Below are 139,999 nucleotides of genomic sequence, written 5' to 3'. Positions count from 1 at the left end.
CGCGATATGGGCAAGCTCATTGCATTGGGGATAACAGGGTGGACATCCTTGCCCATGTGGCAGGAAACCAGGTGATGTTGCCGTCGATTTCTGTGCAATTTGGTCTTTTGGTAAGATATGGGCCGCCTGCTCACAGATTGACCCGGTCATGAACGCTCGTGCAGCAACCCGAGAATCGTGAAAATGCGCGTGCGCATGGGAATCGCCACGGCCAGTGCTATAGCAGCCTGCTCTGCCCTGGCCGGCGTGGTATCTTGAAGAGATGCTGCTGTGAGGAGTTTACCGTGAAGGTCAGTGACCACAGCCACGAAATTGGCTGTGCCGGATACTGCGCTGCGTCAACGAACGCCACAAGTTCAGGGGTGGCAGAGGCGGAACTGAGGAGCGACCTAGCCCTAGCGGCCCGGCGGCCGACATTATAGAGTGGGTGAACGTTTCTAGGAATTGGTGAGACCGTAATCTGTTCCCTCAATTTGGGTGGAAGTTGTATCTTTTTGTCTGCTACCATAGTTGGTTCGCAGCCCCAGAAACTCCAGGATGCACCTCCCAGCTTTGGAAGAGGACAGCCGTGCAGCTTGTGCTGTTTTTGCGCTTCTGCATCTCATTAAATGTATTATGCATACCAAGAGCCTCGAGCCTTTCCTCATTAGTCCTGATCATGATTTAACCCTTGCAGTAGGTGAAGTTCTTCACATATACGTGGACTCCGTATATGGTGAATTCCGCGCAAATATGGCATCAACAAGCGCATAGTGAACACAGATACTCGATATGCACTCCTTCAAAGCGTCGTGAAACGCGACGAGAAACACTACGCGCGTCGTGTCTTCCCTCTCGCCTGACCGTTAATTCTCAAAGGGCGAGCGGGGAACGCGGTGAGGCGAGCGTCGGAGAGCTATTTCTCGATATGGATGGATGCTATGAGCGAGGCTTGTGCTAAAGCCACCACCTCGTGGTGTGTTAAAGCGTTGACGAAATTAAACTTGTATTGGAAACGCGCCGAATCGGACGATCGTAGCAACGCACGTTTTCTTGTTTTTTTTCTTTTCGAGCCTGGTGGCCACAAGTCCCCACCCCGTTATAAAGGGGACGCTCATAGCATCCATCCATCCATCCATCCATCCATCCATCCATCCATCCATCCACCATCCATCCATCCATCCATCCATCCATCCATCCAGAGCGCTGAGAGGAAAGTGTGAAAGATAAAAAGCGCCTTCATGTCGCTTCCGTTATGTGTTTGACGGTAGGTCAGTGGTTAAACGCCTGGAAATCATCGTCGCGGACCGAGAGGCGATGGTTCGACTCCTATCAAAGGATCCTTTCTTATAGTTTTTTTTCTTTGCCATTTGATGGCATTCATTTTGGTGACGTATTTCCGTGATGGAAACACGTCATGAAAGTCTTGGTGACCCTGGCATAAAACACGTTCGTGTTTAAAAAAGTTACCAGTTGAGGCCAAGACACAACTATGCATGTCCAACGTCCATCTATCTTAGATTACGCTTGTGCTGTGTGGATCAGTGGACGACATGTGACATGTCCAATTTAGAAAAAATTCAGAACATGGCTGTTCGCTTTGTGTGCTCCGATTTTACCAGAAATTTTAGTGTTTCCAAAGCAAAAGAAACCCTCGGTTGGGAACTTCTACACCAACGAAGGGAACATTTAAGGTTGAAACTTTTTCACAACATATTCATAGTCGAACAGCTCTGGTCCCCCGGCGATACTTTTGCAAACCGGATTACGTTTTACAGCGGCTTGACCATTCAAGTAAGATAAAGGAAATAAAGGGCAGGACTGAAGCATTTAAAATGTCTTTTTTTTTTTTTCAGGGCGATAGGCCAGTGGAATAGGTTGCCTTCAGAAGTAGCAGAAATTACTTCCCATGATGTATTTTCAAGTTCACTGGAGGGTCTGCATTAGTGTACTTGCGCGGTTGTGTAAGTACGAAACGGTATTACGAACATACATTAGATTGTGTACTCCCATGTTCCACTACGTAAGTGCACAGTGAATTGCCTTTTTATTGTATTGTTGAAGCGTTAGCATCTGTATTCTGTATTGAATATTCTATCCCCCCCACCCCCCACTGTAATGGCCTCGGGCGCTGTGATAAATAAATAAATAAATAAATAAATAAATAAATAAATAAATAAATAAATAAATAAATAAATAAATAAATAAATAAATAAATTGTCGATAACCTGTGAGTGCGGAGCAGGAAGAGAGACGATTAGGACCTCTTGTACGCTGCTATGAGAGAGCCGTAGTCAGCTGCCACGTCGCAATTGCTCTTGCGTGTTTAGTATATTAATGATCCACACTATTATCTACTCAACGGAGGGAAAGCTGTAACCAGCTGTTCATAAAAACCCGATCATTGTTTAGAACAAATTGTTAACGATTGAGGGCACTCCACGCACCGGCCCACGTACTTAGATTTAGGTGCGCATAAAAGAACCCCAGGTGGTAGGAACTTCCGGAGCCCTCCACTGCGGCGTCCCCAAGGAGGTTTAAAAAAAAATTCTGGAGTGGAAGCTCGCGCAACGCCTTGCCAGAACAAGTGAAGCCAGCTTTTGCCCACCAAAGAACTCGGAAACATGCTCTTTTCTGGTGGTGCCTACTAAGAGATTAAATGGCTTTGATCTGTTAGTATAAATACTACGTTAATTATAAAATAAAAGATAGTTGTTGCCGACAAAAGTAACCCGTCGAGTGGAGTATTGGCGACTGATCTCCAATAAAATTTGCCATGACTTTGAGGCTTACTGATGAAAACTAGTAACACAAAGACACGCTTGGAGCAGTATCTGACCCGTAAAAGTTGCTATATTAAACTCGCCTGGCGTGCGTGGAAAACGCTCGCTTTCCTTCGCCAAACGCCGATGATTTATCATGCCCCTACTAAGATGGCGGCCGCAGTCGCCATCTTGTGGTGGGCACGGCTTCACTCTTACGCAATAATCGCCGCTCCAGCAATTTTTTTTTAACCTCCTTGGGCGTCCCTCATAATCATATCGTGGTTTTGGGACGTTAAACCCCAGATATTATCCGGCACTCCACGTACATTACTATGGGGCAGCAGAACTGTTTACAGAGTACTACAACTATCTACTGCTGATACTGCCGGTACGTGAGGACCTTAGTTTGTGCTACATCTTTCAGAACATAAGTTATTGCACAAGTTGCATAAGTAGTTTTTGTCAAGACATGGCGTTTTCAACAAAGATTATTGTTATGATTTAAAGGAACCTGAAGATATAATTACGCGTTGCAAATGTTTTTGAGTGCCACGACATGAAAAACACACTCACAAAAATGTAGGAGCCATTGCACTTTGTAAATGTGGATGATCAGCGAAGCTGTTTAGCACACGGCACAAAGGTGACACGGCGGAGGCCAGGTTGTCACCGAAGGCCAAGCTGTGAACGTGCCCACCAACGTTCAAAGCACTGTGCAAAGCCACGGCCTCTCGATAAACCTTTTAAAGGACAATAGTCTTTCTTGGGGAACTTAAACGCAGAAATTTTTGGTCTGTCTGTCTGTCTGTCTGTCCGTCCGTCCGTCCGTCCGTCCGTCTGTCTGTCTGTCTGTCTGTCTGTCTGTCTGTCTGTCTGTCTGTCTGTCTGTCTGTCTGTCTGTCACCCGATTCAGCCACCCGGCCAAAGTTGAACCACTTGTTTACTGCCCATGCACCCATCTTGAACTGGTACGGCTGTTCATACTTGTGAACGTTGTCGATCAAAAGTAAATATTACGCATATCTGTGGCGCAAGATCACTAGGTAAGTTTAGGTGGTGTGTTCCTTTAATAGAAAACACATAGATACATAATTCTAAAGACCCTAGTTTCTTAAGCTGCGGCTGCGGCTACGTTGAAAATGTGCTGCGCTGAAAATGCCATGTTATGCGGGCTATCCGCGCCGACGAACGCCCTCTGCCACGGAGGAAGGAAACCCTCTGCACAAGCTCATGTGTCCCGATGTATTGCCAGATGGCGCAGCGTAGACTCAGCGCCTACTCTATCGTCTTTACACGGCATTTGCAGCGGAGCACGCAGATACGCGGCCAACTTTTTTTAGATGCGAAGCAGCTTTTGCTCGGGTCTGTGTCCATCCTTCCTTCGGCGACCGTCCGCTCGGGAACCATGTGTGCTGGCCCTACCTCCTTGGTGCTGGCACGCGCTAGCGCGTTCGGGCCTGTGTAAGGGGCTGGGTAAGACGCTGTGGCCTCTTCCCCTTACACTCTCTCAGCAATTATGTGATGGCGTCGGGGATCGAGATTATGCACATGCGCGATGAACCAACGCGCTGTATCCTAGTCAGAACGCGCTGGCACGTGCTAGCGCGTTCGAGCCTGTGTAAGGGGCTGGGTAAGACGCTGTGCCTCTCCCCCATACACACTCTCAGCAATCATGTGATGGCGTCGGGGAACGAGATTCTGCAGACGCGCGATGAACCAACGCGTTGTATTCTAGTCAGAACGCGCTGGCGCGCGCTAGCGCGTTCGGGCCTATGTAAGGGGTTGGGTAAGACGCTGTGCCTCTCCCCCTTACACTCTCTCAGCAATCACGTGATGGCGAACAGCAACAGCAACTACAGTGAATTGATGGTGTGCTCCACTTGCAAGGACGCGTTAAAGGGCCCCTCACCAGGCCGCGTAGCAAATTTTAGTTAGACGCTGGAAGTTGTTGTGTGCCGAATGAAGAGCAGTATGCCGCAAGAATTTTTCAAATCGATTCATTACGAGCTGAGAAAAACAATAATTTCTAGCGGCGCGAAACCATGGTGCGAGGAGGAGAGTTTCAAACCCTTGCCACTCGCCCCGTGTAGCCTTAGCAAGCCAAATCCCTTCCCTGCCCTATTCACTTGACACATACGCATGAACACGTCATGCGCATGCATGGTCACGTGCGCGTGACGTGCCCGAGCCAGCCCAAGCACGCGAGCGGCGTTGCACGGCCGCTACCTTTTTTTTTTATGTAGCAGCCGTGGGCGTTTTAACGCGGTAGCGTTAGAGAGCTCGTGTCGCAGAAATTCCGCTGTCGGCGTCGGCACCGTTGGTTGTGAACGAAAAACCATCCGTGAGCGAAAAATCGAGAAAGTAGCAAATAAAATAAACGATAAAATCTTCGGTCCCAATGAGGATCGAACCCGGGCCGTTCGGCGTGGCAAGCAGGTGTCTTACCACAAAGCCACGATGTTGCTTGCAGCTGCTTCGGACAAAAACACTACATAAATGTCATGTATTGAAAGGAGTCTCGACGCATTTTGTTCGGCAGGTGTCACGACGAAAACGAGCCCATACGGTAGGCGCATTCGCGAGGCCATCAAACTACGTCGAAAAACGCCGGGATAGTGCAGCCATCGCCGCTAAATACACACACGAACTTTCAAACAGCTCTAAAAATGGACAACTATGTCCATCTAGAGGAAAACATATCAAGCAAACGCAGCAAACGCTAGATAATGTGCTGCCATCTGTGAAGCATTGTGAGAAATATGTCTCGACTTTTCATGGCATCCGAGAGGGCCGGCGCGCGGCGTATATCTTGGAGGCCATGCGACTCTTGCTTTAGATCGAAAGCCTGTAAAATTCGCGCGCGTGTGTGCGTGTGTGTGTGTAACAATACACATTAATAAGTATGCACTTAGTGGTTGAAGTGCGCACTAGGGGCCGGATTTCGCTATCGCGTTCAACTCTTAAAGGCGAAGCTTAAGGGTCCCCCAATTTTTGCCGGCGTTCTCTGTGTTGTACTGCCTGTTTCTGCGGGACGGGCATGAAAGTTGAGACATTTTTACGGGCACGAGAGTGGCGGTATCATGAGCCAGTGTCGCATTAACGTTTACTTGGACGCGGTAGAATTGAGCATAACGAGTGCTCGAACGCGCCAGAACATTACTTTCGTTTCCAGGGCTGGCGTCTGCTCGATGCGCTAACCGCGGGGACACGAACGCATGGGAAAGGGAGGCACATTAGCCCCGCATCTCGCTACAATTCACGAAAAAAAAAGGAAAAAGACGCACACATTCCCATTGTGTGTCTTATTATTTCTCTCAAGTTTTATTAATCTATTCAAGCAACAAATTACACAAACTACACATGTCGTGTCAAATAATTATCGCAGTGTCACGTGCTACTGTTGGCGACGTCAGAGCACAGTTGTCTACGTAGAGAAGCGACGTCACAGCACAACCATCTACGTAGGGCCATTTTCTCATGTACGTCATCCCCTCATTCTCTAAAGCGCGCGCCCGCGAGAGGAAGGGCAAGCAGCGTTCACCTTGAAATTTGACCCATTTCCGCGGCGCGTAGCGTTGCAAATTTTGGCAGACGTGATCGTGAACGCCCAGTGTATGCATTGCGCTCGTTAGCTCAAAATTGTCAAACCTGGTGAGGGGCCCTTTAACATCGGGCAAGGTGCCCGTGATGAACGAAACTTTAAGTCGACCCATGCGCTGCTTAGTATCCCCACATGGTTCCCTTTAGTGGGAGATGGTGTAATTTTTTTTATCGAGCGGCCGTGGCACATCCTACCGCGACACATCGACGACAGCACGGCCATCGAGGTTATGAGTAGACTTCACTGCAATACACAATGTGTGAAAACCAGCTTACAAAGACCAAGGTTATGCCCATCCCCTTAATGTCGGCTTCACTTTTGATCACAACTGCATTGCTCGGAGAACACTTTTGCAGGGGCAATATAAGCTATCTGATATCAAAATACCAAGGCCCTAGGTCGTTTTTTTTTTCTTATATTATTTATTGCTTGCTGTCGCCCCGAGGTTCCCGTTGGCTCAGCTGACATTACCGGTGCCATTTCTTCGTTGCTCTTCGTGATTCCTAACCACGGGGGTAGAAAATACAAGTCATGCTTAGATATATTCCCATTGGTGTGTAGCCTAATGGTTAAGACACTTGCCTTCTGAGCGTGTGAGCCCGGGTTCAAACCGCAGCATCGCTAAACCAATAGTTTTCCATTCTAATGCGTTAGTTTTTTCCGTCACATGCCAGGCGTTCCACTTCAATGCTTCAAAATGCTTCATTAGGCATTAGTTTTTCCACTGCTCCCTAGAAGGTACTGGGGATCTCTGCACACAGACAAACGGACAAAATCCCCTAGACATATTAGTAATAATAATAATTTTTATTTGCACAACAATGTGTGCCCTCCGGTGACGTGCGAGGCTAGACAGAAAGGAAAGACATTTACACGCGTGCGTCTGCTAGCCCGTCACCGGGAGGCTAAAGTTATAAAGTTATTGGGCCTACAATTCCCAAACAAGTTCTGAAACATCTGCGCTAACACCAGAGCCATGGCTGAGAGCACAATTGAAGATACACAACCAGCTGGTGGGTGGCAGCAGTGAACAACCCCCAAGCTGGTGGTATCTGTGAACCAGGTTGGGTGGGATTCAGACTCGAATCCTGACTTAATACTTGCATTGATGAGAATTTTTCTCTCACTGACAACGACGCCGAAGTAGACACCGACATTGCGTTCTCTGCGATGTCGCGTTAATAAAGGATAATTTTATCTATATCAGAACAGTAAAGTGCTATAATTGATGGACACCTTTCGGTAATGAACTCACAGCGTGAACTCAGGTGATCTTCGGGTGAGGCTGGCATATTTTACAGCAAAGCTGCTAGCCTGTATAGTCACTTACAATGTAAGAAAATTATATATACAAGCTCCATCGAAAGAAAATTTGCACAGGTGGTCCATGCAACTGTGCTCTCACATTTGTGTGGCATCAAGCACTTTTAGCGCGTTTAACATAGTCTATTTTACAATACACACTGTAAAAAAAAAGTCACGAATGTGCGCTCATCCTTTATTGCTTAGTTCGCGAGTCTCACTCGCGAAGTGTCGTGGCTTGAGAGAAAGATGTCCATCTAACTCTTACTTGATGCAGTTCCGCTGATGTATCTCAGAGGTCACAGAAACAAAATAACATACTATGCATATTATCAGACGGGCTCGGGAACCTTGCTTCCCAGGTGTTTGTCGAGGTCCGTGATGAGATCCCTGTAGTGGACGGGGTCCAAGTTCTTGGCGAGTAGATCGAGCAGAAACCACTCTCCCATTTGGCTCCGTTCGAGCACACGCTCCAGTTGGGTACCGTTGGTGAGGCGTGCCTTTGACTTGATGGAATGAAACCTGGCAAGAGGCGAGATGAACAGCAGAACGCGGTACACCAGCACGAGGGCGGAAACAACGGCTAGGATGACAAACCAGAACCAGAGGAACACGTAGATCTTCTCGTTGATGATGTTGATCGGGAGGACGCACATTGCATCGTGCTTCTGCACGTCTCCGGACGAGCCGTACATGTGGAAAGTGCACTTCGTCAGCCTCGGAAAGACCTTGACCATGGGGTCGAAGCGGACGGCCCAGTCCCACTCGCTGAACTGGATCACCTTCAGCCCGTACTTGGTGAATTCGCCGCCGAGAAAGTGGTCCATGAGGTAGATTTGTCCGACGACGTTGACGAAGTTGAGGAGCTCGCAGAAGAAGTAGTAGCCGGCGTACATTTGGTGCTGACCGACATTGTTGGCGAAGTACTCGAGGAGGAGCTTACGGTTGTGCTTTCGCTTGTCGTCGCTCAGGATGGGCGATCCGAGGTCGAGCACGAGCGTGTTGATCTTCTTGCCCTCGCACGCGAGCCACAGGTAGCGGGGTACGTAAAAGAGCACGGCCTGAAGGAAGAGTACGAAGCAGACCCACTGGTAGTACGCATGGTACACTCGCTTCTCGCCCGGCGAATACTTATCGACGCCGGGGTACGGAATCTGAGTGCCCACTTTCTTGTCCCAGGAGTCCTTGACGCTGAACGTCGAATGAATCCAGCAGAAAGTGTCCAGTACTCGCGTGGGCACACTGTCCTTCGTGATGCAGTCGATAGGATCGCCGATGTACTGTCGACTGGTGACTAGGATGCTGAAGCCGATGAGCAGTGCGCACGTCACCTTGTAGTGCAGCCGGAACGCGTGGTTGTCGGTGACGATCGTGTCGATCTTCACGAAGCTCTTGAGCCCTCCGAATATCTGATCCATGACTGCGGCTTCTCTGGTTGTGCCGCTGAACGCCGGCGGCCCTGAAAGGCTGCTCACGATCGGCCGGGCATACCTGTCTCGTCGTGCTATCACGTGATCAACAGAGAGTTCAAACGGAGTGCGCTGGCCGCCGAAACGTAGTAGTGCGGCGAAAGAGAGGAACGAGCTTCTCGCCGCAGGAGCCCCTCAAGACGAAGGGGCCAAATGAGGGACTTTCTTGAAAACGATGGCGGCGAGGTAGAGAGGTCGTCTGCGAACTTTCCGCGGCTCTGCCAAGAAACGTCATTGCGCGCACAAGAACGCTGGGAAAGATTGACGCGCAGAAAAAGTAGGCAAGGTCTTTCAGCCGAGTGCGGCACATGTCAGGCGACACTGCGGGGAGCCTGCCGTCTTGCTGCCAAAGTGCTGATTAACGCCTGAGCTAGTAACTGTACGCCGCCTCCACAGCGAAAGTGCACGCACTTTTGCGTTTCATATAAACGCGAGCATGCTGCAGTGTTATACGCACATGATATAGGGTATATATATACTTGCACACTGAGGTAATCAAAAAGCGTACTAATCGTGCGTACGCTGTCCACACGTAGCACAACTTACGGGGCATCTGCAATGAGCAATCACATAGTCGCAGAGGACGCATGCGTGACATAGTGATCTGCGAGTCGCAATTGTTTTTGGAAAGACGAGCGCTAGTTGGCCCTGTTGTGTGGCTGCAAGGGTTTCTGATGAATGCTGCTTGTGACAGGCGTTTCTTCTACGTCAGAGGCGGCGTCACCAATGACTATGTGCGTGTTTAGCACTGTATACCTGAAACGGCGCTTGATGCAGAGGGTCACGTAACAATTTACCGAGTTATTTTAGTAATGCATAAAGAGGGAGACGTGAAATACTTGAACATCTACAGATCGATCAGCCATCTTTCAGCACTGTACAAGACATTCACGAAGATAATTTAGAATACGATAAGAGCCACATTTGACTTCAATAAATCAGGAGAACAAGCTGGCTTCAGGAAAGGTACTCTACCATCGATCACCTTCATGCGATTAATGAAATAATTGAGAAAACTGCCCAATAATAAAAAGGAAACCCTTTAAGTGTCGTTCATTGATTACGAAAAGGCACTTGACACGGCAAAGATACCAGCCGTTCTGGAGGCATTGCGTCGACTAGGAGTACTTGAAACACATGTGAATGTTCTATCCAATGTGCCTATAGAGATTCCACAGCTACTCTCCTCCTCCTCGTGAAGAGCAGGAAAATCTTGATACAGAAGGCGGTTCGTCAAATGCATACTACGCTTCCAGTATTTTCGTTTTTTTTCATCGTTTTTGTGTCTGTTTCTCTCTGTCTATTTCTCTATTTCGTTCTATCTCTCTATATCTCTCTCTGTACTCGTTCTGCCCTCTTCCTTTCTTTCCTCCTCACGCTCACATCTCTTTCTCATCCTCACTCCCCCCTCCCCCCCGCCTTGCTGTATACAGTTAAAGCTCGTCAATTCGACACTCGTTAATTCGGAAAATCAGATAATTCGGACGTGTTCTCTGGTCCCGGCCAGCGTAAGGATTGTTTAATGGCATCAAACTCTCGTTGATTCGGTCATATTTGGCCGCAACCCGGTTAATTCGGACGATCCTCGGAGCGCGCCGAGCGCGAAGCGCCGCACATGTGCGACGCCGCAAAGGAAAGAAAACGGCGTTCGCGGGCTTTCAGTGAGGCGTGGTCGCCAACGAAAATCGCGTCGTTGGTACGTAATAAGGTATGGGTTCACAGCACATTTAGGATTGGTACGCGGTGGTCAAATGAGCCGCGTTTCCAGTTTGAACGAAGTCGCAAATGACGAAAATTGGCGCTTTTGCACTGCTGTCATGGAATATAATCACTGGATTTACATATCCCTCAAGAAAATGAAAGTGCATTGATGTAATAGGCATTTGTTTATTGTTTTCATGATACTTTCGATAATTCGGCATTCGGTTAATTCGGACAGTTTTTCCGGTCCCGTGAAATCCGAATTAACGACCTTTTATTGTATGCTATACAAGGATATATGCTATGCTCTGCTAGCGTGCCTGGATAGCCGAGAGGTTGCGACGCTCGCCTTCGGATCGCGAATACGCGGGTTCAAATCTCGCCTCACCAAGAAACGTTACCGCCAAGAATTTCTCTTTTCCTCTTTCTTTCTATCTCTCTGTACTCGTTGTCTCGCACATGACAGTTATTGCATCCCACGCCGGTCAATTCGGCGCACGTGTTCTGAGAGCGAAGCAGAAGACGAAGAAAAGAGCTCGTGCCGGTTCACGATGAAGACAGTTTTAACTAGGGATGTGCGAATATTCGAGTTTCGAACTCGAATCGAATAATACCTAATCGAATAATTTGATTCGACTTTAGAATATAGCTAGTATTCGAAGTTTCGAATAATTCGACTGGACGAATATCTAAAACGCGACAAAGACCGATGGTTCAACTTGGCGATAGGGTGGGGTGGCTAAAACTAACGCTAACGTCGTTACAGTAGGCCTTTCGTTAAAACTTTACCGATATCCTGGTCCAAAAGCGAGCGCATGTTTATTCAAAAGGTGATTATGTCATTTCCGCACGTCATGGCTCCAGTAAAGAAGGCCAGGGAGCAGTCGGGGATCCTGTGGAACTCTTAGCGTCAAAGAATAACCAGCACACTGAGCTAAATACCTTAGAGTCGAGAGGTACAAAAATACTTCAGTGAGCCCCTGATCCCAAGAAAGTATGGAGCTGCACTTTATAAAGGTATCGCCAAAATTGCCTTGTGATACTTTCCCACCCTCTGTCACTGAATTGCCCAGTGAGCGCATGCTTTCACCTGCAGGAAACACCGTAACATCAGGGTGAGAGAGCCTGAAGCCAGGTTATGTGGAACAGCTTGTGTTTCTGCATGACAGCAGGTAGCCTTTCGGTAGCAGTCACTCACCGCGTTACGTGCTCGAGGACATGAGTGGATTTCATTTTTTTTTTGTTCTTTCAATTTTCAATATAATATTTTTTATTCGATATTCGATTCGGTATTTGATATTTCTGGCCACTATTCGGCACTATTCGATTCGAATTCGATTGGAGATGAAATTTCACTATTCGCACACCCCTAGTTTTAACGCGATAGCGTCAAAGAGCTCGCTCCGCAGATATTCCGGTGTCGGCGTCGGCGTCTTGGCTGTCAGCGAAAAACCAGCGTTCTCCGTGTGCGCAAATTCTAGATAGATGCAAATAAAGAAATAAGATATAATTGGTTAGAATGGGAATCGAACCCAGGGCCTCTGCGTGGAAAGCAGGTGCTCTACCGCAGAGCCACGCCCGTGCTGGAAATTGCCTCGAAAAAAAAAAAAGAACTCTGTATGAATTTTATGTAGTACGAGCGGAGAGCGAGAGAGAACACTTTATTTTTGTCCTTGTTGGGGTCAAGGGAGTCTCATTAACACATGTAATATTGCGTGGCAGAAGCGTGGAATCACACCAGGCGTCAAAACATGTACATTGCACAACAAGTGGTTCGTTTAAAGACCCACCAATTACAAAACGCAGGGGTACAATTAATTATCATTACCAGCAACAGCATCAACCAAGTGCGCAGCTGCGCGGGTGCGCGTCACGCGTAGTGGGTATACCTCGCCAACTCGCAAAAGGAAGAATTATGTCGTAGTTGGCACTTGGCAACTGCACTTGCAGCAAGCATTCTAGGTTAACTAGAAAAGGCCAATTTACTGGCGTTCCTTTCCTTGTTGCACGGTTTAGGTAGAAGCGAAGCCAGGTTAGCGGTTGAGAAGGCGATGCGAGCAGAGTCTGATTACGCTTTCGCGTTCTACTCTTGAACGCGAAGCTCAAGCGTCCTCCAATTTTTTTTTCTTTCTACAACACACGGCCAACCTCGAGTATAACAGCTGTGCTGTAAAAATGAGAATAAAACCGCAATATTGACAGACTTGTGCCGTTGCACTTGAACGAAGAAAGGGAGTGTTCTCGCACAGTTATTTGCAAAAATAAATAAGGAAAGAAAGCGGTGAGGGAAACGGCGCACGTAGACTACCGGTTAGCAGTCTCTTGAATTGAGAAAAAAAGTATATATGCAGAAAGCGTAGAAGCGGGCTGGCCTTTACTCTGGAGAGCTGCATCGTCTCCGTTGTGAAGCGTTCGTCCGTTGGAAGAATCAAATATTCCGGCGCATTGATCATTGTATTTCCTTCTCTATTTATTTATATATGCACGAGTAAAAACGAATGGAATAAATTGTACAAACTCATCGATATATTTATTTATCTATTGTATTCATATGTGCATAGTGTAGCATCTATGCATAGCGCATAGCGTGAAACGTGTGCGTGAGAAAAGTATCAAGGAAGATTCTGGAAACGGTGAGGCTTCTCCTAGTTTGTTGTTTACCATGGAAACGCATGCAAAAACGTCGATACATACATTATAACATTATACTTACGTGTTGTACAACCAATTAAAGAGATGCACTCGTAAATTTATTTTTGCTCAGTCACTTTGTTCACTTTTATCTCGTTATTTTTCATTCCAGTAATCGACAAAACAAAGCAGAGTTATTACCGAGGGTCCAAATAGTTCACCAGTGTTGGGGCAGTCGATTCTTTTGTAAACAGACCCTGAAATGGTGGCTAAGTTGCCAAATAAACATTCTCACCATCAAAGGCGTTGCAGTAATTAAAAAAAATTGTTCATGCTTGATAACAACCACGAACAAGCAATTTGAAACAGAGCAGTCGCACAGCGCACGCTGTTGTGCACTCATGCTAGAATGTATACCCATGCATCAGCCAGAGCTCGGGTGAGTAGGGCGCCTTGATGCGGGTGCGTAGAGTTACTGCATATGCTCCCTATATATATATATATATATATATATATATATATATATATATATATACGGTAGCACATACAGGTAGCATATACAGTAACTCTGTGTTGCCTTATAGAGTTACTGTATGAGCATATATAGTAACTGTAAGGCAACACTGCCAAAGATGGCGGCGGTAAGAAGGTCCATGTGCGGACTGTTGCTGCTGGAAATACTTTGTTTCCTATATTGCGATGTGAAAACGCTTTGTTTTTTCGAAGGTGACAGCGTGCTTGATGCCGAGTACCTCATTTTGGTTGTCACGAAGGGCAAGATGGACGATAAAATAAATGTTGCTGCGCTATTCGTGTAAACGTCTGGCGTGAATTCGGGCGCACAAGAAATCGCAGTGCGGCTGCGAAGTGTTTTTGTTGAGCCTCGCAGGTGAAAATGTGTAACTGGGAATCCAACTGGTTTCAACTGATTCTACTTCAACTGGTTTAACGAACACATTTCCAGTTGGTAACTGGGACCAGTTGGGAATGCATTCCCAGTTGGCAACTGGGACCAGTTGGGAATACATTCCCAATTGGTGACTGGTACAAATTGGGAATGCATTCCCAGTTGGAAACTGGAACCAGCTGTAAATGCTTTCCCAGTTGTGAACACGTCCCAGATGGACATGCATGTCCTCCAGGTAGCTCATGCAACCTTCACCGTGCAAATAATGTTCATCCTGAGCACATCAAACACTCCAAAGGAACACTTGACACGCCATGTTAAGTGTAGAAGATGATCACGATTTATTGATATTACACAAAAAAAATATTACAAAGCTCTAGGCATTCCCTGCTGTAGCTGGTATGAACCAACACTGTGGTTGCACATTCAGTTCAAAGATTTCCTCCGCTCGGCTTTTATGCAGTCCTGTATTTTCTCAACCAATCATACTGGTGAAGTTTCGGGCTGCGCAGCTGATGAATCTGTGCCATTCATCCGTGACCAATGAAACAGCGTTGCTGCAAAATAAGAGGTAACATGTTTCATGCATGTCTCAGAACAGTCATATCAATTTATAGATATACACAGCAGACCTACCTTTTAACAATTCACACGACAAACACTGTCTGCAGAGATCACGTGTTTGTCTATTCCCAAGTTTTAAAAAGTCAGGTTTATATATCAGCGGCAAAAATAATAAAAACGCCATTATATTTACTCGAATTCATATGCCGACACATGCAACAGGTTCAGGAATATTCATTTAGAGTGCAAATACGGCCCCTTTGCGCTTTCTTTGAAAGTCGCGGACAGAGTTACGAGTATACTTCATAGTTATTTAGCATGCCGTTCAAAGCACAAGTATTGCACGGCGCTCATTTTCTGTGATGCTCCAAAACAACAGCAAATTTGCGAGCACTCCGCACAAACCCATAAACAAACATATTACAGAGCAGTATCGAAATCATTTGTTTACAATGCAACGTTTCATCGTCTCAACACTCAAAACACTTGCATTATATCTACATCTTCTCTAGGATACTGAACAACTAGCACTCGAAGCATAAGGGATATAATTACCTTCAAACGTCTGCGTCGCGGACAGGGCAGGCAGCGCAGCATTTCGCACACAATGGATCCATATATCCGTCTTGTCACAGGCGTAAACGCTTGTCCGGCGTTCGCATAAAATCAGACTTCCGTCTTCCAGAGATGAAACTGCCCAACACTAATTCGACAAAATCTAATTTACGCACGCCCTGACTGCACGTTCCTTTGGAAAAACAGCACAACAAAGCAGCGCGTCCACAGACTACCGCTTGGTAGCTAGCCCTCGTCACATGTGGTGTACGAAACTAGCATCGCTGTGTTTCTACAAATTTTACGTCTTTCATATCCAGTTTTTTCTTCCATTAAATATTGCCGAATTGGCACGAAATATTTCATTTCAGTTTATTTTATGCGTAAGGTTTATGTTGATTATTTTACTCCCATGTTCAATGTTTGAGCGTATGAGATACGGAACTAATGTGACGGCAGTCGATGTTAGAGTGACCTATCGATGTAGAGGCTGCGACACTGTAGTTTGTGCAACGCTTTCTGTCGGCAGCATGTCGGCAGTCTCGGCACTACTACATTTTCCGTTCTCGTACGCAAGTAACCGCTCTGCTGCACACAAGACTATTAAGCATGGCATGCTCCCAGCGAGACAACGGCAATATTAACACCCCGACATCAATCGGGCCCGCTTCGGTTGCGCGAATTGTCACCGTGATGGACGTAAAAAGATTGACAACAGCTTTTTAATATTAGTTGAATGTATTGGTGCGAAAACAAGTGTACGTTTGAGTGCACTGTGTTGCGCATTTGCGCGACGGAATAATCCACGATAATATGGTTCTAAAAAATACATATATCAGGTGAGGTAATACTACTTATATTATTGTAGTGGGGCTTAAACAATACGAAGAGGATGACGTCTAAACAAGAAAAGATAATTCATTCGTAAACCATGAGATGCTATTTTCTTATACCTCATTGTCCTAGGAATATTACTAGGCCAGTGATCCGGTACCATTCTGCGAGGAGGACAAAAAAAGCTCTTGGATAAAAGCCATTCACTCAAGTACAGCAATGCTGCGTGTACGTTCGTGTTCAATTTTCTTTCTTATTTCACTTTGACGAATCGTACAACCAGGACAACTGGTCGCACTTCCAGTTAGGGCACAACTGGGACCACTTGCTTCCAATTTAACTGGTTATGGTTTCCAACTGGGACCAGCTTCTTCCAGTTCAACTGGTCATGGTTCCCGTTGATGGCCAGTTGGGTTGTAACTGGGACCGGCTGCTAACTGGGACCGGTTGCAACTGGAATCAACTGGGACCAGTTGTTTCCCAACTGGAACCATTTGATCCCAGTTGATACCAGTTGAAACCAGTTGGACTCCCAGTTACTCATTTTAGTGTGATCTCCGATGGCGAATCATCCTGCACTGCTGGCTTTTTCAGCGAAGTGCAAACGCGTATCAGCCGTTCTCATCTACTGCTAGGTAAGTGCTGCTGCGCTGTCACGGGCCGTGTCAATCATCAAGGCAGACAAACTGTTCGGCAGTGTTTTGAAAGTAGCTAGGTGGCCATTGCACTCGGTAGTTGTGGGTGGGTATCGTTTATCAAATACTGATTGCCTAGAACATCACGGCGACACGTCATCATTTTGCAGAGACTGTCAGCCGGTTAACTCGTCGCGTCCTTGTATAAATGTGTTCAAATCCAAAGAGTGAGGCTGTGACGGTACACCGAGCGAAATAAAGTTTCATGTGCAAGAAGAGGCGGAGAGAAGCAATGACTACTAACTGCCGATGAAATGATCGCAGGAAACTTGTTGACCACTTTTTTCAATGCGCAGAGCCTTATTGATTTGTCTGTTTGTGCGTGTGTGTCAGCTGATCCGCATACGTGAGCGGAATTGTGGTGCCCGCAAATTCTTCTGCTTACCTGCTGCTACTGCAGTGTATCGTTGTAGGTATACGTGTAAAGTGGCCTTTTCCTAGCTCCCTAAACCCTACGATGAGACATCAGGCAGGCCGCGAGGTCGGGCTACTGGTGGCAGCACCGTCACCGTGTTAGTGTGGATAGGCGGTCGGCGGCACGCATCCAAATGCACACAGTGGCGCTTTACCATGAGCGATTTGAGCTGTCGGTGAATAAAGCGCATTGACTGCAGCCTAATTATGGTGATGTATACGCCTTACATTGCCACATTAATGCACGACGCCGGCCTAACGTGCCTGTTACGTATGAGAGAAGCGCAATCTGCCAATCAATGGGGTGCTGGCATTCGGTGACAGTCGTGTTTTGCACTGTGCTCGATGTCTTTTCGTGTTTTATTTGTACGTATTTAGCTTGTGTTCTGTCTATACGACAATATAAATGGTGTTGTGCGACTGAGCCAATTAAATGTTTCCCTCTTGCTCCAGCGGCTACGAAAAAAAGAGCCTGTATTTTTGTGTAATTAGTGTCAAGTTGAACTTTCTGCTGTCTGCTTTTCTGTTTGCATGAATACTTGTGCCGTTATAGAAGCGCGTGGCTTGAGTTTTTTTTTTTTTCACCGCTAACCGGCCTTTGCAGACGTTAGTTCATGCTTTGTGGTATCACAAGGATTTCGAAATCGCCAACACTTCACGTGATGGGGTCGCTAACATTCTGCATTCACACCTCGACATTTAGTACTTCTTACGTTTGGGACGACGCCAAATGCACTATGTGATGTGTTTGAACGACAAGGTGGCACCCACATTGCAATGATTTCGGTGAATGGACGGTACGATGATACTGACAAGTCCATGCACTCACTTATTTAAACCCCATAGAAGCCTCGGAGGGCAAAATACTTGTGTATATCGTGTTGGTATACGTTCAAGCATTTGGTACTGTGATACCACAACGGAATAAGCAGCTCTCAGAGGACGTGCATGACGTTCGCACACATGCGAACAAGGTATGGCTAGCAGACGACGTATAAGGGGCCATCCACAGTACGGGGTTTCGTCCGCTCGCCGCTAGGTGCCGACTCTGTTCGATCTCGCGGCCATACAACGTTACTAGATTAGGTTGGGCTATCTGCCTCGTGCACTGCTGCTTTGAGCTGTACAGGTGGCGCCACCAACGGTGAACGGTGGCGAAAACTAGATGCGTACGGCTCATAGAAGCCTTGCGCAAAGCGCCCGTTACTCGCCATTTTTGTATTCATTTTTCATTCTGGTTTGATATCTGCAGTGCCGACGCTGCTCCACTGGACAGCCATACCGTTTGTTACGTCGATTGTTCTATCTTATTTGTTTGAAAAAGACAGGCCCGTCTTTTTATCATTGTGCGTGCGCGCGATGCACTGCATACGTTTCTTACGTGCATTCGTCTAAGTTGTTTGCGTGGTCTCTTAACACACATGAAATAAAAACTGTTGCAATATAAAACAGTCTTCTTGTTTTATTGAACAACAATGCATATTACGATTGTATGCCTGCTTAAGAAACGCACAAAAGACACGCGTTTTTATCTTCGCCCAACACTTGCAGCACTCAATTATACAGCTATATAATTATGGCAAGAAAACCGAAATCTAACTTCTTTAACGTTTTAACAGGCGTCACACAGCTGCATAATAATGAGCGAATGTACTATAGAGAAAATGAACAACATTCACAGAGCATTCTTTTTTTTTTATTTCACAGACCGTATTAAAATCACGAGAAAATTTCTAATTGCATTACAATCACATATTTCTAGAAATCTAATGACTTTCACCATTGAAGCCACAATCCTCTATTACATGCGTATTAAATTAAGCATGGCATAACTCAGATTTATATAGGAAATGCGCACGCGTGTAGTATGTATCTCGTATGCTAGATTCTCCTTTGGTGCGTGAAGCTCAACAAAAAATGCGATTCTAGAAGTAATGCTCGTGGACTAGCGAGCATAGAGAAGGTCAACTAGGTACTTACAGCCTCACTCACCTTTGTAAAAACGGTATTCCAATTGCAATGCAATACTAATCGACGCATCACGATAACAACACACTTGTCACCGCACGCTCGTATCGAGTTGATGCGCGAGGCCAAGCGTGGTATTTTAACTGTAGCACAATCGTGCGCGTACAGTACACTAGAATGTTCTGGCATAATGTCCTAAAAGTTGCAGTCATTTCAGCGGATTCCACAATGTCGCACCAGTTCCCTTCTTCGCGTCATCAAACTGCTGCGACGCCGAGAACTACGCACATAGTCATCAGGGGAGCCGAGCGGTGGCGCCACCACACCAGAGCTCGAGGCGGAGCATGAGGAGGCACTGCCACCACCGACGCATGACTGGTCTTTTAGGTTTTGGTTCAGTTTCACATACCACCTCGCAACTGCAGTGCAAATGTCTTATAAGTGGTGGCAGAAGAGTTAGCAGTAGCTATAAGTAGCCTACTGAAGTGCTTAGCACATTCGCTCCATTTGTCAAGTTTAATTTTTGGACACACAACTCGAGTGGTTTCAGTTACCTGCATCAAATATGGTTGTGCGTGTTAGGTGCGCAGGTGCAACATACGAAATGGGATTTCGAGCAGCAACCCAAGCAACGCTGGCCGACTGCCGACGTTTGGCTGATCACTGGCAAATAGCCGGCAGCCGACTTCACTGGCCACCAGACATCCGAAAAGGGTCGGCCGGAGGTGCGCTGCCAGCTACGTCGGCACTAGATCGGCTGCACGATTCGCGCCACCGTCGGTGGCCGAGTGAACGCCGAGCGCGCCAAACGCTTGTCGGCACTTGGTCGGCTGCACGATTCGCACCACCGTTGGTGGCTGAGTGAACGCCGAGCGCGCCAAACGCTCGTCGGGGCGACAAGTCGGCAACACGTCGTGCCGGCCTTGGTTGCCGGCAGAGGATTCGAACAGCGTGTATTATTTTAGGGCAGCATAAAATACACTGCAGGAAGTGTAAACAACTCCTACAGTGTGATTTTTTAAACATTACAAAAATCACCTGTGACACACAACATACTTGTGGTCCTTGAGCTGATTACACCAAGTGGTAGAGATTATTTGTGCGAACAATCCAAATACATTATTGACTAAACAAAAATAATAGCGAGCCATTACATTCGTGCATGGTTTCTCCAGGCGTGCATATCTACTTTTAAAGATTTTTTCGAGACCATCATTCGCCAAGTGTGCGACAGTATTTATATACATGGGCGTTAAACTAGGCTTTTGTCGTTGTTCGATGCTTAAAACTTATTCTTACAAAAATAAACGTGACTGAAGCAACAGTGAACTTCTGCCTAAAATTTGATGGCATAAATATTAAATCGTAAGATTTCATTCCAATTATTGCAAACTCAGTGGCTACAGTTAGTTGCAGTAGGTAAGTCAGTGTAATTTTAAGGTCATTAATGAACATGAACTTTATTTAGATAGGCGATTATTTACTTTGCTTTTTCATGCAAGTAATTTCACCCGCTTGCATTAAACCGAGCTCACATAATACATTTATGTCATTTCTGAACTAACACGGCCATTAAAAACCGTTCTGTATAATCTAAAAGAAGCATCGTCTGTATACAGACAACATGAAGCATGAAAATTTTTGCGTGCTGCCCGAGCAGCGCTGCACACCCAAACAGTCTGTGGATAGAGAGACACAGTGTTTAGTTCTAACAGCTAGTCCTTTAATATGTAATTTGCGCAATGTAATGAGTAAAAGTTCTTAAAAGCGTAAAAGCGGAAATACCATATATGCTATGTGAAAAAAACTCATCAAAAGGCGTGGCCGCAATGTAAGATTTTAGTACCAATACACGAACAAGAAATATTCTTTCAAGATTGTTAGAACGAACACATAGCAATGGCAATCCACTGAAGACTCGTGCTGTGAAAAATAAAACGCAGGAGGCGGAAAAGTGCGGGAAAGAAGAGGGTCAGAAGGAACCGCGCTGCTCCGTGGAGTGAAAAGCACATTTAAAAAAAGAAGCAAAAAAACATGCGCTACGGCGGCCCGCGCCCCGGCAGGTCCCGGTGGGGAGAGGGAAACTTCTTTCTTTCCGCTGTTCTGCGGTTTTCTTTCTCAGCGTGGAGCCGCCTCCTCTTTCGAAGAAGCCGCACATCTGCAGGCCCGCCGTCAGTGCCCAGCAGTGCTTTTTGCCGCCAAGATAAGAAAATGGGACACGTCCGAAACAGCACCGCTAAAGACTTGCGTTTGTCAAAATTTACGCGTGTACGTCTAGGTAGCAACAAATTTTCAATTAAGTTAAAGCGAATTTATCTTTTTTTTATTGTGCAATGTAGTTACACCTTTACCTCCCACAGATAATAAGCTCTGGCTGAAACCAGGGAACTATACAGTTACGACGGGTATATTCCCCGATATGCCTATTTGAAAAGTTTCTGTTATCCCATCACTTTGTGAGAGGTCGCCTTGTATATGTTTGTGACATTCATCCTTTTAGCACAGCATTTCAAATAAAAATGAACCCTTGTTTTTAATAAAAGACAAAGCAGGTACACCGTAACCTACATTATAAAGAAGTTAAAATACTGCACAATTAGGATATCACTGCCTCAAGATATGAAACAATGCTACTCAGAAGTCGCATTGTGGTCGTTTTATACGTCTTGAAAATACTAAACAAAAAGATAAGCGAGCGAATATGATGCATGGAAATGCATGAGAAACATTCCGCGGATTTGTCTAATCTTCTTACTCATACGCATGGGCGTCCGGAGGGGGGTGCAAGGGGGGGCAGCTGCCCCTCCCTGGAATTTCGGATAATATTTTCCTGTGCGGTAGCAATGTGTTACACAGCTTGATTAGCATACTCAGGTCCCGGCCTTCTCTATTTTCAACCAATTTCGCACGTTGCACACTACTGATTAATCTTGCAGGTCATGTCACGGCAGTGAAAGCTGTCAGTGCTGGATCTCCCCCCCCCCCCTTGCACCCCCCTGCAACAAGTTCTGCGGACGCCCTTGCTCATACGTATAAAAGAATCGCATATAATGGAGCATTTGCGGCGGGTAACGCGCAACGCACACTGCTGTTCTGTTGGATCAATGTTAATAAAATGTTTGCTAGTTCCGTTATTTCACAGAATAATAATTATCCATAGGAGCAACACGTGCTTAAAACTGGACGCTGTAGCTTTATATTTCTATGATTCTATGGACGCTGTAGCTTTATATTTCAAGACGCATTAGACAAATGCATAGCTAGTGCCTCGCGGTAATCTGCCGTCGACGGTGCCTCGCATGTAAAACGAAAAAAAGTAATAAAATTACATTGCTAATAGTAGACGCTTCACGTGCCGTTGACGATGTGTGTGGCTGACTGTCTGCGCAACGTGAGCGTACAGTACGTTTCTACACATATGAGAGCTTAATTATCAAGTCCCTTGCCGACGCACCACATGGGACCAGGTGCACTGCTCGACACCGGCCGTTAGATTGATTTATATATTTGTCCAGCCTTACACCGGCTGCATAGAGTGATGAGGATTTGTCAGCAGAGCTCATCAATCTAACGCCGTTGTTATCGAAAGCAGAGCAAAATAACGCGACGTGGTGAAAAGTATTCATCTCTGATCGAGTGACAAGTTGAACACCGGTCAATTTTACTTTGAAATTCAACATTTAGGTTTCGGGCTAACAAGCGCGAGCGAGTTCGGGCAATGTGCTGAGGAATAAGTCATGTAGTGCAGCTACAAACGCGATGACGTCCTTTGGTCAAACAAGGAAAACAGCAATGACCGTCAACCACAGACGTAAGGGAAACTTCCGGCTAAGGAATAACATCGAGTTTTGTTCTGAACTGACTGAAGTTAAGCTATTATTCGGATGCTGATTAGACATGCGATGGCCATAATGATGAGCGCATGCATTGACTCAATAGGGAAGTTGGAATTCGTCGGCGTTGTGAAGAATTATTCGTTTGGAGACATATCGTTAAAATATTTTTATAACCTTGAGAAATCGCAAGATTTGAACACTCTGGAGATCAATGTGTTTGCCACCAGGAAGTACATAACGGATAAGAAAGTGCAATCACACGAATTTATCTTTAATGTGGCTTTACAATGGTCCATTGGGCTGCGGTATAGAATTGACTGAAATAGTTCGCGAATGGCACGTTGATTGTAACCGACCACGTACATTACACCATCTATTAGTAATAAACTTTATTGAAAATGAATTAATTCAATCTTTCTCCCATCGGAAAGGTTTTGGCTGCTTTATAGCGAGCCCCCAAAAATATTAATTTCGTCACACGAAACGTGCGAAATAGAGATCTCGCGGACTGTACAACCTTGCTGGAAAACTTCAGCTGCGTGTTTCAGGGGCGCGAAAGCTCTAACTGATTATATGAAAAGCTGAATTGCCAAGTGATCTTAAAATCTGGCGTTCTTGCAGCTTATTAAATGTCCATCTGTCTAAGAATGATGTCGCATTTGCAGTTCTGCTCCAATCAATAACCCCAGCACTAAAGTTATGTTTGCTGTGCCTCAGCATTCCCGAATCCAGCCGAATATTTCTGATGTGCACGTTAAGTATTTGACTAGGAAAAGGTACAATTACGGAGTTGGTTAGGGGCGGAATTTAAATGTCGAAGTTTTTCACCTGTTTCGCAAGAAACTTCGCAACCTTTAGCGATCGGGCCGCCGAGAATCCTCTGCCGCATTGTCATGAGTACCGATCAAGCCCTACCTCTTATGATGAAGCACTTATATGCTCAATGTACAGTGGTACGACATGAGTGCTTTTCAAGTGTACTGAGCGTTTACGGTTTCTGCTTGAAGCTCAAGAAAACGTACCGCCTTTGCATGCATTAGATGCAAAGCACTTGAGTTGAACAACAGCAATAAATGGGAACAAATGCGAGTGCCGAGCAGAAATTTAATTTTGATCGTGATACTATAGCGCGCTAGGCTCTATTAAAATATCTACGATTTTGAACTGTCCACCGAAAATTATCATCCCCGCCTCCGCCTTGTCTATGAGCTCAAGTGGAACAGTTCGGCACTTCTGGAACGCTAGCACGGTGCTCACGCTTTAGCACTGTCGTGAATATAAATATATGATTGATCTGATCGAGCCGCATGACAAAGGGAGGACATCAGATATAATGGTTACATATAGAAGTGTGCGAAGATTGAACATTTGGAATATCGAATCGAATATCGTCATACTTGATTCGGTCTTCGGGAATAGCCCATATGCGTTAATACGAATATTTCAAAATATCATCTATGCCCAAATAAACACGAAATTAGCGTAAAAATACGATAATTTCTACGGTCATAAGCTATACGTCGCTTGCAGAGCCAGAATTCGATAGTCCGCACACACTGAAGAGTTTTAAAATTTCTACTTGATACTCAGTTTATGGTTTTCATGTTAATTTGTTTTAATGTTAGAGTACCAACGATATTTTGTGTTAACAACGAAAACGGTTCAATTCAAATTCGATCCACTTCTTGCACGCATTAGCGCTGCCCTAAAATGTTCAGGCATGTGCTTCAGTCGAAATTTCCCGCTCCTTTTTTTTTCTCACCCGAAAGAGCTGATATAAGCAACACGTGCGTTCCTCCGAAAAAAAAAAAAAAGTGGTGAGATCTCTCTCTCAGAAAGAATGACAAGGCCTGAAAGGAGGAACGGTATGTGCCGGTCTCCGTCGTGTTAAGAGGGAGGCGGGGCGTGCAGCGGGGCTACCATAGCGGGGCGCCGGACCCCGCACCTCTCGCGTTTTCTTTTTTTTTCTTTGTCACAGCGCTGGGGAGGGGAGCAAGCTCCATGCGTCAGTTCCCGCCAAATTGTAGCTCTTTCGAGCGAGGACGTGCTGAAACACGCTGCACAGAGACGGGCAAGCACTCAGAGGCATTTCGTTTGCCTTGATCCTGGAGGCGGCCTTCTCCCATTGCCGAGGATTTGAAGCGAACTCGTAAGTGGCATTTTATTTCCTCGCTGTATCGCATGGTGAGTTTTGTCTAGCGACAAAATCAAATTTTATTTGCACAATTGATGCGTCAATCTGGTCGTCTCTTCTAGCTGGCAGATCAGAAATGTTCAGGCGAACGGCGGTTATATTTGTCCGTGGACCCAAGACTTCGTTGACGGGCAAATATGTCAGATTTTCTTGTTTTTTATTTGTGGCATCTTATTGTAAGACCGTGACATATTTTGCCGTTTTCTCTAGGGAACCCTGCAACAAGGACTGTAGTGTGTATAGCGTGCTGCGCTGCTCTCGCCAACTGAAAAGAACTCTGGTAAGATGCATGCTTGGTTACGAAAGTCTCACGCAATCGCTTTTCACATTGAATTTGGTCGCAGGTGTGCTGTAAATGCCGACTGCACAATATATGTGACTGGCCCGCGGCCGCTTTGAAGGTAAGATTGTGTTCTCATTAATCTATTTATTGTACCATTTGTTTTCCAGTGACATAGCCAACAACGAAAACCTCGATCCATCCTCTCTCCACATATTATCTAGTCTGTGCGCTGTGGAGCTTGAAACACTTCGCGGAATTTCAGCACACTCGCATTTATTGTAAGTGCAGTGTTTTTCTTATTTGTGCAGCGACAAAATTATTTTGTTTAGTTGTGTGAATAGAGTTTCTAGACGCGACATGTCTGTGCAACTGGTCAAGTAAATAGTCTACCTTTCTCACAGTATTATTCATTGTTGTTTCTTTCAGTTTTTCCCGACAGAAGAAAAATGCAAGTCTAACATCTCGACGGTAAAACGTCGCATCTGCGCACAGGGCCAAGAGCACGAGAAGTGGCCGAAAGAAGGGAGCCGATCCAACAGGAATGCCGTCCGTCTTTATATTTATATATGTCAGCGTTATCATGCCGTGATCACATGGACTGTACGGTTGCGTTGCACAAGGGCTGATGCAAACACTCCGTGCGAACAATGTTGCATGGAAAATTAGTGCATCTATACAATTGCAAAATAAAGATCTAAAGAGAGAAAACTTATATTCACGTCTTTCTTTGCAGACCGTTAGAGGCGTTTAATTCCGTCTTACATGTGCACTCTGCCCGTAATTAATTCAGATAGAGTTAACCCTACGCCTCTATAAACTGCCCGTTCACATTAAATACGACACGCATCAACACACCAGAAAAACAATTGATGCGTTTTGTTAGAACACGCACAAAAAATAAGAAAAAAAAAGCAGAGCAATACTAGCGAGAAACGTCCGCAACCGACCCACGGCCGTCGGTAAATCGACGCTTATGTAAGGTCGGGCATTAGTCAACCCGCGAGCGGCATGCACTCGGCCTCGTCGGCCACAGTGGACGGGCCTACATTGGGTGCCGACGCAGGCCCACATGAGGCCAATGTCAATCCCCGAGACCGGCCCTACATCGGGTGCCAAGGTTGGGCCAACGACAGTGCAGTTGGCCAGCGACGTCAGGCCGACATTTTGCCAAGGATAAAATGTTGCTTGGGAAAATGTTGTTTTTTGGAGCACGAAAATGCAAATTTGGAGCAGTATGACAAAGAAGGCTTACTTTCAGAAAATGAAACAAAAATATGTGCAAACCATTCAGCATCAGCTAACTTGCGCACAGTGAAAGCGTGAACAGTGACAAAGTACACATTATAGCATTTACAGCACCTGTCAAATTGTTTGACAAGTGCTGCAAATGCTAATGCGGAGCTTACAACCTGGCGACCTCGAAATTCGGGAATAGTATATATTCACATGAGGTGATTTTTTATATTCATAGAGCTGATCAGATGACTCGCTTTCCAAAACTGTTTTAAATCAAGAAAGAATCTGCACAAGCAGATTGTGCAGGCTGGCAGGCTGGGCCGCCCTATACCGCGACAACACAGCAATGTTTAATAACATTTTGGAAATACGTATTACTGTGAAGTTTAAAAAGTACACCCAAATTTAACCTGATCATCTGAGCACTGCATCAGCAAACTTCCCAGTCTCAGTTTGGCATTGTAAATGCGATGAGTATGAATAACCTGCTACGACTTTAATATCTTACCTTCTCACTTATTATACAAAACATGTGGCTTACAAAGCAAGGTACTTCGCAGAAGTCTTCAGGATACGCCAAGTGCCAATTTCTTTACTGTTAGAGCAGGCCCGTAGCCAGGAATTTTTTTCGGGGGGGGGGGGGGCACTTGCTGAAAACCTTGACTATTTGAGAAAAACGCCTATTTTCATTATTTATATTTGGTAAAACACCATGTATCATAAAAAAATAGAGGGGGGGCCGCCCCCCCCCCCCTGGCTACGGGCCTGTGTTAGAGCCTTCTAATATAAAGTATTTCTTACGAAGAAGACCAAGTTCAGTCAAATAATACTTAAAGAAAACCACACTGAGCTGGTTGTGCATAGCTATAAGATTATAAATTACTACGAATTTATGAGCTAGGTGTCGTTCCTTGCCCTCCTACTTTTCCCAGCTTAGGTCGGGGTGTACGGGAAAGCGGTGAAGCGGCCCTTTGCTCCTCCCCTCCGGTTACTCCCAAGTAAATATAGCCTACGTATTACGTAAAGTGTGTATAGCTCAAATTTTCCTTGAAGAAATGCGCGATTGTAACGTTAAACTACCCCGCATTGTTTCCTTCCGTGTATATCGTTACCTGTTAATAATTGGTCGAAATTTTCTGGGTCATGCTCACAGCACCTGCTCGTAAAATGACGCAACGTATGACGCGTAAGTGTTCCACCGCGTAATTACCACTTACGCATGACTGCGTAAAATAATAATAATGAACTATATACGGCGTATTGTTTATCATTGGTTTTTCGCTATTCGTTAAAAAATATCAATGCCATAAAATCGCCTCCAAGTGTTACGCAACGTCACAATTGTCTACGAAAACTCGCGGCGTTAAAATGAAGTGTGCACAATAAGCAGCACATTACTGTGCTGAACAATAACTCTTTTTTTTTTTTTTCGGAATAGCCAGACAGTGTCTCTTTCTGAACGTAATTTAAGAAGGCTGCCCGCCAATCACATTGGCAGCAGCTGCTTATAGCGGCGGGCGAGATGGATTCATATGTGTATAATTGATACTTTCAGTTGTAGTATAACGATGTTGAGCTGTTTTTGCGCGTGTACAACTCTCTGTGAACTCATCGTTGCTGACAAAGAGATAGAGAGAGAACTAAACATTATTAGGAACAGACACAATCCTTTGCAGGTGGGCAGCCTTCTTAGTCCAGAAAACCGTGGACTCTGATCATCTCCCTGGGGAGGTAGATCACTGCCTTGTTACAAGCCGCCGCGATCGCTGCAGGCTACCATATGATAAGCAAAGTGAAGCAGGCTAATCGGAGACTAAAGTGGGAATCTATTTTAGCAGTCCTGGCTATGCACAACTAAAATACTGTACACTTCTGCACACTCATAAACTCACAGCAGCTTGGATATGGAGCAGTGGCGATGCTATTCATTTTGAAAGAAAGAAACTGAATTTCCTGAAAAAGGATAGCGTTTGATCGGGCTATAAACCGTTTACTGGTTCCTGCCCATATTTGCGTCGCCGATTGCTTAAATTTCAGGCCAGGCCGAACAAAATAAAATCATGACAGATTGCTGTAACGCTATATAGAGCCCCTGCTGAGCGATAGCCTCCTCTGCAGCGCTCGAGCGCAAGGCGCGCAAGCGTGGAATAGGCAGCCCGCACCGCAGGTAGCCTACAGTGCGTGGTCATGACACACGGAGGACAGTCTTCACAGCAGAATCGTAGGACACATTGTATTGCATAATTACGTTATTGCTGCGCTCAAGTAAAACTTTGCCTAACTTGTTAGCTTGCCAGGCTGTAGCCGACAATAACCACTGTCGAAAGTGGGTGTGCTCCGCCCCTTTAACATTTCTCAGTGGGAGGGGGGGGGGGGGGCTAACGCCTTCCTTGCCCCCCGGTAGACACGCCTATGAAAGTGGCACAGGTTTTTGTTTATCGTTTTTCAGGGCCACAGAAACATCGTACACAGCTCTCAATGATTGCCAGTAATTGTTTAGATGTCGGTGATCATAGTAGCACTCATAATTATATGGCACGTGGACGCATGAGTAATTAAGGAACAAAATGTGCTGTATCCTGTCACAGCTGGTACTAATAGCGCCTTCTAAATCTTGGTACCCTTTTCCGCAAGGAACCGGTGTACTGTGGCGAAAGTGACCGAAGAAGTGTTCTGCATGTGATAGAATAAGGCCAGGAATTTGTAGAACCGCTGTTCATTTTTCTTTCCTTTCGCCCTGGGGTTAGGATGTGCACGTCTCGGTTGAATTGGATGATGATGCCAAAAGTGCACATGGTCAACGCGGCCTCGATTTATTGCTAAAATTAGCATAACTGAGAAAATTTTGAGGCCGGTCGGGCATTTTGGCACAATTTTAACCAATTTCATGATTTGGGCTCAGCTTAGCGCAAAAATAGAAATTGTATCAAATTGGCACAATTGGCACAGCTGCTGAACCCCTGAAAATAGCAAATATGTGAATTTAAAGGGACCAAAATTGCGCATGCTTAGCCTATATGTACTGGCTTCTAGTTTGCATATGCTCCATGATGATCAGAAGTGTCCAGATCGAACTGACCACCGCACCACATCCAATTACAGCGATCTCTTCCGCAATAGCGGAAGAGATCGCTATTGCGCTAGCGCTCGGCAGTTCCAATGCTACTTACATCCTCAGTGATTCAAAAACTGCATTGCTAAATTATGCTAGGAGCAGAGTTCACCCTACCACATTCCACATGCTGACCCAGAATCCCCCTTCCTCCCGCAGCGCTGAGCTCATCTGGGTGCCCGCGCATTCGGGAAACCCTGGCAATGAGGCCGCCGATTCTTTAGCCCGAGGGTCGAGAAACCGGGCACAGGTGGATCTCATGGAGGGTTTCTCGAAGGAGCGTGCGTGTACCTTTGCTGAGCTCACTGCGAATGCTCGTGCTGAAAGGCAAATATACCCACCCCCCCACACTTCCCTTACTACCAGGGAACAGCACCTATGGCGCCGTCTGCAAACGCGGACTTTACCTACCCCCTCCCTCCTCTCCCACTACCGAGCCATCCCACCTTCCTGCCCTCTGTGCAATGCACCGAGGGCAAACCTAACCCACATTCTCCTGGCCTGTCCGTCTTCTCCTCCTCCTCCCGGCGGGTCGGTGCCACTCAAAACCTGGGAGGACTGGGAGACCTCGCTACGCTCCACGGACCCGGCAAGGCAGAAGATCGCCGCCCGCCGGGCTGCCAGCGTCATGGACATATTAGACATGAACGTTTGAGTGTGGTGGGGTCGCGCGGGGACCCAGGGGGCCTGGGAGGTCCTGAATTCCCTTGCAATAAAGTTTTTTCGACACGACTCCTTTTTAGTATCCGTTACTGAAAACAATTGTCAATGAACAGGTTCAAGCAGTCCAGGTGTTCATTGATAAACAAGGTGATGCCCCAATTTCTTTTTTAGTAGCTAACGACAACAAAATTTTGATATGAGGTTGCTATTTCAGACAGAGTGTTATTTCTCTAACCTAATTTTGGCACGGCTAATCTAGGGCTTAAAAAAAGAATGACTCAAAGCTTGCACTAAGTTGCGTAAAGCTCGATACACAGCGAAGCTGATCTGTCTTATGTTTATTTATTGCTGTATCTAGGCAGAACTTGGCTGTAGCGAGGTTGAACTTGGCTATAACGTTGTTAAACTTTTGCTTGAACTTGGCTTGAACTTGACTGTCGCAGGGTTGAACTTTGCTGTTATGGTGCATGAGACCTATCAGCTTCGCTGTGTACAGATCTTTGCTGTGTATCAAGCTGATACAAAGTATTCGCACCCCTCGTAGATTTACAGGCACATCGCCGTTTGCGTAGGCTTTCGATCACTTCGGGGTCTTCTCGCAGCCGCTGTTGCCTTTCCCGTTACTTAGTATTCTCTCGTTGTAGGTACTCGGGTTCTTCGTCACGCCGCCGTCGCTTCGCAGCCTTTTGTTGTTGGGCCAACTATTGCCTCCTTCATCTCTAGTGGACCAGTGGCGAGTAGTGGGATTTCCCCAATTTCTGTGGCACATTTGTTGGGCTAACTGTTGCCTTTTTCACTTTAATGGACCAGTGGTGAGTAGTGGGATTTACCCAATTTCTGTGGCACATATCCGTTTATGATGATGATAGCTTTTTGGTTCGTCGGACAAGGAACGATTTGCTAAACAGCTTCGCCGTTAAAAATTCATCTATGCTCTTGGGAAAATCGCCTAGGAACACACAAAGTCAAAGCACTGCAGTCTATACCCAAAAACCAACAGGTGTCCCTGCACAGCAACATATGGAGCAATAAGGTTTCCTATCTTTGAAGTTCTCACCTCTGCGAAACATTAGGCATGTTTCTTGGTCATGTCCTTGGACATATACATTCACTGTTTGCAAGTTGTCACAAGTAGTTTCTTGCCAAGCACCAAGATGCTGATCTGTAACACCTTGTCACTCACCACAATTGCTTTCTTGTTTGAAACGGTACCTGTGCCACTCATGCTAAAGGCATATAAAACTAAAAAAAATGCGCTAGTAGGTATTTATATTTAATCTTTTAGTTTGTGCAGCACTTTCATTAGCTCAACAGTTATACGGAGCAAGCACGTTAGTTGCAAGAAATGTTGAAAAGCAATTGGCACGTTCCCTGTCATGGTGTGAAGGGTGCCTGTATCAATTTTAGATTTCCTCACTACGTCCTATAATTTCTCAAACTGATGTTTCTTATAAGCAAAGACGCTTGAAATTTTCCGCTTTCACCTGCATGCATGGCAAGTACCGTACGTTGCAGTCGACTACTTTTTTTTTATATGCAGTTGAATCACTTTGAGTAGTAAGCTTTCAAGCTTTGTTAATATAAAAATGCATTTCAAAGCAGCATATCAAATGAATAGATGCTTTGTTTCTGTATGTAGTTTGCAACGTTCGCTTGTATGCATCTCAAGAGAAATATACGGGAAAAAAAGTAAAATAAAACAAGTAGTGCTGTGCATAGGATGGGACAAAAAAAAGAATGTTCTTTCCTTTGTCCAATGGAAAGAGTGTTCTTTCCTTTGTGCTGTCCTATGTGCAACACTGCTTGTCTTAATGCAGAACCAACAAGCCGAAGTGGGAACTCTTAAAATAAAACAGAACAGTGCGCAAAAATGCACTCGCAGCATGATTTATTATGCCTGTTTAGTACAATAAAATTGCTTGTCAGAGCTAAAAATGCAAAATGAGCAGATATTCGTCACACATTTGTTGTACAAGAAAGCAGTGGAAGCGAGTCTTGTGAAGTATGCAACAAAAACACTGCAGCAGCCTTGTTAGGCTCTTTTGAACTTCCGCAGCTCAAAGCCATCTATTTTGATTGACGACATTTACAGTCCTGAAAATCTGGCATGTTAGAATTGGCACCACTCAATGCACAGTTTGCTAAGTGGCAGTCATAAGTAACGTCTCTGCGTAGCCAATGTGACCCAAAGAAAGCATGATAGTTTTCAAGTCAATACTGCAAGCAGGCTTTTCAATACATCCAACTGCGTTAGCTAGGATTATCGTAACCCCACAACATATTGTTGAGGCAGAAGGTGCAAGGATAGAGGAGTACATGTGTGTGGAGGAACAGGCATCAGTTATTTGCCATATACCACCAGGGGAAAAAAAGTGACATAGAATCCACTTGTTCGCTTTGTTTATAACATCCACCAAAGTAATGTACCTACAATCGCAGCACGTACTGTCTGCATGATTTTTATTTGTCGAGATATTTTTACCGCTCCTTACATGACGGAAAAGTAAACTCTTGAAAAGCAGCTACGAACTGAATCCTGCACTAGCAGATGCACTGCATTGGCACAATTAAAAAAGTGGAGGTGCAGCAGAGTCCTGGTGAGATCAGAATTTTAATAACTATGAGATGCTTAGCCAAAATTCATAGTGCTGACTTGCAAGAGAAAGAGGCAAGGACACAGAGACGGCCTACCGTCATGTCGTTTAGCCATGTTTAGTGACACACACACAAAAAAACAGGCTTCATTAAAAAAAGAAAAAGAACAAATCTCACACCACCAATCTTGCAAACACTCAGCATGTCCTGGGTTCGTATGTCAGCTGAAGGGGGTCAGCTGGAAGGCAAGTGACAACAAGTGCATCAGTCACTTAAATTACCATAATTTTTGGTTTTTATATGCCAAAAACCACAATATGGTTATGGGGCATACCATGGTACAGGTTCTGGACTAATCCATTGTTAAAAACAGTGCAATGTAAACATAAACAAGACGCTTACAAGATACAGTCCTGTGTGCACAAAGCGTACGCTGCCACATGTATTTAAAGGGACCCTGCAACACTGTTTGAGCATGGTCAGACAAAGCTGCCGATCGGTAATTGAGGCTCCCGAGAAGACGAAAGCCAAACATTACAGTGCGGCACGTGGCCTAGAATTCGCAATTTATTCTCAAAGTCAGCTAGAAATAGCTCCCTCTTCTTTCTACAAATGATGCCATATACCTAAATTTCTGCGCCATATACCCACGTCCACAGCGGATGGCTGATTTGAGCATCCTGAGCTGCGCAGTTACCGTGGCCGCCGCAGGATGCCGCCACATGCCCGATTGTGCACTGACAATCACACTAAAAGTAAACCACGCGTTCGATCAAAAACAAGAAAATAAAGTGCTAAGGTCATGACGCGTGCTGACAAAGGGACGCATCTTCTTGCCCCCTTGTCATCCCCCTCCCTGCGTAGCTTTCAGCGTGCTCGCTGGCACGAAAGGAGAGAGAAAGCGCTTGAGACGTACGACAAATACCTGCAACTCAACTCATACTTGACGCATTCTAAAAATGTTTGTGGCATGTGATCCGTGAAGTGTCATGCACTAATAGTGAGACTAGAAAAGTGTTGCAGGGCCCCTCCCTTTAAAAGCAAAACTGGCAAATGCCATTTTGTGTAACCTTTTACTGACTGCCTCCAATCCAGTACTGCAGGACCACTCTAAACACCTTAAAAAAATTCCGTTCAATGAACCTGATTGCTCTAACTGTCGCGTTTCAATACGTGAGCAGTGTACGTATGCTTGCCTGCACCCGGTCACACTGCATTTTAAATAATATTGCCATACTGCAGATACTCGTAGACATCATTACTATCAATGCATGTGCTGAATCAACACCCCCTAGCAATAAAAGAGGTTAACCTTGTAGTGATAGCTGAATGTTCGCAAGTTTCTTTTGTATGTCATTGTCCAGCCCTATTTTCACATGACTGCTGCCCTTGTCAGTGCAGGCATTGAGAGTGGAGGAAAAAAAAATATTTGAGGGTGGCCGCGCCGGCGTCCTGTTTTAGCTCACCGCAATATTTCCGGATTTCACGGCTGAATTTAACGCGGACTATAAACGTTGTGCCGAAAAGTTTTCTGCTGGTTTTAATATGCATTACTGTGAATTACATCTATGCTTTCTTTATGCTGTTCTCAAAAGGAAAAAAAAAAATGTGAAAAAATGCCAAACACAGCCCAAATGAAGAAAGTTTGCTAAGTTTTGCGCCTTGGCGCGTTTCCTATTTCACACTGAAACTCCAAACAGTGTCAAATAATGAAAAGAGCCTTTTGAACATTTATGCGGAAGATCGTTTTCCTACGGGCAGCGCAAAAGAAGCAAAAAATAGTGAAAGAAGCGAAAGTCATTTTCAAAAAATAAAATAAAATTAAGAAAACGTCTCCATTTTGACGACAAATTTTCATCGAAGAGCGCTCATGTCAGTGAAAACATGGTTTTAATATCATAAGTCCTCATTTGCTTCGTTCACGGGATATAACGGGCCGAAATGATCCTTACTGTGTGTGTGCTCACTTCAGTGCGATTGATGGCTATCAGCTTGCATTGTGCGTAAATCTAGAGTTTTAATTATTTTTCTGCAGCAAAAATTTGTTCTGGTGGCTTGTCGTCAACAAAAATGTATTCTCAGATTTTATTTGTGTCTATAGGGTGTGCGAAAGTGGGCTGCTGCCGCCCTATAAAGGGCTAACGTGTATACAGTTTGCAGCCTACAACCTCGCCTGCAAGCATCAGAGGAAAGGTGGGCGCGCCTGTTCAAGATATCAATCGCTTCTTCTTCCTGAAGAAATGCCTGGTCTACCTCATCGTGGTTCTCATAGATGTGGTTCCTTGAGGCGTGTAAAGCAATGCTAGCAGAGCTCGCAGGTGTCGCGAAGATCCTCAGCCTATGGCAGTAGCTTTTGGAAGTAGGCAACAACAAAAACAGCAACGAAAAAAAAAATTACGCAACGGAAATGTTTTTCTCGATCAGCAATCTTCTTTTTGTGAACGCGTAAATAATCGGCACAAAATACTCTGACCCAGCCATGGGCCGCGCGCATCGCGTGTAGTGAACAGCTAGACCAAGTCGAAACGTTTATACTGCACGGCGCCGCACACATTATCTCACTTCTGCGCAGCTGTCATGAATGAGTTTCCGGAACTGCTCACGGTTTCACATTCTATGACCAAGGCTGTCTAAACGCTTTGTGCTGTGATAATTAAATTGTGGGCCACACTCGTTGTCAAAACTGAGGATAATGTCCGTCTGGCGCCAGTGACCTCTGCTGTTCTCGACCTGGGAAAGCACATTAGTAAAGTGCATGCCCAGAAAACATAATAAATTGGGCCGCTTCGGCCACTTATGACTTAATCATGCCGCACCGCTCATTTTATGGCTGCTGAAACGTTGAGGTAAAGGTCGAGATTATACAGGAAGGCGTTCTGCGACGCCGAAAACATGTGACAGCTGGAAGCGAAATAAACGGCTCGGAAATGACTGCGATAGCTTTTTACAAATGTTGTTTAGGCACAGTGTGCGTCGAATGGGGAAGATGGTTACAGCGTACAATGCACGTGATGGAAGGGAAGCAAGCAGGCCGTGAGAAAGCATGCGCGCCTGCTGACTGTGGCATTTAGTTGCAGATTAAGCTGGTGTGTCGCTGCATACAGATGCCTTGTTTTGGCGTGCAAGGTGAGTTTTGGTAGTCACCTAAACCACGTGCTCGCGGTTTCTCGCGTGCTCCTGATTAGCGAATAATGGCGGGGTAAGTTGAGGCTGCAGGCTGCAAACTGCGTACGCGTTCGTCCTTTAGAGAGCGGCAGCAGCCCATCCCCGCACACGATAGACACAAATAAAATCGGAGAATAGATTTTTTTCTTGACGACAAGAGAGCAGAGCAAAGTTTTGCTGCAGCAAAGTGATTTAAACTGTAGATTTACGCACTATGCAAGCTGATAACAACCATCAATCGTTCTGAAGTGAGCACACACAGCAAGGGTAATTTCGGCCCATTATATCTAGTGAACAAAGCAAATGAGGACATATGATATTAAAGCCGTGCTTTCACTGACATAAGCGCTCTTCGATAAAAAATTCCCGTGAAAATTAAGAGCAGAGATTTTTTTATTTTATTTTTTGAAAATGAACTTTCTTGAAAAAACTCGCTTCTTTAACTATTTTTTTCTTCTTTTGCGCTGCCCGTAGGAAAACGATCTTCCGCGTAGTTGTTGCAAAGGCTCCTTTCTATATTTGACACTGTTTTTAAGTTTCTGTGTGAAATAGGAAAGGTGTCAAGCCGCATCAAACTTGACAAACTTTTTTGATTTGGGCCATGTTTGCCATTTTTTTACATTTCTTGCTCTTGAGGATGGCATAATAAAAGCATAGACGTTATTCATAGTAATGCGTATTAAAACCAGCAGAAAAAATTTTCGACACAACGTGTATAGTTCGCGTTACGGGCCATGAAATCCGAAAATATTGGGCAAAAACAGGACGGCCGGGCCGCCACCTTCAAATGTTTTTTTGGCGCGCTGGGAGCGTTTAGTGGAAATAAAATTTTCGGTTTCGTGTACTTTGAATGTGCCCACATAACATATAAAAAACCCAGAAAAAACAAAAATATCGACCGGACATGCATGTTCGATCTCTCGTGGAATCACCCAGCCAAGCCTTGATATGTTGTAATTGAACATGTGTTTATGCTCGCAGTCATCACATCAAAGCTCCAAACTCCTACTGCTATTTCACTGCGCGTTCTCAAATAATCGACGTTGTTCTGCCGTCTACATTCGCTACAGTGCATATTATTCCACAAATATGAAACGAAACCGAAACTGGTACTGGCTCAGAGAGAGAGCGCCGCGTTCCCGCAAAGGTCTCGCCACGTCTCGACTGTCGCGAGATCGGCGGCGAGGAGGACCCGCCCATGCAGGCAAGAGTGGCTTCCCTTCGCGATGGCTCGGCTGTGAGTTAGGGTTACACCCGAAACAGGTTTTATTCCGGGATAATCCTGTGCCAATAGCGTATACCGACGGCCGATTAAATTCCATTCACATCGGCCCCACGCTCGCCTGGAGCCGTGCCAGGTGTTTCGATGGCACCCGGGAGAAGTGCGGCGAAGATGTGACTTCGCAGGGGCCGTCGTCTCTCCCGGTGAGTGCGTGTGTTTATTTTCACTTATCGAAACCCGACGGGCCTCGCTAGGCTCTCGGCCATCTCGAACGCAGAATGAATGGGGCCAACCGCCTTTTTTTCCGCGTCGCTAAAGAAACATGCCGTGTGTGACTCATCATGCGGCGGCGCCGCCAACGATCGGGGTCTTGTTTTGTGCCTACCTTTCTGATGCGGCAGGCGCCTGTGAGGCTTCCGTACGTCTCGCTCCTACTTCGATGCTGTGTCTTATCGATTTTCGCGTGGGGTCTCGCCGTTGCTCCTGACCTCCCCTCGTTTTGTTCCCGCAATTGTTAAAGAACAAACGGTTCATTGTGAACCAAGTGCTATCTTTTTCACGTTGTTGAAACCACCAGACTGCTCAGACGTTTCCTGTAGTGCAATATGCAGGCGGGAGTACGTGTACGTTGCTTAACCGCATTCATAAACATCCCCTGACTTATGCTACGTAAGCGTAGTGCAGGGTCTGTCAGAATCAACACTGTATTCGCGTTGACGAGCGCTATGCAGTGATTTCCTTTTCAGTTTGACATGAAGAAACTGGCGCCATCGAGCTGTTGCTTGTCTGAGTAGAGAAATGCCGTCGCGTTTACAGAAAGCATAGTTTTAACCATTAGTATTAAAAGTAATACTATTTGCCGAAGTATCTGTGCGCCTGTAGACGTGAATTCATTGAATAACCACGGTAGATGAGGTTTTAACATCTTTAGCTTTAGCCTGATGTTTTCAGTGACAGCCGCTTGGCAACAACGGTCCGATAAGATATTCGTTCTTCAGTAGACTGTGAAGATAGCGGCCGTGCGAGAATAACCTTGTGTTTCGAGATGTAATCCTATTCCAGCTGATAAAGTGTATTGTGATCAGCGAAGTCAACGCATTTTGTTGTTTCTCGTCTCTGACACTTGCTTGAATTGCGTTGTTTTGTTTTTGTTCAAATCCGGCCATTGTTAGGCCATTGTTTCATGATTAAGCGTTTGTCATATTGTTTGTAACAGCTGCTGTGGTAGATTGAAATTCAGAGTTTACTGCTTGAAAGCCCGTCAGAGTGGATTACTTGTCGGATTTGTCTCGCTTTTTTTTTTCTTGCCTAGAATCCTGCCGTATAAAAATCGTTGATTATTTGTTCCTTAGTGTGGACATAAAATCAGACCCGTTTAAATGACACGGATAGATTCCATGCTCAGAACCATATCCCAAATGTATATATCTTAATATACCTATCGTAATTTCAAGTTCGCCGAAGTAACTTTGAATAGTAGTATGTCGTGATTTTGCTGCATGTGAAAGTGTTTCCACGGGACTACACATATTGCTTTGTACGCAAGCCGGCTGTTGTTGGGCGCCACACGCAGTATTCAAAATCGCTTCTTTAAAGATACCGAACAGGTATTGGCTGTTTATTTTATGCGTATTTCTGCGAAAAGTGCACCCGCCGTGGAGGTATAGCGGCCATGGTATAGCGCATTAGCGCTCCCAAGCACGACGGCACGGGTTCGACTCCCGACTACGGGGACAGCGTTAAGATGGTATAGTGCCTAGAATATACTCTAGGCATTGTAAAGATGGGGAGAAAATGCAAAAAAAACCTGTGTACTGACATTTAGGAGCACGTTACAATTCCCCAGGTGGTGTGAATTAATGCGGAGGGTCCCACTACGGCGGGCCTCATGATCATATCGTGGGTTTGGCACGTATATACACTTAAAAGAAAAAAAAAAGTTGGCGTTTTTTAAACTAAATACTAACCGTTTATACTTGTCACAAAAAGCACTAACCTCTTAGTGAGTGAAGTTAGTAAAATTCCGGTAGTGAAATTCACTTTTTTTTAAATACTCTTCAAGCTTAAAAGTGGCGCCGCGACGACCCTTATTATATGGTGATATTTACAGCATACGTGGGAGAGGGGAAAAAATTGGGGGACCCTTAAGCTGAACGCGATAGCGAAATCCGGCACCTAGTGCGCACTTCAACCACTAAGTGCATACTTATTAATGTGTGTTGCTACACACGCACACAGACACACGCGCGCGCTATGTATCTATAGTAATGGTACAGGCAGTACAGGCTTTCGATCTAAAGCACTTCCCTGTGCTAGAGTCGAGACATATTTCTCACAATGCCTTAAAGATGGCAGCACCTTATCTAATCTTTGCTGTTTGCCTGATCAACGCCTCCTCTAGAAAGCAGGCGTTGGCTTGATATGTTTTCCGCTAGATGGACATAGTTGTCCATTTTTGGAACTCTTTGAAAGTTCGTGTGTGTTTTTAGCGGCGATGGCTGCACTACCCCGGCTTTTTTTCGAAGCATGGCGTCGCGCAAAAAAACGTAGTTTGACGGCCTCGCCAGTGCGCCTACAAATCGCCGAGTGGGCTCATTTTCGTCCTGACACCTGTCGAAGAAAATGCGTTAAGGAGACTCCTTCCTCTACATGACATTTATGTAGTGTTTTTTCCCGAAGCAGTTGCAAGTAGCATCGTGGTTTTGTGGTAGAACACCTGCTTGCCACGCAGACGGCCCGGGTTCGATCCTCAATGGGACCGAAGTTTTTTGTTTATTTTATTTGCACCTTTCTCGATTTTTCGGTCACGGACGATTTTTCGCTCACGCCGACACCGACGGCGGCATTTCTGCGAAACGAGCTCTCTAACGCTGTAGCGTTAAAAAAAAAAAAAAGAAAACCAAGGTCGTTCCACTCTGTGAAGGTGCTTGACCAGCGAAACTATGTGGAGCACACGGATTTATTTACCTCATTTATACATTTATTTATAATTTTTGAATTTAGCATATGCTAATTTAAAGCAGTTCCACCTTGATTTGCGTATGCCAGAAGGGCAGCCCGCAGGTTTATTTGCATGTACGTTTGTTGATTGATTTACTTATTAAATAATTTATTTATTCGTTCGCTTCAAGGTTTCGGTTGATTAATTTATTTTATTTATTTCTTTTCTGATTGCCTTTAGTGGACAAGTGCTCAGTAGTGGGGTTCACTCAGTTTCTGTGGCACATACCTCCTAAAGGGGTTTTCGGTTGATTATAGGAGCTACGTTGTGTTCATATTTTTTATTACTCTCGTGGACGCAGTCAGGTCAACCGATTCGCCCAGTTCGCCAGCTGCCGTTCGAGCTCAGTTTGGTTGACCACGGTCGCTTTTTAACGCGATAGCGTTAGAGAGCTCGTGTCGCAGAAATTCCGCCGTCGGCGTCGGCACCGTTGGTTGTGAGCGAAAAATCGAGAAAGAAGTAAATAAAATAAAGAATAAAATCTGCGGTTCCATTGAGGATCGAACCCGTGCCGTTCGCGTGGCAAGCAGGTGTCCGACCACAAAGCCACGATGTCACTTGCAGATGCTTCGGAAAAAAAAAAAAACACTACATAAATGCCATGTAGTGAAAGGAGTCTCCTTAACGCATTTTGTTCAGCAGGTGTCACGACGAAAACGAGCTCATTCGGCGATTTGTAGGCGCATTCGCGAGACCATCAAACTACGTCGAAAAAGGCCGGGATAGTGCAGCCATCGCCACTAAAAACACACACGAACTTCAAACAGCTCTAAAAATGGACAACTATGTCCATCTAGCGGAAAACATATCAAGTAGGGGTGTGCGAATATTCGAAAGTTTCGAATAATCGTCGAATATTACATTCGAAATATTCGTATTCGATTCGAAAAACGTATATTCGAAAAGTTTCGAATATTCGATAGCTTCGAATATTCGAAAAATTCGAATATGCGACTCGATTATCATGCATAAAATAACTCGTCTTCCACATTTCTGCTGCGTTCGTATAGCTAAAAACGTTGCCGAGAGGAGCGATAAACATCGTAAGTACACGGAGGCACATCTGCCTGCGACGAGCACCCCAACACGTATGATTTATTGCTGGTGCATCTCCGACGTGCAGGGCTGTTGGCGATCATGTAACCGTGCATTTTCAATATTATGCGGCCGTAACGTGCCGCACTACCACTCGTTCACTATGCGGGACCACTTCTGAAGACAGTGACCCTCGTGACTGGTGACGTACTGTAGGCACCTTCAGACCCCAGTCTGGCAATGCTTTGCCCCATGTAACTCCCTATACCAGCCACCTCTGTTCCAAGCGAGCGTGCCTTTTCAGTGGCATGGGGGGGCGGGGGGGTTGTCTCTGTTAGAAGGGAGCGCCTGCTGCCTGATCATGTGGAGCAACTCGTATTTCTTCATGATAACATCTAGTCATTACTTTCATTGTGCCGTGATATTTGCTTGTGTTGTGATGTGCATTGTGCTAGCCTGGACATTGTGTTCTGGAGATAGCAGCGTATGCTATGTTGCCAGTCAGAGTGTTGATGTTTTGTTTTTTGTTTTTTTTTTAATGGCTACATGTTAAATAAGATATTGTTACTGTGGAGGCATTTTTCCTTTGATATTCGATATTCGATTCGATATTCGAAGGTGGATATTCGTATTCGATTCGTATTCGAAAAATTTGGTATTCGCACACCTCTAATATCAAGCCTACGCCAGAGGCGTTGATCAAGCGCGCTGATCAAGCAAACAGCAAACGCTAGAAAATGTGCTGCCATCTGTGAGGCATTGTGAGAAATATGTCTCAATTCTTTATGGCTTCCGAGATGGCGGGCGCGCGGCGTCTATCTTGGAGGCCATGCGACTCTTGCTTTAGATGGAATACCTGTACAATTCGCGCGCGTGCGTGTGAGTGTAACAGTACACATTAATAAGTATGCACTTAGTGGTTGAAGTGCTCACTAGGGGCCGGATTTCGCTATCGTGTTCAACTCTTAAAGGCGAAGCTTAAGGGTCCCCCAATTTTTTTTTTAATTTGAAATGATGATGATAATTTTCTTTTAAGCAGGTGGCAGTTCGCGGCTCTATATATGAATGGCCTAGTTATAGGCAGCTTTAAAAAACAAAAAAAAAAAACACTGTGCAGGTTGATAGTGCCAGACTATATAGCTACAGGTATAGGGAAAATACACATATATGTATGTTTTAGAGAACATAGAAAAATGAAGGAGGTACAACTAAAACATTAATCTGTAATAAATGTCAACCTGATTGGATCAGACAGGCTTGACGACTATTTTACGCCGCAGCTATGGAAACGAGATGCCATGATCGACACGCATTGCGCTGGTTCGCGCGCTGTAGTTCGTATAAATGCAAGTTGTATTCGCGCGTTCGAGCTCAAGTTCTTCGCTCAGATTTTCACTACGCAAGATGCTTGCTGTCGGCAACACACTGCACGGCGCATCACGTGTAACAAAGCGCAGTATTCCGTTCATTGTATTGAACGGCACTCTATAAACGCCGGCATAATGGAAGCTTCGCTTAGCGATCGAAAACTTGTCTTCACTTATATATATGACAAAAGCATGCAGTTGAAGAATAACGCGAAATCGCAGAAATAATCTAACACTTTCGGAAGCATGCGTTAATACAGCTTTATAATTAACACGGTCGGCGATAACCGCCGAAATATGAATTTGCTGAGCAATCGCATGTTAGGTATTGCAATGCTTTTTGCGAATCTACGTTTTAGGGCTATAGCCATACAAGTTCTAAACAAAGCTGATTGGGATGTTTAGGTTTGCAGACGTTTAGTTCGCGTTTTTGAAAATTTCGTTAATTCGTTCACAATGTCACTGGTTTTTGAAAGGTCTTGTTTTCACCATACAAAAAAAAAAAAAAAAAGATTTTCTTGCACCCGTAGCCGGCATAGCTTGTAGCAAGCTTTTTTAGCATTAATAACTGCCGTCAAGATCCGATATGTAGTTAGCTGTTTTTGTTGTTACTTGTGTATCTGAGGGTATCTGCATGCAGTTCAACGAGTTGTGTAATCGCGAGTCGCACGCTTCAGTTGACTTCCCGAGAAAGCGGGAACGCAATGCACCGACATTGTCCGCCGTCATAATTAAGTGCAAAGTGGGTTACAGGAAATAATCAATCGCGCTGGAACAAAGGACGGAGCTCGAGAGGGCCCCGACTAAGTGTTTGTCTTGTCGAAACGTAATTGGCTGCAGCCCGAGGCAAACCTTCCGCGACCACTGACTTCAATTCCTTTCCTGATGAGGCTTATAGGTTGTGTTAGGTTAGGTTGTACACTAACAGTATAGTAAAGCAGCGCGAAAGGCGGGGATGAAAGGGAAAACTGATACACATACAGCTGATTTATCTATGCTGCATCGAGTACTTCTGTGTCATGCATGTACAATGACTTCCGCGTAATATCCCAGGAAAAAAGATATCCTACTAAAGTCTTTACAAAGATGCATTGTCCTGATCGTTCAGTGTAACAATCAGCAGCATTACTTCATTGCCACGTTTCTAAAAAAAAAAAGTTTTATTCCACATAAATGAAATCAACTTTTTCTTTTTATTGAAAATTTGGCAAGTCAAATACCAACTGCTACGTTTAAATGATGCGCGTTCCTCTATGTATACATCTTGAACTTTCCCTTTCGTGCATGTCATTTACGCCGCTTGCAGCTTTTCCTTCTTTTTATTGTTTTTGTTTTTTTAATCTGAATTTCGGCTGTGAATAAATTTCAACAAGAATGCTATTATTTTTTGTTTTTTTTTAAGGTTTGGTGTCTATTTGCAGCAATGTGACTGTAGTGATTGAGATGGTTCACTCTGTGTGCATGCTTTCAGTGGTTTGTCTTGGACCTCAGAGCCGAATACATAAAGGGTTGTAAGCAATCCCTGCGTTTCCGATGTGACGAAAACGCTTGCTCTCATTTTAATGCCTGAGCATTGGAAGCCTCCTCTTCCTCCTCCTCGTGACCATCATAACCATCATCCTCTTATTTGTCGTCGTGGTAAGCCGCCCCCAACGGCCCGCAACCCCACCCTGGTTACTCGACTGGCTCGAAGCCTCGTTTGTATCTCCTGCTGCAGCAATTCACTCAATGCTTTGTCGCTCGATAGCACGGCCGACAGATAGCAAGCTATCGGAATTCAGCGTCACGCTTAGTTATTACAAGTTACTTCACAAATGAGGAACTCCTAATTTTTTGTCGAATGCATCTCCCTGTGAATCGTCGCCTACTCGATTTCAGGCGTCTGCCAAGCGTTGGCACACATTTAATCTCAACACGGTCGTTTCTTGTGCTATAGTTGTCGTATATATATTGAGAGGTTCGTCGTGGTTTTCTCGTTTATTATTTTTTTTTTCTGTCGTCATTGTGTAAAGCTGAGCTGGACAAGCGTAACCGTCAACAGCGCCCGTCCTCGTGTGTTCTTTCAGTTGTCCGTGTTTTCAAGGAGCGCTGTTTTTTGCTCGTGATGGGCCAACATTCAACGTTTCCACGCCGTCGTTGTCGCCACGCGTTCCTTCGTTCTGGCTAAACAAAGCGGGCGGTGTTGCAGATCTTTCACGCCTTGCGTTTTCGCTTGTTTCTTTCTTGTGCGAAGTAGTGGCCTAGCAGATGACGCGAGGTCGACTTGAAACTCAAGCTGGACGACCAACGTACAGTACGACGTTTTCCCTGCCTTTTATTGCAACACTAATAGATGCAGACAATCTTCTTTCCAGTTTTCTATGTTCCTCCATTAAACTCATTAAACACTCAATTCGAACGCATATTCGTCGTCTTTCATAGTCACGACTGCCTTCTCCATTCTGGATATATATTATACTGCCGCCTTCTATAATCAAAGATTCCATAGCTTACTTTAACATTTTAAACTCTCTTGCACTTGCGATTCGTGTTGTAGTTTATTCCCTCATGTGTGGAAAGAAAATGAGGAAAAAAAAAAGGAACTAAACAGCGAGACCTAGAAAGCTCTGTTCCTGGTCTTCCATGCACAGCATAGTGTATGCGCGTCCTTTAGGTAGGCACCAGGCAAGGCAGTTATTTCCGTGGCAGGTATTAATTCTCTGGAACCGCGCAGTATAGTCGTTGGGCAGAGAAAGTCGGCGGGAAACTGCGGTGTGAGGGGATGCATATGCACTGCCAACCTCATCGAGCTGGCCTCCTGCTCGCTCGCCTCCTTGATTTTTTTTTTTTTTTGTATGTATGTAGACGTAAACATACGCGTGTTCGCGCTTGAGCGCTTCTCCGGCGTCGTGTCAAGGAGAATGCGGCGGGCTCGGCTATTCTGGTTTGAGGAAACGGCGCGTGGGGCCCCCCTCACTTCTGCAGCAGGCGTGTCCCAGCGGTGGTTTTGCCATCGGTCGTCTCGCGGCGGCGCTGGACAAATGGCCCGACCCGCAGCCGTCTACTCCGCGCCGCGAGTGCCTTCTCCGTGGGTGTATATATCTTCGCCGACGACGACGAAGACGGCGTGCTCGCGCTCGCGGAACTGGCAGCGCGCGTCACGGTCATTTACACCGACGCTGTCTAGTCTTCTTGGTATCTGTGTATCTGTTGCCACCGGTCTGGTCACTCGCATGCTTGCACCTTGACCATTTCTCTCTCTTTCTCTTCCTTCGCTTTCGTTGGATGCGTAATTAGGTTGTTCAGCCGTGTCCCTGCAGTTGTCTGCTGGGCTCGCTTTGAGTACGCGCATCGCAGTGAGAACGTCTCGAAGAACACATCTGTGTTGTTCGATACGTTCTCCATTTTGTGGAACAGGGTACGACAACACGAGAAAGTATGCGTTTGCCCGAATCTGGCATCCCCGAGGCGAGCTTGAGAGTGACACCATCTTCGACAACTGCTGATAAATCAGTATACAAGCTCCAGTGCACCCAGAGAACCTCCTTGTCTGTACCCTCAATGCCTCCTTGCTCCAAAACGTAGTTAGTTCGTGATCGGCCCTGGAACATTAAAAAAAAATATATATCCCGAGTGTAAAGGTTCGCCGTTTTTTGAAGCATTGGAAGTTCTTAAGTTTCACGAAGTGCTTATGTATGAATTTCGCTTTCGGCGAAGCGAATTCTGTATGTGACCACGTGGTTTATGCAAGTCTGGAGTCAACCACAGTAAAGGTCCTCAACATGTGTTTCCCGACCGACTCTGCTCTCTTGTTGCATCGATCACTTTCCCGGATAGCTCGCTGCGTCGTCCTCAGTTTCAGTTTAACCCTTTTCGTAAGCCTCCATATTTCGGCCCCGTAGGTAAGTGTACCGCTAAGACGCAGCTGTTATATACTTATCTCTTGGGGTCTACCGCTAAACTGCCGTTAATGATCTGCGAATACTATTTGCATGCGCTCCACTATTTACTTCAATCTCATGGTTCGGATCCGCGGTCACTACCTTCCCTGAGTAGGCGTATTATTTTGCCACTTCCATGCCTTTTCAAAAGAAGGCAAGTGCGCCAGGTGAAGGCAGAAAGTTAGGTGGGCAGATGAGATTAAGAAGCTTGCTGGGAGAACGTTGGCATATCCCATATTTCTCTAATTAATTGGATTAATTGGATATGTATGGGATATATATCCCATATTTATCCAATGAATCCCACTACTGGGCAAAGGCATATGCCTTTGCCCAGTAGTGGGCGTAGTCGGGCTGCTGATAATAATAATAATAATAATAATAATAATAATAATAATAATAATAATAATAATAATAATAATAATAATAATAATAATAATAATAAAATAGTACATTTTCCATCAATACATGTCGACGGAGGGTTACAGGACAAAAGGCGAGCATCAGCTTGACTATATATGGATTCCTATCATCATCATAATCAAACAACGGCTCCCCTGTATATATATATATATGTGAAGCACGCGTTTGCGCTCACGTTTATTCTTATTACACATCTGAAGGGAGCCAAGGCGACAGCTTGGCGACGCTGGTCGACAGTGTTGCTTTTAACGCGATGGCGTTAAAGAGCTCGTATCGCAGAAATTCCACCGTCGGCGTCGGTGTCGGCACCGTTGGTTGTGAGCGAAAAATCATCATCTTCTCTGTGACCGAAAAATCGAAAAAGCTGCAAATAAAATAAATAATAAAATGTTGGGTCCGAGTGAAAATCGAACCCAGGCCGTCTGCGTGGCAAGCAAGTGTTCTACCACATAGCCACGCCTCTACTTGGAGCTGCGCTTAAAGTAACTTTCATGCTTCCCAAAAATACGCGTCCTGTATACAGGTGTCACAGTACGAGATGTAATATCGCAGTAATATTGCGTGGTACAAGCGTACATTGCCATCGGGCGTCACACCACGTCAGTATCATAACGACATGGTGGTTTAAAGACAGCCACCCATTACAAAAGGCGCACACATTACTGCGCGTATTCCCTTGCGACCACGTAGTGGGTGCACCGCAACTTCGAAAAAGTTTCTCGCGCATAATTGCTCCTGGTTTAAAGCATGCTACCCATTACATAAGGCACACACCTTATTGCGCGCATGCTGTTGAACATTCGTAGTGTTCGAAGTGCGCACTATAGGGCAGGATATCGCTATCGCGTTCAACTCTTAAAGGCGAAGCTTAAGCGTCCCCCAATTTTTTTACTCTTGCGTTTCTACCAGTCGTGGTGAAATCAGTGGCCGGAACACGGCTAGCACGTTCATTAATAGTATATACTATAGCTTCCGGCGTGTGGTGTGGCCAGGACCATATACTTACACGCAAAACTGTTAGGACTGAGTGGGCATACACCGCGTTAACGGTTGTCAGGCTTCTACGTGATTGCGAGCGCACCTTCTCCATCTCTGCGTGTCGTTCCATGACGTCATTTCAGAAAGGGAGAGAGAGAAAGCAGTGCACACGATCTAATTGGTTTGAGGTCCACGGTTTGAATGCAAGTCCGTGTTCAAATAGCGCGATATTTCGTTTACAACGTGCAGGCTCTATCATTTTGTGCGCCCTGTATGTATAGTACTTATATATGGTGTCAGCGCTTTCCCATAGCGGGAAGCCTACTTCTCGCCAATTCCGTGCAGCGCATGCATCGAAGGGGTTATACGTTTTTGTAGGCTAGTCATCGACGAGAGCAGACTCGCAGCAGTGAAGTGTGTGTGTGTGTGTGTGTGTGTGTGTGTGTGTGTGTGTGTGTGTGTGTGTGTGTGTGTGTGTGTGTGTGTGAGAGAGAGAGAGAGAGAGAGAGAGAGAGAGAGTTAGAGAGAGCGCAAGCAACGCTATCAATTCTGAGAGGTCGTGCCAGACGTGTTCTCTGCCGGTAATCTCGAATCGATCTAATCCGGAATTGAAGGTGGCGCGCGGAGGCCGTCGTTGATGGAACCGCAAGGTCACCGCGACCAACGCTGTTCCGACCTCCGTTCAGTGTTTCTTTTTTTTTAATCATGGAGTCACTTGTCACGTTTGCGGGTGTACGTGTCGTGCGGTGAATCGTTTAATGATCGTTATGGCAACGTCGCTCGAGACCTAGGTTCGTGACTGCAGTAGTTGGTGCCAGCTGCTGAATAATAATAATCAATCAATCAATCAATCAATCAATCAATCAATCAATCAATCAATCAATCAATCAATCAATCAATCAATCAATCAAACGTTTATTTAATGTGCCCAGGAACAACCGTAAGGTCTTTGTACTGGCGCACACACAAAAAAACAAAAAAAAACAAACAAAAAAACAATGGAAACATTAATAATAATAATAATAATAATAATAATAATAATAATAACACATACATACATACATACATACATACATACATACATACATACATACATACATACATACATACATACATACATACATACATACATACATACATACATACATACATACATACATACATACATACATACATACATACAAATCACACGCACACTAGCCAGGGCTACATCGGACATAGTGCCAACCATACTGTGCGACAGATTAGCTTGGCGATGTTTTTCCACAGCTCCTCACACTGGTGTTTATTTTATTTTGTTGCTTGCAGTCTTACTTTCGTGTGAAAGTGAATAAAATTTCAGAAAACGTTCCACGGTTTTACTGGCACTTGCGCCTTTGTTCATAAAGTTTTTCACTGCGCGCAGGTTGATTGAATGGGCGCAGTTATCGTTATAAAGCGGTTTCAGTACGCAATTTCACAATTGCGGATATTCGTAAGAGTGTATATTTTCTCGACACATACAGTTTCGGGCGGCCAGCTGCGAATATTAGGGATGATATTTGTCTCTCCTCCGGACTCTTTCGAGACGGCGGTAATGCCGCCGAATGTAAATTGCACGTAATATCCACTACGACCCCTCCCATCTGCTTGGGAGGTCCTTTATTGCGTTCTTCTCTTCTGCCGAATGCGCGCGAGGCTTCCAAAAATATTGTTTTTCGGTCCTGGCCTCATCCGCGTAATCGAGAATTCGCGCGGCCACCGATCGATTGATCGCCGTACGTGCACCGCCCCTCGTGTGTATACGTGGAATGCATAATGAATTTACTTTTCGCGCGGCGCCTTCCTCCTTAACACGTCTCGCGTCGTGTTCTCTGGCGCCTCATTCCGACGCGTGCCTGCTCCCTCAACGAACATTCAAGGCCGTGTCTTCGGGTGCCACCCCGGTCGCGTTAACATTTCCCAATACTGTGTGCATAGAGCGCGCAGACGCTCGTTTATATATACACGTATGTCCGTGCTTGCTGAATGAAAAACATGCGCGATAAATCGAGCCATGTTAAAACCTTCCGCTTCGTGTGAATAGATAAAGCTATTCTTCGAGCTCATAACCAACGAGACTTGCCGTCAGCACCCTGCTGGCGGCGGGTTTAACTAAGTTTGGTTATTTTACTTTTTTTGTTTAATTTTTGCTACGCATTGTTATACAGCCTGAAGATGCGTGGTTAATGTTAACAACGCTGGAAACGAAGATTACGCTGTTCGCGTCCTGGTGTCCCATCAAAACTCTAACAAAAATACCTGGGGTTTAACGTCCCAAAACCACGATATGATTATGAGAGGCGCCGTAGTGGAGGGCACCGGAAATTTCGACCACCTGGGGTTCTTTAACGTGCACCTAAATCTAAGTACACGGGCCTCGAACATTTTCGCCTTAATCGAAAATGCATCTGCCGCGGCCTGGATTCGATCACGCGCCCATCGAAGTTCTGCAGAATGAAAACGGGTCGCTTTTCTAAAGCAATAAATTCCTTGACCGTACCTTACGCTACCGGAGGGCCAACTTAATTATGTTGACTTGTATGATTTGTGAATTGGAATAGCTCATCCTTAGAGCCCCATATTCTTCTGCCTGCTGCACACAATTAAGAATGACGTTCGTGTAGCAGTTACCGTCAGCGTAACATGAAATTGGCGTCTATACCTAGAGCTTTTCGTTATAGGGTGTTATGCTGAAGCGTTTTCTTTTCCTTTTTTTTTAACCAGTACTAGCTCGAAGGGTTAGTTTGCGCGCGCGCTAACGAGGATGCTTGATTCTCGCATATTTCAACATCGGTGTTTGCACAAAATTGAGAGGTTCTCATCCATGGTGGCAAGATGCCAGTCGTTATTATGAACCTTCTTGTAAAGCCGTTTTATTGGTTTTTTTTCTGGTGTCTCAGTATAGGATACAATTTGATGCCCGATTTCGTCTCCGATGCCGCGTTGCACGGAGTTGCAACCAGCTTAGCAGCGGCACAGGCATTCGTCGCATTTTCGTGCATTGACGCCTGAGTCGCGTTCCAGGGTCATTTTTCTTGCGCGCTCCGATTTAACTCAATGTGTATACAGTGTTCGCCGTGTCGAGTTTTATTACGGACTCGCGTCTGTACGCGTAGATACGACATACTGCACGGAATTACGAAGATGAAGGATCACGCTGGCGCGTTTGCCCAACCGGCCTTGATCCGCGCTCATGTGACTTCCCTGCAGCGTCGTCCTTCTGGCGGTTCGCCACACGAGCGACCTTTTCGGTTGGCCCCCGCGCTCTTCTAGTTCACACACTGCTGGCTGGATGATCGCGAGGCGTGCGCATGCTGGATGTGCGTGACTTTTTGGCGACGGTCGGTTCGTTCGTCGCGCAAGCTGGCGTATCGGCCACGACGTTTCGCCACCGCAATTTTTCTCTGAGAAGAAAGTTCCCTTTGCCGACCGTGTCGTCTTATCTGTCAACTTGGCTTGTATCTGCGAAAACTGGTTGGCGGTAACGTGTTCGCGTTTTATCTCTGAATGCAGGCCCGCTCCGCCGTGTATAACGCTGGTGATTATTTAAAGGGATGTAAAGAAATTGAAGAAATAAAACTGAGGGATGGGGTCTGCTAGCGATTTGTCCTGCTCATTCGCTGTGCATTTGTGCGTTCATTTTAAGAAAGGAGAAAAAGATACTAATATTGTTCGTGGGGCGTGAACACGTAACTTTATTTCCTTTATGTGCTCGCAAGGACGAAGAGTTAGGGGGATTTAGGTGACGTGAAAAAAAAAATTAATTGAGCAGCGGTTATGATTACAAAAAGCAAATTGTCGTCATTGGCGTTCTAGGAAATATTGGCATTTATGCGATGACATCTCCTCCTGAAAATGTATCACCTTAATGTATGTATTTTAAATGTATTTATTCGTGGTTTGCCACTTAAAACCTCAGAGATTATTATCTATAGTAATAATTCTATTTTCATTGATCTGATTGATTGAGTGCTTGAATGAATGAATGAGACGGTGGAAGCGGGAACGTGTTGCGCTCGGCAGTTGTGAGAACAGTTGTGAGAAGTTGTGAAATGCATAGTGGGGCACATGAACTTAGTCCGTCGTGTTTGTTATCAACATATAGGGACTTGCAGAGTTCCACGTTTAGGTATACATCCTCCTCGTGCCACGTTGTATACGCGCATAGCTATACATCGCGCGATGCACTTATGTGCCCTCGTCGACCAGCACAGGGGGCGCCTCGATCGTATAGTCACTTCCGTGCCGATTGCGGGTTGCCATCCTCCGCGGGTTGCTGCGAGCGCGCAGCCGATATCTGGGGCGGCCTTGATTTCGCCTTTGTTCCGGGCCATCCGCCGCCGAACCACGAGGATAGCACGCCCGGCCTGCACGCACGTACGCGCGTGCGCACGGACGCACGTGCGGGGGGATTCGGCACAGCCACGAGAAGGAGTTAGGGCACAGACAAAAGAAGGAGGACCGTGCCTGAATTAGCCGCCGCCACTGCGGCTGCTCGCTAGATTGGATTAATGATTACGGCGTCTGCAGCCGCAGGCGCGCGCAGCCTTTAGTGCTCGCTTCGTTTCCTTACGCTTTGTTGTGTGTTTTGTGTGTTTTTATCGCGTGTCGTCGCAGTGGTGCGCAGAATTAGCGGAGAAGGAGGTGCGTAATGCGTACATAGAGAGCTCGTCGCATTGCAGGCGTACCTCGCATTGTGTGCCGAGCGAAGTCGGGGCTTGCCCTCAGGGAAGGACGGGGGGCGTACTCGATTATTGTGTGGGCTAATTTGCTGCCCCAAACGTGTACCGCTATAGCTGTGCAAGCTGCAGCGAGTCGTTGCGAAGATGGCCTACCTGGAAGACGGGGTCACGTGTGCGTAACGACGTGCTGGAAGACGTCACAGATTGTCCCGAGGGAGAAGCGCGATCCATAATTCTATTAAGAAAATTACACGGTGTATGTCCGTACAGTGTGTCAAATAGAACAGAAGAAGGTGCCTGGCTATATAAACGGGTCGATTAACGCTGAAACCTGCTTGTGGGATGGCGGTGGTGTGTGGTTTCTGATAATTGCTACAGCTGCAAAGAGGGATAACTGAATAAATACACAGGGATGCGCATAATGATTGAACTTGGCTCCGTTCCCGCGCTCGACTCGTTTTGCTGTACGCTGATGTTTCAATAAACGTCGATGCATGCACGCTTGCTCGCGAGTGACCTGGCAGTCACGTATATATGCGCACCGATGCGCTCTGTAATTGACGTTTTCGCGTATCTTCGTGCTCAGCGTGTGTTTTGGTTGCTCGAAGGTACACGCTCTAGATTCCCGCTTCATATACGTGTCCGTGAAGGTGGCCCGCTTTTTTCGCATCTCTACACTGCGTGCACAGTGAAACGCACTTTATGCAACAAAGTGCTCGGCACCTTCGAAACACTTCGCTATACGTGATCGCTTCGTTGTAACGGTTGAGCACCGTATAACGCTCTAAATATAGCCATACGAGAGCGATTTTAGTTTTAGACGTGATTCCGCTGTAGAGGCGTTCGACACTATCACGCGAGCGCTTTGGTGTATATAATATAGTATATAGTGATGTTTGCTTGCGCTTTCGTCGCTAAATGTACGAGACCTGCCAAGGCACTGTATTGAACAACGAGAACTTATGCGAAAGTGTAATGCAGGGGCAAATGCAACAGAACGTGCTGAAGAAATACTTCTAACACGAGGCGAGAGCTAAAAAAAAAAAGAAAAAATATCTAACCTCAGTGCTATTGACATACGTTTCTTCACCATCTTAAGCCACCGCAAAGCTCACACGTGCGTCCTGGGACGAGTAATCACTTTTAAGTTTTCTCATTGAAGTTTATTCAAGTGTCGCAGACCGAAAAGGAGGGCAAACGGCGACAGCGGCACACAACAGGCACTGTCGTGTGTATAGGCAGTTAACCAGCACTTCCCGTTTATCGCAATCACGTCTGGATAGTGTCCAGTTCCAGGCGGCGCGGCTTTCAGCCTATACATCCCGTGCATGCGTGTCCCCGGCGCTCTGTATAACGAGCAGCTAACAGAAACCGGGTGGCGGAACTGAACTCCAAGGCTCTGTCCTCGTCGTCGGCGGGCGTATGAATTACCAGACCGCTCGCTCTCCCACGCCGCGACGTGTAGGGTGGTTTGTAAATACTATATACACTATACAACTCTCGTCGCGCCCATGGAAAAACCGTAGGCAGCCATGCCAAAAGAGAAGCAAGGGCCGCGTCACTGGAAAGACACGCCTTCCTTTGTCTTTGCACCTGCTGCCGCTGCTGCTACACTGTGTGTGTACGTGTCTCTATGTGAAGTGTGCCTTGCAGCGCTGTGTAGTGTGTGGGACTCGCCGACGGCGCCGCCTCGGGCGGACACGACCTTGCGCGTGTATATATGCGACTACTCTACTTATTGCCTTTTTCCTGCGGGATCGGGTCGTCAGACTGCGCATCGCTGCGTGCGTGTGATGCTTGCGTCGTTGGCCACTTGAGAAACGGGGCCATGCACTGGGGGTGCGTGATGTAATGTGCCGCCCTCGTCGACGACATGCGTCGTCCGTGTCAGTGAGAGCTGCGGGGTAAATCTGTGTTGTGAACCGGCAGCTCTGATTTCTCTCTCTCTCTCTTGGATGTCGGACGTTTCCCACGGTGTACACATCTGGGACGTATTTATAGACCTGCTTTCTTTAATGACAACGAGGCTCTGCGCTGTTGTAGTTGGTGTAACTTTTGAGCGTTGTGCAGTTGAAACCCTTATTTGCGCCTTGAGAAGTAATTTGTTGTACGAGTAAGTTCGTTGTAAAGGTGACGCTCCCTTACCGCTCGCGATGCAACACACATACCTTTTTCACAGACGGCTCCCTGGGCGCCGCCATAATCCTCTCTGGGCTGCGCTAAATAGGCGTGACCCCCCAAAAATGCCCTGCTGAGGCTATGACGTCAGCCTTTGTACTCCCGCGCGCAGCCCAGCATTTTTTTCTCTCCTGTGAAAAGGTCGATGGGATCAACGGTGTTCACGAGGCACCGCCTCGTTCAAACTGGTGAACCTTCTTTTTCCGGCATCGGCTAACGAATTTGTGAGGATTAATCAGACGACTAATTACCCAGTTGTTCACTTGCCCAAGCGTGCCTGGCAAATTGCGCATCACATAGGAAAGCATCATGCCCACCTGTTTCCAGCTGAGCTCCTTGACTTTATTCAGCTTTTCATAATCGTGGCAATTCGACGCAGTTACATACTGCTGCATACTGGTGTGTTGAATGAAGCGGCGCGTTCAGTGGGGGGCGTGCTTTCCAAAAACGTCCATTCAGCGTCAGCTCGCCCGCGTGCCTCTGCGTTGTCGGCAACAGGTGCACGGACACGTGCGATGCGGCGCGCGGATGAAACGAGCGCCGTCAGGTCGGGGCGTCTTTTCGGCGCGCGTCATGCGAGCCGGATGCCCAAATTTAGACCCCTTTCCCCACCGCGGACGCCCGCCAAGACGTCGTCGTCTTATTTTCGGGAGGGCAGGCTGCAGTAAAGCCCCGGGCTTGGAGTTTATATGCGCATACCACCGTACGCGCGCGCGCGCGTGTGTGTGTGTGTGTGTGTGTGTGTGTGTGTGTGTGTGTGTGTGCGTGTGCGTGTGTGTGTCGCCAGAGCTGTGCACCATTCTGGGCTCTTCCGGGGCGCCGTGTTCTCTTTTACTACGCGTCCACCGCTCTGTCCACATCGCGTGTAGGCGACTGCATGATAGAGCGCGCCGTCGGAGCACCTCGGTATAGCGCGCGATTTAGATGCCTGTATCTAATTCGAGGCATTCTGCAGTGAGCCGTCCCTCCTTCTTGTGGCGCGTTTCCGGGTGATTATATCGTACTTTTGCTGCAGCCAAGTTGTGGCGACGCCTTTCTTTGTTCTTACAGCGTCGTGATCGAGCACCGCGAACCCGTCCTCTTCCATCTCTCGCAAAACCGTTGTGCAGTCACGCACGCTTGTTGTTTGCTCCCCGTTATGCGTGGCGCCCTTTGTTTCTCGAGCGATCGAGAATTCGTCGCGCTGTCGTCGTTAACGTGTCGGCTGCTAGTTAGCTGTTATAGTTGGCGCTTACTACAGTAATTAGCGTGCTTAATGCGCAGGTCAACTATTCTTCGTTCCCGTGCGATTGTCGAGTCGTCCTTGAGTGCGCCGCGTAATCTTCTCACGTTGACCTTTCGGAGCCCGAGCCGCTAGTTTGAGCTCCATTACCGCAAGTAAGGGCGAACGCACGAATAGAAGAAATGCTTTCGCACAGAAGCGAGCCGTCTCCTTCCGCGGTCACGTACTCTATACCGACGAGGCACGTATACACGCTTTACGGTTCTCATATTTTGTTTACACCGTTCTGCTTCTCGTTTGCCTCTTTTTCTTTTTTAACACGAAAGTGTTTTATGCCGGGGTCCACCAAGTACATCCGTCACGGATATGACGTTGATAAAATGGACGCCAACGGGTGAGAAAGAAAAAACCAAGAAAAAGATACCCCGCTGGGAATCGAACCCACGACGCTGCGGCCGCGACGGCAAGCGCCCGACGCCCTACCGACTAAGCTAAGTCGGGAGATGCTAGACACGGCGCGAACGCGCTTTATATCTTTCACACATTCTCTTTCGCGGCGGGCGGAGCGGGGTGGTGCTGCCGTCTGTGAGAGGTGAAAAGAAGTAATGCTTCACGATCGACACTTACTAACGCTTACTCCGAGATTGCACGCTGTATCGGAGGTCATGGTTAAAGCATCTCGATACCAGAGAGGTACACTGGCCGCGCTGGCGTCGCCGAGGCATCCTTGACGAAGTTACGTTCTTTGCCTTTGGCTTCGTGTTAGCGTGCGTCGGCTCACCGGAGTAGTGCAGCTTCCACGTACACCAACGGGATTTCTCCGCGGCCGACTGCTTCAATTGCGAGAGCACCGACTAACAAAACTGCTGCAATATGCGTTGCAGAAAGGACGCGATTTCTACGGGCGAATGTCGTGCCTTCGTGGAGCGAGAGCAGCGCCTGCGAGACAGAGGCCAGCGGGACGCACGCGTTTGCGGCTCAGGCTACGAACCTCTACCTCCCGTGTTGCTGAAGCGCAGTGTGTGTTACGTATGCATGAGCGCAGGCGTCGGCTACCCATTACTAGAAAGCGCACACCGTGCCGTTTCTTTCCTTAATTGACGACACTTTGAAGAAGTGCATACCGGGTACCAGTGTTGATTATGAGCTTGTTGATATCATCCTTATGTGGGATTCACGATTCGCTGTGTCCAAATATATGTTCACACCGTCAGCTACCAGAACGGTTTAATCATGATCATGGGCGTTAGTCGTCGCGATAGAGACATGCTGACAACATGGGTGCATCCACGTCAAACGGTGCTATAGCTGCCAAACACGAATAGACATTGTACAAGCTCTCATATATCACTACACAATGAGCACTACTTCTGTGAAGACACGTTTCACTTTCGTGTTATACCGATTCCTATGACGGAGGGATCAGCCATGTTTTTTTTGAGAAATTAAGAGTCGCGGGTTGAGCCGAGCCTTTGTGCGTGCTTGTGCGTGCCTGTTACATAAACAAGCAAGGGCTATTACTGCGAATGCGCACGTATTGCGTGGAGGCTGTTTTGTCACGTATACGGGAGGAACTGTGGCTTACGTTGCGTAGAAGCTGTACGACGAAGTGCGAATTACATGCGCAATTTGAAAGCGGCTGCATCGTTACGCCCGTTGCGTTGCCATGGCGACCCGTATAGTTTTAATCTCTGAAGGGGTGAACGCACTTATTTTTATGTGAAAGTTGCGTTTGTAGCAGTATATACTTCCTTCAAAATAGAAACGGGGTAGTCGAAATCGTTTCGGTTTCGCTGCGTTGCTGCGGTTAGTTGCAGAATGCGGGGCGCGGCTAGTTTGAGTGGACAAACGGCAGTAAAATCTGTTTAGACGGGACCTCGAGTGAACAGGAACGTTCGTTGCTCTCCATTGCCGGCACAGAAGGCGAGAAAAGATAGAACAGCTATATGCTGTGTCAGGATTGTGTATGTCGGCCCAGGTCAGCGACGCAACCACACGTATGACCACCTTCTTTTGCGCACTTTAGAACTCGCCACATAGAAATGGCTCGTCAGAAGCAAAACGGTCGCATTCGGAGCACTTTAGCTTTCGTCGATGGACACAACAATGACATCAGCTTAATAAAATTAAGTTGCAGCTCTCTCCTCCGCCTCCTTATATACGGCCCTGTTTTCTTGCATTGAGTAGAATAAAAGTTAGACAATACTGAACGTGTTTTGTAGCTTGCCCTGTTCAGTCTCCTTCGCTGATGCTTTTAACTTCCCTGTGACGGGCAGTGGGATACGGTAGTCTTCTCTCTCACTTTTCCTGACAACCGTCCTCACGGCGCATATTCGAGAGCTATTTGAAATGTGGCGTAAAAAACGGTTCGAGGCGTGCCGTTCATCTTGTCGCAGGCCAATCAAAGCGTATATATACTGAAACTGATATGCCGGAAAGCGCGGATATAGCTCTCGAGATAGCTCCGGTGCCCTTTTCTTGTTTTGTTTTTATTTTCTTTTGTTTTACTTTCTGCGGCAGCGACAGGTTTCTCGTTTTTCTGGAGGTAAGCGCTACATAAACCATCGCTTCGCACTTCCCCCGAGCGCTGCGTATTAGAGGCGTCAACAACAGCAGCAGCAGAAGGGCTGAGCGTGGGCGCCATGACGCTGCCATAAATTTCGCGGGTTCTCGCGCAGGAGCCAAAGACCCGGATGCACTGAGACCAAAATACTGCTGGCCATACCCGTCGTCGCGGAAACCGTGTGGGCTATCGCGCCGTCAGCGAAGCTGTTGTGTACGTGACGTCGATGCTCTAGAGGACGCGTGGGCTATGAGTATATATATATATATATATATATATATATATATATATATATATATATATATATATATATATATATATATATATATAATATCGCTTTTTCGCTTTCGCTGCTGTTTGATTGGCTAAGCCGCCGGAAGCGGATGGGAGCGCGAGAGTGGCGTATTTACTTCCGTTCTACTCACCTCGCAGATAGAGTTCATGACTGCCGGATATGCCTGCAGATTGCTCAGATTCGCGCGGGCTTCGTTCGTGTAAATTGGCAATTACCGCCGACCAGCCGAGCGTGGATATACAGTGTTGGCAAAAATGAGGCGCAAGCTTCAATTGCCGTGTGGCAGTGTCAGCTATAATTCCTCGGTTCCTCACTAAAAAATATGATCATACCGTGCTTAGAAAGCTTGTAGCGTTCCCATGAACGGCTGTGCCATTTTGTAATTCTGCAGTATTTCTTCCTTACGAAAAACAATATCCTACGATCTTTTATTAGTGTTAACTATGTGTTTCTTTGAGCCGATCCCTGATGTCTACGCATTCTATCGACGAAGGCGTTAGATATGTCTATTTCTGTTTATCGTACTCGAGTTGGAGAGAATGCTTTACAAATTTCATGGAGCGAAGCATTCCCCTAGCTCAACACTTTTGCAGAAGCTTAACGTAGCTTTTCCGCACGGAGTAAGAATTACCAGAATGTTCGTAGCAGGCCCGCAGCCAGGAAGTTTTTTCGGGAGGGGGGCGGGGGCACTTGCTGAAAACCTTGACTATGTGAGAAAAACACCAACTTTCATTATTTATTTTTGGTAAAAACACCTACTTCACCAAAATTTCGGGTCCCCCCCCCCCTCCCAGCTACGGGCCTGGTTCGTAGACATGTAGAAGCTGCGCGCAAACATACAGAAACGAAGGGTGAGAAGAAGGGCCTGCGTAAGCGAGAAATAGACACGCTAAACCAAATACTGCAATATGCAGTCTCATTTCAGACAGGATATTACGCATGCACGTATTCAAACACGCTCTCGTAAGGCAGTGCTAACGCGTTCGGCTTACGACTGCGTCGCCGCTGTCTACGCATCCCGATATATCGTTTGCATCATATTCCTGCTGCACGAGCGCGACCCCTTCTTCGCACTCTCGACCGATGACCGAGCGTTCGAGGAAACTCCGGGTGTGAAACAAGTTCCTCTACGAGTCGTTCCTCAGTGCTTCTGAAAGCGAGGATGGGAAATGCTTCCTAGTGCGCCCGGCTGTGAACGAATTGTCCTTATGTCCGCGCGCTAAAGAGCTCCGGTGAAAGAAAGAGCTTCCTTATTGTTTAGTTTCCCACCGGGAGACGAAAATGCGGGCGTCCACCGAGTCTACTCGTCCGTTATGTATATGCATAGGCGCCCAACATTCGAACAAAAGGAGAGCGGGCGATTTTAAGATGCGTATCTCGTTCAGATAGAGACATGATTCTCGCTCGTTTCCCGGCATATATATACGAAAGGCACACAGAGAAACGAAACGGGCAGGACGACGCTCCTAATTGCCGCATTTCCTGGAACGCCTCTCGATGCGCACCCTCGTACATCTTGATCGCATCTCATCACACTCGAAAGGATGCGTGTGTGTTGTACAAATAGGATGCGTGCGCGGTTTTTTAAATGTGGGGCGAGGTGGGTACAAACACTAGCGCGACAGAGAGCGCTGTCCTTTTCTAATTGTCTGAGTGGAGGTGCGGCCTGTTCCTGTTCGTGTTCTCTCTCTCTCTCTCGATACCTCGCCTACGGAAGAAGGGGACCGCTTTCTCAAACGGCCTATGTGTGTGTGCTTGGGTGTTCTTGCGCTGGCACGGCCGTTCCGAGCACGCACGTTGATGCAGTGCTCGGAACTAGACGAGAAACGCCTCCTGCCATCTGCAGCGTGCCGCCTCGTGTATTTGTGTATGTGTACTGCGCGTTCAAACCCAGAAGACGCGTGCCCACGCTTGCCCTAGTTTAGTTGCAGCAGAGTGGCGCTGCTAGCTGCCCGAGGTGTAGCGGTGTAGGGCTATATAGTTTATTGTTATATGCTTCAACGGAGGAGCTCTGCATGTGTACCCTTCCTCTTGCCTTCGCCGCCTGCTTACCGCATATATAGATGCGCTGCGGCGCCCCTCTGTGCATCAGTGACTGCTATGTGGTGTACCTCTTTGGGCGTTCGGGAGCAAGTATTACGTCCCACGCCGCCTGCTCGCTTGCCTGCGCGTGTTGTCTCTACCTCTCACGCTCCGAGACGCACTGTCCTTAGAAGCCGCGGATCGGTTATTCGGAGCCTTTTGTTGATGCGCTCGGCGGCACGGCGCGATTACGGCGTGCCTGCGCGTGCGTTGTGATGGACGACGACCGATTTGTCAGAGTCGACCTGTCGGCGCGGCACCCCGCCTCCTTTTCCTGCCCAGACCGCTTCGCTAGCGGCTTTTTTGCGCCGCGTTTGCGGTTCGGTCAGTTCTGACGCCTTTTTTTAAAAGACCGTCGAGTTAGCGACGGTAGTTTGGGCGGTTATAGCTGGGGTGGCGTTGAACTTGATAGCGCGGGTGATGCAGGGGTGTTTCGACCTTCAGGGCTCATCGGAAGGTCTCTCTTGCTCCGTTTTTTCTTCTTCTTAATAGCCTGTTAGTAAAGAACTCACTCGACTGGTACTGAGTAAGTTGTGAAATCAAGTGGGAGTGTTTCGACATAAATCGTGCAAACTATAATGGAACATCCAAGACGGTTATTGAGACTTGGCCGTCGGATGAGCTGACTCTGTGGCCTGACACAGTAGTTGGATCAGTTCCAGGGTTTTACAGCTTCTGGAGAGCTGCGTGTTTTTTAATACTCTATGTAGATACATTACAAAATGCGTATTTAGGATTGCAAATTTGAAAATATGCTAATGCATATTGCAGTACTATTACGACTTACAGCATTGGCGAGGAGAACACATCAATGGCATATACGCGCGCTGAGTGCGAACTGAAATTATCGCGTGAATTACAGCACGTAAGTCTCGTGACGAACTGAATGGCTAATGGGTATACGCGTCAGGAATTTGTTTGCTTGTCACTGTAGATCTGTGGTACTCCTGTAAATGGTTATTAAAGAAGCAACATTGAGAAATGGATGAGCCAACGAGGGGCTGCTGGAATGGCATTCCCTTAACCATCCAGCGCTTATTGTCTCAAGGGAAGATCGCGTTTCAAAGATACCTATACCCACGGCGCTGTCAAAGTGAGCGGTCGTGACGTTACATAATCACCTATTTTTGCTCTCAGACATCTAGTTCGGCGGTGTTTCCCTTGTAAAAACGTCAAGCGTCAAGGCGCGGCCGGAAACCGAGCCGACGGCCTCACATGGATGATGGATGCGTCGTTTTCTCTTGCTTAGAGTGAGTTTCGCAAGCGAACAAGAGTTAGTCAAGCACTGCTCGAAAACGAAACTATAGGCCCACTGAAACGAATGCGTGGGCGGCCCGCAGAACAGTGCGAAAACGAAACCTTTCGACCATCATCTTCACTTTCTTGTTCAAATATCGAATAGGAAAACACCAAGTAGCAATTTATTACCCCTTACAATGAACTGCAATGATAGTTTTTTTTTTTTTTTTCAAGGAGTGATCGAGTAGTTGTGATTGGTATACCGGGGACTGGCTCCGATAATCGGCCTTATAGACGTCAGACTCTGCCCAGGCGGCGCTGCGAAAAACACCGCCACCAGCGCCCTCATCGTAGCCCTGGCCCTAACTGGGTAGTGCAAAGAGAGCCGCCCGCAAGCGAATGTACATAGGCCGCAATATAACCCTCCTCTTTCGTTGGTGTCGAGGCGCGGTTTCCTGAAAATCAAGGACCTGGAAAGCTTCTTCCGCCAATCCACGCTTCAGAAACAAAGGAAGCTGATCAAAGCGAACTGCGAGTACAACAAAATAAGTTTTAGTTATTCCCGCGCGCTGCAACTCGCAAGTACAAGCGAGCATCACACGACACCGAGTTCGAGGCAAGCCCTCCGACATCCGTTCTCTAGAGCCTAAATGCGTTAAAATCGGGTATATACGTATGCCACAGCGATAAAGTACCTACATACACGATCAATTTACTTCGCTATGCATCTTACGATCAGCGGTACAAAACTCAGTTCATCAGGGGCGAATGGCCCCGGCGATTTTCGCCTTTTCAGATGCATTCTCCTTTAATTCATCTCTCGCTTCCTGTGCATTGGAGTGTTTTATTACGCATCCTCAAATGGTCTCTTGATGGTCGTCTTCCGTTTGTATGTACTGCAAATGGGGATACGTGCGTGTCCACTTTCGCGGGGTACAACCAAAGGCAAAACCGTGGCCTCCGAGATAGCTACGGCAACCGCGGAGGACACGGGCGAAACAAACCTGAAGGGGGTCACGACCAACATTCTGCGATTTACTTGTATGACGCACGTGGTGTTAGCTAGTTAGAACCAGAACTCTGAGCCTTCAAAATGTACATACGTCTGCGATGCTGTGTTGTGACGACCAACTCGTCGCGGTGTGCGTATCACGCGTCTCCAATCTGCCTCTAGCTGCTCACTTCGTGTAACACGACAAGCACCGCGGTCAGAGCCTCTGCTGAGCTTCATAGTCAAGGTTACGACGGTTTTGCATCACGGCTACGCAAAACAACAGCAGAGCCACACATTCATGCCACCGGCTGTGGAGAACGCGGGTACTTCGCTTACCGAACACGCTCGCAACGGCCCGTATCCAGCGCTCTCGCCTTTCTTCTTCGTACGACAACTATGGAAATCGGTAAAACTGAACGTTGTTTTTCAGTCTTTTACGTCCGTGGCAATTCACAACGCAACAGTGCGTCTTTTGCGGAGTTTCTTCGTAGCGTGCGGAGGGCTCTCGTCTGCTGCTGTTTTCGCCGTCGTTCAGGCGAATTATCCAGCAAGCACTTCACGACGGTTCGGTGGCGCGTCCGACTAGCGGAGAGCAATTCACAGCTCTCGTTCTGAGTGCTAAATGCGCAAACACACGCGACATTAAGCTCAATCGTTGTTTCGCACTCGCTAGTTGCACCTGGTCCCATAGCAAACTATGCGAGAGAGTCGGTCTATGCACTACTCAATACTTCTCCGACAGGTGGCGCCACACATCTTGGAAACTCCAGAGTCTGACGTCTATGCTAGAATGTACCAATGCAGTCGCACGTGGTGTCCTACATTTACATGAAGTTTTCGTTTACTAAAGCACCGTTGACAATAATATTGGCGTTTTAGGATTTCTCAAGCATTAATCTATCACTGTACAGAAACGTGAGAGACTGAGCTAGTTGTTTGTCTCCGATCTCCATATGATATAGTCCGTCGGCCGATCTTGCGCTGTTTATTTTTTATTTTTCGCAATTTCTGTAGCCTGAATTGCAATTTCACTTTAGCGTCGATTGAAATGCAAGCTTCATTGCTAGCTGAAGCGTGCACGGACCTTTGGAGTTGCAGCATTGCACATACAGCTATAACCCACTTTTTACGTCTACCCTCTTGCAGATGTACGCATCTGTTTCTTCTTTATTTTCCTTTTGGCAACATGCCTGAGGTTTACGCGTGTAACAGAAGTCCCTGCTTCCGGCTGGCAACGCGGTCTTCGCTCCGCGCAACTTGCGGGCAGCTGTGTAATCTTCGACGAGGCTTCGTGCCGGCGCGTCACTTCCTGTATATCGCTAAACAAACGGCGACGCGGCTATCTGTTAGCGCTGTGCTCGCTGGAGCGGCGCGGCTGCTGGTTTTAGGTGACCCTCGTTGAGGAAGAGCTGCTTCTTCCTTCCGAGTATGTATATACGCGTCCGCTTGTTGCGTCACTGCGGTCACAGCCGGTCCGGGCGCGCTTTGGGCAGCCGGGTGCGCCATTATACTACCGGTCAGTGTGTGGTGGGAGCGGCGCGCGGCTTGAGCCGTTAATCTTTTCATGCCCGTCGTTGTTATGTGGGTCAAACTGTTAAGGCCCGTGCGCTGTGTGTGTGCGCGAAATTTATTTCTCGTTCGTTCCCATCGACCTTCAAGAAAAAGGTGTTGTAACGTCCGCGCACATGCGGTTATGCGTTAACCCTTGGAATGGCATGGTATGGTATGGATAACTTTATTGTTAACCCTTGAAATATTAGTGCTCACAATTCCACGAATGAAATGCCGAAGTATACTGCAGTGTCTCAAACAATATCGCCTTTTAGTCGGAAGTGACACCGCGCGTATAGTCCGATACAAATTGAGAATTCCCCGCCCACACGACCTAAGCGCGGCAGACGATCGCCTCCGCGACTAAAGAAATAATGTTCTCTGAAGGCGGTGTTCACTTGCCGTCCGGCTCATGACGTCAGCCTGGAGTGGGCGCCCATTGGTGCAGGCTTGTGTGCATCCGCCTTTGAGGAGGAAATGCCGCGGACTTTAATTGTATCCGACTATATGGGTAATTGCCTCATGGGACTCGCAGAGAAGCCAAGGCTTGAGCTAAGCTGGCAAGGCATATAGGGCGATGAGACAGCGCTGTCAGCTAGAATTTCTGCTGCACGCAGTAGCGAATTAACGGTTCTGTATTGCGTTTAAATCCCGTACACAATACATATGTACCCCTTTTACATGTGTAGCTTCACCAGTCGTCGTATTCGGAGGTCAGTATAGACTTCGCGCCGGTTTTCTTTTCAGATTCGTACGTTCAGAGACAAAGTTGGGTCAAGTTCTGAAGGAAGCACATAGCTTCTGTTTCTGCCCCTCACTCAGGTATACTTCGGCGCTTCAGCAATAACACTTGTTTAAAGTGTTTAAGCGCCCCTACTCTTGATTTGCATAAGTATGTATAGAAACTGACGTACTGGTAGTGAACGAAAACTTATCGTGAGAAGCTTGCCGCGTTCGCCTGTGCGATATTTTACACTTTTCGTCTCCTATCGGTTAAATAGAGTGATGATAACATATTTTCGCCCGTTAGACAAGCAAAACACGAAGAAAACCGAAGAGCAATGTAGGAACGGTTTACAATCACTCGTTTCAGTTGATTTTGTTTAACGTTCGTATCGTGCTGACCTTTCATCTCATCAGTCTTAACCTTTTGTCTTCCGTACTCTCGCTGACTGCTCGCCTAGTGCCCCATAAAGCGAAGATTGCGCTCCAAACGTCGCAGAGAAACGTACACTCGGCATGTATACATTTACCGTTCTGTTATAGGCGTGGGAAGTGCGCCCTAGTATTTTCACGTTATGTTCCAACACTTACCTGCTTAACCTTTTATGAGAGCTGGGCATGATTTCATGATGGACATCCTTAGCTGTCACTCTTCCCGATTCTCCGAAGAAGGGTCCCCCTTGCACGTACAAGTAGTAATAACGGAGAACTTGATAAAGAAGCACCGTGCGGGTGACGACAACAAGAAAAGAAAAAGTGCGGAAGATCGGAAAGCACTCGCATTGGTTCCCTATCTATACGTAAACTTTCACGACACCTAAAGAAAAGCAGGCTGAAAGAGCTGGTGTGAAGGTATACTATTTCAGCCCCGTGCAAACTGAAAACTATACCTGCAAGGACACCTCTGCTGCACGTGAAGAGACGGAGGCATGCAAAAAGCAGCGTAGAACGTGTTTTGTAGATTGCATAGAATCGGTTGTATACCAAATTCCTCTGTCTCTTGGTAAGCAGTATATCGGGCAGACGAGCTGTTGCCTAAACGACCGACTGCGGGAGCGCAGAAACAACGTAAACGAAGGACGCGATGGATGGCTAGTACTGCACTGCAGCACGTGTACGTGTGAACCTCTCTTCCAAAAATACCGCTGCGGTATCGTCACACCGAGACCAATTAACAGGACTCATCATAGAAGCAGCCAAAGTAGCAGCTTTGGGTACTAGCTGTATGAGCACCCTATCCCTCGCCGTAACAGAAAAAGAAATGTCATTTGTGCATGTCACATAACTGCACTTGATTATGCCACTGTCATTCATCTTCCATTGCAGTGCTTTGAATGCATGTTTTATAAGATCAGCAAAAACTAGACGAGAATGAAAGCGCGCTGACTGTGCGTATGGCAGATACTGTATCGAATTGGTGTCGTGTATGTAACCTATACATGTATATGTGCCTGCATTGTGAAATAGACCCACTTGTTGAAAGTTAGCGCTCGTGTTGTGTCCTCCCTGTGTCTCTGCCCTTCAAACGCTTTACTGTTAATTTATCGGGGAGTCTTAGTTAATGATATATACGTGATGCCTTTGGTTTTTGGTTTAATGCCTTTACCCTCCGATATTGCCGCAATGCTCCTAGCTAAACAAAGATCCTTCCATTCTGTGCCAGCTGCAAACTGGCTGCATTAATTCCTAGCATCCTTTAATGCCCTAACGCAGCGCGTATCCTTGACTCCATTGCAGACGCCCCGCGCCATCGTGCGTCAGGTGCGCCGGAGTACGCTTCGCGGAGGCACGATGAATGCAGATGAGCTTAACCTCAGTAATTGGTACGGTATAAATAACGCCTGGAGCTTGCGTTATACGTGAACGCGCGTTCTCCAAGCGTCAGGTGCGTCGGATAAATGTACGGGGGGACAGAAGTAGCATGGTTTTGTAAAAGGCGCGGGAAACCACGTGGCCGTGTGTGAGAGGCTGGCTTCGAGGCTCGCGAGCGCGGTTTAAGCCAGAGTCGACCGCCCCCTGGACGGATGGAGAGACCGAGGGTGGCAACGGGAAAGAAAAAGAGATGGGAGCGGGCCGTCCGGATGACGTCATGCTGCCGTCGGCCGCTGTTCCCGAGCTCAGCGGAGCCTGCCTCGCCTGCGAGCGAGCGAGTCAGCAAAACACGAGCAGAGGATGCAGTGTTTCTACCAGGAGCGAAAGAACCGCGCAGCGGAGAGCGTTGAAAAAGAGACCGGGCGAAGGAAACAACAAAAAGAAGTTTAAAAGGACAGCAGCAGCAGCGGGGCATCCAAGCCACGCTGGAGAGCGGGCCGTTCCCGTTTTTGCTCGGCGCCTCCTCTTCCTCTCCTCTACGTCATCCACCTCCTCCTCCTCCGGAGAGGAAGGAGCCGGCGCATTTGGCGAGCATCGGTGCCGGCGCTCGATTTGCGCGGATCCATCTCTCTCCTCTATCTGCCGAGCCCGCGCTGGGGTGCCCGTAATTTGCGTTCTGCGGCTGCCACCACCACGGACTAACAACATCGCCCATTTACAGTGTCCGCCCACGCATCTAGTGAGCAGGAGGCGAGTCGACCTGGAAAAGAAGAGGATTCTGGTGCGTCCCTCGTAGTGCCGAAGCGGGTTTTCCATCTAGAAGTGCGCGGTTCGGAATATGTGTCGACTTCGCCCGGATTGTGCGCAGCGCGGGATTTGACGAACCGTGCGTCCGTCTCGTGTGACAACACCACTGCGTCGTTCGTTTTAAGCGCGTCTTCGTCGTCTCCTAGCTGCTCGCCTCGCCGTCTGTGCGTTTCCCCCCGCGATGTTGGTTTTCGGAGAAAAGGCCTAACGGTGCCATGAGAGGCGAGCGCTGTTGCGGCAGCGGAGTGGAGAAGAAGCCGGCTGCGGCGGCGGCGCGGCTTGCGTCCAACGCCAGGCTCCTGCAGGCGGCGGCGAACGACAACGCCGGCTTGACGTCGGTGCTTGGCACCGGTTTCGTTGGTGAGCATCCTTTCCCCGCTTGCATGGCCTATGGTGCGAGAATACATCGAAAAATCTGTGTCGTCCATCTCTGCTCTCAGTTCTCAACTCGGTGGTTTTGTCGCCGTGTTGCTTGGCGGAGGGAACCGACCTGGTGCGCGCTCACGACTGTATATTTACGCTCTAAAATAACCGGCGTCACGTTCTTGGCAGCTCGACCGCGCGTCCAGCGCAGACCAACACGAACTCGTAGAGAGATATGTGTCGCTGTTCACCCTCTCTTCGTGCCCCCTTCTCTGTTTATCACTCTATCCTTTTCCTTTCTGCCATCTTGTCCGGCATGTCAAGCGGAGAAGCGCGGTGACAGCTGCGTGAGGAGGAATGATCCGTGACGTCACCCCTCTCGTGTGGCTGCAGACGAAACGCATGAAACATCCGGGCCCATATTTTCTCTCTCCCTCCTTCCCTTTCATTGCGACCCGGGCACTGCGATGTTGTCTGAATTCCTAACAAAATGTAAAAAAAAAATCATAGTTTTTAATGCAGAGAGAGCTTTTATTGCTGAAACTTTTGTGCAGAACCTCCTGTATGTATACATACTGTGACGGCGCGTCCTTTTGTGGCCGTTATGGCAACAGTCCTCTACGAAGACCAAGCCGAATGCCTTTGCGGTGATGCGCGCTGCACGTTGTTGAGTGTGCTGCGTGAAATTTCCAGGCTGCAGCTGTTCGTTCAGTGATAACGTGTGTATGCGCGCAAGCAGCCTGTGTCGGCGAGCCGTTGATTTCAAGACCCCTGGACGTGTCTGAAGATCGCGCGCCCGGTTCAAGTGCGGCTTCACAACTAGGCAGAAACCGTGTAAGGTTATGTATACAGTCAAGCTTTAGTGTTTTGTTTGTTTGTTTTTCTTTTTGTAGGAAAGCTATAGCGTTGTATCATTAAATGCACGAATATACTTTCCTCTACGGCCCTGCAAAATCGTTGCACTTTTCTTTCCCCATTTACGAGGCACTGTTTATTATTATTCCGGTCTCACTCGGCAGCGCGCCCTGTGTGGCCCGGAGGCGTTTCGTTGGAGGTTATTTTTCTGCTCTTCGTGGTGGTCCCTGTCTGCTTTCCGTTTCACTATTTCCCTTTTTTTGTTTAGTTTTTATACCGCTTTCGTTGCGCTGAAATTTCTTTCGCCGAGGCCTCGGCGTTGCTGCGAAAGAAAAGAACCCTAAAGCAACAATAATAATGACAAATCAAAGTAGCTTTGTAAGGTTGGCGTCGGCGCGGCGCCCGTGGAATGCACCTACGTGGAACCCGGCCCCGCACACTGCCCGAAATTGCTCGAGGTTCCGGTGTTTGGGCCCCGAGGCGCGCAGAGTACATAGTGCTGTATACGTCGCGCTGCCTGGTGCCTGTATCGACCGAGTCGGGGACAGTGCAGTTTCGGGGCTGTGGGTTATTATCATTACTAGTTTGAGTGCGTGTATGTTTGTGTGTGTTACGTGCGTATACCCTCCATTTCCTACGGGTTTCGGGGTGTCGTGGCAGAAACTCTTTAGCGTGTGTTGTCGACAGGCGCCGCAGGGAAACGTGTGGGAAGGTCCAACCCTTGGAGCATGCTCCTTGTTTGTATATTCCAGCACTGACATTCAGCAGTCCAATTCGTAACTTATTTAGCGCAAGCATGACAGTACGCGAAATAACACTTCAACACAAGAAGGATGATTTCCTTGCGTGTCTTGTCTCTTCTGTATAAACTGCGCTTAAAAATTATGAATGCGCACGTGATAGCGCGTCATCGCATGCCTGCGGGCGTATGCCTTGCTTCAGTGATGTTTGCATGTATGTGTGCATTCGCAGTGTGCGATGGGCACACGAATTAATAGCCTAGTTTCCTTTGAGCAATGCTTGGATGCTTGACTCGAGCCTGCGACTCCGTATGTATACCTTGCAGGTCTGTATATGGTATGCTCTTTATTCGTGAACTAGTAGTAGCTATTTCTTATTTATTTGGTTGTGCTCCTTTGTGGGAGCTGTAAGCGAATACGTATACACACACTTTTGTGGTTCGTGGACGCGTTTTACGATAAAAGCATTTGTAAAATGTTTAGCTCTTCCATTTGCAACTGTTGAGAAAACCAACTACCAGTAAATCACTACGCTAATTAACTGTTTACTCTTTGCATATGATCAGAAATAAAGGAGAAAACGTTGTCTATTTTATTTCTTGGTGTAGACCTGTATATCTGACCAATATTACAGGGCCACCAAATGTGACGTGGGCGAGAGGTATGCAGGATGTAGTTATATTTACAGGATATATCATCGGTAGTCAAAGGTCACGCACGGTAGCGCGTCACACAATCGTCGTCTTGACCACTTTGGCACTGCGTTTATCGCGATCTGAGTTTGATCCGTAACATCATCAGAGGTGTTACTGAAGTCGCGGGAGGAGTTGTAACTTCTAATTAGTGTCGTTGGGCTGCACTCTCTGTCCCGGGTACTTCTGGCGAAGAATGCTCGTCTCGTTCTATATTGACCTTGACCGCGTGTGACAGTTGCGTCCTCAACTGTCCGCGCTGACAGCCGAGCAAATAATAAATACACGGCGCATCCGGCGGCTTCCTCCCTCCCTGCTCCATACTCTTGTTTGTCGCAAGTGGCTTGATAGTTCTCTCTCTCCCTCCTTCTTTCTCGTTCCTTCTCTCCCGCACTTTCTCCTCACAGACGGGGAAGAGTTTATCCGACGTGCATATGCGCATGATTGCGTAACGAGCGTTATGAAGGGCGACAGCTGTGCGCGCACTTTTTTTTTTTTTTCAACGAATAGAAACGAATGCCAGGAACGATTGAATCGTGAGACCTTGCATCTGGCTCAACCATTCCCTGCCACCGTCACAACTGTTTTCTCCATTCGAGTATTCATCGAACTCGCGTGACAAAGTGATCACGTATATACACTGGACTTTTATACAATGGTATACTCTGTCCTCGATAGCGCATACAGATTGTCCTTTTCTTTCTTTCAGTTGAATAAACTGAGAAGTAACGTTTTTCCGTTCCATTTAAGCAAACCTTAGAAGTCCATCATTGCAGGGGGAAAGCGTCAGCCGTGCAGTTAGTTCCTTTCATGTATACTGCCTTCCTGTTATTAGCCGCCGCGGTTTCGCTCAGTGGTTACGGTGCTCGGCTGCTGACCCGGAAGACGCTGGTTCGATCCAGTCCGTGGCAGTCGCATTTCGATGTTGGCGAAATGCTACAGGCCCATGTGCTGTGCTATTTCAGTGCACGTTAAAGAATCGCAGGTGGTTGATATTATTCGCAGTCCGCCTGTACGGCGCGTCCCGCATTGTCTGAGTCGTTTTGGGGCGTTAAACTCCATAAATCAACCATCAAACCAGCCTTCCTGTTATTCTCGTGGTTATCGCTCCAGTTTATAGAAGGCGCCGCAACCACGGCACTTGTACCGTGGCTGAGGGCATATTTTACTGCATCACGTCGCGTTTCTGTAATTAGCTTTTCCAAGCTTACTCAGAAAATGGGAGGTAAAAGCGCCACGCAGCAATTAACCGACATGCTTCTGGAACCGGGAATCCAGGCATCGGGTCTCTACGTAATATTCACCAACCACGACTTCGTTCTGTTTCTTATTTACCGAGTTGAAGAACTCGGTGTTTTCTTTGCACGTGGGCGTTGCCGTTGCGCTTGCTTCGCAGCAAAGAGACCGCTGTGAGCTTTCTTGAGCGCCGTATGCTCCGATACATTTTGGTTACAAAAAGTGATGGTTTTTCAAGAATTTCCTTGTGCACGCGTAGCATCAGTCTATCGGAACCATAGCGTCGACGTCTCTCACGTAGCTTTCTGTCAAGTAATCTGACGAAGACGAATAAATGAATTTTACTGATTGACTGAAAAATATTCTCATGCATACGTTTTGTTTGTGCGTGCACGTGTAGGTGTAAGGCAGGCGGTAGGAAGTGCTAGAAACCAGCAACAGAGAGCTTACACGATTTCTCTTGAACAATCTCTCATAGTAAGTGGGCGCCATCTGCACCACAACGTGGGAATAACAACGCCGAAAACAGTACTTTTGCCAGCAAAGGAACTGCTTCGTGACGTCAAACTTGCGTCTTCCCGAGTGAAACGCGTCACTGTATAATATTTACAAAGGGGGATAGCTGTGTGTGTGTGTGTGTGTGCGTGTGTGTGTGTCCAATGCATCTTTTGATGCATAGTTTCGTTTTCGATTGCGAAAAATATCGAGATTTTTTTGTGGGAACGTTTTTAACTCATGTGTGTCAATCGATCAATTCTGTTTAGAATTTCAAAGAGCAACCGGCATGGGGAAATGCTCTAGTGAGCCTAATTGGGCTTCCCAGCCTGTTTACAGTTCAGCAGCATGCAGTGGCAGCGTACATAAACTGCGCTCAGTCAGTATTTTCAGTATAGCTCGTCATCAATAAAGCTAGGCCGTAAGGATAAATCGGCGGGACTGGGCATTGACGACGCGGATTCGGAAGATCCCAACGCGCGCGTGTGGCGCGGCGGTCTCCGCATTTAGACCCCGCCGTATATCTGAAACGATCGGCAGCGCCGCCACGATTTAATCACGGAAGCCGGCGGCGGCAGACGTTACGCTCTGTTTACGACGTGAAGCGCCGCGCACATACTAAGTCGCTCGCCATCGTGGTTGGTCCCGAAAATCAAATTAAAGCATATTTTAAAGCTACCGTATTCAATTGCACTTAACCGATCATCATATTGGAGCTTATTCGTAGAAACCGTAATTTTCGAAATCGACCACTACTGGCCTTATTGTCAGGGGGAGGAGTGCTGGGCGATTCAACAACCCCCCCCCCCCCCCCCCACTGGAGTTTTTAATTTTGAATGTGTATACATGTACACACAAACGCACGCACGAACATAATAAAGTATGGCTGAACACCCCCCCCCCCCTCCCCCGAAAAAAAAAATTCTAACTACGCCCCTGGTGTTATTGCAGTTGCTCTTACTGGGGTCCGATTTCCAAGGTCAGATTTTCATAGATCCGCGTGAATTTAAACACGAATGACTCACCGTGGTAGCTTTGTGTTGCTCAGCTATGCACGATGGCGCGGGTTCGGTTACCAGCCTATGTAAATGCAAAAAAAAAGAAAAAAAAAAGACCGCGTGGTTGGGTTTGGGTTCACGTTAAGGAACCCCCCGGTGATGAAAACTTATCCGGAGTTTCTCCACGTCGGCGTCGCCTCATAATCACATCATGGTTATGATACGTAATGTTCCAGAATTTCATTTGTTCTCCACGTTGCACTGTCGTGTAATTACGCGCGACAGGTGTTTCGATAAGTTTACGTTCGCATTTGGATTAACTTGTGCCGATGATACGCATGCATGTACGGTGCGCGCCGGTCGTCACGCGGGCCGATTATCACGTTTTGTTGGCTGAGCATTGTATATACGTCTCGGCAGGTGCTCCTATAAACTTCTGTTCTTCGTTCTGGGCTTAAATTAGAGGCTCGCTTATGTGTACGAGTTCATACGGTGTAGCGTTGAAGCAAGCTATAATTTGATTTTCAAGATTAAAAAACTGCGGTGCTCTTGGCAGGCGTAAACAGAGCGCAACGTCTACGTGCTTTCGTGATTTAATCGCGGCGCTATACTGATGAGTGCTCTTGTCGAAGCGATTGAAGCTTTATCTCTTAATTGTTTAACCACTGTTGATCACCTTTGTGTGTGTGCAGTTCACGCGCAGCTAGTTCTAAAACATCTGCACAGTGGCGCGTATATAAAGCAAGTGGGAAGGCCGCTGTACAGTGAAGGCACACGGATCAGTTTTCATCATCTGGATTTTTTAACGTGCTTTTATAATTGGCACAATACACAAGCGTTATCGCATTCCGGACCCGCGTCTGAATTCGGCCGGTAACTGCACCCGCAACCTCGTGTTCACTAGTACAGGACGCAGTAACCACAAGGTAACCACGCGGCGGTGCGCGTGTACCGTATAGGTCGGCAAAAAAGTTGGAGCTCACTCAGACTCACTCAAGAAATATATTTTGCCCTGAGGGCTCACTCGGACTCAGATTCACTAAACCTTCTTTCTCAACCGGACTCACTCAGACTCAAGCTCACCAACGTATTTCTCAGCCGGACTCACTCAAACTCACGGCTTCACCTGAGTGTGTGAGCCTGAGTGAGTCGACGCGCGAGTCCGTTGGCGTAAAATTAGTTTTTTAGATCATGGTCTCAATCCTCTTTAAAGCTCGCACAATCGGTGCTCTACGATACGCCTTTTGATCTTGTATCTTCAAATACAGTTAAGCTATCATCCTATATCATATATCATCATTATCATATATTAATCAAGTAAGGACATTGTTCTGAAATACACTATACTCACACGAGATATTTTTATGAAGACCTTCACACGAAAAAGTTTGCGGGGGAGGGTCATGGCAGCCCTTCCCCTAAATCACGCCTCTGATCAATAATATTGAGGTGACGCATGACGCTAGTGTGCTGACATATGTGCGAATGACTTAAGTGTAACGTAAGCCGATATAAGGCTGATAGTTATGCTGAAGATGAGTCTAGATAGGAGCCGTGTACACCAGTGGTGCATGTTTGTTAGGGCCCGAATTCACGTTGCTTGAGCGGCACAACTGATCCGGAATTAAAATTCGTCAGTGCAAATGATTGAGCGACCCCTCGGCCGCGGTGGCCTTGTGGTTATGGTTCTCGACCGCCGACTCGAAGGTCGCGGATCGAATCCCGGCCGCGGCTGCCGCATTTCGATGGCGACGAGATGCTAGATGCCCATGTACTTGGATTTAGGTACACAATATGGTGACTGAAATTTCCGGAGCCATCCACTACGGCGTCACTCATAATCATATCGTGATTTGGGACGTAACACCTCAGCAATTATTATTATTGTTGTGCATTGACCCCGCCGCGGTGCTCTAGTGGTTATGGCGCTCGTCTGCTGACCCGAAGGTCGCGGGATCGAATACCGGCTGCTGCATTCTCGATGGAGGCGAAAATATTTGAGCCCCTTGTACCTAGATTTAGGTGCACGTAAAAGAACCCCTGGTGGTCGAAATTTCGGGAGCTCTTCACTACGGCGTCTCTCATAATCATATCGCGGTTTTGGTATACGCTAAACCCCAGATATTATTATTATTATTATTATTATTATTATTATTATTATTATTATTATTATTATTATTATTATTATTATTATTATTATTATTATTATTATTATTATTATTGTGCATTGAGCAACCTCGATTTATCAAGATGTTCGCACAAATCGTCTGATCGTATTATACGAACAACGGCAACGTCCGCGGAAGTGTTTTTCAAAGACTAATAACAGTGCGATAGCAAATAGCTACACGTTTATACGTTCCACAGGAATACTTTACTTCCATTTAAGTGTATCGTGAAGCGTATGAGAAAGCGGGCGGGCATTAATGCATCGACGTAATATTGCGCGCTGCAGAGCCTGAGGTGAAAGTGTGCGAATAACCTGCAAATCGGGGACACGCAGTTGAGACAAACCTGTATGTATACGCAACTCACTGATGTTCTTCCCGAGATGGGCGCGCGGGGTGAATGTCACTTTCCTCGTGTTATTAGCCTCTTTCGTCGCTTCGCTTCAGGAAACGAAGGGACAGGCCTACTTTTATACCGACCCCGATTTCGTGAACAGCTGCTAAAGGTTAGCTCAACGTATATGTATGCCATGGCGTATACCTCCTGAGCTGTTCAGCTTCGTAACGCTGAGCCAAAACTCGCGCATTCATTCACCCGTCGACCCTAATTGCGTAAGCAATTTAGGCTTGATATATGGGCCGTCTGACACTCGGCACCGCTCCGACCCTCGAAAATTTAGAACCACAACGTGTGCTCTTTTACTTGAAGGCGAGAAGATTTATTATTATATTATTATTATTATTATTATTATTATTATTATTATTATTATTATTATTATTTACGAAGGACCCCTTTAAACTACGTTTTTATCAGTTCAGGCATTAGGCAAGTAGTTTATATTTCACTTGATTGTATCTTTATTTAACCGCACAAACACCAATTGAGCGTGAAGTAATGTTAGAACAGATTACTCACCTTTCTTTCTGGGTATGGAGAAGCATGCTGAAAACAATAATTAATATTTGCTGAAAACAATAATTAGTGTTGTAATAATTAGTAAAATAGACTCCGGAACAACCCACAACAGAGTGCTCGCTTCAGCGTATTAACAAAAAAAAAGGGAGTTTGCGTTAACGTTGTCACAATTAAATAAAATTTGGAAGTGTCGAATTAAACGTACACACGACCGAATGACGCATTGTTCTTTATATAGTGATGTTAATTAAACATGTGCAAGGTAATCTAAGGACGGGCAATACTGGAAATATGCATATGAAGCGGGTATGCAGCTTTGCATTGTGTAAGCATGGGCTGGCATATTCATGCAGCTGTGACCTGCATGCGCTGTCTGACTGAGCACTGTAAGTGACACGCAGCTGGTCGTCACGTCACGTCACGATGTAGACGTCAAAATAAGGAACGGTTGGATGCCAAATACTAGCGATGTTAGGAAGGAATGTAGTTAAAGTTGAGGTCGAGCACGCTATATCCTGTTTTTTGTTTTCTTCCCGCAACAGATTTTTTTCGGTCTTTTTACGACATCCGTTTCGCGGACACTTAACGTCACCGTCTCACATGGCTCAACGCTGAACAGCGCACACATGCGTCGGCGTCAATAGATTATAAATTTCGCAGCAATTTGTGACTGTATTCGGTTGAACTGCGCAGTACATGTTCTTAGCGCGTTGTAGAACATGCCGAAAATTTAAATTCGAGGCTGCCTGCCTAAGCAGCGGACGTATTCACCTTTTTGTTGTGTCTCGTCGTGCTTAAAAGTTTTGACGCTGGCTGTGCATATCGCGGGTCGGGGCGTAACGCAGAGCGAACTGTACGTATTCCCTGCAGTTGTAGTGGCTGCATTCGCTATTCTATGCGCAATACGCATTTACGCCGTACCTAAATATTGTCGTTACAACATAGGTGTCGCCCTGTCAACTTCGACGACGCCAGTTTTTTTTGCAGCCAGGTAGGTCGCATTTCGGTGTATAGCCGATATGCGAAAACACCCGGGTGCTTGATAATCGTACGTGGTTCGTGGTTTTGGCAGGAACGGCGCCAGGGAGGTGACATGAGGAGAACGCCCCCCCCCCCCCCCCAAAAAAAAAAGCCAGATGTAAAATCACAACGCGTAAATTCCCCGCCTCCCCCTTCAGGAACCCCTTTGTCGTGGGTTCCCCCCTCGCACGCACGCAGAAACACACGCACACACACACACACACGCGCGCGCGCACAGACAGACAGACAGACAGACAGACAGACAGACAGACAGACAGACAGACAGACAGACAGACAGACAGACAGACAGACAGACAGACAGACAGACAGACAGACAGACAGACAGACAGACAGACAGACAGACAGACAGACAGACAGACAGACAGACAGACAGACAGACAGACAGACAGACAGACAGACAGACAGACAGACAGACAGACAGACAGACAGACAGACAGACAGACAGACAGACAGACAGACAGACAGACAGACAGACAGACAGACAGACAGACAGACAGACAGACAGACAGACAGACAGACAGACAGACAGACAGACAGACAGACAGACAGACAGACAGACAGACAGACAGACAGACAGACAGACAGACAGACAGACAGACAGACAGACAGACAGACAGACAGACAGACAGACAGACAGACAGACAGACAGACAGACAGACAGACAGACAGACAGACAGACAGACAGACAGACAGACAGACAGACAGACAGACAGACAGACAGACAGACAGACAGACAGACAGACAGACAGACAGACAGACAGACAGACAGACAGACAGACAGACAGACAGACAGACAGACAGACAGACAGACAGACAGACAGACAGACAGACAGACAGACAGACAGACAGACAGACAGACAGACAGACAGACAGACAGACAGACAGACAGACAGACAGACAGACAGACAGACAGACAGACAGACAGACAGACAGACAGACAGACAGACAGACAGACAGACAGACAGACAGACAGACAGACAGACAGACAGACAGACAGACAGACAGACAGACAGACAGACAGACAGACAGACAGACAGACAGACAGACAGACAGACAGACAGACAGACAGACAGACAGACAGACAGACAGACAGACAGACAGACAGACAGACAGACAGACAGACAGACAGACAGACAGACAGACAGACAGACAGACAGACAGACAGACAGACAGACAGACAGACAGACAGACAGACAGACAGACAGACAGACAGACAGACAGACAGACAGACAGACAGACAGACAGACAGACAGACAGACAGACAGACAGACAGACAGACAGACAGACAGACAGACAGACAGACAGACAGACAGACAGACAGACAGACAGACAGACAGACAGACAGACAGACAGACAGACAGACAGACCGACCGACCGACCGTAATTAGCACGTAAAACCCCATAATTGCAATCATTATCGGCGCAAATGTACGCCTTCGATATCTTGATCCACTTTGAGATAAAGTGAATAAATTCTCCCTGTATGCCGTTTTTGAGCGAATCGCTTTCTGTGGTTCTAGCGGACCTACAATTTAGTCTCCTTGAATGCCATGTACACATACTTCCGAGTCGAACGTGTTATCGCGCCAGAGCTTGGGGCATCTATAGTCATCTGCAGAGATGTGGTTGGTCGGTGACGGTGTCATGTCGCGTTCCTTTACCACTATATATATATATATATATATATATATATATATATATATATATATATATATATATATATATATATATATATATATATATATCCTTACCTTCTTTAGTCCACGCTGTCGAAATCTACCTTTTGCTTGTAGTGGTAATACATTTTATTACTTGAATGCATACCAACCTATTGGGGAATAACTGTCACCTTTTCCATATGTCACTATGCGGCCGCATCTTCTGTGGTAACCTAGTTTGACTCGAAATTGAAGGGCCCATTTTTTTTTTCATTCTTTTTTTCCTGTAGACATGTCACATTACCACGTGAAAGTGGGTTACGCACTGCGTGTGAAGTGACAGCATGCGAGACTCGGCGATCGTACTTTGCATGAGGCGATGTCGTAGCACGAAGAGTTTATCTTCGTTCTGTCCTTTTTTTTTCATCCTTCTTTTTTTGCGGCAATTCGATTCGGTCGAACGTCGCTCTTCTGGCGCCCAGAGTTCAACGCGCTCCCTTAGAGTTTTAAAGCGACATTTTATGCCGATGACGTCACGCATAGTATATACTGCACGGCAGCAGCAAGAGGCTTGACCGCGTGCGAACGAGCGGTCGTAGAATAAAGTTTGACGACGGCACAGGCGGCTCTCTATAGCTCGCCCTGATGCGCAGTTAAGGTCCTTTGATAATAAAAAAAAAATTACAAACTTGTTTTATTCGAGGGACCTTATGTGGCAGTCGCCTCTGCACGTCCCCTTCAGTGGTCCACGCGGTCTGTCTCGCATCATTATGCGCTGCGTATGCGCTCATAGCTTGTATAGTTTTCTGTTGTGGCCAGCTCTAGATGCGTTACGTTGTTTTGTTTTTTATTCACGCTCACAACGACGCGTTTGGACGTCGCCAGCGCCATCAGGCAGCGACGGCTTCCGGGGGTTGTTTGGCTTCACTGCAGCGCTTGGTGTCCCGACAGTCGGCTAGCTGCGGCTGCCGCCACAGAGCAGGATTGCAGGCGCCTGCCCACTCGTCGCATCTCGCCCTTTCTTTCTTTCTTTCTTTCTTTCTTTCTTTCTTTCTTTCTTTCTTTCTTTCTTTCTTTCTTTCTTTCTTTCTTTCTTTCCTTTTTTTCTTTCTTTCTTTCTTTCTTTCTTTCTTTCTCCGCGTGCTTGCCAGAAGTCTGGGATTTTCGGGACTCGTGGTGGTGCCACCGCGTCGCGTGCTCCACTGGCTGCTGGAGTTATTCTGAGCGTCGCGGCTGCTCTTTGTCGATGTTGTTTTCCGCAGCTCTCGAACGGTTTTCCGAGGGGGGCGGAATTCTTTTCGGGCTGGCTGGCTGTTGCTGCTGCTGCTTTCTGCTGCTGCTGCCGGTGGTTTGGCTATGCACAGGCAACCCTTTTTGCCACGGCGTGTTACTTTGTTTCTCGCGGATGCCCGTGTGATCGGTGTGCCCTTGAAAACAACTGCCTGGAAAAGAACAAACAAACAAAAGAAAAGGCCAAGAGCCGCAGTATGAAGGGAAACGAGGATGACGTTATTTGTCTTTTGCTTTTTCTTTTTTTTCTTTTCTTTCCTTTCTGGCGTCCGGTTCTTATTGCAATTTTGCCTCGCCCAAGCCTATTTTGGACGCTAAAAGTCATTCTGTCGCGCTCGTACGTTACACGCGCGTGTGCCTTTTCGCGCATCTCTTCAGCCTCGGTGCACTCGTGCGTTTTAGTGCGATTTCCCAAAATGCCTCTACGCTGACAAAAAACGACATGGTGAGGAAAGTGTTTTTCGTTGTTTGGCGTTTTCGTTGTCTCGAGCAAACGTACATATATATATATGACTGGCTATGCGGAGAAGGGACCCCCAAATGAATGGCACGGTCTGTGCGGCTTCCTCTTGTTTTGAGTGACCGCGACTACAAACCACTGTAATGGAAGGAAAGCGATTCCGAGTTTAGCGATAACTTTTCCTTCGCTCAAAACGGCCCAGGTACAAGAGCATGCTTAACATGTAACTGATGGGTAGTTTGTGAGCCACGGTATCGATGAAAAAGCGCACGATATACATACGTAAAAATGATGTGTCATTTTTATGTATGTGTGATTGCGTCTTTTGTGTGTTCCTTCATCAATAAGAAGATATTTAGGTGAATATTTAGGTCTTTTAGAATGCATGAAGATATATTGAGATGAGTGACGCCTCACTCACGTGTACCGTGACTCTGATCTATTGCCTCTGAACTAAGAAAAAAAAATCAGATATTTTTAAAGTACGGCAGTCAATATTGTTTTGTCAGACAATGCAACAGAAACTAAAATTTTTTTGTTGTTGTTTGAACTGAAACATTGCATATTATTCTTGAGCGAAGGGAAATAAACTGATACGCTCTCGCTATGTAGTGTCTATTGAACAGTTAGCGAGACCTAATTCTCAACTCTCTCCCTTTACTTCGTTTGTATTGATACGCGACCGGAAACGGTACTTGTGGTACCTCAGCCGCGCACGGTGACCCACCCCGTTGCTACGGCGCCGGTCACCGCGCTACGTCCCAACGCATATATCCGCCCAGGCGCGGAAGCACGTGACGTCTATACACAGATGTCCCCATGCACAGGCGCCGGTTTTTTCTTTATTTTCTTCTCTTTTCTTATCTTTTGCTTTTTCGCCGCAATAAACATCATACGCGAGACTGCATGCGCGGTCTACTGGAAACCCCGCGTGTCGTCCGGTCGGCGACGCCGCGCCTGCCTTATCTTTATTTTTCGTTTCGTGGTGGGATGGATTCCGGGACTGCGCGAAGAGAAGAAGATACACGCAAGCCACATTCCTTCCCATCGCTCTGCCGTTGTAGAGTCGTGGGCGTGGCGCTCCCCTCTCGCCCTTTGTCCGATATCTTGAGTGATGTGCTTTTCCACTCATATACGGGATATGTGCACTCATTGAGAAGCATCTTTCTTTGAAGCGAATAACGGTTCCGTCGTTGGACAGGAAATAGCGCTTGGAAATCCTCGCACTTCGTACTCTGGGAAAGGTTTGTGGTGACGTTATCATGGCTGTATATGTCGGAAGAGGTAGGAAAAAAAAAATGACAGTGCGTTTTCGGCGAATACTCGTGGGGTTGCTGGTGGAAAGGCATCTCCTCCTCGCGTTTTTGTGACCTTCACGCAATCGTATTAAAGTCCCTTAATAATAGAAAGTAGCGACACTCTCCTCCATATCCTCTCCAAAGTGTCCAACCCTCCTCTCCCAAGTGTCCAAACCATATCTATCCTCTCCCAAACGGCCACCGTGCGGGCGCCGGCCCTATAACCCGGCTCGCGCCACTTTTCTATCAAGAATGCTATGTCACGCTGATAACGCGCGCAACGTTGGTGACCGCGAAGTCGGGTTCGGCGAAAAATGAAAACATAAGAAAGAAAGAAAGAGGTTCGCGCGCGTTTGCCGGACGACGGGGGCCCGTGAAGCGGGGAGGTGGAAGGCGGGAGAGGAGGGTGCTCGGCGTGGCGGCTCGGTTAAAAGAAACACGGTACTTTCCCAAAAAATATCCAGGGACTTTAAATCGTATCGGTTTGTGGCGTCTCGCGTATGCGTTTTTTTGAAACGGCCAGTCCACGAGAGTTACTAATCTGGGCCCATAGTTTAAGCGCAACGTGGCGAACAGCGCGAACAATATGGGACGAGGGATCACACCAGGAGAGAGATGCGACGTGTGCAAACAGGAGGACAGCTTCGCATCTGTCCTCTTAGTTTATCGTTTGTGTCATTATCAACGTGGTTTGCCACCTTTATCGAAATCGGTTGTACAGCTCCCGTGTCGCAGTGTTCACTCTGCTATCTCCTCACTCAGTTTAGTTAAAACAGACGAGAGAGAGAGATGAGATGCGCTGAACAGCAGACAATCGCTGCTGTGAATGATATCGTCAAAAGAAAAGCTGAAAAAGAAGCACTATGGAATGCTCCACAGAACCGACGTTCGAATGGTTGAAGAACTTCTGTTTTACTGTGCCCTCGGGAAGGGTGGCAGGCCATAGGTCACAACACTTTTGCTCAAGTGCGCCTGCGATATTATTTACGATCGATACCGTGCTCTCGTAAACGCAGCCGACATGACGGGAGACATTTATAACGTCTATATACTTTCGCTCGAACGCGTTGGAACTCGTAGCATTAACGCGTACAAACAAGATAGGATTTACGACGTTCGACGGCGTTTAAAGGTCATTTCGCGAGTAGGCGTGAGTTGGCCTTCGTCCGTGGGTGCATGCGCGGCTGTTTAGAAACCGCGAGAGGTGACGGCGCCATGACTATCCGGATCTGATAGCTATGCAAATCACGTTTGCGGCGATGTAGGCTAGTTGCTACTGTTTAATCTGCACTACTGGAACAGGCTTTTCAATGTCGACCGCAGTCTCCGCAGTAAAGGAGGTTTCGGCTTGTGTGATCTCACGCAATGTTATAATGTACCAGGCGGGTAGGCAAAGGCAGGATCACGCTCTGTAGTGGTTCACAGCTGGGCACGACTCGATGTAATGGGGTTTACATTCCTGCGAGATGTGCACAGAAGCCTATTGCGATGGTTATTCGGTTAAGGCGTATTGCATATTTGTGTGACGAAGTCACTTGTTTTGTCATCTCCGAGATGACTCTTTGGACGTTGCGTACGAGCTACATACTCATCGGTACATTATTGAGAAACAAAGCACAACACGAGTACCGGGAGTGAGGCGACACGGGTCTGAGGCAGAGCTGGAAACTTATAACCGCGTGTTCCGTGATACCTCATCGCCTCTGGAATTTCCGGCCTGATAGCTCCGTGTACATGGTACACGGAGCTATCAGGCCGTGTGCACCATAGCAACTCTCGTAAGCAGTGGTATACGTGAAAACGACCGAAGTAAAAATTCGGTCTAAACTTGGCGACGTCATGCAGTGCGTTGTGGTTTCGGGCGCGAAGTTCGACTTTCGAACTTCATTCTCTCCGCTAATGTGCGGTCTTCTTCCAGAGGAGTGCAACGACAGATTGTTGGGCACATAAGCTAACCACTTCAAATCAACGAGGCTTTTTTTTTTTTTTTTAAAGAAGAATATGCTGAAGTGGAAGCTAATGCCTTACCGGTAAAAGGGAAGTCACGCTTGCCGATCCTTTATCTCGGAAACGCGTGCTCTTTCCGGGTGGTGCTCGCTTAGAGATCAAGTTGTTTTGCTCCGTTTATGTAAACGCTAGGTTAATTCTCAAATAAGAGATCGTTGTTTCCGACGAAAATGATATCTAGACGAGTATTGATGCCTTGATTTCCAATCAAATTTGTCAACACTTTGAGGTTTCTTGTAGGAGCCAGCAACATAAAGACACGCACTGAGTAGTCTCTCCAGAAAAACTTGTATATTACGAGTAAACTCTCAGGGCGGTGATGGAAAACACTCCATTTCCTTCACTGCGTTGGCGTTTTACCCTGCCCCCTACTAAGATGTCGCCATTTTGTAGGGTGGGTTCGACGTCACTCGTGAGGCACAATTTCCACTCCAGCAATTCTTTTTAAACCTCCGGGCCGTCTCGTCCACTCCATGCGAGTGTGTGCCATCGTCGAGGCTATATACAGTCTGACACTCGCAGACATGGATATCCCGAAGAAGGCCGATGCTCGCTCACCGCGCGCACGCGCCTCCAGCCATGCGTGTCGGCGTACACACACGACCCCGTAACATGCGCGAACATCGCTCCTGCTGCTGCTGCCCCTGTCCGTGCCGCAGCAGCAGCGGCGGCAGCACCTCGTCGCATCTGCGTCCGAGACTCGCTTCTTGGGCCGGGAAAGCTTGCGTGCTCGCGCGTTTGCACGAGCGGGGGAGAACTCACGTAGAACTTACCAAGTTTTCTTTTATCGCCACTTCGGCGAGGCACCAGCGGCGCAGCTAGAAAGAAAGAGTAAAGAGGCGTAATCGTTGTTGCGTGCAGCGTGGAAGAAGGCGCACTGCGGGGGACGGAGTCTGCGAGCAAGGCGAAGTGCTCATGCACTCTGAATGTATAATTCAATCTACCCCCGCCCAGGCTGGGTGACATCGGCTGGAGTCGGCGCGGTTTTCTTTTCTTTTTTTTAAGTCCGACTTTTGGTGTATGCGCGCGGCCCCTCCAGCCGGTTTTCGGCAGGTAAACATGCCAGTGCAGCTTGCGTCGTAGAAGCTGCATGCGCCAAGTTTTATTTTAAAGCGTGGACTGGGCTGTGCCTTCATCCGGTAGCGCAACATTTTTGGAGTTAAAGGTCGCGCAGACGTCAGGGCCGGTTGCGTACTGCGTTTGCAAAGTCGACAGCGCACTGTGGTACGTCGTGACGTGGACCTGTCGGTATGTCATGCTGCAGCACAGCTGTATGATGCGAATGAGACACAGGCAGATTTCGTGAGGTGGCCCTTTACACATCTTACAATGATTCTGATTTGGTTGCGATTGCTTGAAATGTAGTGTATTTCAAAGGTATAGCTAATAACTTAGCAACAAGCATTCGCGTAACATGCTTTGGAACTATCCCGCGGCGTTGTTCCTACGTGCGGTGCGACTTCCATCTGATGGCGCACTCGGCCGAGGTAGCTCCGGTGTGCGTATCATGCGTCGAGCCTTGCAACTGTTCAGTGCAATGTGATGTTGACACTTTGTGGTTACGTCTCCATGCGTCTGTCTGGGTCCACTTTTTTTTCTAGTATTTTCTACGTAAAATCTTTGTCAATGAAGCCGTCTCTACGACGAACGGTTCATGGCTTTTAGCTCTTGCGTCCGCGCCCAACGGCATCATTCTCTTCTGAGGTGTGGATAAAGATCCCACCGCTGTCGCCCGGTCGACCGGTGTTCCGAAGATGCAGTTTTCTACTTTGATCGGTTGCGTCGAGTACCACAACTGCGGAGCCCTGGTCGGAACACTGCGCACAGCTGGCCAGTGATGGACCCGCAGTACACACCACTGCACTCAACTGCTTTAGGAGCGTGGGCGTCCGAACGTTTTGGGCCTCTTCGGGGGAAAGGGGTTCGCCATTGCGCACGATGCGCGTGGATGCCGCGGAACTGATGAGGACGGCGCGCGCTGTTGTTGTTGTTGGCGTCCGAGGACGCCGAGTTCGTGAATCCCGTGACCGTCACCACCGTATACCGGAGGGCCTCCACGCAGCGTGGTCGTTGGGACGCATCACGTTTGCATATACGGGACCCCAATGCTGGAAAGAACAGCGGCGGTCACCGGCAGCTTTGTGGGACGAGTGGAGTTCGCAGGCTGTCTTCCGGCGTGCGACCGACTGGCCGACCTCGGTTGTTGATGTTCCCGTGGCGCGGGAGAAGAATTGAAATGCGGGAGCATTGTTGTCGCAGATGATGGCAGTATATATGGATGATGGGGACACTCGCGCAGTTGGCTCGTGACCGATATATTGATGGCCGTGAGTGCTGGCGCAGTGCCGCCCGCTCGTTGCAATGGTTACGCGTCGTTGCAGCCCGTTATCATTGCGCCGCGCGCTGACTGGGAAGCGTGGTTCTTGCTGTCTCTTTGTCTATCTTTCTCGTCTGAAGTCCATCTCTTCGGACGTTGAATGCGCAGCTTGAGTTGCATGTTTATATAAGGCTTCCTCGCGTACAGCTTTCACGTTGCTATTAGTTACAGAGGGTGTTAGAGTTCTTTATGTGTTGCACATTTCTTTTTGCCGCATTGCAATAATGCATGCTAAAAGACGAGTGCATGTCGTATACATGTTATATATCCGGTAGGAGATATACTACTGCCATGTCAGGGTCGACCTTCAGGCACATTCGAGTTGCACGTCGCACATTTTATCCCGGAGAACCCATGAAAACATTCTGACTGTGTATTATTTGCACTGAAATTGATCTTGCATATAAATCGAAGCATATAACGAGACATGTACCGTGGTGATGCAGTCCGTAGCCCTTCCACTGTATTCTGCATCGCGTGATGTGAAATTTCTCGAACTTTTTTTTCGCGGACTAGGGGAAAGCTTTCGTTTTTGTTCTGTACATCGTTATTATTATACGTGGCTGGTATTGTTGCACGCGTGGCGGCCATTTGAATCCTTCTAGCGTTCTCTGCATCTGTCTGGCGTGCTTTCAAACAAAGGCGTTGCACATTATAGCTTTTCGGGACTATATGTCAACAAATGTGAATCACAAGGAGGACTGACAAATGTAGGAAGTATAGCACAGGTGTTCTCAACACGATTGGCTCTGTCCTATACCCTGAGGTGCAATTGGGAACAAACTGCACTGTATATACATATGACAGTGAGAATATCACTTTCCTTCATTGTCGCGCGCACGCAATCTGTGCAGGTGAGAGGCCGTAGCGTGCTCATGTATTATTCGGAAGCGGCGCGCGCGCATCTGCGCAGTTGCGGCCGCAGCCGGCTCCCCGCTGGACGTCTATATAGCTGGCCGGGAAATTGGGCAAGCGACGAGTTTAGCGAAACAACTAAATACAACGGCAAGAGGAGGCAAATAATTGCCGCCGCGTCCGTGGACATTCGATTGTCGACGTTGCGAGCCGCTCGTATTCAGTTCCGGGTTGGACGAAGCGTAGCGAACGAAACGACAAACACGGAACAACTGTGGCGCGTCCGTTGCACTGTACGAGGAAGAAATGCGACGGCCACTTTCGCGCCGTGTAGTTGCGTTCGTTTGGTTCCAGGAGACTATTGTACGAGGCAAGGAGTTTACAGGTGGCAGAGTTAGCTGGATGGGATGTACCCATGGTTTCTCACAGCGTTGGTTCGATGATATCTGTAAGCCGCGGCGCTGATAAATGCGGATCTCCGGGCAGTCGTTGCTTGTACGAACTGTCGTCGTAAATGTTATTCTGCATTTCGCGCACGGCTGCTACTTGGAGGAGATAAACACTTAATGGACCGTGGTGCGTGATGCGCATGTAAAGAACTTGGGGTTTCTGAAGGAAGTGCGATGTGACGTTAGAATGAAATGAATGGCCGTCTTGTAACTTCGGGAGTGCCTATACGCGAAGTTTATGCGGGCAGCGGAGACGAAATAATGCAGTTTAAACAAAACTTGGAATGCAGTATGTGCCAAGCTCAGCTGCATAATGCAGGATGTCAATTATGCAGAGGGTGTGCACGCGCAGTATACCATAACGATGTTATGGATGGGGTGTCGTATATCTTCACTGTCCGGCTGCTCTGTAAGGCTAAGCACATGACAGTTACGTATGGCAACTTACAAAGTTACGTATGACGACTGGCTTCCTCCCGCAGATCTGTCGAAATTGCCAATCACGATAAAGACACGCGAATACGATCGGCTTTGATGGCGATCTATACTGTGTTCCGCACGTTTGACACCGTCTATTGGACGTCATGTTTCTGTTTCCTCCGCTCCGCTGTTTCGTTTCCATGGTTACTGCACCTTGTGATTTTTCTATTGGAACACTTTTACTGCTACACAATCAGTACTGGGAAAATTTCAGACACTTTATGCAAATAGACTGCCACCCGCCTGACTAGCAAACTGCTGCGCTGGTTCGCGTTGTTACTAAGTCCCCTTAAAAACGAACCTCGCTGTCGAATTTCTCCAACTTGGCGCCCTGGTCCGGGGATCTAACCCGGGAATGCTGCCTCGAAGCCGCGCCATTTGATGGCCTAACTGGCGTCAACTGCGATGTTCACTCACATACGAACATTTGCAGCAATATGGTGTTGTCGGGTGCATGATAAAATTTTACTTTGCCCCGCCACGGTGGTCTAGTGGTTATGGCGCTCGACCGCTGACCCGAAGTTCGCGGGATCGAATCCCGGCCGCGGTGGCTGCATTTTCGATGGAGGCGAAAATGTTTGAGGCCCGTGTACACAGATTTAGGTGCACGTTAAAGAATCCCAGGTGGTCGAAATTTCCGAAGCCCTCCACTACGGTGTCTCTCAATCCACGGCCGGTCTAGAGGCGCGCCAGCGAGCGCGCGCCTCTAGACCGGCCGTGCTCTATCATATCGTTGTTTTGGGACGTTAAACCCCAGATGTTATTATTATTAACTTTGTTTCTCTAAACCGATTCAAGCTTGCGCTTCACCACATTCATTATAGTAAACTCACTCCTCCTGCTCTGAAACATATCCACCTGTCCCCCGTGTATGTGGAAGATATATTGGCTCGTCCCGATGAAGAGTGATGATATTTGGAAGTCGTCAGAAATCAACAAAACCGGCCTCATTCTGCCATAATTTGCATCTTACAGAGGTTGAAACAACAGAGCCGCGTCGTTTCATGGTCCCGCCCTTCGTAGCCGGTGACGAGGCTGTGCGTCGTCTTTTTTAGGTTAACGTCAGAGTCAGACGGAGAAGTTAGGAGAGGAGAGACATTTGCGAGAGGGAGGGTCTCCGCGGGTCGGCCAGAAAAATCGAGTGCCACAGTCGGGGGTTTTAGGCGGTGTGGCCGTAATCGTAAAGACAGGGACTCAGCGATGCACGTGAAGAGGGGTGGGGAGAGGGGGGAGCAATGAACCCGGTCCGGCGCCGCGGCTGCCATACGTCTCCCTGGTGAACGTCAGAGCGCCTCCCTTACGCGTTCTTTAATGGGGTTGGGCAGGGCGCCCATAGGGCTGCAGCAGCAGGGATTCGGGGTGGTCCGCCCCATGCGTGCGTGGAACGCGGGTTAATCGAAGTAGGCGCCAACGCTGACGTGCGCGCATACTTTGTCAAGCTGGTTAAGCAAAATACAGAGAAAGGATATCGAAAGATAAAATAAAAAGAGGGGTATAGCGAGTTTGAAGTGTAGGAGAGGACAGGTTCTGGGGCGCCGCCTGCGCCAGAGTGGGCGTGGGCAATCGACTGCCGTATACATCTGCTGTTGTCTCCTTGCGCTTTTGTCTTTCTCATTTCACTGTCTTTTCTGCAGTTATAATTCCAAATGCTGCTTTCACTGGACCAAGCGCTATGTAGCGTCAGTTCTTCCTCTGGCTTCTGGCTCTGTGCACGTGTTCTGTTTGTATCGCCTTTGTATAGCTTATCTGTCTGTCCTCCGCCCCCTATGTAGCAAAACGGATGTTTCTTGTGTTTCTCTCTAGGCCCCCTACATTTCTTCTATTGTTGTCTCTTTCAGTGTTTTTGGCTGTTCGACTCTTGTTGTCTGACTGTATGCTGTCTTCGCTTTGCATGTGTATTCTACTGGTTAAATAATTACGCTTGTGAAGTCTGCGCTTTTGTCGCTATGTGTTACGCCTGCCGGGCTGGATCATGTCTTTAGGTTACAATCCCGGGCGTACGTTATAATTAGGGCTCCGTGTTTTCGGGGTTTATTTTTCTTGAAATTCGGGGGGTGTTTTTCGGAGTTTACCTTTTTGGCGGAAATTCGGCGTTTATCGGGGTTTATTTCTCTTACATCTCCAATTCTACGAAATTCGGAGTTTAATGTTGCGTTATTCTTAATACTCCTATATTTAAAGTGATTTCTGAGCACGAAAACATCGGAACACACGAAGCGTATTTTAGTTTGTCTGGAAGGTTTGAACGCACAAACAAATATACACACAATCACAATTACTTGAATACAAAACACCTACGTTGTGCGTATTACAGCCTTAAAGCTTGTTGTAATAGAAGAAAGCGTACTTTACGAGGTCCGTGTGTTCGACGTCGTCAGGCGCGCTCCAGGGGGTCATACATTGATGTCTCTCGCGCCGTGCCCGAGAAGCCCTTTGTTAAGTAAATGTGCGATGGGTTCGGTCTACGAAATACTGTTGACGTGGTCAAGGTAAACTTTATTTCAAATTGTGATTACAGCGCAAAAGAAGAAACGGGACAGAAGAGCAACGAAGACCTTGCTTCAGTAAACTTTATATCGGCTAAACCGGCTGATGTATCGATGACATGCCCTTTCGATACAGAACATGCCCTTTCGATAAACTTCGGAACGGGGTCATATTGGCCGTTAAAATCTGAGTTTATCGGATAAATCCGAATTGTCGAAAGTTTTACCGGCGAGTGTTTATCGAATTTTTTCGGAATTATCCGAAAACACGGAGTCCTAGTTATAATATGCCTTTATCGTCCGACTGCCCGGCCTGTTCTGCATCGGCGGTGCTGGAACCTTGTCTGGGACCTTGACGCGCGGCCGTCGGCTGCGCTGGTGCTGAGAGAGGTCAGCCGAGATCATGCAGACGTGGCGGGCGGCAATCCGTGCACGCCTTGTATCGCGCGCCCTTCTGGCGAAGGCTTTTCGCCTGCGCTGCTATAACAACAATCTCGATAGCGACAGTGGCGGGTGAAGTAGACCACATGGCCCACCTCTAACCGACAGAGTTATGCGCGTATCAACCGGCTGTCTTCCGTTTGCGGGCTGCGGTGTATCACTTGCGCCCAGGCTTGCAGAAGGACGTTGACTTTCTATAGAAAAGGATTGAGGTGCCCCGGTGTAATGAAGCACTGGCCAGGTCGAATGAAATGTTTAATTGGTTTTCATTGGCTGTATCCCTATCAAAGTGTTATTAATTTAACGACAGTCATAACTGACGACCAATTTTTATTGTACAAGTTTTCTTTTACTGCAACAAGCTCACCGGTAAAGGGTACCTAATCATGGAACCACGGAAAACGCCGCGAAACATTTGTTTCATCAGAATTTTTTTTATCTGTAGCGTCTGCGCTGTCTTACACGCATCAGATGCTGCGTCTTTGTGCTCAGCGTCTCTACATGGTTCCACTAGTTGCCGCGAAGGCATCGTCGCTTCTCAGCGTCAATACCTCGTAATAACGCAAGCGCATAACAAAGTGGGAATGTCTGATAAATTATATATACACTGTAATTCTAAGCAGGAATTGGTGTGCGCCTAAACAGTAGCAGGCTACGTTTAGCAATCCGAACGACTCATTCGCGCAGTACCAAGGATTTTGCCGCCCACGCGACACGAGGTGCCGGTTTTTGTGACTTTCACTTTGAAAACATTGTGAAAAACATAGTTGATTCTGTCACCATATGGTATAATTCAGTCTTACCACGTCGACCAGTGTTCGTGACATGTTCTGGCCCGTTGTCAGTGGCATTTTCGTTTCTTAGGCCCAGTCGCGCTGCAGCAACAGCTGTGGTTTTCTTCAGCTGTAGAAAAGATAAGCAGGACAAAAAAAAAAAAAAAGCCATTTCGTTGTTTCCCTGAGTTCTACATGGACGACTGAATGCAAGCTTTGTGGAATGATATTCATGTAATAAGAACTTGTTGCTGGACGACACCTTAAATTTAGCGCTAAAAAAGACGAACACATGAGAGACGACAGCGCTTATCCTTTCTCTCATGCGTTTGTCCTTTCTAGCGCTAAAATCAAGATACCATGGTCGAGCCCTTCTGCCATCACTGTAACGCGCGAATGACTCACCTGTTTACCTTAGGTCTAAGCCGCGGGAATGCATTGAATTTTAACATACGGCATTAAAAGACGCTGCTAAGACATGTGACGTCACATAAAACTGCGTACGTCGATCACGCATGAACGTGGTGTCGCCACCCAACGTTTATAGAATCGCCACCTGCCTCAATAAAACTTCTTGTTGGGCTAGTTGGTTATTCGACATAGTGGTTTTGCGCATTTTTCTGTACCTATATAAGAGGGTCATTCAGGTGCAATAAACAGTTGGTAGTGAGCGCTGAGTGTCGTGTGTGTTCCTCGGGTGGATGAGTGAGTGTTTGTGTGAGTGTTTGCGGGAGTCAAGGTTGCGCTGATCATCCTACACTAGGCCACCTGCCTATCACCTAAAGTGCACTTTTCCGATGCATCGTTCCAGCGCTTGCTATTGGTTGCCGTTTTAAATTGTTGCATTAATATATGTAGCTTAACCGAACATTTTGAAAGTAATGGTCGTGTAGGGTCGCCGTGCTTCCTTTCACGCACGTGCGGGTCTATCGTGCTAGCGGACGTGCGGGGTTGCAGCTGTTCGGCTGAGATTGCTTGTCCCGGGGGTTTCGGGCACTGCCGTTTGTTTCATTTAGCGGCGGCGCGTTATCTCTTCGTTCCGCCGTCTGTGTACGTGCACTTGTACGGAAGGCATTTTTCCTGCTGTTGTGCCGAAAAAAAAAAAATTGGCGACTGACGCGGTGGCGCCGAATGGGATTTGGTTGAACGCAGAGCCGGCGGCGGATCGCGCGCATCTAAGAGCTTTCACCATCCAATGAACGTCTTGTGTTGGGCCTCGGGTGTATTGTCGCTGAGCCTTGCTCCTTACAAGGGCTGCAGAAGAAGCTTCGTTACCGCATTACCCCCCTCCCTCCCCCCGTGCGTTGGTGCTGCCCATCTACAGGTCTTGCGGTCGACCCGTAGTGACGTACGTATACGTACCGTGTGACGTGGTCTGATCGCCTTATCCTTTCGGGCAGAGTCGGAAATACAGTCCGAAATGAGCTCGCAGCCGATTCTGCTTTAGAGCTCGGATTACATGCCCCGGGCTCTCTGCCTCGGCAGTTCCCATTTTCATCAATCGATGCATATCCTTGCTCGCCCAGTGCGCGAATGCTGATCCAAGGGCGCGGTGTGTGGCAGAGATGGCATACTGATGAGCTTTGAATTGGCCTGGAGCTTGCTCAGGGACGACCGTGGTAATCCAAAAGGGCAAATGAATAAAAACAAACAAACGTCTACATAAAAAGGAGGGTTATTTTTTTCACTTATGGTTAGCGACATGTCTATGCGGAGGCAGCATGAGAAATGTTCACGCATTCTGCATTTTCTTGAAACAGAAATTTATTCTTGGTGTGCACGTATTCTTGTTGTCAGATAGACGCAAGAAATGACCTGCCATTACAAGGAGTTGGCAGTCATCCCAATAATATACATCACTGCTGATTAATCCTTGTGATTCTCAAACCAAATTAATGCAGTGTATGTGTGGCTGGAAGTGGAATTGGTTACCAAGCAAAACTGTTACTTTTACCAAGCAAACGCTGCTGCAGACAGTGACATTTCATGTTCATTCATATATGTGGCTTTAGGACTTAACAGGAGCCTTTGGTCATTGATAATGTCCAGTGACATGCCTTCAGCACTTTATAGTTTTATATTAAACTTAATTGTTATATTACTACACGATATTTTTGGCATATATTAAATGTATTCTTAGAAATCTTAACAAACTTACATGATTCGTATACCTGCAGTTATATAGACACCTTGCTGCTTCATACAAGTTGCCTCCTACTGCATGATCACTGAAGCACTTGCAGCTGCCCTTGTGGCACGCTTGTTTGATTCCCATAGAAAGCTTGTGAGCACTTGTTCAGTAGACCTGCCAAATGCACTGTCCTTACATAATACGCACGTCGGGATAAACGAAGTAAGGGGAAAGCTAGGGCTCATTATTCTTTGTTAGACGCAACCTTAATGAGAACCAACGGACAATCAACAGAGGTTTTCTTGAATGTCAGAGGTACAGTGACGGTTGTCCTTCTATACACTTGATCAGGTTTATCTGCGCATTTTAAGCCCGTGAGCAGTGCTGCTCATAGCCATGATGACGAGCGTGGAACACCTTTCTTTTTGCCTGGTGTCAACTGCTTATAAATATGCCAGCCTTGAATAAAACAAGTACGCTTGTTGAAATGTTCGCTCCAGTGACACCCCGTGTTCCAAGAATTTTTCATCGCTACATGACGTCGAGGGTTGCATGTACACATTGCTCCATGTTCAGATGATTATGCAAGCCAGCAGCAAGAGCAGAAGTGGGCGTTAATTATGTTTGTACTTGTGCTTTGCCACGATGCAGGAAGAGCAGGCGCCCTGTCAGGCATGATGGAGGCTGCCCTGGCTCAGCAGCAGCAACAGTATGATCTGTCGCAGCTCAACTACACAAACAACAACAGCAGTAGCCTTGGGGCGCTCCGGCGGCCCCAGAAGGATGCGCCAGCCAGCACCACGTCCTCGTGCACGGACTCGGTGCTGCTGCAGGACGGGGGAGATGAGCTGCAGTGGTGTGCCGACTATCCTTTCAACAGGTGGGCATCACACTCTGTTGCTATGATATGATTATACATCAATTAACCAATAGAGCTGTCACAATCTTGAAAACATTTTCAGAAGTGGTTGTGCTCAGTGTTGGCGGTAACACGTTACAAGTAACGCCATCACCAGTAACGCATTACTTTTTTCGGTAACTTAGTAACGTACTCATTACCATTTCGGAACTCTAACGGGTAACGTACTTCCATTAACATCTTTTGGTAACTTGAGGTATCACATTACTCGTTACTTCTTATTGCACTTATCCCGGGAGTTTTACACAAAACTCCTTTGTCTCATAGGCGCCTTTTTGGCAGAGCTCGCCACGATGTTCTTTTCTTCGCAACGACGAGCTGCTGCTGGCCCGTTAGGTGTTAAGAGCACCATCCAATGCGTCTGTCGAGCACCTATTTAGCGTAGGTGCGGGTGTATTAATCAAGAAGTGAGGCAAGCTGTTCGCTGACAGCTTTTAAATTCAACTGTTGCCTAAACTCCACAACAAGTTGTAGTTAATAGAAAGCTCTCCATCCAGTACTCTAGCGCTGGTTATCAAGTTTGTTTTCAAAATGACATTTGCTTCTTTCTATCGGAAACTGCGGGTATACGTTTCTTAAGTTAGTCAATTATTGAGCGAACGAGTGTGACCTTCACATAAACATTTGCACTTTTTGCGGCAAATATACGTGTTAAATGAGAAAAATTTGTATATGTATGCAATTATTTCTTCCCCGGAACTAATCCTTTTAAGCATTTCTTTGGGACTACAATATTTGAGCATCTGCCTTGTTAGTAGAAGCACACCGTCAGAATTATTGTAAATTTATTGAGAGTTCAGTGACGTTTTCTCTGAGCAGAGCATCGATGATGAAATCTCATTTTGTGCTTAATGTCACACTGGAAAAAATGGCTTTATCATGTGCCACAGAGTTAAAAGCCATCATATACAGGCAACTTCATAGGCCACTATAATATTGCTGGGGTCCAGCACATTTGTGCAAAGTATTCTTGTTAACAGTAATTGTTGGGGTTTAATGTCCCAAAACCATGTTATGATTATCAGAGACGCCGTAGTGGAGGGCTCCTGGAAATTTTGGCCACTTGGGGTTCTTTAACGCGCACATAAGTCTAAGCACACGGGCCTCAAGCATTTTCACCTCCATCGAAAATGCGGTCATCGTGGCCAGGATTCAATCCCGCGACCTGCGGGTCAGTAGTCGAGCACCACAACCATTAACCACCGTGGCAGGTGGTATTCTCATTAGATTAATACCTCAGGTAAAATCGTTGTTTGGGCTAGACGTTTTATGTGAAATATGAATATGATCTTTTTAACATTATTACTGTGGGTTCCTGCAGCGAAGATGCACTGATTCAAATTTTTGATTATGCACTAAAGGCACAAGTAATGTGCGTTACTTTTTTTCTGGAACCGTAATGGTAATGTGTTACCATTTTTTGGAGATAACGTAGGGTGGTAATGCATTCCTTTTTTGTTAGCGTAACGAGTAACATATTTAGTTACTTTTTTTTCGGTAACGCCTACAACACTGGTTGTGCTTAACAGCTGTTTCAGTGTGTGAAAAAAAAAACTTCCAAAAATGAGGAAGCGCATACTGGTAACTTATTTTACCAACATTGTCCAATAAAAGGGGTCCAAGAAGCTTTGCGGAATTGTAGTTTGTCCATCGCAATTCATTGGGATGCAGTTTTAACCATGTAAATGAATAGGTTGCATGCATATGCTTTTTTTGTACCATTTGTGTTCTGCTTGCATAGGTGTTCCTGGTGAGACTTATTTGAATGACATTGCTCAACAAAAAGGGTAAAAAAAGAAAATCTGTACTATCGCAGTTTGTCACAATTTGTTGGCATGTAGTCTTAACCATCCTAGATAGATAAGTAGGATGTATTTACCTTTTTATGCCATTCATGTTGTTCTGATACTAATACAGTTGAACCCATCAATAATTAAAGCCCTCAAGAACGAAATACTCGCGGCAATGAAGAAATCTGGCGTCCCCAGCAAACGTCCATAGAGTTCAATGCATTTGCCCCCTCTCAATAGCAAAGAGGTTTTAAAAGCACTCCCGCAATAAATAAAGTGCCAGCTAGTGATCCGCAACATTTTTTTCAACGGATGAGCTAGATGAGAACCCAGAAGTTCGAAAATTGTGGCACCGCTCATTCGATAAATCGGGCGCATAACGCTTCCGCCAACAAGTATCAGTGTGACTATTGTTCTTTACATTCGGTTGGATGATGATGATAGCAACAAGACTGTTTTTTTCGCTGAGAACAGTTTTTTTGTTAATGCCTCTGTGGGCAACTATGCCGGTACATGACGTTTCAAGTGAACGACACCCACGTAAGTGACATCATGCTGACAGTCATTCTGTTGACTGCCTAACTGTTTGCTGCTGCGCATCTCTCCATGTGCACGTGAGTTCTTCTGCACTTTACTCATATGCAGTGTTGTTTGACCTTTCGGGGAGTATAGGGGTTACTAACAAACAGATCCGTGCGTGCGAAACTGTCCCGTCTTTGGATCACACCGCGCACTAGAGGAGTGTAGTTACTCGCTACTAGGCGCTACACAGCAGCCCTAACAGTCAGAGCTGGACCCCTAACCCGTGGTTCGCGTTGAGTCGCGACCACGGCGGGTTTCAGGCCAGTGGTAACAGAGACGAGTTCTTTGCCTGACACAGTTTATTGTGCCAAAAGCGCCACCAACGCAACAAAAATACAGATAACAACGAAGTGGCAGAGAAGTTCCGCTCGACAACATGAAAACAACAACAAAATGGGAAGCACACGAGATTTAGAGCGATAGGGCTCGACTCACCTCTCGTGGCTTCGCAGTCCGGCCCTGAGGCAGTAAGTTACCTCACAATAGACCGGGCGTTGCGCAGGGGGTGATGGCGGCTGGGTGGCTCCCAACTCGATCAAGCTGTGGTTGTCACCGCTGCTCGAGTCGAAAGACAAGGCGGTCCCCAAGAAAGCCGTGCGCGTTCCTTGGGGTCTGGAGAGGAGTCTCTCCAGAAAAGGGCAAGGAGGGAAAACGGGGCATCTCGACTTCGGCCAGGGAGCAGGGCGCGAAGGGCTGCGGGAGCGGCACATGCCCTCTCCCACGCAACCCCCCTCGCCACTGCGCGTACAAACGTAGCGCGAAGCCGAGGTGCCGCCGCTTTGAAGACAATGGGTTGCGTGTGCAACCCCACAAGAGATACTGCCTCCTATTAAAAAGCGCAAGTTTTTGACGCTTCAGGAGAATTCTAGCATCATCGCTGAAGCTGCGAAGGGCAGAAAAAGGGTGGACATTGCTGAGGAGTTCGACAGAGCAAGATCAACGACTTCATTAAATAAATTTTTGTTGTGTGAAGTAATTGGTCTCCGTATTTTCCTATTTTTGCGACTACGAAATTATCACGAGAACAAACAAAAATCGCTTCCCCGGCGATTTCATTATTGAGGGGTTCGACTGTGCTCTCTTCATAGGTGCTGAAATGTCTATGTTTTGGTTTGGGCTTTGTTGAGTAAAGCTAGTGAAATACATATGTTTTACCAGTAGTAGTCCAATACAAACAGCTGCCTAAATAATAAAGGCTGGGAACACAAAAAGCAATGCAGTGGCACAAGGCACTTAAACTCAAAGAATCTGAGACAACAGGAGCAACAAGCTCTGCGATACTTTTTTTCTTTTATTATAGCATGTGCACATGTCAAATATGAGTTGGGAGACACATTTTCTGTGCACACGTGAGAATGTGTGAGCACTTACGAGCAGTGTGAACTGAACTACAAGCAAAAGTTTTCACAAAAGCAAATTGCGCAGTAAACAAGGTGCCTAATCTTTGTGACTCAACAGGTGCACAAGTGTAGACATACTTGCAAACAATGAGCACTTTTGCTGCCTCACACATGTTCTGGCTAGTGAATGGTAACGTCATGAAGGAACTCGTTACCTGAACAATGTCCAGCACATCGCGCTTGGGGCTTATATATTGTATTAGGAACAAAGCAGTCTGAGGGCAGTTCAGTGCTTTCATTTCCTCTTCTTTGTGTTTCTGTTTTGGACTTCTTTTCCATGACGCGTATGCGTTATTGGCCTTTCAGCCGTGTTAGCATTTGGTTGTGAATTGTGGTACGGGCACTGTGGATAACGTGGCGGCATTGAATTATACTGTTTTAACTAGTCTTAAAAGGGCTTTGCAGCACCTTTCGGTGACCTAATCTATTCTTTCACTTTCTCTACACGTTACCTGGCGCCTTTCTTCATTGCACGTGGGCTAGCTCATGCTTAATATGGCAGTCACAGTGCTCGGCTCCTAGTGTTCAATGGTGACATAAGATATGAGATCACGAGGGATTGAATCGCAGAAGGTGAGCTTGTGCATTGCAGAGGCCTTCATCAAATGGTTCCTTGTTCACACTTGCCACTTCATCGCTTAGTTGACTCTGTGCAAGTGTGTAGGTTGTGTTGCATGCTCAGATAACTGAACAGAAGGTCCGAGAGGTTTTTTAAGTGTTTGGACATTTTTTTTTATTTGGTTATATTTACATAAAACTATTTACAAAATTGTAATAGTTCTAGAAAAACATCTGAATCCCTAGCCTAAGGCTAGTTGGGATTCACTGAAATGTGATTATGAAAAAGAGCATGCCACATAACAAAACAATAAGTATACAAACAAAAATAATTTCCTGACATTATAACACTTTGAAAACTAATTATAACAGTTATGTATGTGCAGATCGTAACGATTGATAACGCATAAGGACAGAAAGGAAAGAATGAAGTATGCAGTGCTGTGTATGTTTCGGGTGGTCAAGGAATGCAGGAGCGCTAACTTTCAATCCTCCGTTGCTTCATTTTGTTTCTTTATTCTTTTCCAGAGAATTCCAGAGGCATCTATGTTCCTCATCACTCACGTCTTCGGGTCGGCTAATGCGGCGCAGCATCTTGTCAGTGTCTGGGGACGCTTGCGTGATAGGTGATGACGGCGGGGGCCTCGGTGGTGTGGACCTTTCGTACGAGGACCTGTCTAAAAACTTTGATGCCAACCTGGCGGAAATCGACATGGAGACCTTCAGGTCGGAAGACATTCACGCCATCCTCACGCTTCCTGCCCTGTATGGAGGGGACTTCCAGTCGGCCAGCCGCGGAGAGCAGTGTGCCTCGGTGTCTGGCTCATTTCTCGAGGCTCTGCCCCTGGATGCCTCATCTGTGCAGTAAGTAGCATGATCGACATTTACGCTCATTAGGATGCAAAACTGCAGCATTGCAGTGTGGCGACAGTGCATCATTAAATAGAAATCTGTGTTTCTGCACATCATAATTTACAGTAGACTCTCATTAAAGAGAGCCTGAAGGGGCCAGGAATTTTGTTCTGTGCCATTTACTGAGAGATGTACAGAGGTGCAGCATTCAACTGCGAAACCAATCATATTAGAAGTACTTGTTCCAATTAAGCAGCAATTCCGTTTAAGAGATTTCCGTTTGCTGAGAGTCTACTGTATTTTGATGTGAGGCATTATGTATTTATGGTATTAATTCATGCTTTCTTTACCTTGTGATTAGGTAGCTATGTTCAGAGCTTTGCAGCTTCAATAACTTTTGATGTTGCACGTTCAGTGGTAGGTATTGAACCCAAGTCTCCCTGCACAGGAGCACGCTACTTTTCCCATCGTTCGCTGTAAACATGTAGCAAAAACTCATAGCTAGCATAAGGCTTGTTCAGAATAGGTGCATTCAAGATGCATCTGCTGTGAGAGCTTATGTTGTGAATAAAGTAATTGGTTGCATGTACAATTGATGGCAGAAAAGAATTGAATTCTCATGAGGGTTGCTGATAAAAAAATATAACCAATCAATTACAAAAATAAAACACTAAATTGATTACAAGTGATCAATTGTATACGTAATCAGTTATGTACAAGTCTGTTTGAAAACATTGCAAAGCATTCTCTTATTCATTCCCATGCACAAACGATAATGTGTCTTGTTAAGTGCCACACACAAGTGGCTGGGTGTTTCCGCATTCCCACTGTGCTGACGTGTTTACGTGTTGTCTATTTGAGATGCCATTGCATGTTATGTGTTCAGTGTAGGGAGGTCAGAACACCATGTAACATTTAGCCACATATAAAAAGAAGTGTATATTTATAAATTTGCTTCTGATGAACCATTGTGAGTTTCAGCAGTTCACAATAACCAAAGCATTAAATATTTTGTTGCATGTGTTGAGCAACAAATGCTGTGCGTTTTCATAAACGTAGGTCTACTTTCTGTGAGATCTGCATACAACTATTTTTTTCTTGCTGCAGTTCTCATTTTGCTGCGTCAACATTGTAAAATTTCTAGAACAAAAATGCGCTAGTTCAATGAAGACTGCAAAAGAACAACACAGACAGACAAAGAACCATCAAGTGTGTCTGTGTTCTTCTTTTGCCATCTTCTTTGAATTAGTGCATTTTTGTTCAAGATGCAGTACCAGCTTGCCCAGCAAACCACCCTTCTTATGTAACATTTCTATATTACATTGATTAAAAAATAACAAAAGTGTCTCTGCTCTGCATCGTTGTGCACATCACTTGAGGAAAGTTCTCCACTCCTGCTTAGATTTCCCTCAATGCAACTCCATAATTGATGGAAATAATTTTACAATACACTGTCAAGCTTAGGTTTACTAGGATAATCTTTGCAAAAGCTAGAAAATGCCAAGATCTACATTTATGTAATTTCCATACGTTCACCACAGTTCTGTTAATCTGAATGTCTGATAATGAGAACAGATCTACAATTCTTTCCTCATGTGTTCCTAGATTTCACGGATATTACTGTAGCTATGGCATTGAGGTATTAATTTTAAAAAGATGTCCTGGTAAGATTTTGACACATAATTCTTAAGCTACCTGCACTGATTGTATTTTATACAGGAAGCTAGCATTGTAAATTAAGCCTTCAGAGTTACAAATATTGAAAACTGTTATCGGCCATCATGGCCTGTGCCAAGTGTACAAAGTGACACTTCAGTGCAACGGAGCATATTTATGAGTTGTAAATTTGCAAGAAACATTTCTGAGCTTCGCATTTGTATTCTCATTGCTAAAAGAGCTGAATATCTGAATCACCTTTAAGGGGGGACATGGCACTTAAAAAAAAAAGTTTTTTATTTCTTAATCGATTTTGATGAAACTTTCTGAGTTTATGTATATTTGAGCACTAATTTCAAATATGCAATTATTTTTCTAGTATGATGTGTAGTTTTTAAAATACAAGATATTTCATGTGCCTTTTGGGGAGCAAGATTTTTTCTAAACTGAGTTAGTTACAAAGTAAATCAGCATATCACAATAATCTGCAATCGGAACTGTGTGCAGTGCAACAAAAATTGTTCTAAACCCATTAGAACAAAAGTTATGGTATGTTGAACATTCACTAGTGAAATTCTAGCTTGAAATCGACTCACTCGCGAATGTTCAACATACCATAACTTTCATTCAAATGGGTTTAGAACATCCATTTTTGTTGCACTGCACACAGTTCCGATTGCAGATTATCGTGACATACTGATTTACTTTGTAACGCAGTCAGTTTAGAAATAATCTTGCTCCCCAAAAGGTACATGAAATATTTTGTATTTTAAAAACTACGCAATATACTAGAAAAGTAATTGCATATTTGAAATCAGTACACAAATATACATAAACTCAGAAAGTTTCATCAAGATCGATCAAGAAATAAAAACTTTTTTTAAGAGCAGTGTCCCCCCTTAAAAGATGTGAGAGGCAATTGCGGTGTCTTGTGATATCTGTGGTTAATGCTCGCTCCTCTGCTGAGACATTAGGATCAAATGCTATCGTGCCCTGAATGTCCTTAAAGTAAGATTTTGATAAGTAGTTCTTGCTCCACTGTTCCTGGAAACAATGGTAATTAATTTTTGATTAACTTCGGAACTAGTGGACATTTTTCAAAATAATTGCATATTTGGAATCGGCAAAGAAGACTAAACAAGACTGTGTGGCTTAAATTTGGTAAGGGCAATATTGAAGACTTTTAAAAAAACACACTTCCCCGCTTAAGAAGAGACTAAGTGCTAGACAGAGTTTACAGGAAGGTGGAAATTAAATTGCCATCATGTCTGCAACACAAACTTGGTACATTCATACACAAGTCTACATGTTTTGTATGATCCAGTCCACAAACTTCTTTCTGTGTGTGTTTGTGTGTGTGCATGCATGTGTACAAACTTGTGCTGCCAAAATGATAGCAATTTCAAGCAATCAACTAGCCCGCCGCACCAGCTTTGACTGGAAAGTTAAATTGATCAACGTATGGCGAATAAGACATTAGCTGTATGCCTCAGCCTGGAGCTAACGTTTTTGACAAGATGACTTGTCTTGGCCTGACGGAGATAAATTCCCCTCACCTAAACTTTGACTCCCGGCTGAAACATTCCTTATTTGTCCTCCATTGAGAAGATCAAGAAGCAAGGTGTCGTGAACATCAGTAAAACTTGTGCAAGCCGACCAGTAAGAAGGAAGGGATCCATGGGGCTCTCTATATATTTTTATGTGCTACTATGTGAAAAAACCAACACTAAAACCAGACAAAGCAAAGAAGAAATTGTGTTTCACTCACATTTAGAAATAGTCAGATGAAGGGAAATGAAAATGGACGTCAAGTTTAATCGCCGCAGGTGGTCGAAGCCACATTCTTCGCTTTACAAGTGTGGTGGTTTGCCCATTAGGCACTGCCGTGCTATCTTCTAGTCAGTTTTCTTGAGCGTTTGTTTTCGTGTATGTAGATAGGAGCGAACAAGCTGGCACGCTGAGTTAAAAGGAATGCTCCTCCACTGACGTTCCTTCCTCCTGTTCTGTTTTAGTGCAAAAACTGAGAGCAGCTCCGGGCACGACGAGGACTCTGGCGAGATGTCCATCTGTCGGGACGAGCCGCTATTCTCACCCGTCAAGGAGTGTGGACCTCCGTTGACGAGCGGACGGGTCGGTGGTGTCAACGGGGGTGCCCTCTCCACGGACAGCCTCGACTGCAGCTCATTCGAGGAGCACGACCTAGTGCTGACGTGCCAGGCCAATAAGGACAACTACACGATCGCCTTCCAGCAGAGCGGGACACACTTCTCCGACGACCTATCGGAAGGCAGCGTTCCCTCGGACCAGCAGAGCCACCACAGCGGCAGTGCTGTGAGTGCTACGGTGGGTCACTACGGCAGAGATGTTGAGCATGTGTGTTGCTTGAGTTCTGTAACACTGTTAATCCCTGTTATATAATGAAGTTGAAGGGGGAGCCGTATTTATTTCGTTGTAAACATATTTTTTACCTTATCGCTTGTATCTCTTGCCACAAAAGCACAACTATTGAATATTTAGCACAGTCGAAACCCTTCAAGATTAAGGACACTTTGGAGCAAAGAAGTCCGTCATTTTGAAACCAATAAGCATACCAAAACAAGGACAACGAAAAGAACACATAGATTGCTCGTTGTCCTTGTCTTTGTGCGCTTACGAATTTTTAATATGTGACTATACCAACTAAGTCCATCATTTTCTTCTGCTGAACCTTCTTTAGGTGTGCGACTGTACTCGCTGATACCACAATACCAGTGTGCCGCCTATTTGAGTGACTGTAACAATTTATTTGTCTTTTTTTTTCTGTGTTGGGTATTAGCAGCCAGCGAGTGGTGGTCCTGGGTCCATGGCACGGTCCGAGCTGTCCTTCACCACCTGGCACAGGCTAAGGTCGTCAGGCATTCGACTCAAACCGGATTCGGACACAGGAAAGAGCCAGAGCCTCCCCAACCTTCTGCGACGGTCGGCAGCCGTGGCAGGGCGCATGGATGTGGCCGGCAACTGCCTGCCACTCTACACTCTACAGGTAGAGTGGAAAAAGCATTGTAATGCACTATACTGCGACATCTGAACATTACAGCACAAAAAGAATGCACAAACAATTCGAAGACAACCACCGACTTGAAACTGCCCAATATTTTGTGACATTTGAGAAATACTGTCTGACTCAAACTTATCAAATGAAAGGGCATGAAGAAATAGTTTGATATACAGTCGACGTCCGATTTCCCGGACGCCCGAAATTCCGGACATGCCTGATTTCCCGGACTCATCTGTGGCACCGTCAAGTTCCCCGTAGAGTCAATGTATTAAAAAGTTCGAAATTCCGGATGCTTATAGCCTTCACCATCCGATTTCCCAGACTTTTTACTGTTAACCGTCGACCCAAAGTCACCACCGACGCCGCTATTTTGGTTGTTTTCATATCCTTGAACCCACCATACTCGCATCGCAGGTGTGGCCAGCAGCACCGCCGCACCGCGCCGCGGCTGCCGTAACCTCGAAACCGCACGTGTCAATCCGGTGCCAGCCGTAGCTTAGCCAAGCCAAACCTCACTGTGTTCGTTCACGTGTTGTTTTGTCAGCTGTGCCAGCTCTGCGGTCGTGTCTGCGGTTGATCGTTTGCTGCTGCGCGCTACCTTCAGTGATCACGTTTCCCGGCCTTCAGCATCCACCGAGTTCCTAGCTGTTTCGTGCTGCGCTTTTCGCCGAGCGGATTCGCCGTTTACAGCAATGGCACCGACTGCTCCTTCGTCTTCGTCCGCGCCTTCGAAGCGCACAAAGCCACCTCGTAGGCTCACGATGACGAACTGCCATCCGCGGACGTTGCCTTCGACGATCTGCGTGCTGGCGGCGTGTTCATTCCAGCCGAGATAACCCTTGAGGGCTTCGCCGACGCTGACAAAGACCTCGAGCTATGTGCGGAGTTGACCGATGACGAAATCATTCATCAAGTTACGGAGGATTCCGATGACTTCGACACCGAGAACGAAGAGCCAGCTCCTACACAGCCAACGAGCTCGGAGTTGACGCGAGCACTGATGACACTGTCATTGGTGTACAGCGGCAACATGACGTTGACTGAAATTGAGGCAGACATAATCGCGGGCAAGCGGACCGTGCAAAAGAAAATAAGAGACTTCTTTGCGCCCAAGTGCTGACCTATGAGGTAGTGCCGGCCACGTCGTATTTTTTTTTTATAAACAGCTCTTTTCAGAGCCACCTAAACGATGCATTGGCTGAATTGAAATGGGAATTTTGTACTCCGGCTGTGACCCTCTCCGTCAGTGAAAAATACCCACCAAAAATGTGCGTTTTCATGTGCATTCGTTTTTCCGGACTGCCCGATTTTCCGGACGTTTTCGCGGTCCCTTGAGCGTCCGGGAAATCGGACGTCGACTGTACAGTCGCCGACCGATAATTTGGACATGCTCGGTAATTCGGACAGTCGCGCGGCACCGCCGATGATCCCATAGAAGTAATGTGTAAAGACGACCAATATTTCGGACAGCTGCGAGATCTACATTCGATAATCCGGACCCTGTCCGAGACTGTCGCGCACGCCGAATCGCCAGCCATCTCCTCCGGCACCCGTACCATACAAAGTATGGCCTCAGAGATCAAAACGAAAGCTAATTGGTGATCTATGAGGCTCTATTTCGATCGCTACTTTATGCCTCAGATTTGTGATTTGAAATGCCGATCTTGGAGGCACTGGTCAACTGTGGGAAATCCTATCGACATCGCGAACATCCTACATTCCGGTTCCTGTATCCCCTCTCTAGTTGCGCTGCTATTGCCGCCATTCTGTCGAATGCGTCTGCGGTAAAGCGTTCTGCGTGTGCGTTCATTTTTATCTTGAGACTTTCTTTATTTTACGCTCTGCTGTCTCAAAAGATCTGAGTTAAATGGCGCCAACGGTGCCCTCAGAGCCAGCGCTGAAGGCCGCGCCGACGACAACGAAACGCGGCAGATACAGTCAACTGCCGATTTTCCGGACATGCTCGAAAATTCGGACGCTTTCGCGGCACCGTCACCAGCCCCATAGACGTCAATGGTCAAGAACGTCGGAAATTTCGGACGCTAAAACTCTTCGGCGTCCGATTTTTCGGACTTTCTGCCCAAATTGCAGGTCCGAAAGACAGTAATTGAAGCCCCCACCTCTGCCACGTCTATCATCTCGTAGGTTCGAACCAGCGCTTTCGCGAGTCGACCTATTTGCGACAGTAGCAGAGTCCGAAAGTCAGCTTTGTCACGATGCCGACGTGTTATGGGGTGAAGCGGACCAGAAATTCAAAGGGGCCGCTATCACGGCGCCGTGCGGTGATGTCTTACGGATAAGCAGTGGAAATGCACGGAGGCGTGATGGCGGCAGGTGGCAAACGCGCCAGTACGGCTCAATCGCTGACAAGCCTTACGATAAGCATCTTCAGTCAACTGCTCGATAGTGCATGTAGCCTGGTGCAGTTGCATGCGTAGTGCACGCATTTAATAGGCGAGAACCCAAACGCGCCGCGCCGCCATTCATGCTGCCTCTTTGTGCGACCGCTAAGTGCGCCGCACAGACGCGTTGCCTTCACGAACGAAACCAGCTCGCCATTGTACAGCGATCATATCACACTGGCGGAGATACAGGCGGACTTGGTTGCACGTAAGCGGAAGTGCGGGCAGCAACGCATTGACAACTTTTTTCAGCCACCGGGACCCTGAAGTGTCAATAAAAGTATTTTTTTTTCTGACACATTCGTTTTTTCGGACATTCGATAATTCGGACTTATTTACGTTCCCCGTGGAGTCCGAATTATCAGTCGTCGACTGTATTGATAATTTGAAAAAGAAATGAAGGACGCTGAAGCTTCGAAATTAAAAGTGGAACGCGATAGCGCTTTGGGCCCCATTCACATCGCCTTCTCATTCGCTAGCCTGCTTCACTTCTCGGACACCTAAACCGTGCCGTGAGGAAAGGAACTTCTCTGCGTGTAGCATTTGCTGTTGTAAACTGTCGTAGGGCGCCTACTGCAAGTACAATTCGAAGTACCTACTGCGCCATAATTCACCATTTTGCACAGTAGGGAAGTACCCAGTACTACACTACACGTCTGTAAAACAAACCTCGGTGCAGGGGTACCTAGCAGCACCAATTGCGCCAAAATGCTACATTTTCGACTTCCTGCGCCAAGTTGTGCTGAAACTGCAATATTTCCTGAAATTGCGCCACGCTGCTCCAAAACGCAGAAACCGACAACCGCTAATTCATTTTCTGTCAAGTATTAGCAGAACCTGACAGCGGCATGATTCTGCTTCATCCGCGATATTGAATGTAGCATTCTGTATGAAACTGGAACTAGGAAAAGTATCTAACAGTGGACTAAGACGCGCTGACTCTACTGGGGCTGTATAGTCCCACATTCTCAGCTTGCCAGGTAGCTGCCTACTCCATGCAGATACGCCGGACTGGCGATGCCAGGAACGTTGAGAATTGGCCCGAATGAGATGTTGTCATGGCTACGTATGGCGCGCTGCCTCACTGAAGACTGCGTCCCTGACGATGCCTGCTTGATCATGCAACGTGACTGTCGTACCGACAAAACTTGCTGCATATTTGGACACCTGTTTAGGTGGCCACGACGTGCAAGCGGAGTGGAATTAATTTATCACGTATTGTTGTTACGTAGTGCCTGCCAAACAAAGGCAAATGCCTCAACCCTGCCAATCGTAAGGCAATTACACATAGAACTACAGTAAAACCTCGTTAATTCAGAGTCACTGGGACTATGAAAAATCTTCGAATTAAGTGGGTTTTAGAATTAACCAAACATACAAAAAGCTAGTTGCAAGGAATTTTGAATTACTGAAGGTAATCAGAGGTGGTCGTTGCTGTGCCTCCTAGTTTGTGGCTCCACGGGGTATGTTTCAAGACCCGGTCCCAATTTGCTTCTAACCGGAGAAGCGGCGGGCTTAGCTGCTGCCAGCGCAAAAAAACAAAAAAAAAGAAAAAAAAAGTGTCTCGGGTCAAAAAGTCACTGAAATGTGTGTCTGCGGAAAAAGGTGTGCTTCACTGCAACACAGTAGTGACACGCGGGCAGCATGTCACCTAATCCTCGCAGCATCAGCGTGTCATAATCCGACCATTCACCCATTCTTTCTGGTAAAATACAGAATTTAATAATTATGAGTGTGACGGAATTCGCGATGTGTTCTGGCTGGAAAACATGATCATTCAAGTTTTCGAACTGAGTTTTTGAAGTAGACGTTGCAGGCAAGTACTTCGCCAGCAGTGCAAGTGCGCAAATTACCAGAGCAACTGCCAATCGGAGGTTCGCATACACCGCGAATTCCGTCAGACCGTCTTTTATTAATTTCCTAATATTCTCAGAAAGAGTAGGTAAATCATGACGCGCTGGACATTGCAAGAAGCGTGCGACAAGCTGCCCGCGTGTCACCGCTGTGCTGCAGTGAAGCATGTCTACTTTTCCGCAGGCACACAATTCATTTGACCATGAGACCGCTTTTTTTTTTTCTTGCACTAGCAGCAGCGATGCTGGGGTGTTTCACCTGTCGCTCATTAGTATCACTACAGTGCATTGCCTTGTGGCTCCTAAGGGCCATCGTTTCTGTGGATTTGCGGCGAAATCGGGATCGGGAATTGGCACATGGCACCCAAAGTTTTCGAATTGATCGGGCTGGTACTGACCGCCACTTCAAATTATCCACTCATATTTAAATTGCAAAATACGGGATCACAGAAATCCTTCGAATTATGCGAGATTTCGAAAAAACTCAGTTCGAATTAATGAGGTTTTACTCTATGATTTGCTGCGCAAGCATGTGACTTGCTTAGACGTCAGAGCACCCACCCTGCAGCAATCAGCTTACAAGAGCACAGGTCGCGAAGGCTGTCCGGCTACATGATGTAATCATCCCCTTTTTTTTCCGCTGCATGGTTTCGTATTTCGAATATAGAAGGTGCCTTCAGTCTGGCGACATTCCCGCCTGGATTCTGCGCTTACTGTGGCAAATTACTGCGTCGGCCATGTGCTCAGCTGCTCGTAAGACTGTGATCATCTTTTTCTGATTGTGACCGTCCAAGCTATGGCAGGCTATCCTCTCACATCAGTATGAGCATACGTAAGTTGCTTCCGTTGCACAGCTGCGTCCTTTTTTACTGTTTAGTGCCTTTCTTCGCCTCATGGAGGCGCAGACGTTGAACGAAGGTTTAGCGTGAACAAGAACCTTCTTGAGGGGCGCAGCTCACCTAATATCGCAAGAATCAATGAGATACGGAAAATAAGGAGTCGCTTTTTAAACCGCTACAGTGGTGATGCTACGAAAGTTCTCCTTCCTGCTGAACTGATCAGGAGTGTCAAGCAGTCCAGGGCAAAATATGCATGAGGCTCAGCAATGAAACAAGTGCCCCAAAACGGAAAGTCATAGAAGTTGCTACCACCACCACAGAGAGCTGATGAAGAATGACCAGAAGGTCTTGGAAGACCAAGTGGAATCAAGCGGAGCATTGCTCTCTAGTGCAAATGAACTCGTTAGTTCCGGCTTTAAGCAGAATGATATTTGCAAAATCGAAAGTGACCAAGCACTCCTTTCTAAAGGAAACTCTGTCCTGAATGAGGCCATTCAGCAAGTTGCAGAATTTGACAAAGGACCTTCTTTTACATTGTGGTGAAATATTAGTATGAAATACATGGCAGAAATTGAGGAAGAGGCACTTTACTTGTGGGATATCACCAAGAACTGTGAGAAAGTCGGGATTCAGAAGGTGTAAATCTTGCAGATTTTCCTTGGCACAGTGCCGCCACCTTGCCGTCATCGTAAAGAGGAGAGATTGAAGCTCAAGGTAGCCACAGTTCTGCATTTCTCTAATGTAAAATAGAGCCAACCATGTTCAGAGTTCAGTTTCTCAGCTTTGGACTTCCATCTTTTTTAGCTCCATTTACTCAGCTTAAATTTTTTATGCAGTTGCTGTCAATTATCCCTGTGCCGTTTCAGAACAACTAAAGATAAAACCATTCAGATTTTTGCAGTTAGATCTCGAAACATTGGTGAGTGCTATAAAGCTTTTTATATTCTCTGCACATCATACAGGTTTTTATAGTTTCTTTTTTGCAAAAGTTTTAAAAAGAAAATATGCGTAGAATGTTAAAAAAATTTGTATGTGCTTACTTCAATATTAAAAAATAAACCGATAGCTTTGTAGCTCCGAATTGGCCCGTGTGAATATGTTTATGTAAATATCTTGATGAAAATTGTCTAATTAATTAATTAGCTTGGGGATGACAATAATGTTGTATCAAAATTTATAACTCAAAAACTGCAACAGGTAGCTCAAACCCAATTCCATTTATGAATGTCAGCATAACAAATCATGTCTGCATGCTAAATTTCGTTAATTTATTCCCATAAATAACCAAAGTTGTTTTCATTGCCATGTCACCCCTTAATGCATTGTTACATGGGAAGCTTTAACAACAGGTGGTTGCTCTTTGTCACTGAAACACTTCTAGAGACATTTAGACTACCAGTTGACCTCACTTAGTTTAGTTTACGTTAGGCAATTGTTATGCATAGGGCTGTTACGCATTTGCATGTATAGAAGGCTATGCTGTGTAGGCTCACTTCTCTCAGAGCTTTAATTCGTGACAAAAAATAGCGCATCGCGTGTGGAAGAGAGATACTAAGTAGCTAGCTATGTGTAGCATGGCTAGTGTTAACATTACATCTCCTACTCAAAATGTATCGTTATCAGTACTTGGAAGGTGTCTCAGATCTGAACCTATTGACTACTAAGCTGATAAAATGGCATGTTTCTGTAATAGTGGTCACAGCATGCACTTTTAGGACTCACAGCCAAAGCGCATATCGCATACTGAGAGCCTGATGGCACAAAACTGCTTGATTCAATGTAACCTCACATCCTGAAGATGGTAGTTGCAAAAATGTTGTAGGAGTTATTGCTTAGAATTTAGAAAGCATCTCAGTTAAAAACGACTGTGTAACAAAAGGGGTCGGCTGGTGAGACTTCCAAAACTGCACTACTTCTGCAGCTTTGGCAGCATCGTCTACCAAGTGTGAAACAGTCACTCTTGCCATCAGGTTCTGGTTCTGCTTTAGGCACATGCAATTGAACGAAAAAATCTTACTTGAGGGGCAGTGAACAAAAGGTGTTAAAGCAGTGCTCTTATCTTATTTGCCTGCCAAAAGCCCTGTTATGTGCACTTTTTGGTGTGCCATTAATAGACAAGTGCCTTTTTTTTTCGGGACAGGCATCTACACACGGCACAATTGATCCACCCGATGCCCGGTCCGTGTCCCTGCTGCGCCTCTTCATGCGAAGCAAGGCTGGCAGCGGAGGTTCTCTCTCCAGCAGCCATTCCGAAAATTCGGATTCTGTCACCACACCACGGGACGGCGCTGCTGCTTACCAACTGCAGTCGTCCAGCGAGGACTCCAGCGGTTCCATGGACTCCAAGAGCGACAGCAGCGAAGACCCACCACCTCCGCCAAAGCCCGTGGAACCACTGGTGCGGAAAGTGCTGCGGGCCAGCACCAACCTTGTGGGCAGGGAGGCCAACAACAACAACGTGGAACCCACGGCTGCCAACGACAATGAACGGCTGAGGATGGCGACGTCGGAGAGTGAGGAGGAGACGTCGCAATGTTTTGAGGACAGCCTCGTGGAAGCGGTGCAGGCACGCATGAAGCCTGCTAATGCGAGGAGCCCCATCCACGAGGAAGAAGAACCGTTCGAGTCCAGTGGGGACGAGACAATGAAGGACAGCCGTGACCTGCTGAGCAGTGGCGGGGGCACGTCTTCAGACAATGCGGGAGTCATCGAGCGGCGCAACAACGACGTGAACTCTTCACTGCGCTGTGCCAAGAGTGGTGCACTGCTTGGTGGCCCCTTGGGAAAAGAGAGGATAAAGAACGTCTTCACGACAGTGAATAAAAACAGCAATGCCGTGGCTGCGGAGTCGGACGATCGGCAGTCCAGCCGCAGCACGCAGACCAAGCGCTTCAACTGCAACGACGGCTCGGGATCCGGTTCTACGAGAAAAGTGTCGGACAGCAGCGGAAGCGGAGAGGAAGGCCGAAACGCACGCTCTTCGAGTCTCCTCTCGAGTGGCTACGTGAGCCGGCAAAACTCTGTTGACCAGATTCACAGGCAGACGTTCCTCCTTAGTGCCGGCGGAAACAGGAGAAAGCAGACGCCTACGGCCATAGCTCGAATGAGGCACTCGAGCACGCAAGTGCCCGTGCACATTCGGGATCGTGGCATTCAGACCAGCGTGGAGGGGGCCGTGGCTGAGAACTCTAACTGGCTGTACACTGTCGATGACACGTCGGCAGCAGTGTCGGGACAGCGAAGCTTCAACTTGACGCTGCGCCCACAAGAAGCCATCTTGAAGCAGGACGGGGAGCAAAAGAGATCTATTTATGTCTGCTACCCAAATTACTCCCTTCCAGATCTCAGTTTCCTGAAGGAATTGGCTGCAGCCGAGGACAAGCCTGACCTGGTGTTTCGTCCTACGCAGCACAAGATGCCGCAGCCTGGTGCGTCGGAAGCAGCGGCAGATGGCACTGCTGCGTCGGCGCAGGTGCCGCCCAACGAATCGCCCGTGCTGCACAGGCGCACCCACAGCAGCGAACCTCACTGGCGACGACCCAAGTCGTGCAATGACTTCGAGGACCTCTCCCGGCGCAACCTGAGTCACATTCAGGACTGGGATTCGCTGAGTGTGCTGCTGCCCGCTGAAGTTAAGGCCATGGTATCTCACTTCCGCCATGCGGCTCCTTCCTCAAATCTCGCTTCGGAGCAACAACGGGGGATCCTGCGCAAGCTCTCGGATGAGGCCAACAGTCGGCCAAGGAGCCAGTGCGACACTCTCGCTGCAGACGTTGACAGGATCTCTGCGGGCGCCTCGAATGAATTCGCCAACCGGCGGCACTCGCTGCAAGACTACCGGCGTCTCCTCAAGGGCCTTCCTGACATGGATGGCCTGCTTCCACCCTGTCCGAACTTGGCCTGCAGCGGAGGTTTGCAGCGCGACTCCTCACTGCCCCTGTCCCGGACCAATTCGGAGGGGTCGTGGCGGCGTGCCGGAGGCCGGAACGCGAGGCGCTCTGTGCCGCTGGCGGCCACCTGCTCGTCTTGCCGTGCCAAGAAGGCCGTGAGCTTCAGCGAGGACCTCAACGTTCACGCAAATGACATGCGGTCCATGCGGGGAGCCTTCTGCAAGTGTACGTGCGGCTCGAGTCCTACGGCGAACTACGGTCAGTGCTACCTGTTGTGACAAAGTCCTTTGTGGGCATCTCTTTCTTGAAGATAAATTTCAAGTACTGTGTCTTTCTAGAACATAAATTGTAGTAACATAGGCTGTAAACAGTCGGATGAAACGGCGCATTGTGCCAGGCGACGTGACCAAGTATGTGTAGCTACTGCTTGATGCAGTATGTACGTTGGGGTCATGCCTACATTGTCGTATTGCTGTGCCCACAATGTTCCTATATTGTCGTAGGCATGAATAACTTTTTTGATAAATTACTGCATTTAGCCATATTTAAAAGCCTTGTTAATCAAAAGCAGCACTTGCAGCAAAAATTTACACACAAGGTGTCCGTGTAGTGATACTTATGTGCTTACCGTGCTGTATATGGTAAAGTTTGGTCCACTGAAGTCCGAATATGTTTGACCTAAGACTTCGTAAGTTGTGCCATTGTGCTGTGGTAAAGCATGAGGACTGCGATAGCTTTAGTCACTTTTTTTTTTTGTGGCACAGTGCCGCCTATGGTGCCTCGTGCACATGTTCCTACAAACACGTGTGCCTATTTCAAAAGCTGAGGTAGCTTTCGTCTTAATTGGCTGTGCAGGTTCCCTGGAGAGGCCATCGAGGAAGATGACGCTACTGTTTGGTGGCAGCCAAGATGACCAGCATGCTCCCCACGAGTTTACTTTGTCACCTAAAGGTCTCTCACCATCGTGGGGTATGTCACCCTTGTCCAGGAGCCAGCGAGAGCTCGTTGAGCAGAAAAAGGGTAAGTGGCAGCAATTTACGGGGGGCGCACTGCTCTTTAATTTTAAAAAGTATTCTTGATTCATATCAACAAAACTTGCTTATTTATATTTGTTTTCCGATTTCAAATATGCAATTATTTCTGTAGTATAATGTGTATTTTTTTTAAGATACAAAATATTTAGAATCGAGCGTGCCTTCTGAGGAGCAAGATTTCTCCTAAACTCAGAAAGTTAAAAAGGAAATCAGCGTATATCACAATAATCTAGAATCGGAACTGTATGCAGTAGCACAAGAATGGATGTTCTATAACCATTTGAGCAAAAGATATGGCATGATAAACATTCGCGAGTGAGTCAACATCGAGCTGGGATTTCGCTCGTGAATGTTCAACACTGCTGCTGGAATGCATTTTTCCAGCTGGGATTGCAATTTTTAATTCAGCTCGAAAAGTCACTTAAAGGGGAACTCCGGCGATTTTTCGATGTTCACCGATTTCAGGTAAACTTTCAACATATGTTCTCTTTGGTACCCTGATAATATGTGCCAAATTATACAACCGTAAGTCATTTAGTTTTTTAGAAAATGAATTTTAAAAATTGGTAGCCAATTCTGGAATCACGCCTGTTAATGCGGGCCACACTGTGTATGTGATGCAACGTGCTTACTCTTTTGCAATCCTGCCTCGCCTAGCAGACGGTTGCAGCGCGTGCTTTCTTCTACGAGGCGACGACGGCGCGAGCAAAGTTGTTTGGTTTTGTTGGCTGCATAGCGTGTTAGTCGTCATTTACATTAGGTCTTACACTAAGCACGCACAATATTGAGCAACGTGGAGATCGACGTGGGGCACGTCTGCTACTTCACGCGCCGGCGAGTTGAAATCAAAAGGCGATACTTCCGCGCTCAGATAGTAGCTGCAATCATTGCTGAACTCGTCGCTGGTAACTTCAGACGGGCTGGCACAGCTTGATTCCGTGTCGGATGACATCGCCAGCTTGTTTTTCGTGCAAAGAAGAAGCACATATGCTATGTTTACCCTGGCCAGCCGTGCCGGCGTGTAGCGTATTTTGTGACGTTATCACATGCCCAGCATGGAGCAGCTCCCTGTTTCGGTTTCGCTTTCGACTCATCGTTTATTGCTTATTTAAAATCATTGACGAGTGTCTCAGTAAAATGAAGCACCCTAGCTGCTACAGGACTGTTAATACTATTTGAAAACGGCATTATCTCAATATAGCCGAAGATGCACCGGAGTTCCCCTTTAAGCTGGAAGATTATCCAGCTGGGAGAAAATTTATGGTTCACTAATCCAGCCATAACTGAAAAATTTTGCCAGCTGAAAAAAAAGCAAGCATTTTCCAGCTGGAAAATATTTCAGTTGGCATTAATAGTGGTGCTCATTTATTGTTGATACATGATGTTACTCAAAAAGCAACGACACAAAGCATGCCGGACGTTATGACGCACACAATGAATTGTGGACAGAGCTGGTTTAAGATAGCAACTATGGCTTGAGGACAACTTTCTGTGGCAATGTGGTCAAGACTACAGAGCCGAACCACGTCATTTCGATAGTTTTGCGGAGCAGCTGGAAGTAGTCCCACAAAAAAATAATTTGCTGTGTGTAACCTAAGCATTTCAAAAATGTACAATTCTTATTTTTTAGCCTCAAATTGATAATGCCAGAAAATTATTAGCCAGATTATGTGAAACAGCGTTATTTCTTAGATTTTTGGATTTTTTGGTTGTGGCATTCTCCACTGGCTTCACATAGGTTCCCTTCAGAAAAAAAAAATTGACATGGCCTCCCCGTCGATAGAGCCGCTTTCCTCTGGTAGCTCGCCACTTCAATCGCCGCATAGGATTTTCAAGAAGCTTGAGAACCAAAAGCTGTCAAAACAAACGAAGCAAGTGATCAGCAACGCGTACGCTCAAGTGAGACTGACCAGCGCCTCCTCTATTTCTGTGCCTGGGCGAAGGAGCGGAGCGCAATGGGAACCGACCGTCGGCGTTAGTGCGGCGTTTAGCCGCCAGGTGCCGCCACCGTAGTAGACAAGTTGTCGCGTCGTCGCTCGCGGAAACGAATGCCGTGGCTGCATTCGAAGCTGCTGTATGGTTCAGTTTTCGGCTGTATTCGCATTGTTTAAAGTATAATGAAAACTTGTAATCTGGAATCATGAAGCACTTGTCTTTCTGGGCAGCCAGCCAATTTCGGAGGCATGTGTCTTTCGCGGCCATTTGATCGAGACGCTCGCGCTTCGTCTGTTAGCCCGATGCCAGAGAACGCATGCCAGTGATGCGCGGAAAATTGTTTTATCACCGTTACGTTCGCTTGACTGAGAGTCGGTTTTTGACTGTCTGAAAGTCGATTTTCGAAAGCAGCATTTGCCAAGAGCTAATACTGAAAGCTTGGGCGCTTAAAGTTCCGCGATGCGTGCTACTGTCTACTGGTGTAGCACACTACACGCAAGCCTGGAGTTCATGCGCTAAATAGCCTGGAATGTCACTAGACTGCTTCTAGGGATATACGTGATTGCCCGTTCCCTTCGTAAAGCTTTCGAGAATTACGTTTGTTGCCACCGGGGAGAAAGCAACAGCTGGTGCCAGAAAAAGAAGAACTATGCCAAGTGATTCCACCATTTCAGAGCCTAAACCAGTTAAATCGTGGTGGTACGAAAAACAAACACAAACAGCTACATATGCCGCGCGCTTCCTGCAACACTGACCGATGTGTGTGAACAGACGCTGTCGTTCAAGTATAAAGTCATAGTGCCGACTCTCAACTTGAGCCAGAGTGAAAGGCGTGAAAAATGGCGCTGCCTGTTGTCAGTTGCTTGAGCTCGTCTTTAGCTCGACGGATTGTTGTAGCCTCAGTATCTGGCTCCTCAGGTATCTTCATTTTCTAAGCTTTGGCCCTTTCGGTAGTGAGCAAAGTAGAGAGGCCGAATGGCTGTCGACCTGGGCGGTTTCATCGCATGGAGCAGCCTGCTCATCCTTGTGCACTCATTTATTGTGACACTGTACATAATGATTGTCGGTTGTTTCACCGCGGTAGTGAAGGTGGTGTCCATAGGCTCTGATTCTTCAGCTTCAGGACCTAATGTCAGCGCTGCATGCACATGGCGGTGATCGCGAGGCAGCGTTGCTGCTGGTACTATACATGCATTGGTTGACTGTTCGGACGCTACACGGTCACGTTTAGGCATACTCGCCATGCTTGGTTCAGTTGTTAGCTTGGGCTGCAAACGTGAAGGGTAGTCTGCAAAGAGTGACGCTACTGCATCCTTCTTAAGCCGCCGCTTCTTATATTCTATGAAATCTTCCCGTCGTAAACGACGGCTGCATATTCTAGTGTAGTTTGAAGATGTATTAGGAGACCAATTATCCCACCTAATTACTGTAAGCCACCTCTCCTGAACACCAGTGACAGCTGGAATTTCATGGAACGACAGCCGCATAGTGTATTAAAGCAAAAGCCTTATAGATACCTCATCAAACGTGAAAATTGACCGTCGGCAGCGTCAACGCGAGTGATGCAAGAAATAATTACGTGATGACATCATATGACGTCACAGATCATAAAACTTTGTGACATCATCGTGACGTCGCTCAGCGTGACGTCGTCATATTACACCTTCGCTTGGCCAAATGGGCCGATCACGGAGGCAGTGCGTGCCTTCGTTGATGCGCAGAAAGCTTGCACTGCCTCAGATCCTTGAGGCTGTAAGAAAACCACGTTAGGTGCAGAAATATCTCGGAGGGAGGCAGGGAATGTTCAATACATTGACTAGAAGAAAAAGAAGATAGCTTTCGCCTTTCAGTCGTCTTAGATGAATGCATAAGGGACCCTGTGAGATTTTTTTTCTTTATCAATAAAGGGAAGTAAAAAGGCAATCGTAATTTCTTTCAGTTCCATTTTCTGAGTGGAACACAACAGTATGACATACTAAGGCAGTGGGGTGTTTGCAATAGCCTGAAATGGAAAATAAAACACGAATACTATCAAACTCGAGTGCAAGTATCGAACCGGCAGCATGGCCTGACAGACTGCCTGCTGAATATGTACAGCGGGGATGGAAAGACACGCACGTGCGGCATCTGTATTCTTTGCTGTTTCGTATCTATTTTCAAGCAGTTATAGCCTGGATGATTGTTGAAAAGAGACGTCATCCATGACACAATAAAATACCATCTAGCATCTTTTTATTGCCACCACGGTTAGAGCGTGATGAAAACAGCACGCCGCTATGTTTGCATTGCTTTCCATGCCCCTGTACCTGTGAAAGCCTGCAACAAGCACAAATGCAATTAAACTCGGGTGCAAACATGAATTCGAAACTTTGCGATACGCGCGGCCGTTCAGCGCCAGCTTCCCGTAGTCTACTTGCGCAGCGCCACCACGCGGTAGCGGCGAGCAGACGCGGAGCGCGCCCGTGACAGCCCGAGGAGAGCGTTCGCCCAGGCACAAGGGAGCGTACTGTTGCATAGCTCAAGGCGGAGGTTCTGAGTGGTACCCTCGTTAGAAGCAAATTAAGCGTAGGGAAAGAGTTGCCAATATGCCTGCATGCTCAGTGATTGTGGTCCACCGCACTTAACCACGGAGCACATGCGAGAAAAAGAACCGTAGGAAAATGCGTATCTGTCACGCCAAAACTGAAACCGAAACCAGTTTATCAGGAACTACTTTGGCACAGTAACACAGAGCAGTTAGCTCCACCCCCCGTAGCTTTCGCTCCATTGCCACAGAAAGTTGTCCCCGAGTATAGGCATCTTAAGTCGCCCATAGTACATGTAGCACATGAACTGTTGCTCTCTGCATTGTTATCAGTGCCTGTATGTGCCTATCTCGCAAATTGGCGTCATCCTTACAATTAGAAAAGAAGGAAGCAGGGAGAAACTATATTTACAGGCAACTCTTCGCCATACTTTTTAGCTGTGCTGCAACATGTAATACGTGGAGTCTGTTGTTCGTATCGGGAACTAGTACTTAATAACTGGTAGTTTGGAAGATCACATTCAACAAGTACAACTTTGCAGGTGCAGTGCTGTCCCCTATTCTCTCTGCATACAATATGCGATGTCATGTTGCCGAATAACTGACTAGTTTTTTCATATGGTTGGCATTATTGTCTGTACGTTTGTTGCATTCATGCTGTACTTTTTGGGTGCAGGTCTATTGGACAACACGATGCGGTCTATAAAGCAGGTTCTTGACTGCTACAGCACAGAAAAGGAATCCCAGGTGAATAACTTCTTGTTACCTATTTGTTTCTCATGTCATGTGACATTCTGTTTGATAATTCGTGCCTGGTCACTTCATATCTATCTTCACTACTTTTCTGCTATCATACGTAGTGAATGTTTTCTTAAAAAGCCCCAGTAATAATTGGACCATTAAAGGATATGATTGTCACACGGATCAGAAAGTGTTGGGTGCGGCTTAGGTCACTATACATACTCGTTTGCCACGAAATGCACAGTGAAGCACTTAAAGGGAAATGTAGACCTTTCTCAAGCACACGAGCGTCACCAGTGGGCGCACAAGTGCTCATGGGAAAAGTGTATACGCCACAGCAATCACTGCAACGAGTGTGCAGGCCGCATGCTTTAGCTTTCCGCCTGTGCTGTGCGAGCACTTCTCAGATCAAGTGAATTTGGCAAGGTGCAACATATTACTGCGTTATTCAATCATGAACTTCTGCGTTTAGCTGCAATGGCCTCTCTACTATTTCTATCGATCTGTCAAGCATTTCCGTGTGCTGCTGTTAGACCAGCTGAAGGGTGCGAGAAACATCATTAAAAAAAAATTTTTTTGCATCAGATTGCCCTACGACATCAATTAAATAAAAAAGATACAACTCGGTTTCCTAGATGAAGTCCAGCAGTGGTTGACACAATTTGCGGATCCATTGATCTGTTTAGAGACAAAGTAGAACTGTGCAAATAGCAAAATTTTTGGTGTGAAGCCAATTCAAGTAATAAAAATTGAGTGTGAATCGAATAGCATAATTTTCGAATATTTCTCAAATATTTTTCGAATACTTTGAAGCGCAATTACAGAAAAAGGTTGGAGAGAATCCCTAAGTATGTTCTTACAAGACAGGAACACTTACAAGTCACAAACATAGTCAAAGAACAGATTTATTCCTAAGGGAGGATGTGGCTTTTGTATCGCGAAAAATAACAAAAAAATCAATTTTCGAAAATCGCATTTTCAGTTTCTGTAGCCCTTTTTCTGATTCCAAAATATCGTCGCTGAAAACTACATACAAGTGCGGAAAAAAATTTGTTGTGCTTGTCAAGGTGGCGAAAATTACTGCGGAAATCGCAAAAAAAGAAATTGTGTTGATGCAACCGGGCATCGCCATCTTGGGCTCGTCAGAAAGAGCATTTCTCCGTATTCAAATTTCCCGCTTTAGCTAGGTCCTCCATTAAGAAAAAAGCGTACGAAAAGCAAATGTTTGAAGTTCGTTCCGAGGCCTTCGAATGGCTGCGTCCGCCATGTTCCTCCAGCGTGCCTCGCCATTGTTCCAATCCTCGCTTTGGGAGAGCGTCATCTGTTGCTTGCACACCGCGAGGTCACGGCTGTCTAAAATTGCACTACTTAGTGACGTGTTCACACTCGTTCTGTGTTCACAGGTCGACAATCATTTAGAATATAATTACGCTTTAGTCTGGCAGCTGCAAGCGGAAGCTCAAGCATCAGATTATGATAGTGCTCCGCGCTTGTCGCGAACATCGAAGACGTGCGTCTCGGACCGACTGTTCTGCTTATCAGCATTTCGAACTCATGACGAAAACCATCCCGGGACAACTCTTCGTACTTGCGATCAAGCATGACATACTTTGAAACATCAGGCACCGCGGCCATGCACATCGCGACCGAGCTTACTGCTTGGAGTGGTGGCTAGGCCTAACTCCGCTCACGGCGCTGATGTACGAGATGAATCTGAACTTTGCGAGCAAGAACGTCGCGCTAGTGGACACACGAAAACGAAGAAGCCGCAATGTGTTTAGTCGCAAGCAACGAATCGCATCGCCCGCTGGCTCCTCGGAACCGAGGAGGGGCATTTTACGCATCGGCAGTGGACCCCCCGGCAAGCTCGTCGCGCATCGACCGCATCAGTGGAAGTGGCTAGCAGTTTCGCATGTCAGCGCCCCAAAACTCAAGCCCAAGCATGCTGCACACCGATTTATCATCTTTATATTTATTTTCCGTTATAATAAACCGCTATATTTATTTTCTGGAAGTTCGAATAATTCGAATAGTAAAATTTTGGTGCGAATCGAATAGCAAACACTATTAGAAAAATATTCGAAAGTTTGAGTATTCGCACACCCCTAAAACAAAGTGTAGTGATGATGTCGACGAACACAAGGCGACATTCTGAGATTTAAACATTACGCGATAGAGTGTAGTCTGCATTTAGTAAAATAAGATACACATACTAGGCTGCATGTGCGTCACTCTTGCCGTAGACAACAAATAATGAGGTTTTGTCACCCTTCGTTGGCACTAACTGCAGGTGTTGCATTTTACAAATGCTGGTCATGTTCTCATGTGTTGGCTCACAGGTGACCGTACCACAGATATGTATAGTTGTGAGAAATATGAGGTGGAACACTGAAATTGCCTTTTAAAGGCCGTAGTGGCTAAATGCAGTTGGCACGCGTAAAAGTGTTCGTGGCACCAAATGCTCAAGCGGAAACGTATCTCTGGAAATTCTATACGTCACATTCATATCAATACAATAAAAATAATTGTTGAATAAACACGAATTCGGTGTTCCGTGAACTCACTGTCATGGCTACAAGCAGCACTAACACTCCCAGGTTTAGGTGCACAGAAATAGTACCCAGTAAAGTGGATGGAACAGTGACCACCGCTCAATTGGTAGTGCATGGGACACGCTATTCGAAGGTTGTAGGTTTGGTCTCTACTGGTGGCAGAGTTGCTTTTTCGTCCAGTGTAATTACTTTCTATTTATGTCATAATTACTACACTACAGTTAAAGACTACAAATAATGTACCCTATACTTTCCTTGGCATCACTGTTGGTTTCGTGAAGTTGCAGTCTCGTTAGACAGGGTTCTTGTTCTCTCTTGCTGCAAGTACGTCTTTCCGTGTGTTGTGCATCCAGAGTGCAGGCAAATAGGACAAGGCGAAATGGGAAAGTTGAAGGATGTCCGTGATAGTGATGTGAATTTCCGGATAATTTGCGACTGTAACTCCTATTTGCGCATTTTCATGCCGTGTGTTTGTTCATTGCAGCCTGCTGTGGGAGGTGGGCCCGAACCGTGTCTGTCTGAAGGCAGTGCTTGTGGCCGTCTGGCAATAGAGTTCCTAGTGCCCGCACTTCGAGAGCTGCTGTCCGATGGGCTGCTGCCGCACGTGCGGGGCGTGTTTGGTCGCCTACCCAACTCACTCTGGCACCTGGCTCACTCCCTCAGCCAAGCCAGTGAGTCTATGTCTATGTGGACGATGATACATTGTTTGGTTGTTCTAGCTGGCCTGCTGCCTTCAGATTTTCCTCTTAGTGCTTCAGTCAGTACCGACATGATCTTGTAGTTAGAGAAACTCTGCCCCATGCTGTGTGACGACATACGAAAGTATGGAAATTGAAAAATGCTTATGAGATTTTTAGATTTGATGCAAATGTCTTCTGAGTACGCACCTGGCATCACTGATGGCTGTGGGGGGTTGCCTTTAACTGACCTAAGTGTGCATTTAAGCTGGCACAGAAAACAAATCCTTCATTGTCGTAGTCAAAATTTGGAAGTGCATTTATATATACAGTTAGCGTCAAAAATTTATCGACCATGAGACACAAGAAAAAGCTGAATATTCTCGCTGCTTCGAGAGGCAGCCTTGCATATTTTGATGTTTGGCCTGTGTTAAAACACGCTAACAGCATGCACCATGCAGTTTGGCTGAATACAATCGCAAATTGCTGAGAAATTCAACGTTTTTTTCAGACCTAGTGGTCTTCAAACTTTTGACACCAGCTGTATGTGTGAAAACTCTCTGTAGAACCCGCATTATTATTTTTTTGATGACATTTTGTAATATGAATGCTTGTCATAATATTTCTTGCAGAGGAGGGACGAAAAGAAGTCCAAGAGCTTGTAGAGTACATCGAGCAGGCCGACACTGCTTTCCATGGTGATGGGGAGAAATTTGGTGCCTGTTTGCTTGGTCTACTAAAGTGAGTATACGCTATCGCACAGATCCGGGAAACATGTTTTAGTGAGGCAAAAGTGTAAATGCCTGTTGTGGAGCAGGAATTCGAAGCATAGCCCTAGTTGTACTGTATAACAATTTCGCATACCTGCAGTGCATGGCCTTTGTTGCTGCACTAAAGAGAGAAAACAAAAAGTTCCTAGCATGACTTTGAGCCTCGCTTGTATGTCATCAGCTCAACCTAGCAGACAAGCTGCCTAATTATCATGGGAGCTTTTAATGAAGCACGTGTGGCTTACGCGAGGGCTATGTGCTTTCTTCGAGCGATTGTCTTCACATCATTCATGACAACAGCAGTTGTAAATTAGAGAGCAAGTGCTGAAATTCAGTTATGTGTGGCTCCAAGTTGGTGAAGTTTACTTCGAAAGTATGCTGGCCATTCCTTGACTGGAACTTTTTTCAGGGCGTTCAGTAAGGCTTTCAAGATACGTGTCAAGCTAGAAGAGCTTAGCCTGCTCAAAGTATTTTCAAAGTCCTAGAAACAAAAGGTGCCCTGTGAAAAACATTTAGCTTTCATGTTTCTGATTGCTGTGCTGCATTTGTGCTGTTACTCTTTCCATGTTGTTTGTGCATCTGTGATTGCCCACGTTGTCAGCTGTACAAACCGGAGTTAGCCATAGGAGATGTTGGTGTAAAACGTAAAAAGCCACAGACGTTGTCAGAGGTGTGAGAAATAAATTATCGATCAACATCTGCAAGCCTGTAGATGGTTCTTTGTCGACCTAACAAAGAGTAAACAAGGGTGAAAAAATGTCAAGGCTTCACTTTTTTCTCCTTTGACTTAGCTAATCACTGCCTTTTGATGCAAATGTCATTTGCATTGTTGAGGTGGATTGTTTAACCCAGTTATGCTCGTCAGATCATTTTTGCGAGGCTGTATTGGTGCCTCAAAATGTTTGCATAAACATGGGAACTATTGATATCATGGCGTTTGATGGATCATTGAAGTTAAGTATATACAGCCTTAAAGGGACACTAAAGGCAAATAGCAATTTATGTCAGAGTGAAAGCTCAATGTATGACAACGTCTAAAACGGCAGTATTATCAACAGCAGTGCCCTACTTACTGAGAAATTAAGCTAAATGTATCACACGATGAGTGCCACGAGTGGGACATTTTGGAAGTGATCCTGATGACTTGGGAGAGTCTGGATACAATTAATCACTAGTAATCAAACTAGCTGCAATAAAAAAAAGAACCTTCCGTGCATCAAGAGACGTAACAGAATGCTGCTTGTTCATTTCTGTTTGATTCATGGAAAAAAGAACCTCTTTGGCGTTGCCATGGGGAACGATGCGTATGGTTAAAAAGTTCCGTTTTCGCCGAACTGTGCTTCGCCCGGCGCCCTGCTTTGCTCACGCGGTCGCGTCTCAGTGGTAGTTTTGGTATCGCGTACTGCCGCCTGTGTTTTGCACGTTCGTGAAAATCGCTCTGACAGAAAGTTCGACAAAATACCCCATGCATGTGGTGTTGCCGGATGCCGAAAAGGTGCACGCCGCCGCGCAGTAAAGGCAGGCATTGTTGGGCATGGCAACAGTGACGTGCGAAATACCACTTTCAGGCGGGTGATTTGAAGTGCGCTAACGCGATGCGTACCACTAAAACGTGATTTTATTTCAAAATAAGCACTTCCTTGGCATAAAAGTAGCACTACGAGGTTTCTGGACCGCTATTTCAACAATCAACGTGAAGTTAATATTTGCCTTTAGTGTCCCTTTAATGAAGAATTAAGGCACACCAGTGGAGAGGAATATGTGCTATAAAGAGAAAACAGAAAATTGTGGTAGTTACAACCAGCTTTCTCGTGAGAAAATCAAGCAACAGGAAAAGAATGCAATCAAATTCAAGCACGAAAGATATTACATAACACATATGGCATGGGGGCTCTTGCATATACGTAACGAAGCCCTTGCAAATAAGGAAACAGGGAAATCCACCCTTTGCATTTAACATATGTCCTCAGCATTACATTCCATCCTTCTGAGGCTGTGGTAGTGTACCGGCTGCTGTGCTGCGAGGTTTGAGGACGCTGGCTCAGTTCTTGTCCCCGGCAGCTGCATTTTGATGTGGGTGAAGTGCAAAAGCAGCCATGTACCAAGATTAAGGCGAAAGAACCCCGAGTGGTAAAAATTAGGCTTGTGCGAATATTCGAGCTCTTCAAATATTCGAACGAATATTACAGTATTCGAATTCGCTTCGATTTGAATTTAAATTATTGGAAATTTCGAACTATTCGAAATGAACGAATAGGTGTATATTAGTCCGCATGTAACCCCCCTGTAAAGGTGGTTTCACTGCAGTTGGGGAGTGCTATGCCTGCCGTGAATGCACCTTTCCAGGAAGAATCTGCACTGCCGCGAAGCCCCCTTTCAAGATTAAATGAACAGATTACCCTCACATCGATTCATCATTTTTTAAGTTTAAAAGCTTGTTATACCAGCTTATATGCTCCAAGTATAGTAAATTTTAAAACGCCACATATTTTACAGGTTATCACCTGCATTCTACTGAAAGCCAAATCCTGCTACTATTCAAGGTTGCTTCCACTTCCTTTGAACCAAAAAGAATGACATTTGCACATGCTTTGTTACGATTTTAAAACATTGTGCCGGTTGGTTGGGCCATGACAAATACGGTCATTTTTCTTTATAATATGTGACATATACTATTCGAATTCGATTAGAAATTATTCGACCAAAATCACTATTCGCTTCGAATTCGCTTCGAACCTAAAATTTGCTATTCGCACAAGCCTAGTAAAAATCAATATGGATTCTTCCACTACAACATTTGTAATAATCATGTTGTTGGCATGTAGAACTCTAGAATTAAACACTTTCTTTCTTTTCTTTTTTTCAGCCTGGGCTGCCTGGACACCTGGTTCCTGACGCTGCTCTCCAGCCCGCAGATACTGCAGAAGCACTACCAGACGTCTGCCGCTTTTGTGCCGCTTCTCTCGCATCCCAGCTTGTTCTTCCTGCGCGAAGAGCTTGCCTGCAGCTTGCGCTCCCTCTCCGAGCTTCCCTTTGGCTTCAGCCTGAGCTTCGCCCTGGGCGTCGAAGCGCAGAGCCTGAAGAACGCCAAGCCCGCTTCCCGCAAGTCCCCCGGCGGCCTCAAGAGCCCCCCCAGTGTAGGCTCCCCGTGCACCCCTAGTGACGAGAATGGCCTGTACGACGAGAGTGACGACCTCCGCACTGTCACCTGCCAGAGCTTGGTCGACTCGTCTTCGCTGGAAGAGACGCTGGACAACTCGTCACGCGTCCTCGAACTGCAGAAGAAGCTGAAAGGTGGCACCGCAGTGGCCAGCAGTGGTCTGGGAGGGACCAAGGCCATCTACCCTGCAATGCAGAAGGGTGAGCATGGATGTAGTCTGTGCATGTTGCAGCTTTTTGGCTGGAAGAAATGAAATGAGGTATGCCTTAGTGTTAGTTTGTTATTAGGTGCTACTATGTCCTTTCAACCAACTGCACCAACTTGCGCCTTCATGTGTTAAGCAGTCAGTGGCATGCACTGCACAATATGTGGCTCAGAGAGTTTATGAAATCTGGGGAAATTGTGATGAAGTATAGTAGTATAGTTATATGGTTGAGTTTTGTGCCTAAAAACAAAAACAAATCAACTATATCCGTAAACAAATTATTGCTGTCGTAGAGTTCCATATTTCCTTGCCAGAAATGTAACATACACGTCAAGCAGTGGACGGGGTTAAGACAAATTTTATTTGGAAAATAGAAGTTACTTCGCTATACTATCAGCAAAAATATAAGGAGAATTAGCTAAAATTGACTCAAGTGGTTCTTCAAGCTGGCAAGATTGCTTGTGTTGGTGGGATTAGTGCATTGCTTCAGCTCATGCAGTTTTTGACTACAGCATGCCTAGAAAGTTATTTTACTGCAGTATTTGCATAATGCACTTAGTATTCATGATTGTTAGAGTACATGATGCATTTATATCTGCTTACATTATGCACTGATGTCGTGGGACATACGAAGAACAACACATCATGTCTTTTTTTTTTTTTCTTGTCATAACTGCCTGTCACCAAAATGTATATGTAGCTAAAGGCGTTTCTTTGAATCACTTTCGTCCCCGGTGCAGTGCAAGGAAGTGCAGAGGAGATGCAACGTTTCCGTCAGCTGCGTAATCACTGGGAGCAGATGTCCCATGCGTCACCCAGTTCGGCGGAGGCAACCAGTACCGTCACAGCTGCATCTTCTGCAAAACCCACTTCGCCAACAAAGCTCCCGTCACCCACAAAGACGGCAAGTCACTGTCACATACTCATTTTTCTTGCCAAGATGTCTCGTGTTGTGCACTTCACCATTTGTATAGTTTTTTTTTATATCAAGCACTTTTCAGCTTCTCAGGACTAGCAACACCCACCTGCATTTCAATAATGAGAACTAACAGACAGTAATGCCAAGAAAAGTATAGGGGATGTTATATGTAATAATTGGGATATAAATGTGAAGAAAGTAAAGTGGACGATAAGATAACTTATCTTATTGTCCACTTATTCGAAGGCTGGCAGGGACCGAACCTGCGACCTTCGAATAATGCGTCCGATGCTCTACCACTGAGCTACGGCGGCGGTCATCTCCCCCTCTACTTTATAGGGTATATATGTGGATTTAAACCCAGGAGTGTTAGTCAGCGCTGATCGCAGCCATGGCGGCGAGTGTGGAACACTTTTTCTGCCTTTTGGCGTCACGTAGCACTTGATCTTTTTACGAACTGGCAGCTGACCAGTTGTTAGTTAGTTAGACCAGCTGTTAGTTCTCATTAATACAGTCGACGTCCGATTTCCCGGACCCTCAAGGGACCGCGAAAACGTCCGGAAAATCGGGCAGTCCGGAAAAACGAACGCACGTGAAAACGCACCTTTTTGGTAGGTATTTTTCGCTGACGGAGAGGGTCACAGCCGGAATACAAGATTCCCATAGCAATTCAGCCAATGCATCGTTTAGGTGGCTCTGAAAAGAGCCGTTTATAAAAAAAAATACGACGTGGCCGGCACTACCTCATAAGTCAGCACTTGGGCGCAAAGAAGTCGCTTATTTTCTTTTGCACGGTCCGCTTGCCCGCGATCATGTCTGCCTCAATTTCAGTCAACGTCATGTCGCCGCTGTACACCAATGACAGTGTCATCAGTGCTCGCGTCAACTCCGAGCTCGTTGGCTGTGTAGGAGCTGGCTCTTCGTTCTCGGTGTCGGAGTCATCGGAATCCTCCGTAACTTGATGAATGATTTCGTCATCGGTCAACTCCGCACATAGCTCGAGGTCTTTGTCAGCGTCGGCGAAGCCCTCAAGGGTTATCTCGGCTGGAATCAACACGCCGCCAGCGCGCAGATCGTCGAAGGCAACGTCAGCGGATGGCAGTTCGTCATCGTGAGACTACGAGGTGGTTTTGTGCGCTTCGAAGGCGCGGACGAAGACGAAGGAGCAGTCGGTGCCATTGCTGTAAACGGCGAATCCGCTCGACAAAAAGCGCAGCACGAAACAGCTATGAACTCGGTGGATGCTGAAGGTCGGGAAACGTGATCACTGAAGGTAGCGCGCAGCAGCAAACGATCAACCGCAGACACGACCGCAGAGCTGGCACAGCTGACAAAACAACACGTGAACGAACACAGTGAGGTTTGGCTTGGCTAAGCTACGGCTGGCAACGGATTGACTCGTGCGGTTTCGAGGTTACGGCAGCCGCGGTGCGGCGGTGCTGCGATGCGAGTATGGTGGGTTCAAGGATATGAAAATGAAAACAACCAAAATGGCGGCGTCGGTGGTGACTTTGGGTCGGCGGTTAACAGTAAAAAGTCCGGGAAATCGGATGGCGAAGGTTATAAGCGTCCGGAATTTCGGACTTTTTAATACATTGACTCTACGGGGAACTTGACGGTGCCACAGATGAGTCCGGGAAATCAGGCATGTCCGGAATTTCGGGCGTCCGGGAAATCGGACGTCGACTGTATTGTGTCTAAAAAACAAGCCCTTAAAAGTCATCTTCTTTCCTTCATTCATAGCGAGGGTCTCGTTCTGGCAGACTCGATGCCTTCAGGTAGTATGCGAGGGATTATTGGTCAGCTGCTAGTCCGTAAAAAGGTCACGTGCTAGGTGACGCCAAAAGGCAGAAAAAGTGTGTTCCACATTCGCCGCCATGGCTGCGATCGGCGCTGACTAATACACCTAGGTTTAAATCCACATATATACCCTATAAAGTGGATGGGGGGATGACCGCCGCCGTAGCTCAGTGGTAGAGCATCGGACACGTTATTCGAAGGTCGCAGGTTCGGTCCCTGCTGGCGGCAAGTTATCTTTTTGTCCACTTTACTTTCTTCACATTTATATCCCAATTATTACATATAACATCCCCTATACTTTTCTTGGCATTACTGTCTGTTAGTTCTCATTAATATTGTGTCTAACAAAGAAACAAACGAGCCCTTAAAAGTCATCTTCTTTCCTCCAACTGCATTGCGTGTTTTATGACCTAACCTTTCCATTTCAAACAACTTTGAAAACACCTCAATAGCTAACCATAAACATTCTGCTTGTGAAAGGAGGACAGCTATAAAGCGTCATGTTCTTGTTGAATATGAAGCTTTATAGTTTCATATTCATATGAGGCTCATTGTATTTGGCAAGCATTAAATTTTGCATACAAGGGTTTGAGGTAGCATACAATGGTTTATTGGCCAGTTTCCTGCTTCCGAGTGTACATTTGCCGACCATTTATTCGGACGTTGGAAGTTTCGATGTGCTCATTTGTTCGGACACCTTTGTGGCATTGCCACTTGTTTCATTGATACAGTAGAACCCCGCTGATACGTTTTTGAAGGGACCGTAGGAAATAAACGTAAGAGATGGGAAATGTAAGAGCCGAAAAACAGGAAAAACGCCAGAATATTTAGTGGTACAGAATTTTATTTCAGTGCTTACGAGCAGCACGAAAATTGGCGCGCTCAGCCGCGATCTAGTCGATGGATAGAAACGCGGAGTTGGGGACGGCCTCATCCACAGAAATGTAATCAACGTATGTGATTTTTTTAACACCAGCAGCTGTAGGCATGAAAGAACTAAGCACACGCAATCGCGACCAGCGCGGCGAGTCCGACCGCGAACCGCGCGCACGACCATGCGAGCTCCAACCAGCTCGAACTCCTCCCGTCCTCCGACAAATAACGATGATGATGAGTCTACGCTAACGCGATGGCAGACGTGAATGCCAATCTCGAAGGCCTTGCTTTCGCAAGCAATTACGTCATAAACGCCATGTTTGTGCAATACAAATCTCAAAGGCTATGCTTTTGTCAATAGTAAATGCCAATCTCGAAGGCCTTGCTTTCGCGAGCAACTACGTCATAGACGCCATCTTTGCAATATGAATCTCGAAGGCCACGCTTTTGTGTGCATCAATTCAAGGATCTTGTTGCTTGCGCCTCTCATGCGGCTAATATTACGGTCAAACCAGGCCAAGCTGCGTGAAAATGCACCATGGCCGCTCTCTTCGGTAGTCACTCGGTCGGCTCCGAGCGCACTTCGCGACGTATCATATGGGAACGGTCCGACAGTTACGACGTAACAGCGGGGTTCCCAATACATTGTATCCTATGGGAGCTATGCCGGGACCGGCGCAAAACGACGTAACAGCCGGGAAAACGCAGCAGTGAGGAACGTAACAGCGGGGTTCTACTGTATAATGTACTAGCATGACCGAAAGTATGGACGCTGTACAGTAAGTGCGCCGCTCAATTTTTCGGACTCCGGTAGCCTGATTCACTGATCTCCACTAGGAGGAGCTGGATGGCGCATTGAGCACGCGGGCGTGAAGCCACCGGAAGCCGCCGTTTTTGTCCCGGAAGAGAGCTTTTCTCTTCTTTTCTAAAGAAATACCTGCCTGTAGCGCAGTAAACTCTACAAATCGACCGGAAAAGTCGTCAGGGAAGACATTTCATGCGTATGTACCTCAAAATTGCATTACTTTTTACGCATTTTGTACGTTGCAGCACTCCGCCATATTCGGACGGTGTCGGGACGGCGTCTGTCATCTTTCGTGTAGCGTTCGTCGGCATCTAAAGTGAGGCGTAATCGCAGAGTTTGAAAAAATAAAAAAGAAAAACGATCATAACAACAGCTGCCACCCGGGAATATTTGAATTGCGTGGCTGAGACGGACAGAAGACGCCAGCTTCCGGGACAAACAGGGGACTTTCCGGTGGCTTCACTAGCGCCCGCCTCACAGAGTGGGGATGCACTGTCCAGCCTTTTTAATGGAAGTCAGTGGCCTGATTAGGTGTGATGTCAAATGCCATAACAAGCAGATTGAGTGGTGTTTACATTTTGCTAGCTTGCCAGCACCGCGAAGGTGCAGTGGCCATGGCTGGACAACTAATGTCAAAGCTGATAGGACAGCAATGGCCTCCTCCGAATTGCAGTTGCCAATTTCGGAGGCTATGCTTTTGTTGGCTGCATGTAACAGTTGCTGTGTTATGGATTTAGCTGGTTCAGTCCAGTATTCATTGGCTATCTACAACGGCCAAACCGCAGGCCAAGCCAGGCCACTGAGCTTGGAAGTCGGTGCTCGGCTGTCAGCTAGTCGTTTCTTCGGCAAGGCCTGATCAACTGCTACTCTTTAGTCTCGCCTTCCATTGTATGTTGCTTAGTGTGCTAGGCCTGATCCACTGCTGTACTATCTCGTCCATTCCTTGTGTAATATGAAATGGACCTGCCAACCCTCCTGATTTGCCCAGAAGACTCCTGAATATTGAGCAATCCTTCCGATTGTACGGGTGCAGCTATAAATCTCCCGAAAAAAAAAAACAACCTCTTAACCCCACCGTGAAATGAAAATAATGAAGGAATACGGTTTTAAAATTTTCTGGCTTTCTTTTTATTGTGTGCGGAATTTTAAGTAACTTTTGCCTAGTACAATGGTGCCATGCGGAAAAGCATACTAAGACTGGGAAGGTGCTACCAGCTGTTACAGTACAGGACGCATTTTATCTGTAAATTACACACTTGTGCGTGCGCCATATAATTACGAGTGCCAGTATGATAATTTACGTCTAAAAATTTTACTGGCAATCATTGGAGCTGTCTATGACATTTCTGTGGCCCTGAGAAACACTGAGTAAAAACATATGCCACTTTTCTTTTGTCGCGCTAACGGAAGTCTGTGTTAATCAGATCCGCAAGCCCACTGTGACAAGTGGTGCTGCCACCAAGAAGAGCAGCGTGCCGTCAGCCGACAACCGGCGCCTCGCACCACGCGGTGCCACCGCTGGCTCCCGGACCCCGAGCCCTAATATCTCGGCCGGCAGTGGGCGACCGCAGCAGCAGCAGCGCCGGTCTCTGATACCAGTGCACCGGGGATGGAAGAAGCCGGCAGCCCGAGCGACACCTACCACTGATGGAGCCAAATAAACACTGAGCAGCCACTGTAAGTGCTTCACTCGTGGCATGTCTATAATTGTGGACTGCTTTTGGTTTAGTGAGTTAAAGGCTGCAGAGGTAAAGCATGCACAATTAAGTGTTCTCCTTATCCACAGCTATAGATTACAGTAAAATCTAGGGATGGGCTAATAGTAGGGGTGTGCGAATATTCGAGATTTTGAATATTTTTCGAATAGTGTTTGCTATTCGATTCGATTCGCACTGGAATTTTACTTTTCAAACTATTCGAACTTCCTTAAAACAAATACAGTCAACGTCCGATTGAAAATTACCCCTTCAGATTTTCAATACGCTTCACCTCATTACACTCTCGTATTGAGGCAAAGCTGTCTTTCAAGCTCCGTTACGGTCGAACTTTGCCAAGACACAGTCAACGTCCGATTGGAAGGGGTCCCTATATTTTTAATATGCTTCACCTCATCACACCCCGGTATTGTGGCAAAGCTGCCTTTCAAGCTCTGCTATGGTCGCAAATGTACTTACTCAAGAAAACGCTGTTTCCAACATGGAGATGAAAGATGTGGCAGAGGTGGGGGCTCAATTAATGGTGTTTTGGACCAGAAATTTGGGCAGGAAGTCCGAAAAATCGGAAGCCGAAGCTTTTTAGCATCCAAAATTTCAGATGTTCTTATATATTGACGTCTACGAGGCAGACTTGGAACTCCAGACTTGAAGGGAGCACACCCTTGTTCACCACATCAGTTGGGCTTCCACAGAAGTTGAAAGAGGAGGAGAGGCTGAGGAAATGGCATTTTCGCCCATCACGTGTAAAGTGTTGTCGGCAACACTTTGGTTGCACCAAATCATGTACATAATACAATTCGGCCTCTACATTGCCTCATTCTTAATTAGACCACTATGAAACGCCACCCCGCCAGTGCTTCATCAACATGGTGAAAAGAAACACTTTCATTTTGCTATCTTATAAGAATATGCTTAGGAATCCTCTGTAAGGTTCGGGAAAAAACAGAGAGCTGGGGGAGGGCCGTTGGCGCCAGTATGCCGGCACCGTGTCCCACGTAAACAGAGGGACGGCGTGGGGGTTACAGACATCTGTCAACGGGGGCAAGTTGGCGCCGAGGGAAGGCAGTCGGTGGCCGGTTGCGGCGTGCCGGCGTCGTTTCTTGAAAGCACCCCCCCCCCCTCCCCCGAGTGCGTGCTACCGCGAAAACAACTCGGGAGGTTACCTCATTTGGAACACTGTACGTCATCCCTTCGGTGGAGCGCTTTTCCCTCCGCGGGTGCGGCCGCATGGGTTCTAAGAACTGGCGCGCCAGAGTTGGCGGGACCACGTGGCCGCATTGGGGAAAGGGGGGCACAGGAGGAGGAAAAGAGGCCGACCGTGGGAAGTAGGTCAGTCTGAGCAGGGCGGTGTTACTGCGAGGCAGTACTCGGGTCTCCCGAGGTGTGGACGATGTCCAACGTAGACGCTCTGACTTTGTAAATACGCTGTAAATATGTTGTTTTTGTAACCATCTGTATATAAACTGCTTTAATTCTCCATCATCTCCGAGCCTGTGCCTGCAAATCGCCACCACGACCGTCGCTGACGGGGCACCTCCGGTGCCGATCCTTCACAAGCCTGGTGGTCGGCCTCTGGCCGAATCGCGATTATCGTATCGCGGGTAAAGGACCCAAACTTTACTTCCTCCCTAACTTTTTTTCGGCAATTTCACTTCGAAGTATTCGAAAAATATTCTAGAAATATTCGAGAAATATTCAAAAAATATTCGATTCGATTCACACTCATACTTCAATATTCGAATTTGCTTCGCACCCAAAATTTCGCTATTCGCACAGCTCTAGCGAATAGCAGTGATTCCACTCCTGCGCCAACTGCGCCAAAATGCGCCAAATTGTATTTACTGCGCCATCCTGATAATATCGACGAAAATTGCGCCAAACTGCGCCAAAGTCTCGGGTTTGGGGGCGTCTATCACCGGCAATCGCACGGCCGGCGCGTCAGAACATGTGCAGCTTGATCTTGGGGCTGCCAAAGTCGCAACCATGGACCAAGAATTATTCCGCTGAATAAATAGCGCTCGCGCGTGCGTCCCGAGTAAGCCATGATGCCATGCATGGTGCCGACGCAGCTTCTGTTCTGCAAGTCGGCTCGACAGCAAAACGCGCTCTCCGCAGAGGCTCGTGACGTCTAGGCCTCTCGGTAGCGAGAAAGTGCGACGGCGATTCATCGGCGGACGTCGTCTGTTCTAGAAACGCTGCTGATAGCTCGTTTCAAGCGTCGCACGGCACGTAAGGAAAGCAATGTTCAGTAATAACTACACGTGTGCTGCTAAAATGTCTGTCACTTCTGTTTCCGGACATCGCGGAATGAAATCTCGGATCGCTAGCAGTATATACAGTAAAACCTCGGTAATTTGTACTCGGTTAATTGGGAATCCCGGATAATTTGTATTATTTGCGCGGTCCCAAATTTTTACATGTAAATTTAACCGGATAATTGGTGCGGCCAGTCTGCGACTTCCCGGTTAATTGGCACACTTGGCCGCGACTTCCAAAATATGCAAAGGGTGTTGCGAATCTCGGAGGCTGTAACTAAAACATGCATTTTTTTTTTTGATGTACGGATCTCGAAGGCCATGTTTTTTTTTACCGGAAATACGTCGTAGACGCCATGTTTTAGCAATTGCCAGGCGGCGATGCGTGCGGTTGCGATCATGATCATCATCATCTCAACAGCGATGTTAGCCACTCTAGCGAAGTGAATGTTTTGTGGAGTCTTTGTGCCATTTGGATGTCGGCTGGCGAGCATTGTGCGATTCGGTGCGACTGCTCCATTTGTCTCCTGTCTCCACTTGAGTGTCTTCCCTGTGAATTAGTTGATTGAGGTGTGCTTGGAAGGAAGATGCTGAAGTACAAGAGCTTGTCCCTGCACAAAAAGGTGTGCTTAATTGAAGAGGCCAGCAAGTCGACGGCGTCGAAAACGGCTCTCGCCGAAAAGCACCACGTGCCTCTGTCAACGCTGTGCAACATCATCAAGAATAAGGAGAAAATTCTCGATGCTTACAGCAAGACGCACTCGTCAAAGCGTACACGAGTACGCCCGCCTACGTACGCCGACGTTGAAGCAGCTCTGATCGACTGGCTGCAGAAAGCCAACGCAGCACACCTTCCTGTGAATGGGACCATATTGCGTGAGAAGGCCAACCAGCTGGCGCTGCAACTTGGACGTTCTGAGTTTAAATGCAGCAATGGATGGTTTTGCCGATTTAAGGAGCGCAACAACCTGACATTCGTGACTGTTTGTGGCGAGAGTGGCAGCGCGGATCAGTCTGTTGTCGACGGCTGGAAGCAGCACACCTTGGCTCCACTACTCGCCAAGTACGAAGCAGCTGATGTTTACAACCTTGATGAAGCTGCTCTGTTCTACAAAATGTTGCCTACGAAGACGTTCGCTTTGAAGGAGGCAGACATTAAGGGGCGGAAACAGAACAAAGATAGAATCACTGTTTTGTTTGGTGCAAGCATGTGCGGTGAGCACAAGCTGCCACTGCTTGTTATTGGGAAGACAGAAAAGCCTCGTTGTTTCAAAAATGCACGACTGCCATCCAAGGATGACCTGATCTATAAAAACAACAAGAAAGCTTGGATGACGGCTGCACTCTTTGAGGAATACGTGCGGCACCTTGACCGCAAGTTTGCGGCCGCAGGGCACAGCGTTTTGTTCGTCGTCGATAATTGCCCAGCTCACGGCGACATTCAGAACCTGCAGGCAATCAGGCTGGTCTTTCTACCCCCGAACACGACGTCGCTATCGCAGCCGATGGACCAGGGCGTCATACACCATACCAGGAAAATATATCGCTGCAATCTGTTGAAGCGAATGCTCCTTTGCTATGACAATGGAAAGGAGTATAATATTGACCTCCTCGGTGGTATTTGCCTCATTGTTCACGCATGGAGGCAGGTGGAGGCCACTGTTATTCGACGGTGTTTTGAGCACGCCGGTTTTGTGAAAGAAGAGGCAACCTCCGCTGAGTTTGCTGTCACCGCTGTCACTTGCCCGTTTGATGAAGAAGGGGAGACTCTCTGCGCTCGATATGAGGCTTTGCACGCGGACGAGGAGTGCACTCCAATCGGATTCTCCGAGTACGTAAATGTCGAGTGCACAGTGCAGACGTGTTACGCCGACATCGACAGCGAGATAGCTGCGAGATCGACCGATTCGGCCTCTAATGTTGACAGCGATGACGAGCCCTCCCGAGCACCCCCTTTGGCGGATGTCATCGATGCCTTGAGTGTTGTGCGCAGCTTCGTCGAGTGCAACGGCGGCGAGGCTGAGATGCTGCGCCTCATTGACAGGCTGGAAAATATGACTTTCAGTGCTGGGAACTACCGAACGCGTCAGTCACGCATGGAGGAATTTTTCTCCAAGTAGGCTGACTTGCCACAATAAAGGTGTGACTTCCGTACATCACGTTTTCTGGCTGATTTCTTTGATTTCGCGTTGTTTCGGATAATTGGGAATCCCGCTTAATTGGGATATTTTTCTCGGTCCCGAGGCCTTCGAATTAACGAGGTTTTACTGTATATGGAACAATATCGAATTTTCCTTGCTTCGCGTTTATGGAAGAGCACGCGAACGGTGGAAACGCGTTCACACTTTTCCTCGGATATACTTTATCCATGGATCTTCATTCGGAAGAGCTTTTTCGTAATTGCTTATACCAGCACATCTGAGTTTAATCACTCTGCAGTAAATACCCGCTAAAAGGCCCTGCCCTTTCGAGCTCACGTGCTAGGGTTCCAATTCGAATTTCTTGCTTGCCTTTTAAAAATGTCATCTCATACATAAAAGCATATATCCTGGTCGGAGCAGCCGCAAATACGCAGCTGTCAGTAGCGGGCCCGTCGCTGACGGCCCACAGTGAAGCGGCTACCCCATGTTACACGTGCGCCCCTCGCTTTCGGGGGTCAATAGCAGATGGGTAAAAAAACTCAGTTTCGCTTAAGGGCGAAGCAATGAATGCGGTACCAACAAATTGTATTGTTAAACGAAGTAAGGCTAGCAGCTAACTCTTTTGGATTCGATTTCGCGTAACTCAACAAAATGCTGGTTTAAGGGAATGTGGCCGCTCCAGGAACCGAAGCGTTTTCTTGCTCTGAGTTCTCTAAACACGAAGTAAGCATTGAGAGCACAGCAAGTTTACGAGCCGTCTCCTGATGCCTCGAGATGGCGCGCGCGCAAGCGACTGCGCCCTTCGAACGATGCGGTCCCCTCCCCCCTCCCCCCCCCCCCTTGCTCCTCTGGCGTCCTTTCATGCTCCTTACGAAAGACGGGCGGGGCGTTTCTTCCTCTCTGTTTGATGAGCAATCGACGGCAGGCCCGCACGAAGATGTTATCTCATGCGCTGTCCGTGCGACGGAGACAGACAGCCGGCTAGCTTAATCTCCGCTTCAGCCGCGTTCGTCGCCAGCGCTCGCGAGCTTTTACCCGCGGCTAGAATGCGCGTGGTGATGTTATTAATTTGGTCTTTATACAGAAAATTACTGCAATGGCGACGACAAAAATCCACGGAGAGCGTCCATATAATTGTTATCACAATAAACATTTAAAAAAAGTTGAGGAGCCATTTCACTCTGTGAAGTGGATGATAAGCGAAGCTGTTTCGCGCATGGCAAAGAGGTGACATCGTGGAGGACAGTTTGGTATGTAAGGCCAGGTTGTTAACGTTCAATACGCAATATTAATGCGAAAGCATCGGATGCTTTATCAAA

The 139,999-nt window shown here is 46.8% G+C and overlaps 2 protein-coding genes and 1 long non-coding RNA gene across 3 annotated transcripts; 2 read left to right on the top strand and 1 right to left on the bottom strand.

The window, feature by feature from the left end:
* Positions 1-7,829: 7,829 nt before the first annotated feature.
* Positions 7,830-9,204, bottom strand: LOC119394203 (innexin inx2). The gene has a single exon (XM_037661478.2). It carries the CDS (start codon positions 9,063-9,065, stop codon positions 7,980-7,982), a length of 1,086 nt encoding a protein of 361 aa, XP_037517406.1. The 5' UTR covers positions 9,066-9,204; the 3' UTR covers positions 7,830-7,979.
* Positions 9,205-25,290: 16,086 nt separating this feature from the next.
* Positions 25,291-26,400, top strand: LOC125758558 (uncharacterized). Its single transcript, XR_007416219.1, has 3 exons — positions 25,291-25,370; positions 25,478-25,976; positions 26,125-26,400. It is a non-coding gene; the product is annotated as an uncharacterized LOC125758558 (long non-coding RNA).
* Positions 26,401-68,511: 42,111 nt separating this feature from the next.
* Positions 68,512-134,122, top strand: LOC119394202 (uncharacterized; the record flags this gene model as incomplete). Its single annotated transcript, XM_037661477.2, is given in 13 exon segments — positions 68,512-68,944; positions 95,445-95,673; positions 100,571-100,906; positions 104,563-104,893; positions 105,366-105,572; positions 112,822-114,829; positions 115,427-115,591; positions 120,741-120,811; positions 123,842-124,028; positions 124,667-124,775; positions 127,671-128,164; positions 128,910-129,073; positions 133,994-134,122. Coding segments are annotated over 13 exon segments (4,575 nt in total), but the record flags the coding sequence as incomplete, so codon positions are not given.
* Positions 134,123-139,999: the final 5,877 nt, after the last annotated feature.

This window comes from Rhipicephalus sanguineus, chromosome 5 (assembly GCF_013339695.2).
Source record: "Rhipicephalus sanguineus isolate Rsan-2018 chromosome 5, BIME_Rsan_1.4, whole genome shotgun sequence".
Classification (NCBI taxonomy): Eukaryota; Metazoa; Arthropoda; class Arachnida; order Ixodida; family Ixodidae; genus Rhipicephalus; species Rhipicephalus sanguineus.
This window is presented reverse-complemented; position numbering and strand designations above follow the sequence as displayed.

Bases quoted from the DNA above. Each gene is read 5' to 3' on its own strand.
- LOC119394203 (XM_037661478.2), bottom strand. From the start codon at position 9,065: ATGGATCAGATATTCGGAGGGCTCAAGAGCTTCGTGAAGATCGACACG.